General features: G+C 44.1%; 3 protein-coding genes and 2 long non-coding RNA genes across 11 annotated transcripts; 2 read left to right on the plus strand and 3 right to left on the minus strand.

Annotated features, from left to right (window-relative positions):
• Nucleotides 1-5,191: 5,191 nt before the first annotated feature.
• ZDHHC15 (zDHHC palmitoyltransferase 15) lies at nt 5,192-36,036 on the minus strand. The gene is made up of 12 exons (XM_035113548.3): nt 35,808-36,036; nt 20,643-20,669; nt 20,233-20,327; nt 18,651-18,771; nt 17,209-17,278; nt 16,483-16,515; nt 15,286-15,406; nt 14,344-14,476; nt 13,048-13,174; nt 12,663-12,772; nt 8,701-8,784; nt 5,192-6,348 (listed from the first exon to the last, which is right to left on the minus strand). Exons 1-11 carry the CDS (start codon nt 35,923-35,925, stop codon nt 8,741-8,743), a joined length of 999 nt encoding a protein of 332 aa, XP_034969439.1. The 5' UTR covers nt 35,926-36,036; the 3' UTR covers nt 5,192-6,348; nt 8,701-8,740.
• Nucleotides 36,037-38,007: 1,971 nt separating this feature from the next.
• LOC118084299 (uncharacterized) lies at nt 38,008-95,139 on the plus strand. 7 transcript variants are annotated; one of them, XM_088664674.1, is made up of 12 exons: nt 38,008-38,159; nt 57,140-57,225; nt 58,459-58,557; nt 90,780-90,848; nt 91,721-91,755; nt 92,275-92,391; nt 92,619-92,698; nt 93,228-93,330; nt 93,733-93,816; nt 94,069-94,173; nt 94,486-94,549; nt 94,947-95,139. In XM_088664674.1, the coding sequence occupies exons 3-12, from the start codon at nt 58,536-58,538 to the stop codon at nt 95,000-95,002; spliced, it is 735 nt and encodes a 244-aa protein (XP_088520800.1). In that variant the 5' UTR covers nt 38,008-38,159; nt 57,140-57,225; nt 58,459-58,535; the 3' UTR covers nt 95,003-95,139. The 7 variants fall into 7 exon arrangements, with proteins under 7 accessions (XP_088520800.1, XP_088520797.1, XP_088520803.1 ...); XM_088664672.1 differs by lacking the exon at nt 38,008-38,159 and adding an exon at nt 41,087-41,196; XM_088664675.1 differs by lacking the exon at nt 38,008-38,159 and adding an exon at nt 41,107-41,207.
• On the minus strand, nt 64,847-70,556 carry LOC148686606 (uncharacterized). The gene is made up of 10 exons (XM_088665401.1): nt 70,547-70,556; nt 68,634-68,702; nt 67,750-67,874; nt 67,523-67,639; nt 67,223-67,302; nt 66,617-66,719; nt 66,119-66,202; nt 65,648-65,746; nt 65,304-65,367; nt 64,847-64,902 (listed from the first exon to the last, which is right to left on the minus strand). The coding sequence occupies exons 1-10, from the start codon at nt 70,554-70,556 to the stop codon at nt 64,847-64,849; spliced, it is 807 nt and encodes a 268-aa protein (XP_088521527.1).
• A 15,341-nt stretch (nt 95,140-110,480) lies between the features above and the next one.
• On the minus strand, nt 110,481-111,668 carry LOC148686607 (uncharacterized). The gene is made up of 2 exons (XR_015948682.1): nt 111,032-111,668; nt 110,481-110,942 (listed from the first exon to the last, which is right to left on the minus strand). It is a non-coding gene; the product is annotated as an uncharacterized LOC148686607 (long non-coding RNA).
• A 241-nt stretch (nt 111,669-111,909) lies between these two features.
• On the plus strand, nt 111,910-113,337 carry LOC148686608 (uncharacterized). Its single transcript, XR_015948683.1, has 2 exons — nt 111,910-112,956; nt 113,044-113,337. It is a non-coding gene; the product is annotated as an uncharacterized LOC148686608 (long non-coding RNA).
• The last annotated feature ends 30,842 nt before the right edge of the window (nt 113,338-144,179 follow it).

The raw sequence follows: 144,179 nt of genomic DNA on the forward strand, positions 1-144,179 counted from the left end.
CCTAAGGATTGATCCGTATATGAATTAAGAATATTTCTATTGGCAACAACTCTTATATCCTTAACAATTAGTCTTCAGTTGCTAGATAATGGTGATGCTCAGAGGTGACTAATCAGTACTGTCACAACTACTCCATTGCCAAGATGGGGGAAACCTATAGTTTAATAAAGCCAAGCACTATGTTTCAAAAGGACACGTGGTTGAGTCTGGCTGAGCCAGTCCATGTGAAATGGTCTTTGCACTTGGTGTTATTTACGGGCAACGTGTCTTGATGGTTGGTAATAGAATAAGCAAGCTGGAGGTTATTTAAAACATTTTTGGCATGTGTAAATGTTAAACTGTCCAATTATTCATATGACACTTGTAAATTTTGACTGGATACTCTTTCTATCTCAGTACTCAAAAGGATAACTATTTCAGAATGCTGGGCTTCCATGTCAGTGCCCTTAGACAAAATTATGGCAGTTGAAAGTGCCTTGAGATAACTGAAAAACACCAAGCTGAAGTCTACGAAAAAGCACTGATACACAAATGGTACCATTCTTGCAACTCTTCTTGGTGGAGTTTGAATGCAGTAGATACAGACTTCTTAATAGGATTTTAAAACATTTGAAATAAAGTCTTTAAACTTCATTCTATAAAATATTTTTTTATTGTAAAACATTTCCATGCTTAAGGCTGCAACAAGCATGAACATACACATTTTTAAATGAACAAACCTGAGATAATGAAGTCAAAAACATTCAAAAGGGTCAACAAAATAAAACCTGCAATAATCAAAAAGCTGAATATGGAATTTGTACAAAGATGATTATATGGAGGTTTGGAGGGGTAGCAGTTCTGTTCTGTGAAACCTAACAAGTCCATTTCTTATGCTCCCTACTGTAAAACCAGATGGTGAAATGGTACCTTTTTGAAAATACAATCAATGAAATAATTAGGCCTTAATTACACATATGGAAGTATAGTAAGCTGGAACACAAAAGCAATTGCAGTATGACCAACACAGATAGTTAATATGAAGCTTGAATCAGTGGCTACCAGAAAAGTGGTACCCAAAAAATTCTATGAAAAAGGCAAGACACCTGGTCAGGAAAAGGACCAAGCAGTAAGCTGCCATTTCCAAGGTAAAACAGTACAAAACATGGCAGCACAAATGCCTTGGTTACTTGAACTGTGGCAGGCACAGCAAGATATTTTGCAGGAATACTGAGCTCTCCAGTTGATTAACATCAGGTACATGTACATGCAAACTGCAGAGCATCTCTCTTGGTTGGAAGAATACTCATTGCAAGTCTCTTGTTTTGTTTTTTCCTGTATAAATGAATGCAGTATTAAATGGGCATGTAGGACCCTACTACTTTCCATCCCCTTAATATGAAGCCTGTTGTCACCCACTTCAGTTCTTCGGATTAAACTAAAATCTAGTGTTTTAGAAATCCACAAAATTAAATGCAGAGTGTATTCTAAAAAAATTACAAGTCACTTAAGGGAAGCATAGTGACTGACAGTATCCTCTTCTGTAAGTAAAAGTTTGTTATTGGTAAGCACAACCATTTTGCTGACAAAGTACACCATTCCCACATCAGCATTTTCTCCTAAAAATGTCTTCCCCAACAAGGTACTGTACCTAAATAAAATCAAGACAAGTAATTTCAAAAGACTGTATTCTATACAAAATAATAATAATAATAGTGTTCCTGGTATTGTAATGTGCACTGAAATTGTGCTTTCAGATTATACCACATTTGACAATGAACTAAGATTCTGGGCAATAAATATCTGTTACATCATCAGGCAGTACACTATTGATCAGCCCACGTTCTCTCCCAAAGTTACTGTTCTTTGCTCCATAAATATTTAACAGTGAGGACTCAGTAGTGCCCTAATTTACAAAATAAACCAGTGTAGCATAGCAGTTCTTGCAAAAAGTCCCAAGTTTTGCAAAGTCTGTATTCTTTAAATAGTATTTTCTATCCCAATTTTGTAGACACCAGTGTGATGCCTTAAGCTTGCTAACCAGAGAAATACCTGGAATGTTAAGTATGTGTAACATTTTTTATGGAAGATAGTTGAGTGGATGTTGCATTGCACACCTGTTCAACCTTCCCTTTTCATGATTGAAGTTTCATGTCCAGAAATAATTCTGGGCTGTGTGCACACTGCATCTCATATCCTTCATAATTCAAGCAGTCATATAGAAGGTTCTTCAAACTGGAATGTTATGATATGGAACAATGGCACATATGCAACCTACTCATTGCATCCACACTGCACTCAGATATATAGTTGTACACAGGGCAAAGAACAGATCTTGCGTCTCCAACCTGCTAATGCTAGCTCAACTTTTTGCAGTACCCAGAGGCCAAAAATAATTTTGGCATAATACAATAATGAATTAATACATTAAGGGGTGGTGGTAAAAGAAAGGTTGGATTATGCTGTTTCGTTTAAATTGGTGAAAACATAAGTGTTTTAACGTTTCCATGAAAATACTTAATGCTATAGGGTAGCTTAAATTACTGTTGCATCCTGAGTGACTGCTACTACAGAAGCTATCTGATAGCTGATCATTTATCTAGACATTATTATTAGCACAGCACATCATTTAATTGGATATCAAATTATTCAAGCAGCCATTGAGACATTTTGCATTTGTTGCAGATATGCATAAAATATCCAAAAGCATATGTTTACTCCCTCAGAGATTGGAAGTATTTATACAGGATAGCTGTAAGCCACAAGTCCCCTGTGTCAAGCCCAACAAAGAAACAGCATCACTCTAGGGACAAACCACAATGTCAGCCTCCTTCAAGGAGCAACAATGGAATGGATTTTCCTCTGCACCCTGCACAACATTCCTGCTTTGTACAAAAGCACAGAACTACAGTAAGAAAGGAAATACTGCCCCCCCCACTCCATTTCAGGACATTTGCTTAGTCTTTAGGGGTAACATAGTATCTATTTGCAGTGAAAATGTAGGAAAACCTAAATGCAAGAAATGGATGACTGCTTGAAAGCCAGGAGTGGTGCTAGTTACTACCGTAAAAGAACTAAAGCAGTGTAGTTACTACCGTAAAAGAGCTAAAGCAGTGTACTTTGCAGTGTGCTCAGCTGCCCTGTAAGCAAAGTAAAAATTAAGTTTAAAAAGCGCCAGCAATCAAGGGGCCTACCGCCTGGGGCTTGAGCCCCCTGCCCACACCTCCCCTGCTTAAAGGAGCAACAGTATGCAATAATATGTTCATATTTGAATATACAGTACTAGGAGGGTGTTTTGGCATGCAGAACATCCTGTCATCTGCCATCCAGAAAATCATCAATGACCTCTTTAGAACAGGTGATAGCAACTAATGGAATATTTTGCAAGTTTCTTTGTTTACTCAGCATGTATAGATGATCTTCAACGCAGATCCTTGAAAAAAAGGTTAAGAAGACGGGATACAAGCTACATAAACATTTTAAAATAGTTTTCTAAACTAGGGCTTATATCTGTAGGCATAATGTTGGCAGTATTACACAGATATTGCATTGTTAGTAAATTGGGTATCAGATCCCTGGCATTCATGAGCGCACAAAATTTATGCTGCAGCCTTTCCCAACTTCCAGATGTTTTGGACAATAACTGCTGTGCCTGAAAGGGGTGGATGGGGGTTATAGTCTAAAATGTTTGGTGGGCACCAGGCATTGCTGGATTGTGCATTAGCAGATATTTTTCCTCTATAAAGTTCTCTGGACCAGAGCCCTTCTAAACTGATGATTGTTTAGAATAAAAATTGTTCATTTAAGAAGCCTGATTGCAATAAAAACAGGTTGCTAAGGTGTTTTCATAGATAAACTTAGGTTATTTTTGTTTACTTTGTAATGGGAAGTTTTATTTAGGCAAATTATGAAATTAAGCACAGCTCCCCCCCCCCCGAAAAAATGTTTAGAAGTATGATTTACATGTATTCCATTTGTGCTATTACAAGCTGAACAGCTGAACAGCCCCCAGGGATCTGGCACAGTAATAGAAATGACAATTAGAACAACAGTCTGATAGTGTCTGCCAAGAGAAGGTAGTAAGTGCAGCATTAGTGTCCTCCTGGCCCTGTATTGCCAGCCCTGGCAAGAAACCAAAGCATTCTATAGCTGTGAACACAAAAGAGAAAGATGGGCCCAGGCTTTTGCCAGCTGGAAGTGACATCATCACCTATCCCTATCCAGACCTGGCTTTTGGCAGTGAACTTACAATGCAGGGTGTGGGTTGTGATTCAATCTATCCCCAACCACACACAGGGAAATTATGTGTATTTATACCCTGCCCTTCATCCCCAATGGAGCCCATAAGAAAGCCCTGCTGGATCAGACCAAAGGGCCCATCGCGTCTAGCATCCTGTTCTCACAATGGCCAATCAGGTACCTATGAAAAACCTAAAAGCAGGACAGAAGCACAACTGTACTTGTCCCACTTGTGATTCCCAGCAACTGGCATTCACAGGCATGATTACGTTGATACTGGAAGTGGTACACTGCCACCATGACCAGTAGCTACTGCTTGCCTTATTGTCCATGCATTTGTCTAAATTACAGTTGCTATGCCTTACGGTGGTGAATTGCGTAGGGTAACTATGAGCTGCGTGAAAAGCACAGCTGTTGAAATCAATAAGGTTAAAACACACACAAGCTTAAATTATTTCAGTGGGATTGAGGTATACTTCATCTTCTGTGTTGGTCATCTTCACTTTTGGGGGCAAGGTTGAGGAATTGCACATTACCCACCTGGGGCAGTGGGGAATTTGAGATCCCATAAATATGACCATTGAAAAAGGAGGAACAATGGAAGACATACTGAGACAACACTTTAGGAATGGTGAAGTATTTCTTTTCCCAGCTTCTTAGCAAGGATGTGTAAAAAGGAATGCCTTGCTCTTGAGGGAGAGAGCTGTGCAAACTCCTCTGTGGTACACATGCTTAAGACTCCAGTTCAAAGTGTATACTATGATATCCTTTGGATGCCCTGTGTCTACCACACAGTCCCGTCCCCCATCCCCCCAATGCTTGTAGTTTCACCACTTATGCAGCAACAGAAGTCTCAGGAAAATGTCTTGTGTTGGCTGGACCTTAAGACTAAAAACGGTTCTTATATCAGATATAATTAGAAAAGGAAAAGACAGCCAAGCCCAATCCACCACACCTAATAGCACATCTGTCAAACGTTATGAAAAAAAGATTCTTGGTTTTATTTTTTCAACAAAGAGTCTCAGTCCCATTTGCTCACTGCAAAATAATCATTCCCCATCCCCCTTCTTTCTACTAAGTATTGAAAAGTCAGCAATGTTGGTTTGTGTCTGAGTGGTGCCTGCTGGAGGCTCACATGATTGAAGGGTTCTCTGTGCAAAAATGTTTCCCTCTACATAAAGAAGTCTAGACAACTGATCCCCAGCATGACACTTTTCTATGTGGAGAGAGACTTAGAAGCCTTTGCCAACCTGGGATCCTCCAGATGTTTTGGACTACAACACTCATTGGCCAATGCTAGCTGCGACTGATGGGAGTCATGGTCCAAAAGATCTGGAAGGAACCAGAGTTGGTTCCCCCTACAGTCCGAAGTGGTGCAGTTCAGGCACAGGCTGACCATTTCAAGGAGTACTGGGCCACTGTTGTACAGGCCAAAGGGAGGTGTTCCATGTCAGGATCCTGCCCAATATTTTAGAAAAGAAAGTGTCCCTTTAAAATGGTAGACATCTGCAACAGGGATTGTGCTTGAAGGTTTTTTTTGTTTTGTTTACACCACACCAAAAAGGGTGTGTTTCTTAGACCAAAAGGACCAATGTTCTTAGCAGAATCAAAGAAAAGGCTTTTAAAAAGTAGGAGGGGGTATTGTGGGCAGGGAGAAGATACGTAAAGCCTTAAACGTGCAGTGCATACTTGCCAGGGTTTCTAACAATAAGACCTGATTTGGCAACCATGATTCCTGCTTGAAAGCACTTGTACAAGTAGTCCAGTTGACCAGCCATCTACTCCTTGTTACAGAGCCATTCTTGTAAGTTGGCAAGATGAAAAATATTGTGAAATACAGGGTCTTAGATAACTGCCATTAAGGCATTTGGAAATGCATTTGCACAAAGAGTTCTCGCTTATTCTGGGTAAGAAATAAAAAAGTAAAAGGTCTTGAATGGCCTTAATCTGCCAAAGCTGCCCTTGCTCAAGAGTCAATAATCAGTAGGAACCCCTGGAGCCAACACCAGATCAGTATCCTGAAGAACCATTTCAGACAGCCAGGATTGGCACCAGACTATGACCCTTCCGCAGGTAATCCATGTGCTTCCTTTCCTTTTCTTCCCCATGAATGTCCATCATAGAAGGAAGCTGAAATTCATTGGGGGAGGGGGGTGGGGAGAGAGAAAGGCATAAGGATGAGTCTGGTTGAAATCATTTTTTTCTCTCCTCTTAACCTCAAAACTAGGCATAACATTAGATGCACCTTTGCATTAAAAAAAATGCAAATACTGTAGCTGTGCCAGGGAGGGACGGATTATCAGTAACATGACAGACAGGGAGAGGAGTTTAACCCTTTCCCCCATTACAACCCAAATGAAAATTGCTTCTCAAAAGCTGCTAAGCTACATTGGGAGGAAAGCTTCATTGCACATAGTCAGTACAGCATGAGACTCTTATTCTCAGGGTCATGAGTTTGAGACCCGCATTGGGCAAAAGATTCCTGCACTGCAGAGGGTTGGACTAGATGACCCTTGTGGTCCCTTCCAACTCTACAATTCTATGATTGGTACTGCAGAGCCAAACAATTAGTTGGGGAGAGGAAGATGGCAGGAACAAGGTGCCCCCTTAGCATGCAGGACTTTGTGAAATGGCTTTTCTTTTAGGACAGAGACAGGCAAGACAGGGAATATCTGGCTGCTATCAAAAGAGACACATTTCTTCCTGTACCCAACCCACAGCATTGAGCAAACATCTGACACAATCTGTTTCCCTAACTCTTCCCCATGTCACTGAGTTCTGCTGGCAGGGATGGGGGACCTTGATGTAACTGCATCCCATCATGCATTGAGAATTATTATGATACTGGGGGGAGAGGGGGCAAGCAGGCATTCGGTTACTGGCTTTGGTATAAGCCACACTTTCTTTTTATTATCTAGTGCTGCTTTTAGGTTGTCACAGCCTGGTGACAGGAACACTGAAGACTTGTGGCATGCCTGGAAAAGGCTCCTCCTGAAGTGAATCATAGAAAGGCTATTCCTGCAAATGATGCCGAAAATCAGAGGTTGTATTTCCTCTGCCCACAAAAGCAAACACAAAAAAACCACAACATTGACTAGAATTTCTCTGTGTTCTTATATACAATTACAGTGAAGTTATTATATAAAACCACCCAAAGGACGTTCACAAGTAACACATCCCCAACTGTTAAGTTTCTCCAGTTCTAAAGCAAAAAAATTCTAGTTTAGTTTGCTGGAAGGTTTTCCAAATGAGATCTTAATTGTCTGTTGAGTCAATGCATGCTTTCAGCTGGAGGCACAGTTTCCTAAAATAGACTATTATCCCATATCTTCCAAGAACACAACTGTCCTGGTTATGGGTTGAGAAATCCACTGGTTTATCTGGAAAGCCACTGAAAGTTGCACAGTTCCTACTGAAAGGATCAATCAGGACTAAGTAGTTTAGAAATAAGCTTTTTAACTTGGGGGCATTTAAAGATGATTTGGTTGGCATGGGTTGTTCTTGCTCAAGAGCAGGCTAATCAATCAACAATAGCCACTAAGCATTGCTGTCAGGCTGGATGGTTTGCTTCCTTCAAGCTCACATACATACTTCTGTTCTGTAACCTAACTCGTATTATTCCAGACCAGCATATAAACTGATGAAAAAATATAGGAAATTATTCCTCAGGGTGGATCCGGAACACCTGCACTAGCTGGTCCCACATACACTTATGCAGGAGTTCACACAGTACCGTAACAAGTTCTGTGGCAGTTCTCATGCATCACAAGATGTGGCTCAAGCTCTTTGGATGTCACTGCATATTTTTCATAGAATGCTCCAGTGCAGGGGCAGGTAACATTTTTTCTGGCCCTTGCCCAACCCTCTAGTAGAGCCACATGCTAGCAATGGTTGCGGTCAAAAGAATCCACTCTTGCACGCACAGGCTCTCATGTGCACACACAGCCCCTTCTCCTTGACTAGTCCAGGATCAAGCTGATGTCCACGGAGAAGGCGATTTATATCCCCATCACTGTGCTGGGCAATGCCACCACAGTCCTTTGCCTATTTTACTTCTCCCCTTCCCCTTTTTGCCACTGCCAAATTTGGTGGGGTCTTGGGATGGTAGGAAAAATTTCTTGGGAGGGACAGATCAGGCCCCCAAAACTGAGAATTAGCCACCCCTGCTCTAATGAAAGATGTAAAACAGCCTTCCTGAGAGCAGAAGGCACCTCCGTCTATGAGGCCTTCTGTGCTAACAAATCACTTTGACTGACCAAGCTTTATCTGAACCACCAAAACTCTTATCAAAACTTATTTCCATGTCTATCCTATCCTAAGAGGAGGGTTCTGGGTCTGTTAGTGGCAGACTGAGTACCTCAAACTGTGCAAACAGACCACCAACCCCCAACAGACCCAGGTCAAATGTACATGCATGAAATAAATACTGATCAAAGGAGCTGGTACTATGGGTGGGGGTTAACCTGAAGATAGCATGATTACCTGGGAGTGTGAGTTTTGTACCAACAGCCTTTCAAAAATGCTACGTATCCATTTCCACAGAAATTGAAGAACCTTGGTTGTAATCTAGTTGGTAAAACAAAAACATTTGCACCAAATAAAACATTAATAAACACAGCATCAGAAATCTGAATGTTGCAAAACACCACTACGGTGAAAAGTAATTGCATGCTGTCATTCAAGTCTGGGGTTACCCTCCTGATTTCTAATCTAACACCACTTTGTTTATTGGCACAACTCTACCCAATAATGGGTTTCCATGACTACCACAATTATGAAAGCAGAGTCAGGAAGCTACAAAATCCACAATAAGGCAAAATATTGTACGAAAATGGCTGATGTTGGAACCATGGATGGGGCCTGCATTCAGCTGCCGAGTCTTAAAATGAAATGTGGGAGAAGACAGACATTGTCCTGGTTCAAACATCACATTAAACCATAGTTTAAAATAAACTTTGGTTGAAAGTGAATCTGTAGCATACTGAAATTCTTGGTACTTTGCTCCCTCCCTCCCTCCCTCCTGCTGGTATGTTGCCTGGAATAAACTCATGGTTTGGCCTAGCATTACATCTGAACCTGGGCTCCTGGTTGGTTTCTCTCCAAACAAACCATGGGCTCATTCACACTTCTGCTTGGTTCAAGAATTGTAGGCACAGGCCCAAGAGGTGTTCTTTTTGTCCCCTTGTTTTCCCTGGGGAAACCCACTGTTTACCGCTAAATCAGGAGTAAACGTGAATTGGGTTTTCTGCCTAGAAGTCATTGTCCAAACATAAGAAATTGTGGCACAAAAGGATGTGCAAAGGAGGAGAAACCAAAGTTTGTTCTTGACTCACTGCACATGGTTAGTTTGGGGAAAACAAACCACAAATCCAGGTTAAGACATTATGCTAAGCCAAATCATGGATTATTTATCAGCAACATAGCAGCAACTTTTATCTTTGGGCAGCATTTTATCTTTGGACTGGATGTGTATTTATAATTGCTGGTTTTATTAAAGATGTGAGGTTTATAGGAGGTTTTGCATTATGTTCTACTTCATTATTGTCAGATTTCCCCCCTGTTACTGTCGCTGTGTAATATGCTTTGAGTGAGCTTTACTCAGAATGTGGACTATAACACTTTTAAATAAATAATAAAAAAGTTACTTAAGCTGCAATTTCACATCCTCTCACCTGGAACTGAGTGAGACCCATGGAAGGCCCATGGAACTGAGTGAGACTTTCTACTGAATAGGCGTGTGTGCACTGCACTGCAATCTAGCGACATCCTCACCCACCCACCCCACTCTCTCTCATACACATACACATGCACAGCATGTAATGAGTTCCCTTTCCTGCAATCTAAGTGGTGTAGCATCAGGAGAAGATGTTGCCCCAATCCAGGTGCACTAATGACAATCTTAGTCAGAGACAATGCTGAACGCAGCCACTTCAACAATTCTTCCAAGATCCTAGGAGAGTACATTTCTCTAGCAGCACTGGAGTTCGAAGTGCGAGTCTCAGAGAAGATGAGATTATTAAATTTTGCAATGAAGCATCCTTCAGAGCATTTTCTAGCACAGAATAATGTCAATGTGAAAGCGGACAAACGTGGAGTTGAAGGAGTGCCTTGCAAGAAAGGAAGGGGGGAGTTTTACCACAATCCCTTTCAAGTGCTTCCAGGACACTGAGATTTGGGAAGACAACTTGACCAGTTCTGCAGCTCCACTGATTGGCTTTGCTGGATATGCTAGTAGAGGAACAAGGGCGGAAGCATTCAGATACTCTTTAGATTACCGTAACTGTTTTTGCCTAAAGGAGAAGCCTTGATGGGGTGAGCCTATTTATCTATTCTTGGGTGCACTTCTTCTGAGAGTCTGGTGGTTAAATCTGCAGCAAAGGAGAAAGTCTCAGGCCTTCCCTAGCTATGTGACCAGATTTGTACAAAGTCAGTAGTAACAAATTAAACCGGTACCAGAAGAATTGACAGCAGCTTATTACTTACTGTGTTAGGCACATGCAAAATATTTGGCAAAGTTTTGAAGGTTTGACACTCAAGGTCTGCTGCAGGCCTTTGCTGCCTTGAATGGGAACATCCTGTCTGTGAATTCAAAGGGAACTCCAAGACTTTCTGCAAAATGATGGAAGGATTCTGGGACACCCTCTCAGTTTGCACAGAAGGCTAGTGATACTGCAAACAGGGCAAGAGCCACAGCTTGTGAGCCTGTCTTTGAGTTGTTCCTTAGCCTGCCTGTCTGAAAGCAATGCAAGTCTCAGCGTAGCTGCAGCAGCTCTAAGTGGGGAAGCTTCCTAAGAGGGTGGCATGTGGACGAAAAGGGATCAGGGTAAAATAGGGCCAAGAAAGAAGGTGGAAGGCATGGCTCCTTCTCAAAAGACCAACACAATGCTGTTCTCTCTGCAAGTCTGACAGTGGGCAAGGTGGTTTACCAGGAGACAGAGAAAAACCACCTGGCTCTCTCCAGCTGCTTCTCCTGCTTAAATGGAGAATCAGGAAATCTGGGCCCTCAGTGGTGAGAATTAGATTATTGTACCCAAATCTTCCCAGACAGCTGCTTTTAAGGATGTGGGGAGAACATAAAGTAAGAAAAGCCTGCCAGATCAGGCCAATGGCCCATCTAGTCCAGTAGCTGACCAGATGCCTGTGGAAAGCACTCACACAGGACTGGAGAGCAAAAGCACTCTGTTCCCTCCTGCAGTTTCCAGCAACTGGTACTCAGAAGCACACAGCCTCTGACTACAGAGGCAGAGCATTGCCACCATGGCTTGTGGCCACTTACAGCCTTTATCTCTATAAATTTGTCTAATCCTTTTTTAAGCCCTCCACCTATAGTGGGTGCCATAGTTTAACTACGCGCTGCATAAATTTTGTACTTTACCAAGTTGTTTTACTGGAAGTGCAGGGTTTGTTTAGGTCATAGAAAGGAGGGGCAAAGGAGTGTGCTTGGCCTCCTTGCCCTGCTGTCAGATTTGCTCAGCTGCATAGCTCTCCCTGATACTTTGTCAGCTGGGACTCCCTGCAGCTCATGGAAGTGGCTCCTGTTGTTTGGCTGCTCTAAATTCGTATGCCTGGCTAGTTCCTCTCAGCTGCTGTTGCAGCCAATGAGGTCAGAGGGTGTGACTCATAGTTGTTCTTGATTCCAAGAGCAATAAATGGGAGGTTAGCCATAGTAACCAAACCTCATTCAGAAGCAGCAGGAACACCTAGAGTGCAGGGACAGGCACTGAACATCAACCCTCCACCCCCATGTCTCTGTTCCTGATGGAGCCTTTAAGAACGGCATCATAGTATTATGAGTGGTCACTTGCTGCTGTTGCAGACTCTGGAAAGTCTGATTGCTATTTCCTGCACTTGGCAGGTCTGAGGAACCAGCTGCTAGTTATATTATTTGTAGATACCTGACTGCATTGGAAAGCTTATCATATCTGATCAATTGATACATGCTTTAATGAACTGTATTGCCTATTTTATAATTAATATTAAATGGTATAATGTTCAGATTTTCAACGAATTATTTGTATTGCCATATTATGTTTTGAAATGAACTGGTATTAATTTTTGTACTGTATGAGTGCACTTTTGCTATGTGCTTCTGCTATTGTGCTGTGGGTCACTTTGGGCTCATTGATGTTAAAAAAAAGTGGCATAAACATTGAAAAAGCAATAGTGATAAATAACAATGATGATTGTTATTTGGTTTCTGTTTGAAGCAAATCTTACTCATTTTCAAAATCCCACTTTGCATCAGATGCCACCATCCCATCCTACCCTACTTTATCCATGGATATCTACATCCATCCTTTTCACGGTCCAGTTTTTGCACCTTATGAAATAGGGACTCCTGCTGCAATATTTGTGTCAGTCTTTAACGTGCCACAAGACCTTACTGTTGCAACACAGTGACTCTCCCCAAAACAGTAAGTTCCAGGTGCATTTCCCATCCTTACCGAGGTTATCATCGTCCAATCCATCTTCCTCCCATTGCTCTTCACTTGCTAGCAGTGGATTCCTTGCTTCACTCAGAGTTCTTGTTGGGAAAAAATGTCCATCGCCTTGACTGTGGAGACAAAGGCAACAAATTGACAAAGGCACCCTGGCTCCATCCAGAAGAAGGAAGGAAAAGAGAGAGAGGGGAGGAGGAGGGGGAGAAAGCAGATTCTGTTTCTACTCTTAACCACAAAACTGTTCACAAAACACAGACTTGATCTAGGCTGCTGCTGTCCCCTGCACCAAAGGAAAGTCTGACAGCCTCTCCTGTCTAGTTCTGTAGTTTACTGTAGAGATCTTGCACTCTTCTACTCTTAGGCTGACAGCAGCTTCCTGTCTGCTTACCTGGATACCACAGGGAGGAACCAATGTCTTTTTTTCTCTCCAAACACTTGTTGAAGATTTTTTTTAATGCCAAGATTAAATCCGTTTTTATCAGGGCCAGTAGGAAACACAGGAGCTGAAAAGGCCTCTGCAGACAAAAATAAAATGTGATTTGTTTATTACCATACTCTCCTATACTTAACTTGATAGTTCTGGAAGTGAAAAGTGGCCACTGAAAAATGGTAGTGGTTTCTGCATACTCAGACGCATCCTTCCTGCACCTGAGGGCACCAGGTGTGTCCCCTTGAGTGACAGATTATAGAGACCGGCAACTTTGGGACTATCCACCCCTTGAACCATGCCACCACAGTTTCTCAGCAGAATAACTTGTACCTAAGAACTTGTACATAAGTTTTCTTATTTCCTCTTCCCCCTCACGTCATTTTCCTTTCGTGTCATGCATTTTTAGACAGTAAAGCCTGGAGGCAGGTTCTGTCACATCTGTAGTGATCTGTAAGCCACTCCAGTAGCCTTGGGTAAAAAAAAAATCATGAAGAGCAGGATTACACTTAATAAAATAAAATAAAGACTGGGTTTCACTGTCACAAAGGTCCACTAATGAAGAGGTGAACAGAAGATAGACTGGGATCTACTGATAGACCTCTGGGTGATCTGCAGTAGTTCAGCAACAGTTTCCAACTTGCAATTGTTTAAAAATAGCAACAACAACAAGGCTCCCCCCCCCTTTTTGATGTACAGTAATGTAAATTATTGTGCTGGTTGGTGACCGCAATAAAGATTTATCAACAAGGCTTTTCATATGTATATTATAAACTACTTGAATAAAGCTTGTGTTAACCAGGAGCAGATGTTCGTCTGAAAGGACTCTGAGCCTAGCTCAGTTTCTAGGTCTAAGAATGAGTTCAGAAACACCCTGCTCCTTAAATTCTAACTGTGTGCCTTTACACTTGGTAAATCTTGAAGTTCCAGTAAAAAATGAAGTAGTTCTGACAAATCGGAGGCCAGCTCACCCTTGCTCTAATTTATGGCCACCTGATATACTTCAAGTGGTCGTAGCACCTAGTGTAGTCTCAGCTGAGGATCTCATATGAGAGGATGTCAGAGTAGGGATTTGAATGATGCACATCTGTCAAGAGAAAAGGTGTGGTTTTGCTCCACACCCTTCATTTCTCAAATCTGCCTAAGTAGCCGCAGAACATTCCCTGGCAAAAACCAGTCCTTTCAAAACCCGTTACTGCCAACACCCTCTGCTCCTAACCAAAGAACTCTGCAGAGCAGGTACAATAAATAGCTTACCTAACGTAGACCTGTTTTGGCTGACGAGCCAGCAATGGTAGCCAAAGAGGAAGAGGAGGCTAACAAAAAACATGATTGCCACAAAAAGGAGGAAAAGGATATGGAACTTGGCACGTCCATTGGTCAGCTCTTCCTGCAAAGGAAAGCAAAGGAAAGTGAGCAGATTTGCACATCTTTCCTACCGATCTTGCAGTTCCGGCTGTGGAAGAGCCATGGAGCGATGATGATAATACTATTCTTATTCTTCTTATTAAACAAACAGCAAAGAACAAGACTAAAACTGACCAGGCACTAAATTCAAAGCAATTAGAACCCCTACCAGCCCCAACAAGCTCAGCCTGATCACCACAAAAATAGTCAACCCAAAAATGGCCACAAAGTGCTACACACACACACACACACACACACACACACACACACACAGACACACACAGACACACACAGCGCATCAGCTGCTGCCAGTTAGAGCTGAGTTAGATGCACCAGTGGTCTGACTCAAGATAAGGAAGAGAGCCTGTTACTGCAATGAGATATATTCTCAGTTATTCCCCAATGAACGTAAAAAAGAATTTAAGAAAGAAAAACAAAATTACCAGGTCCAGGATATGACTTACATCCATAAGCCACCCTATATGTGAAAAGACCAGTAAATCTTTTGTGGGATAGCAGATCTTGTGCCTAATTAGAAGACCACTTGATTTGGGCTTCATATATTGGAGTCAGACCACTGAGCACAGTGTTGTTTGCTCTAAAGGAAGAGGCTATCTCCAGGGCTTTCAGACAGTGGTTTTGCCACCTGGAGATGCTAAGGATGGAACATGGATCCTTTTGCATGGAAACAAACGTGTGTTTCCAGCTGAGCTATGGTCACTGCTTTAATATTAGAACCCAGAGTGTTTTAAAAAACCAATACATAGAAAGCAATCAGGTTCAAAAACTTACTGTCCAATACTTGATGAAATATTTGAAGACTGTTGCAGCTATGTACAAGCAGTACAAAAGAGAATATGCTAAAAACAGCAGGAAGAATTTGTAGTTAGAAAATCCAATGCAGTTGTTTACCCTAGAGAGCAAAGGAGGGGGGAAAAGGCACATTAAGCATAATGGGGCTGGGAGCAAAGTGAAAGCAGTGAAAAGGAACATAACTGCAGAGTGCCATCAACGTCATGACCAACTATAAGAAGAAAGGAACATAAGAAGAGTCTGCTGGGTGAGGCCAATGGCCCTTCTAATTCCACATCCCATCCCATTCTCATAGAGGACAACCAAGTGCCCCAAAGGAAACCCACAAGCAGGACCAGAGCACAAGAGCACTCTCCCCTCCTGTGGTTTCCAGCAACTGGTATTTTGGAAACATTGCAGCCTCCAACTGTGGAGGCAGAGCATAGCCATTGATAGCCTCCTCCATGAATTTGTCTCATCCCCTTTAAAAGCCAACCAAGTTGGTGGTCATCACTGCCTTTTGGGGGAGTGAGTTTCACGTCAGCACTTGGGCATAATCTCAGTCTCATTTACTTTCATATTCCAACCTCAGTTTTTCTATAGAAAACACAAGCCATCTATTTATTAAGGTTGAAAGTCCTAAGAAACAACACAACTTGATTTTTTCATTCCCAGGGTGCCACAGACACTCAATTCAAATTTGGTTTAAAATGTGCTCCAGACTGGGGAGTGTTCAACCAAAAAGGTCCTGCTTTCCTATTTTAAAAAACACACAACTGGGTTAGCAATTTCCCATAGTTACACTGGGAAATCTTTTATCCAGGTGCACAGGAGACATGTATTTCCACCAAATAGTAATTTCAAATACTTTTCCCAGTTGGCTATCATATCCCACTATGCTTGGTACAGGAGTAAATGGCATTAATGTATTCAGATAATAACAGTTGGTCATTTGAAGCACTAAGACACACAGGTAATACTTGGTCTTTGCTAGTCATTAGAAAACCTGTCCTCAAAGGATCCCAGCTATCACCAGAGGCTTTTCTACAGTAGCCACCTGTAACCTGGTGCACCACAGATGTTTAGAACTACAACACCCATTAGCCCCAGCATCCATGCTGACTGTGGCTGAAGCCAGTTGTAGTCCAAAACATCTGGAGGACATGAGAAAGATAGAATTCAAGGGGTGCCACTCACCATGGGCAATGATGATCCATTTTTAATACACACCTGTAAAAGGGGGGAAAAGATCAGGACACCATGAAGGAAACACCAAAAGAACAGAAATAATACTATCTTTGGTTTTTTCGAATTACATTTTTTAAATTAAAAACTGTATACTGAGAATTTATAACTGCCTGACTGTGTGCGGTTTTGTGCACTTCCAGGGGGTGGGGTTTAAACAAAAAACAACTCTTTATAAAGACTTGAGGAATGAGGTTATCACCCCTCTTTTATTGTCCATTCTGGGTCGCCCAGCCACTGCCAGTGTCCTTTCTCTTGGAAGATCAATATGTATTTTATATAACTGACTTTTTACTTTTATTTTTTGTATATCGTATTGTTTTATTGCTTTGGCTGCTGGCTGATACAAATAAAGATTCATTCATTCATTCAAAAACAAGCAGGTGTTGGTGCAGGGATGTGCATGCTCTGTCAGTACTTAACTGGCAAAATAGACTCAACAAATTAGAACAGAAAAGTATGAACAGAAAATACTGAAGTTCTTCCTCATACACGAATTCAAATATGTGTGGGTGTGGACTACTCTGGTTGAATGGGAGGAAAGCGGATTAACAGTAAAATGATGCCCAAATGTAGACAAACCCATGACTGCCCTATCTTTCTCCTTGAAGCATCAAGAGATAGCTTTCTCTTTCATGAGTGGAGTTATAGTGATGTAAATCATTCTGGTAAACTTACATGGCACAAACCGAACAGTGATGGCAGCGGTCAGGTTTGATGAGCTGGCATCTATCACAGAATCGAATCGCTGCAAAGGAGCACACCCCATAACGCCTTCATTAGCCATAATGGGAGTGAGCAAATCTCACTCTCAATAGGCAGCTTTAAGCAAGACAATTTCCTCTGATAATACTGCCTGATTTTACAAGCTTGATCGATGTTTTGAAATGCATAAAATAAATGCTATTTGTTATTAAGAGTCCTATGAAATCGGAAGCATGGATATGAAGACAATCAAGGCATTAACAGTAGCTTGAAAGATTTAAACACTTCAGTAAAGAGCAAACATTAGATACAAAATATGTTTGTGATGGGGCTCTGCATGTTTCACAAATGTAAACCACCTTTGGCTTTAGACCACCTGGTTGAACTAGACTTCTTTTCGCTTACTGCAAATCAAAGTCCTACTATTAAAAGCAACCAGTCCTGAGCTTGGCAGTTCTTGTTAGCTTCTAGGAACAGAGAACTATAAAATTCTGTTGTGAGAAGGCTAAAATTAGCCATGTATATGGCCATGATGTCCCACATTGTGCTGGATGCAATTAATTTTTTCAAGTGTAACAGGAGCACTTGTCAACCTGGTGCCCTCCAGAAGTTTTAGAATACAACTCACATCAGCCCCAGTCAGCATGGCTATACTGGCTGGCGTTGATGGGAGTTGTAGTCCAAAACATCTGGGGGTGACTATCTATGGAATCAAGCTGCTTCTTAATTGATCATAATATGGATTCATTGTCTACTTGTGATCAGTGGTGGTTCGAATCCCCACTTGGCCATGAAGCTCACTGAATGAACCTTAGGCCAGTCACAACTTCTCAGCCTACCTCATATGTGAGGATAAAATAGAGAGGGGGAGAAATGTGTATGCCACATTGTGCTCCTTTAAGGAAAAAGTTGGGATATAAATATATATATAAAGAAAGAAAACCATGCGACCGGTGTCAGCAACGTTTTCCAGCTGTGGGCCGGTCCACCGTCCCTCAGACCATGTGGTGGGCCGGACTAAAAATTACGAACGAATTCCTATGCCCCACAAATAACCCAGAGATGCATTTTAAATAAAAGGACACATTCTGCTCATGTAAAAACACGCTGATTCCCGGACCGCCCGTGAGCCGGATTGAGAAGGCGATTGGGCAGCATCCGGCCTACGGGCCTTAGGTTGCCTACCCCTGCATGAGACCTTCCTGAAGGAAGTGAAGTGCATACTCTACCATTGGACTTCTGATCTTTTAAGAGCACAATTCAAGTCTGAAATCCAATTAGATCTCTGAATGTATACAGCAGCTGGAGACTGACAGAGAAAGTTAAAAGGAAATCCTTTTAAACTAATATGATTCCCTCCTCATTAAGGCTCTTAAGGTCAAAAGGGCAAGGACATGTTTCATGAGGCAGCTGACCTCCATTCCCTGCTCTCGTGTACACTGGCAATTTCCGTGCCATTTCGGCAAGGATCTGCCTCTGTCCCTCTGGTCTCTCTTCATTCTCGTAGCGCTCCTTGTCAGCATAAGACATGTGGAACTGGAAGAAGAAGAGGATTTTATTTATTTAAGACATTTATATACCACTTAGTCATTTGCATTTCTAAGTGGTAAGCAAAAGACAAAGCCCCCAAACTGACTGCATAAAATATGGGAAGGTGCTGAATTGAACGCCTTGACTGGGCTTGCACAATTGCTACATCTAAAGCACTATAGAGCTGAGTGACTTTATCCCTCAAATGCAGTGCAACACACTCACAGCATGCTACCAGGTGCTCAGGGTGGTGAGGTGTGTGTGTGTGGTGTCATCCAGCACTTCTGGTACAGTTAGCCCTGGGGCCACCTGAAATAACTGCTGGACAGTTCATCGAGAAGGTGATGCCGGCAGCAAAGTAGTTCTCCATTGCCTTCAGCACCACTTCTCAGGCAGAGTTGTATGACTGAGTAAGTGTTTGGTCATCTTTGGAGCAAGTTTTCCGCCATCTGCCACAACTCAGTAAACCATGGTGCAGTGCGGGCCCTGCAGCACTGGAGTGATGGTATTGACAGACCAAGGCCTTGACAGGGTCACTGGCTCTGTCCACCGGGAAATCTCCCAGAACAGCCAGGAACCTATCTGGCTCCATTAGTCTTTGGAGACAGACCATCCAGAGTTGTCCCTAACCACTAATGGTTTGGCTGTTGTCAGAAGTCTAAACTTTACCAGGAAGTGGTCAGACCGTGACAACAGGGTTATGGCCACCTTTCTCTCTACTAAGGACAAAGACTAAACCAAGGATATGCCATGTATCTAGCACACTTACATGGTTGCCACGGAGTCCACATAGGCTTCAACCAACTTGTTATAATAACACAACTATAACTAACTTCATAGAGGCATGCTACTATAATATAATTAGTTATGTGATAGTAACGTAAGCTACTATAGACAGCCCCCGACAAAGAATCATTTGACTGAATCACATTGGGATGATTGTAATTGGTAGAGGGGGGAGAAAGGAGGGGGGAGGTCAAACCCAGCTTGGAATGGACCCCTTTGTTTCCCAATGCCCATGGGTCTCACTGGTGGCAGAAGGGGGCCTGTGGGTGGAGGGAAAATGAAGGGACAGAGTTTATGTTGTATGCTTTGTATGTGTTCTTTTTATAAAATTAATAAAAATTATTATAAAAAAAAGATTGTAATTGGTATCAATACATGTGATTCCAGCACCTGTTAGATTTTTGTCTCTTTCTGTTCTGGTGGGGTTTTTTTAAGGATCTTGTAACATACCTAATCATCTCATGCTGCATCTCTCTCCCTCCCTCCCCCCACTCTCACACCCCCACCCACTGTTGATCTGTTTGCTCTCAGGCTACTGTGGGGGCAGCAAGTGGCTCTGGCAAGGGGTGTTGCCTGAGTTTGGCTAGACATTCTTAAGGCTGAAGAGGGTGAGGCAGCAGAACTAACTCTTGATTCAACTGTTTCCTTTGCTGCTCCAGAGCATCCCTGCTTTTTTTTTACCTTTTTGTCCGGTTGCTGTGGAGGAGTAAATATAGACTTCCAATATGCCCATATAAATAACAGGAAGATCACATGGAATATGGTGAGGTAGGCCACTAAAGGAGAAAAAGAGCAATCAGGAAGACATAGAGGGGCACTCATTCCCCCCCCTCTTTGTTTTAATGGTTGGCTTCCAAGACAACTTTAGGGAGTTGAACAAATGAAAAAGCATGAACTCTCCCTCAATTTAGGTGATTGACAGGGAAATATTTATCTGTTTTACAAGAAAGCAAGATATACCTAGTGGAGAAATTGGTCTGTGCAAAGGACACTAAAGGTCAAAGTACACATGATGGTGTTAAACAACATGGCTTAGTGCTGCATGAAGCTTCTTTTACCCCTCAACTGAAAATGCATAAACAGCCACATACCTTTTTCTATGGAACTGGTCACAGTCACTGAAAGAGAAGAGAAAGACGGAAATGATAAATAATGAAGTGAAAAAGATGTTTAAGGTAACTTTTGTTTTAAAAAACCCCAGAAACTTTTCTTTTAGGAATTATAGGATTGGAGTTACATAAACAATATAAATATTTATTTATTTATTTATTTATTTATTTATTTATTTATGCAACCACTGCTGAAAGAATGGTATTTGCCCAAAGATGGAAGGAGGAAGATCAAAAGAAGAATGGCTACAGAAACTAATGGAATATTCAGAGATGGCAAAACTTACCGGAAGAATAAGAAATCAAGATAACAAAGTCTTGAAGGGGAAATGGAAATCATTTATTGAATATTTACAAACTCATCATTAACAAATTAAGACATTAGCAGGATTAATGTAAAAATGTGCAGTATTGAAAACATATCTGAAATGGATGGAAATAAAATATAACAAATTTATATTGGGATATACAGGAAAATAAATATAAGGAACCACAGAAAGAGGAAGGAAGTTGAAATATGATATGTAAAGGTGATTCTGTTTGAAATGTTTATTTGTCATAAATGAAAATTATAAATAAATAAATAAATATCACCCCTAGAGCAGGGAATATTCTATTCTCTGTAAACATTTCATTATTTCATTTTATGATGCATATAAAACAGAGAAAACAATTATAACAAGGGAATGTACATAGTGGCATGAATGCAAACCTGTACCGCAATAATTAACATTAACATAACATAATGTAAAAAAAGAAAGAGAAAAGAAAGACATGTTTTACACAATATGCAAAATGTCCTGAGGTAGTTCCTAACATTTCATGCACCTTTTAGAAATCCCATACATAATGGGGAATACAATTATTCTCCATAAATGAGAAGTTCTATGCTGCTTAGGATGCTAAACGCTTTATTTTATATATCTATTCTATCCGCTCTTAAATAGTAGATCTCTAATCAAGAAATCTTTGCATGCCTCACAGTGTTTGCACAGATCTCCTTTGCTGAATTGCTTCTGAATATATTCATCTATATTTACCCTTTATTCTGGGCATTTGACACTCAAGAGGCATCTTTTTAGGGCCCACCTTATTTTGTGATTGTAAGTTGTTTTAAACTGTTTTTAATATTGTGTCTTAATGTTGTAACCTGCCCTGGGACTTTGGGGTGAAGGGCTGCTAATAAATAATATACACATACATGCATACATATAATAGGCTCAGGCTGAACGTGGCTGAAAGCTTATGCCCATGATGTCCTAATGTATTTATGTCCTAATGCACTTGTTAATCTATAAGGCACCACAAGATTCTAGTTAATTTTTGCTGCAAGAGACAAACACTGTTACCCTTCTGGAAATTAAAATACTTTTAAATCCAAGGGTTGTAATTCATTGAGGATTACCCAGCTTGAACCCTCCATTTATGATTATCCCTACAGCCCCCATGACTTCTCAAAAAACTGCCTCCCCCCGAGATAAACTTACATGAAGTAGTGTTGACATTTGCTAGCTGAATGGTAATAAAGTTGACCTTATCATGATGCCATGTTTCCTCAAATGAACAAAATAGGAATTAATATTTGGCTATTTCCAAATGCAGTGACTACAGTCCAGTCCTATTTCTCATCACTAAATAGAAATTATGTTCTGAAATAAGTCAATTCCTGCCTGACTGTGTGAATGATGAGCTAATAAATATCCACAGAAGGATGAAAGGGTATGTGATAGGAGATGAACATGATCTACTATTCATTTTTAAACATCAATTCCACTTTAACACCAGACCACATTCACCAAGGTCAAAAGATCTCACCTCTAAGTCCTTAACCTTGATCCCCACGCTCCCAATTTCAATCAATAAGGTTCAAATGAACCGGACAGAGCTGTGAGAGCAGCTCTCCTGCCACTGTGGCTTAAATTATGGAACAGCCTAATGTAGTGCTTCTGTTTGCAAAGGATTGTATGTGCTCCATCTAGGCACTCTACCTGGCACTCTTGTGGTTAGACTTATGAAAAAACCTTCTGCCTGGGACTGAGAGTGAAGAAGTTCCTCCCTGGTGCATAGTTAAAACTATGGAACTTGCGCACATAGGAGTCAGTGATGGTCATAAACTTGGATGGATTTAAGAGAAGATTAGACAAATTCATGGAGGACTAGGCTATCAATGGCTACCAGTCATGATGGCCCTGCTCTGCCTCCACAGTTGGAGTCTGCAATGCTTCTGAATGCCAGTTGCTGGAAACCACAGGAGGAGAGAGTTCTCTTGTACAGTACTCATATTCTGCTTGCTGCTTTCCTACAGGCATCTGGTTGGCCACTGTAAGAACAAGATGCTACACTAGATGGTTCAATGGCCGGATCTAGCAGGCTCTTTTATGTTCTTGAGGATGCTGCCAACTGGGAGGGGGCTGCTGCTCAGCAACCTCTTCCGATTAATTCTTTTTGAATTTTGTGAGTTTGTATTGGAGTCAATACAAGCATTAATTGCTTAGTGAATTGTTTACTTTTACTTTACTTATATGCTATTGTGTATTGCTGATTATACTAATGGAAATGTTATTTGCTCATTTTAACGCTTTATTATTTTGCACTCAACACTGCTGTTGGCAAAGCAGCATACAAATATCACACAAACTCAAAATAAAAACAACAACTAAATGACCAAATGGTTGCCAATACTGCTCTCAAAAGCTTGCTGGTGATGGAAAGATTCACTACCCAGCCAAATCACACTCACATTTATCTAGATGATATTGGTCCACACAGAGGTGAAAGCAAAGACAACAACAGCTGTTAAGACAAGCACATTTGATTTGTTTCAAGAGTACTTATTTCCAAGTAAGTACGTCAGGAAAGGCACCTTACGTAGAACGGTGAAATTGCACCCCATCCAGTTTATCAAGTTTTAGGTGCTGCACCACAAAAAACACTCCAGTAAAACCTGCCTTTATAATTCCATTCTTGCAAAAATAATGCTTGAACTGAGAGGGGATTTACTGTGACAGGTGAACTAGTGATGGTTCTTGCTTCTTTCTGAATTGGAGCGTTGCAAATAAGGATGTGAATTAAACCCTTTACAGTGGCTTTTCTGTGGGTACTCAAGGGTACACAGTACCAGCACCCCCAATGTTTATTCTACCCAAAATATTTTTATTCATTTTATATCAACAACAACAAAAACAACAGTAAAACAATACAACAGAAGATACTAACACAACAACAAAACAAAAACAATACATCCTGTCTTTCCATCTATTTCATTAACCATTGTTATGTGGGCTTCCCCAAGTCCCCCCTATCTGATTTTCATTTCTATTCATCTTTAGCAGTTTCATTGATCATAATATTAAACATTTCCTAAAACTTAAACATTACTATAACTTTGTAACATCTTAACACTTACATATGTTCATCTTACCTCTTATACTAACATCAATTTCTAATCCTACAGCCTAAATTTTTCTTCCAAAGAGATCCTTATATTTAAAACTACAAAAATTTTCTAAATAAACTTTAAACTTCTTCCAATCTTCTTCCACAGTCTCTTCCTCCCTCCCAGAGTCTCCCAGTCAGTTCAGCAAGTTCCATAAAGTCCATCATCTTCATTTGCCATTCTACTATAGTTGGTAATTCTTGTTTCTTCCAATATTTTGCTATTAATATTCTCACTGCTGTTGTGGCATACAAAAAGAAAGTAACATCCTTTTTGGGAATTTCTTCCCCAACCATACCAAGTAAAAAGGCTTCTGGTTTCTTAATAAATGTGTTTTTCAACACTTTTTTCAATCCATTATAAATCTTTTCCCAGAAGATTTTTACACATACGGTTAAAGGTTCTTTCCACCTCTTTACATTTCGAGCACTTGTTATCATGTTATCATGTATGATAAATTTTAACTAACTTAACAGGCATTAAATACCATTTGTACATCATTTTCATCATATTTTCTTTCAATGCATTACATGCTGTAAACTTAATTCCCTTCTTCTACAACCTCTCCCAATCCACCATCATATTGTGCCCTACATCTTTAGCCCAATCTATCATTACTGATTTCACTTGTTCATCTTTCGTATGCCATTCCAGCAATAAATTATACATTTTGGAAAGGACATTTTTTTAAAAAAAATCATGCTACATATGTTAATTGGGAAAGAGGATGAAATGGTTGCTCTCAAATTGGCTTACAAATGCCAGAATATATGTGTCAGAATATATATGCTTTTGATGACTGTTTTCTGTGTAGGTGATGGCAGAATCTACAGTGGTATCTCGGTTTTCGTACATAATCCATTCCGGAAGACCGTTTGACTTCCGAAACATTCAAAAACCGAGGTGCAAAGGGCTGGCTGCAAAGCCAATGGAGAAAATCGAAAAAAGCTCAGCAGAAGCCGCTTGACTTCCGAGGCGCATTTGAAAATGGAAGCATTTACTTCCAGGTTTTCGGGGTTGGGAAACTGAAACGTTCGACTTCCAAGATGTTCAAAAACCGAGGTACTGCTGTATGAGTGGAAACCAGCCAAACCTTTCAGCCAGTTATGTATTGGCATTTACATTAGAAAGAGGCTGCCACATTGTCACAGATACAAATGAGGCTAACCCCCCTCACCTAGTTGGAAGCAGCATCACTTTGTAAGGTGGAAGAACAAGAGGTTTTGGGGGTAAGATCTGGCTGATTCTAACAAGCTGGACACAGAGAGACATATCTGCTTTGTGCTGGATTCAAATTATGAGCTTGAGAATCTCCCTGGGACCAGAATGGGGAAGCAAGATCTGTTGGGCTGTTAATGCTGTGAGCCCTTCCATCCTATGTGCAGGTGGCATATATGGGTAAATAAAACCATATATTCTAAAGACAACACCGTCTCCATTGACTCATTCCAAGGAAACCAATCTCTGGGTTAGTGCTGGAATCCCATGAGTCTCTCACCACTTGGAAGTCTGGGTTCATGCAAAAATACATAACTGCAATTCAGGATAATACTTCATGCATATGATGAGGTGGACTGAAGCTCACTAACACTTATGCCACCACAATTCTTTTAGGTGTCACAAGATTCTTTGCTGAGCCTCCTGTCCTTATGTGTGTCTTCTCCCATTCAAATCACATACACCTGCTACCACTATAACAACTCACCAGGGAATGAGGATCCCATATACAGTCCCAGACCAACATGTATTCTTGCCCTCAGAGCCATACACACAACTGCTGGTTTTGTTTTCCTTCCATAACTGCCCTGAACTGTGAACAAAGAGGCAATATTCATCCACCACAGTCAACTTAAGAGCGTAAAAAAGCCTGCTGGATCAAGCCAATAGCCCATCTAGCCTAGTCCAGTTTCACAGTAACCAACCAAAATGCCTGTGGGAAACTGCTTCCTGTGGAAGCGAGTTCTATAGTTTAACTATGTGTTGTGTGAAGAAGTTCTTCATTTTATCTGTCCTGAATCTCCAAACCTTCAGCTTCACTGGATGTCTGTGACTTCTAGTTTTAAACTTATACTCTTAAGACTTCGCTGTCAGCAAGGGAGGTACTTTTCTGTGATTACACAAACACACAGATAAAGAATTTGGAACCAACACGGAATCTGGCATGGATGTTATACTGTGCTTTAAGGATGTTCTCATGCCATGTTAGAATATATGCATAAAAATGTCTGAATGAGTTCTTAACACACTCTTTACACAGCAGCAATCACAACTGGAAGTGTGCAGATCCTTCTTTTCAGGTTATAGCTGCACACATCTTTTGCTCCTAGGGTTGCTTTCATAACTGAAGCACAGTACACAGTACTGCGTATGAACTTTACCGTTAAAGCACACTCATTCTTTCCCTGAAATAATTCTAGGCCCTGTTGGTCAGAGTTGCACTTCTCAAAAGCTCTTAATGAAAGATGGCAGGATTCAATAAAAGATGCTACAAGGGTCAGGCAGGAAGTCCAAGCAGGTTATATGTCATTTTAAAATGCCATTCCTGATGGCTTTTCAAGCTTATGTTGTCAAATGGGGTTCCTGGCGGAGAGGGCTTTTTTTGCACCCTGTTGAACTGCTGGAGGAGAGGGATTTGGCGGCTCAGTTCAGAAAAGGCAACTAATTGGGGGGGGGAGGAACAGAAAATGGTGCATGGTATGGAGAAAGTAGAGAGGAAAAAGCTTTTGTCCCTCTTGCATTACACTAGAATAAAGGGTCATTCAACAAAGCTGAATTTGAGAAGATTACAGAGAGACTAAAAGGAAGGGCTTCTTCACATAGTGTATACTTAAACTGTGGAACTCACTGCCACAGGGCATAGTGATGGACAGCAACTTAGATGACTTTAAGAGGGGGTTGGACAGGTCAATGGGGATTGAGGCTATCAGTGGCTGATAGTTGTGATGGCCGTGTAATGTCCTTAGTATTGGAGGTAATATGCCTCTGAATATCAGTTCCTGGGAACTGCAAGTGGAGAGAGTTGTGCTAAGGTCCCTCTTACAAGATTCTCAGGTAACCTGATTGGCCACCACAAGAACAGCATCCTGGACTAGATGGGCCTTTGGTCTGATCCAGGAGGGCTCTTCTGATGTCCTTATGCTCAGGTACTTGCAGCACATGTCTCTTGCTCCATATGGAAAACATCACTCTTCTACATTATCTCTGTATAAACATTGCTGGCAGCTAGATTAAATGGGTGCTCCTGTCTCCAGGCAAACCTAAATTATTTCTGTGTAAGCCTGAGCCCTGCCATAAAGTGGGTGTGAGGAGGAAGTGCAGTGTTCCTATGATCAAAAACCTGTTTTAGTTCACACAGTTTCCTCGTTTTCTTAAAAAAACAAAAACAAGAACAGATGCAGAACTATGTTTCCAAGCCGTTTTAATTTTGGTCACTCTCAGGGTGTGCCGTAGGAAAGCTTTGTCCTTCCTTTGAGAAATCTGGGCAGCTGAGGCAGCTCCTGCCTTACTAGAGGGCTGATTAGAGTCTTCCTGAGCCTCATGCTGACTCTCCCAGCACGACGTCCCTTGGCGCCATCAACCCCAAAAGTCGGCTTGAGTGAGAATGCTTGTTCTTTCCCCTCCTTCCTGACATGGCATAATACTCCAGCCGGCAACACATCCGCCCGCTCTCATTCTCATGCTGTGGCAGCATCCGCAAGCTGGCCGCTCGAACAAAGCCCCTCTGGAGCCTGGATTCTTATCCAAATTCTCCAGCAGGGGTTGCAATATTAATGTGATACTATATTTCCCCTGGAATAGAGAACATTGACGCCACATTGATTTCCAGCTCCTGTCTGTCTACTAGGGAGCAGAAGACAAAGGGGGATGAGTCAGAGAGGACCCCACACTGTTGACATGTCTGAAACAGATCACACACTGCTGCGGCAGGAGAAGAGCCAAGATCATCCTGGTCTGTTCCATTAATTCAGGGAATTTAATTAAAATAATTTACCCTAATCTAGAGAAATGTGTGACATTCAGAGCAAACTAAATTGTACAAAAACTGGGGATGTGGGAGGCAGAGGAATCAATTGCTATAAATACTTTACTTTGTACAGATGTATACATTTTAAGATGTGTCTTTAAACACCTGTCAGGCCTCTGCATGCACCTTGTTTGCTTTTCACATTGGGTGTAGCTACTCAGGATTTATTTATTTACTTACAGTACAAATGAACTCTCTGAATAACCTCACCTCACTGGCCGAATAATCAACCCTGTACTACAGAAGAAGCTGTATTCTGCACCCATCTGCAAGTAGAAAATAACCAAATCCTGGTTTTAATCAGTTGCGTGTGTTTTTCTCCACAGGAAATTTCACGTTCTCATCTTCTACTTAGATTCATTTATGTTTTTTTGGAGGGGAGGAAGTAGGCTGCATGTGAGACCCACTAAGCATGGGTCATTAAAGGAACAAAGGGAGTGGCTCTGTGCCAGAGTACAAATGGGTGGGCCCAGGGGCATAGCAAGGTGGGAGCAGGGGGAGCAGGCTGCTCCCAGCTCCATGTTTTGGGGGACAGCACCAGCGGCAGCACCAGCACCCTGCTATGTAGCGCGCATGCGCAGCGTCGCTACGTAGTGACGCATGTGTTGTACATAGCAACGCTGTGCATGCACGCTACATAGCAATGCCCCGTCCCCAGGGGCGCGTCATGTTTGCCACTCCGGGTGCCCGAGCAGCTTCCAATGGCACTGGGTGGGCCTCCCACCTTCAACTGCCTGTTAGTTAGAAAGATATAGGCCACAGTTGAGAGTTGAGTAATGTGAGGTAGAAGCTTGATGCAAAAGCTGCAGGCTGGAAAGGCAGAGAAAAAGTGCCAAGTCTGATTTCTGTTGGAATCCCAAGGCTGTGGCTATGGGAGAAGCAGTATCTTCTTGGGGTGTTAATGCTGCAAACTCTTCCATTGTAGGCTCAAGTTGTATGTATGTGTAAATAAACCACATATCATAAAGACACCATAATCTTCACTGTGTCTTATTTCCAAAAGGAAACATGAATTCTGGGTAAGTGCTTGGAACCCCTGAAATCTCGCACCACTTAGAGATCGGAGTGGCATGCAACACTGCTGTCAATAGTGGGATTCATGTTTCCTGGAAGAGGTCCTGTGAGCAAGGTCTGCCTAAGTGGAAATGGAGGAACAGCAACATTCCTGCAGCAGTTCAGGTTGATGCTCCAGTACCAGCAGCAGCAGCAGCTACTGAAGCAGCAAGGTCAGCTCTTTGACAATATACTCCAGTAGCAATGCCAGTAACAGATGGAGCAGCATAACCTGATGAGCTGCACCTAAGGGTACTAAAGGTGTCTGCAGATGTAATCTCAGAGCCTCTGTCTATAATTTTTGAGAATTCATGGCGAAAAAGTGAGCTCCCTGCAAATATTGCCTACATCTTCAAAAAGGAAAAAAGACGCAGGTGACTATCAACTGGTCATCTTAAGATTGATACCAGTAAAGCTCCTAGTATAGATAATTAAACAATTGGTCTGTAAGCATTTAGAAAAGGATGCTGTGATTACTAAGCTCAATAATGGGTTTCTTATAAACAAGTCATGGCAGACCAATCTCATCTCTTTTTTCTTTTGACAGAGTTACAAGCCTGGTGGATCAGGGAAATGCTGTGAACACAGTGTATCCTGATTTCTGTAAGGCTTTTTAAAAGTCCCCCATGATATTCTTCCAGAAAAGCTGGCAAAATGTGAACTGAATGAGATAACATAGGTGGATTTGTAGCTGGTTAACTGACCAAACCCAAAGAGTGCTCACTAGTGGTTCCTTCTCATCCTGGGAAAAAGCGACAAGTGGGGTGCTGCTGGGTTCTGTCCTGGGCCCATTGTTGGTCAACATCTTTATAAATGACTTGGATGAAGGTATTGAGAGAATGCTAATCAAATCTGCAGATGACACCAAACTGGGAGATGCAGCTAATGATGCAGAACACAGAATCGGGATTCCATATGACTGTGACAGATTGGAGAACTGGGTCCAAAATATCATTATGAATTTAAATAGGAACTTATGTCAGATTCTACACATAGGCAGGAAGAAGCAGTTACACAAATATAAAATGTGTGACACCTGGCTTGCCAGTAGTATATGTGAAAGCGTCTTCGGGTCTTAGTAGACCCGAAGCTTAATGTATGGGACAGCTGCATATTACTGCATTGCAGGGGGTTGGACTAGATGATCCTCTGGGTCCCTTCCAACTCTACAATTCTATGATTCTGTGATTCTATGAGTCAACAGTGTGATGCAGCAGCAAAAAAACTTAATGCTATTCTAGGCTGCATCAACAGAAGTATAGTGTCCTGATCAAGAAAAGTAATAGTACCACTCTACAGTGGTACTGTATCCGGGGTACCTGTCTCCGAATGCCTCGACTTCCGAAGGTTTTGACTTATGAAGTTGGCAAACCTGGAAGTATTTTCGCCCTGCGCGCGTTCTGCACCTGCACAGAAGCGGTGCACGCGGTCTGCGCATGCACAAAGCGCAAAATCGCGCTTCGCACATGCGCAAAATGGACGCTTCGGCATTTGAAGGTTTTGACTTACGAAGAGCGCCGTGGAACGGATCGCCTTCGTAAGTCGAGGTACCACTGTATTATGTCTTGGTCAGACCACACCTGGGGTCCTGGGTCCAGTTCTGGGCACCACCATTTAAGGATATTGGCAAGATGAAATGTGTGCAGAGCAGGGTGACCTGGATGATCAAGGGTCTGGAAATGAAGCCTTATGAGGAGCATTTGAGGGAAATGGGTATGTTTAGCCTGGAAAAGAGAATGAAGAAGATAGAATAGCAATCTTCAAATATTTAAAGGGCTGTCACAAGCTTGTTTTTTCTTGCTCCAGAGGGTAGGACCTGAACCAATGGCTTCAAGTGACAAGAAAGGAGATTCTGACTAAACACCAGAAGGAACTTTCTGAAAGGAAGAGCTGTTTGACAGTGGAATTGGTTCCCAGGAGAGGTGGTGGTGGACTCTCCATCCTTTGAGGTTTTTAAGCAGAGGTTGGATGGCCATCTCTCATGTATGATCTAGTTGAGATTCCTGCATTGCAGGGGGTTGGACTAGATGCCCCTCAGTGTCCCTTCCAACTCTACAATTCTATGAATCTATTATTCTAATTACTGATTTAATGAAATGAAGCAGCTGCAAGCAAAGTGAGTGAGACAAGTGTGACTATGGGAGATGGGAGCCCTGCCTGATGACATGCTACAGGGATTGAAAGTGACCTGCTTTGATAGAGTTACAAACTGCAAGGCACCCAGATGGAAGGGGTGGCTGCAGAATGTAAGCAGCAATTTACTAATGTGGATCGGAATTTCAATGGCATCAGAGCTACAGACATTGTTGAAGGTGTAGGTCTACTGGAGGTGTTAAGTAACTGTGAAGCAAAACCACAAAGCATTGCTAGGAGTGAATTATCTGTAACTTCCATATCCCCATCTCACAATGAAGAATGCCTCTCTATAGCACAGAAGTAGATGGCACATCCAAAATGCAAAGCGTCTGATCTTCCGCTTCCGTGAGACAAATTCCACAAATGTTTTATTGTCACGATCATTTAAATTTCTTAGTTACCTTTCTCAAAAAAACAAAAACAAAAAACCCAAGGCAACTCACAGAAATACAAAACATATACAATATACAAAGCTTTAAGCCAAAGAATGAACACATATTTTACTAAAAACAACCCCTTCCCTCAAAAATTACAAGATCAAAACTGGCAGAATATGCTATTAACCAAACACAACAAGAGCTAAGGATCAGTAAAAACAGCCCATCACATACTGTAAAATGCCTGAGTGCACAGAAACATTTTAACGCAGCAGCAGAAACAATAATGTCAGCGCCAAGCAGGTCTCACTGTAAATTTTAATCATTTATGTTTTTAAAAAATCAGGGAGCCCTGAGGTAACTTAAAGGCTATCACATGGTAATTGTGACATTAGGTTCTACGCGATACCATCCATGGTATCAAATCCACTCAAAAGTAACAGACATGTAGCCGCACACATACACACACATTAGAGTGAGTTCCATAGTTTAACTATGCACTGCATGAAATAAGATTCCATCAACAGAGTCAGCAAGCACACCATGCTATGTATTATGTTTTGTAATCCAAAGCATCTAGAGGGCACCAGGTTGAAGGAGGCTATCCTATAGGCAGCCCTAAATTTCCACGACACCACAAATGAAAATTATTACTAGTAAACAAATAGGATGTATGCCTGCTGCCAAAAGCTGCCACCCCTCCCCTCCCCTCCCTGGCAAGAGTCATTACTGTGCTTCTAGTTTCTAAGCCTTGCAAATGGCAGCCTAAGAACTGAAGCTGGGGTGGGTTGGGGACACTCACAGCAGCACAATATCACAGCACACACATTTTTTATTCACAAGCCAGGCAGGTGATTTGGGCTGCAGCTATACATCCTCGGTAATCACTAGTTCCCGCAAGGGTTAACTGGCCCAAGTCTTGATTCACAGCAGACCAAATGGTTCCAAATCTGTGCATGCACCCCAGTTCAGAAAACCCTATGCTCTGTTAAAGAAGACTGCTAGCTAGCTCTTACAGCTGTGGAGAAAATCTTGACAATGTCTAAGCAGACTCTGCTAGAGGCTCAGAAAATTTCCATAATTACCTACTGGTATGCTTACCTCTTCTTAATTATGTTGTGGGTTTGGGGAGCTCAGTCTGGATGATGCACCGAGTCTCTTCCAATTTGTGGGGTACAATATCCAGTGAGGGTTAGAATCTAATGGAGGAGGTTGGCCAGACAACTTTCTCTGTAAGACAATAATGTAATGGGTGGGGCCTTTCCTCCACCCTCCTCTCCTAACAGTTAGATAGGAGAACAATAGCCAGAGTATTGTGTTGAGGGCAGAGCTGGAAGGAGACCATAGCTGTCATGTTTTCCCTTTTCTCCCGAGGAAGCCTATTCAGCATAAGGGAATTTCCCTTTAAAAAAGAGAGAACTTGACAGCTATGAAGGAGACACAGAGACATGGGTCCAAAGCTGCGACTAGTGGAGAAGCAAGATCTGTTGTGGTGTTGATGCTGTGAGGCCCTCTGTCCTATACTCAGGTTGTATACATCTGTAAATAAACGTATCTGAAAGACACCACAGTCTTTGCTGACCTTCATTCCAAGGAAACAGAACCTGGGTAAGCAAGCACCTGGAACATCTCACTTTGAGATGTTCTCTCTCTCTCTCTCTCTCTCTCTCTCTCTCTCTCTCTCTCTCTCTCTCTCACACACACACACCCTCCTGCAAAATCCACATACCTTCACCAAGTCAACAATGCTCTGGAAAGGTATGTGCCACACCTATTTCTCACCCACTTCAGAAAAGTATCCAAGAAGACACTTCAGTGGGAAGTATTACCAGCAAGGCAGATCAAAGAGCAGTATTGTTCTTGATAAATCAGCTACAGTATCATGATTTAAATTTTTACTTCCGCCTGCTTTATTAGCCTCCAGAGGGGAAAAAAGATGTGAATTTCCCCTCTGCATGTGCCAGCTTCATCATGGAGAAGTCCTCAGTGATGTATATACTGATTTTATGAATTGACACAGACTAAAGGACAATCTGTGCTAAAAAAAATGCTGATCTGTTTATTCTTAAACAATAATTCACAAGTGGAGGGAATGTGAGCTGATTCAATAAGATGGGAGGCTCAACCTATACCTGATGCTCAGTTGCACATATATTTACTCAAATTTTATCTTCCTTAGAAAAGCAACATAAACAACAAAATAACACATGCAGCTGTGTGAGCTGTGAGGACTAGACTGGGGAAAAACAGTTTCTTCTACAAGTAAACATGTATGCTTGGGGGGGGGGGGTAATACCAAGCAGCATGATCTCCAGAAGTGAAAGCCGCCTCCCACATCTCCTTGCTCAAGACAGCATTTGGTCTGAATGCTTTTGGAAAAGGGCTGGTGCAGGAAAGAACTACAGGTGACTGGCAGTAGTTTGGGCCTTAAGAAGCTGCCTTGACTGGTCATGTGAAACTACTCCTGCTTTAAAAGGCTTGTGTTTTATTTATTTTGAAATGTATCTGATGTCTCCCCTGTCTGGCTGACAAAAATGTGATAAAATCATAATGAGATTCAGTAAAATCAGAGTACAGCAATCGTGCCAATTTACCCAACCAAAAGAACACGGTAAGAGGCATTGGTGGGCTTCTCTGTGAAGGCTCTTCCACAGGGGAATGCCCACAACCAAGAAAGCCCTGGTGGAGGCTTTGCGTTACAGTGCATTCCTATCATTTCTGTATGTTACTTCCTATCCTATATGCATAATCTTGGGAGGAAATATATAAATTTCCCCTTCCCTCCTCACCACAAAAAGAGCACCAACCCTCCCAAACATCATCCTTTCCACCCTAAGAATGTAAAAAAACCCTGCTGTATTAGACCATGTTGGTAGGAGAGGGAATGAGCATCAATATCTTCTCCCTTCTCTCACTCCGGAGTCTTGCTGACTACTAGCTCTGTACTTTAAACTGGTGTGGCAGGCAGACATGCACCAGGCGCCACAGTGCTGGACTTTGCCCAGGGAGACCTGGAGTCAAATTCTTGGCCTTGAAGCTTACCGGTTATTTCTCCTCCATTTAGCACCAAATCACTAGCTTTGCTTTCACCCAATTCCAACACAAGCCTCTCTCTAAGCAGGCTGGTTTCCCCTCCCCGCTAACCCCATTCCCAATGACAAACCATTTCCAAATCTGATTTATTATTATCCCCATCATATTATCATAATTATAATGTCAACCATTTCAAACCAAGGTAATGTTTCTTTTTTAAAAAAGTCATGATTATCATGTCTATAGAAAGTCCATTGTTATTTTTATACAGAAACACCACAGCTTCTCTAGCAGAGCTAGGCTGCTTTGTTCTCCTGCCTCACACCAGGCTCTATCCCCCCTGCTACAACTGCCCCAGGTTTTTGTGCAACACAATCAAGGCTGGCTCAAGAGGGTGGCAGGATCGCAGCAAGAGGCCAGGCTAGAGAGACAGAAGCGTTAGGTTTGAATTCTCCCCACTGAAGACTGAGAACCAGGAAGTCCCTTGTCCCAACCTCTCCTGCTGAGAGCTCACAACCCTCTCATTGTCTTGAGGGGGCAACGCTGGACTACGAAACCTGTGTTAGGGTTTACAGTGCAGTATAAGGACTCAGGGCCAGCCCAAGACATTTCGGCACCTGAGGACCCAAAAATTGTGGTTTCCCTTTCCCCATCAGGGAAGAAGGAGATCGGGAAAAACCCACACCAGGAACATGGGAAGTGGGGGGAAGGGAGGTTTTCAGCCACCCCTTCAGAAGGCGATGCAGAGCTCGGCGGGGTCGCATTTACCCGGGAGGAAGCCCACCTGTGCCCCAGGGGGCTTACTCCCTGGGGGACAAAGTGCGCCCAGGATCCGCGCAGCCCCCTTCCTGCCTTTGCTCAGAGGGAAACCCCGGTGCGTTCAGAGGGGCTCACTCCCAGGTAAGGCGTTTACCCATGAGGAAGTCCACCTGCCTCCCTGTGGGCGGGGGCAAAGTGCGCTCCGGATCTGCGCAATCTCCCCTTGCCTTTCCCTCCCGGTTACAACTCATGAGGAAGCCCGCCTGTTTCCAGAGGGGCTTGACGCCCAGGGAGAATCCGTGCCCCTTGTGCTCCTCGCCCGGCCTCACCCAAGCAGAGCTCGAAGACGTAGGCGTAGTAGGACCAGAGCACCACCAGGGTGATGATGGCGACAGGAACCCAGCCGAAGACCCGCTGGCAGCACCGCAGCCCCCTGGACAGCGCCATCTTCTCCCCGCCTGCCCCGGCCTGGCGAGGCGGCGGAGGCACATCGGCGGTCCATTGAGCGAGGCTGGATGGCAGGGGTGGGCGGGGTGGGCAAGGAGCCCGCTCGGAACTCGACTGCAGTGCCTGGGTGGGGCGGGTCCAGGAGAAGAAGGAGGCGACACTTCGGAGCCACACTTCGGGGTTCCCCGTCGAAGCCGCCTATTGCTCACCAGGCGCCATTCGCGGGGCTGCCTCGAGCATGTAGGCTGGCCTCGCGAGGCTTTGGGGCCCTCGGCGGTATTAAAGCTGCCGAGAGGTCAATGGGATTGTCACTTAATGCTGACGCTGCAGCCAAACGCTGCAGCCAAATAAGCCCATGTGGGCCCTTGGCATCCTCAGCCTGAAGCCAGGCCTGTGGAGAGGGGGCACCAACGCAAAGAACATAAGGGATAGAGTCGATCAGTCCCCCCCCACCTAAATTGGAGGTGAAATGGAAACCTGAAGCAAAGGGCTGCTTGTAGCATTCTAAGTTCTCTATCTCTTTGGTGGCAGAGACAGCGGTAAGGGTGAAGAGCGAGGCTGGGCTTGCACTGCAGCTGTCTAGCTGTTCTGCAGCGCCATCTAGTGAGGACTTTTTCAGGAACTGCAAACCATGTGGCTCCAGTGACCCATTGGACGAACTCTGCTTACATGACCCGGAAAGCTGTCTGTGGACAAACGCCGGCTCCCTCGGCCTGAAAGCGAAATTACCTTTACCTTTACCTTACAGCGCAAGGCATGGGAAGACAGGCAAACCTTTCCAGATTTCATCTAGTGAAAACTACTTGCTATACTGGTCGAACATACTGGGAAACGGGGGCAGAGAGGCATCACGCCTTGCCTGAGGTTAGGAGATAATAGCACATGATAGCAATTATGCAACAGCTCAGGCAGGGCTTGCCCAAGGTATTTTGGCACCTGAGGCAAACCACAAAGTGATGCCTGCCCCCCAGAAAAAAGGGGGGGAGGCAGATCCAGTGGTGAAGCTTCATGCTCCAGCACTGGGGGCGGAGAGCAGGCCGGGGCGTGGCGTGGTGCGCGTCCTGGGGACATTGTGTGTGTCCTGGGGGCGTGGCGTGCTACCTGTGGGGGCGTGGTGCCCAGCGTGGGCAGGGGTGCAGCCATGATAGCACCCCATCGGGATCGCGCTGCCGGGGGCGGTGCGCTCACCCTGCACTCCTCTCCCTCCGCCAGTGGGCAGATCTACATTGGGAATGGGGGGGGGGGAATAAAATCAAGATTCAAGATGGTTGAAGTGGGAATTGAAGGCCGCTGTGGGAAGGAAAGTAAGGTAAAAGGTAAAGGACCCCTGGACCGTTAAGTCCAGTCAAAGGCGAATATGGGGTGCAGTGCTCATCTTGCTTTTCAGGCTGAGGGAGCCGGCATTTGTCCACAGACAGCTTCCCAGGTCATATGGCCAGCATGACAAAACCGCTTCTGGCGCAACTGGACACCCTGACGGAAGTCAGAAAAATAGCCTGTTCTGAATCACTCTGGGTGGGTGCCAAGCCCAGGAGACCCCAGAGGGCAGCTCCTGCCATTTCCTCCCTAGGGGTGGGAGGAGACCATCAGCATCTCCTACTCGCCAAGGGGCCACCCCCAGAGGTGACATGGGGTAGGAGGGCTGTCAAAGAATAAATGGCCTTCAAGGAGCATGTTGCAGCCTTCAGTGCTACTGTGGCAACAGCAGTGGGTGGTGGATTCCTTGGAGGCCAAATATCTTGCCCTTGTGAATCCTGCTGCCTGAGCTACCTTGCCTCATGGGTAGGCCTGTCATGACCTCAGGTTCGGAAAAGCTGCCTTGGCCTGCCATAATTCTTACTCTGTGGCTTGCATGGGCTGCCTGCTGCCACTGCCACTCACCTCAGAACTTGCTGCAGTTACCTGGCATTTCTCTGAAAGCTGCCGTAGTGCTGCAGTTTGCAGCGCCACCTGTCTGTGGCCAAGAGAAATTTAGTATGATGACACATAAATATTTTCAATACTGTACGTAGAAGAAAAACATGTACAAGACGATGGTATTAAATTTTCTTTTAAAAAGAGGCAAAAATTGGGGGTCGTCTTATACATGGATAGTGAATGCATGGGAGGGTAATGGGTGAGCGATTGGCTGTGACTGTGATGAGCGGGCAGGCAATTTGCAGCTACAGCAAGGCGTGTGGGCATGCAATTGGCGGCTTCGGCAAGGCTGGTGGGTGTGCAGGCAATTTGCAGAGGTAAGGTAGGTGGGCAATTGGCAGCGAGTGAGCGGGTTTTTGAGCGATTGGTGGCAGCGACCTCCCCAACACCGGAAGGGTGACCTCCCCCCCAAAAAACCTCAATAACTCTGGGCAATCCCCCCCAAATACTGATTTCTTAATTTGGGGTTTGAAAAATAGGGGTTGTCTTATACATGGGGGCATGCTATACATGGAAAAATATGGTAGTAAGAAAAACATTATGAGCGGACAGATACAGGATCCCAAGAATTGGAAGGGACCCAGGATACCATTCAGACTGATTCCTCCCCACCCCCCAAAAAACTCATAACAATACATTTGGGCTAAATGTAGCAATAGTGCTTCCAAACCTGCTCTAAAAATGTTCCGTTTTAGAAATTACTGCAGTCGTCACCTTTGTTCCTGGGACTAAGTCTCTGGGCCAGACAGACGTTCAAGGGGTTCTCTTTCTCACTTGCATGCAGCTGCATAAATGTTAAAATCTACACAAAAGAAAAGCTAGTTCCCACATAAAAGTGCTTGCTATGTATAAAAGGGGGAGGGGTGCATAAATATGCCTCTACTGGATAGTTGGTCTACAGCAATTATTGAGGGAGAGGTGATTTTTGCTAGTAAAATGAAACAAAGGCAATATTGCAAGCACGCCACAAGAGGGCGGCTGAGCCTACAAAATAAGGATTTATTTTGATTTAAAATTAGCACCACACCCCTATACAAGTCTATTCAGAAATCCCATTATGTTCAGCGGTGGTTACTCCCAGGTAAGTATACATATGATTGCCACCTAAGCTGCTAATCTCTCATTGTCTTCTCTAGAATATGAAATTCTTCTTTGGCGATCGCTCGTAGTTGAGTAAGATTGTCTTCCATAAACACAGTTTTAACAGCGAGTCCGCAAATAACTGTGGAGGCCGATTCTGGATCCACACATCCTTCCACAGTGGGGACGTAAGTTTCTGGGCGGTAGTTGATCACAGTGAGGGTTTGCCAAGCATGCCTTCCTCTTAGTATATTTCTCTCTTTCTCTCTTTCATCCTGAGTTCAAGCATCTTCAAAGTCCATGACACCTTTGGCAAAGGCTGTTGTTCTCCAGCTGGAGCGCTCACAGGCCAGTGTTTCCCAGTTGTCAATGCTTATATTACATTTTTAAAGATTTTCCTTGAGAAAGTCTTTTAACCTCTTTGGTTGACCACCAGCATTATGCTTTCCATTTTAAAGTTCGGAATAGAGTAGTTGCTTTGGAAGATGATCATCAGGCATCTGAACAACGTGACCAGTCCAACAGAGTTGATGTTGAAGAATCATTGCTTCAACACTGGTTATCTTTGCTTCTTTCTGTACACTGGCATTAGTTCGCCTGTCTTCCCAAGTGATGTGTAAAGATTTCCAAGATACTGTTGATGGAATCTTTTAAGGAGTTGGAGATTATGTTTATAAGTGGTCCATGTTTCACAAGCATACAATAAGGTTGGTAATACAATAGCTTTGTAAACAAGCATTTTGGTTTCCCTGTGAATGTCCCAGTCCTCAAACACTCCGCAATTCAATCGGGAGAAAGCCGCACTCGCAGAGCTCAGGCGATGCTGGATGTCAGCATCAATGTCAGCCCTTGTGGAAAGATAACTGCTCAGGTAGGAGAAGTAATCAACACTTTCCAACATTACGCCATTGAGTTGGATTTGTGGCGCTGTAGAGGGGCTGGTTTTTTGCCTTTTGGTGCAGCACTTTGGTTTTTGGGATGTTGAGCAATAGGCCAAGCTTTTCATAAGCTTCTGCAAAGATATTTAGGATGGTTTGGAGGTCATCCTCTTAAGTGTGCACACACTAAATTGTCATCAGCATATTGAAGATCTATGACAGAAGTTATGGTAACCTTACTCTGGTTTCAGCCTATTCAGATTAAAGAGCTTTCCATATTTCGATATATGATTTCTACTCCGGTGAGGAGTTTCCCTTCGACAAAGTATAGAATCATGGAAATGAAAATAATAAATAGAGTTGGGGCAATAACGCAACCCTGTTTAACACCTGATTCCACTCTCCCACTTTGAGAGCCATTGTTAACTGCAATTGTTGCTGTCATATTATCATAGAGGAGCCGAATGATGTTCACAAATTTATCTGGGCAGCCCATTTTCAAAAGGACAGTCCACAGGGCATTACAATTTACAGTGTCAAAGGCCTTAGTCAGGTCAATACCTTGGTACCTTGGGTTACAAACGCTTCAGGTTAAAGACTCAGCTAACCCAGAAGTAGTACCTCAGGTTAAGAACTTTACTTCAGGATGAGAAAAGAAATCATGTGGCGGTGGCACAGCGGCAGCCAGAGGCCCTATTAGCTAAAGAGGTACCTCAGGTTAAGAACAGTTTCAGGTTAAGAACGGACCTCCGGAACGAATTAAGTTCTTAACCAGAGGTACCACTGTACAGGGGCTGGTTTTGCTCTGCATTTTTCTTGAAGCTGTCAAGAGGTGAAAATCATGTCCACTGACCCCCTAGAACAGGCATCCCCAAACTTTGGCCCTCCAGATGTTTTGGACTACAATTCCCATCATCCCTGACCACTGGTCCTGTTAGGTATGGATCATGGGAGTTGTAGGCCAAAACATCTGGAGGGCCGCAGTTTGGGGATGCCTGCCCTAGAAGGTCGAAAACCATTTTGGGATTCAGGAAGGACAGCCCTGGATATTGTTAGGAGACAGTGCTAAGATCCTTGTCAGCCGCAGCTAATAAAGAGATGCCTCAATAGCTTCTGGAATCCATTCTATCATCTTTTTAACAGAGATTGGTAATTTTGGCATTCCTAAAGTCTGCTAGGATCTCCTCTCTCAGAGTTTTTTTGATGAGCTTGTGAAGTTGTGTAAGTTCAATTCCGCCCACTTTGAAGACTTTGGCAGGTATCCCATCAGGTCCGCTGGCTTCGTTGTTTTTCATTTGGTTAGTAGCTGTACACAACTCTCCCAGATTTGGAGATACTGCAAGCTCATCTCTAATTTGGTTTTGCAGAATTTGTGAGAGGATCTCAGTAGCTACGGGTGAGTTGCGGGTAAGGAGATGCTGGTAATGTTCTTTCCAGAGCAGTGCAATAGCTTCTTAATCTTTTAGATGTGTGGTACTGTCCGTTGAGCTTAGGGGGCACATGCCATGATTTATTGGCCCATAGATCGTCTTTGTGGCTTTAAAGAAACTTTCTGCATCATGAGTGTCAGCTAAGTGCTGGTTCTCTTGAGCTTTTTTTTTATCTACCAGGTGTTATTTAGTTTTCTGGTTTTTCTGTGAACCTCAGCCTTAGCGTTGGCATAGTTTTTTTCTTAGCTGTGCAGTTTCTATCTCTTTGCCAGATCTGAAAGGCCTTCCTTTTCTTGTCAACAATGTGTTCAACCTCACTGTCATTCTCATCAAACCAGTCGTGGTGTTTCTTGGTTTGGTATATAATGGATGTTTTTAGCTTGGTCAAGTGTTCCTCAAGGTTATCAGGGAACTCCGAAAGCAGGTGGTCCTTAAGGGCCATTTAGAAGCAATCCCACTTAATGGGATCTTGAAGGGCTTGAGTGTTCATTTTGTGCCTTGTTTCCTTCCTTGAAGCCTGCGTTGAGGTATAATCTTGATAGCCATTGTGGGCTGTATTAATTGGTGATCTGTCCAGCAGTCGTCGGAACTTGTCATAGCTCTGGTATGTGAGCACCTAGAAAGGAATGCTGTGATCACTAAAAGTCAGCATGGGTTTCTGGAAAAAAAAGACATGTCAGACTAATCTGATCTCATTTTTTGACAGAATTACAAGCCTGGTAGATGAAGGGAACGCTGTGGATGTAGACTATCTTGATTTCAGCAAGGCCTTTGACAAGGTGCCCCATGATATTCTTGTAAAGAAGCTGGTAAAATGCAGGCTAGACAATGCTACCATTCAGTGGATTTGTAACTGGCTTACTGACCGAACCCAAAGGGTGCTCATCAATGGCTCCTCCTCATCCTGGAGAGTAGTGACTAGTGGGGTGCCACAGGGTTCTGTCTTGGGCCCAGTCTTGTTCAACATCTTTATCAATGACTTGGATGATGGGCTTGAGGGCATCCTGAGCAAGTTTGCAGATGACACCAAATTGGGAGGGGTGGCTAACACCCCAGAGGACAGGATCACACTTCAGAATGACCTTAACAGATTAGACAAGTGGGCCAAAGCAAACAAGATGAATTTTAACAAGGAGAAATGTAAAGTACTACACTTGGGCAAAAAAAAAAAATATGAAAGGCACAAATACAGGATGGGTGACACCTGGCTTGAGAGCAGTACATGTGAAAAGGATCTAGGAGTCTTGGTAGACCACAAACTTGACATGAGTCAGCAGTGTGATGCAGTAGCTAAAAAAGCCAATGCAATTCTGGGCTGCATCAATAGGAGTATAGCATCTAGATCAAGGGAAGTAATAGTACCACTGTATTCTGCTCTGGTCAGACCTCACCTGGAGTACTGTGTCCAGTTCTGGGCACCACAGTTCAAGAAGGATACAGTATTGACAAGCTGGAACGTGTCCAGAAGAGGGCAACGAGAATGGTCAAAGGCCTGGAAACGATGCCTTATGAGGAACGGCTTAGGGAGCTGGGTATGTTTAGCCTGGAGAAGAGAAGGTTAAGGGGTGATATGATAGCCATGTTCAAATATATTAAATGATGCCATATAGAGGAGGGAGAAAGGTTGTTTTCTGCTGCTCTAGAGAAACGGACACGGAGCAATGGATTCAAACCACAAGAAAGAAGATTGCATCTAAACATTAGGAAGAACTTCCTGACAGTAAGAGCTGTTCGGCAGTGGAATTTGCTACCAAGGAGTGTGGTGGAGTCTCCTTCTTTGGAGGTCTTTTAGCAGAGGCTTGACAGGCATATGTCAAGAATTCTTTGATGGTGTTTCCTGCTCGGCAGGGGGTTGGACTGGATGGCCCTTGTGGTCTCTTCCAACTCTACGATTCTATGATTCTATGGTAAGGAGCACATCATGGCAGTCTTCAGCTTGGACAATTACATAGTCTAAGAGGTGCCAGTGGTTCGACCTAGGGTGCCTCCATGATGTTTTAAATTTATTTATTTTTGTCAAAAAGTGTGTTGGTAATAACAAGGTTGTGTGCTACACATATAGTCAAAAGTAAGATTCTGTTCTGGTTGCTGTTGCCAATTCCTTCTTTCCCAACAGTCCCAGCCAAAGATCGAAATCTCGCCCATCTCTTGCATTAAAATCACTCAGGAGGACAATTTTATCCTCCTTAGACATCTCTGTTAGGATGGCATCCAGCTGAAAGCAAAAAAATTCTTTAATGTCTTCATTGGCACCCAGTGTTGGTGCATAAGCACTGAGAATAGTAGCCTGTTGGTTTTTGGTAAGTTTTATTCAAAGGGTTGAAAGTTGCTCATTAATGCTGGTAGGGTCTTCTGACAAGAGCTTCACAATATTGTTTTTTGATAGCAAAGCCTACTCCATGTATTCATCTATCTTGTTCCTTTCCAGAAGAATGTGTAGCCTCCTTTTTCTTCCTTCAGTTGTCCCTCTCCTGCTCTTTGAGTTTCTTAAAACACTGCAATATCCATGTTAAAATGTCACAGCTCTCTTGCAATGATGGCAGTTCTGTATTTGGGATACTCATTATCTGTAGTTGGGATACTTCGTTATCCAACAAAGTCAGTATATCTCATGTTCCAAAGTTCAAATGTCTTTTACGACCACTGGGTGGTGACCCCACTGGGCGCGGTAATCCAGTCAGGGAAAAAGGGAGGCAGACTATGTTTAGGGCACCTTTTCTAGCCCCTCCCCCTTTTCGGGGTGAGCAGAGTGGATCCTAAATAGGGCTGCTCAGTCATGGATATAGCTGTCATTCCTTGAGTCATAGCAACTGAATCTGTATCCACTGCCCATGTGCCGGTTCATGACTAGGGGCTTCCAGATTTCTCTGTCCTGCCCCCATTACCATTTGCAGATCACAATGGGACTTCTTTGGGTTTGTGTTTGGCAAGTGTGTGAATTTGTTTTATCTGTGTAGATCAGTGCGTGCTGACCAAAACACAGCCTTTGCAGTAAGGCTCTATTCCGATGGCATGAGTATCACAATGACTGGTAGATTCTGATCTGCTGCAGGCTTCATCTGCCTTCACAGCCATTATAACATGCCACTTGTTATCATCCCCCTGTTCTGCCATTGAGGACTTATTGGATCGTTCTTTGTTTAGCTCCTCCCCTTTGACCTTACCGCCTTGGGTGACCCTGCTGGGAGTACGAGATTCCTGACAGCTTCTCTCACAAGGGTCATAGGAACATGCAAGCCCACTCACCACAACAAAGTGATGATCCAGTGAGTGAGAGTATGAAATTATCACATGCTAGGCAAGATCTGAAAGCTCCCAGAATTAGGACTTGTCCACAAGTAATGTAAAAAGCAACCGATCAGGCAGATCAAATATCTCAAAGACTGCCTCTTCCCCCACAGGCCTTCTTGGGTGCTGAGATTGCCAGAGGCGATCTCATTTGGTAGTTCCTCCACCCTCAGAAACTTGGGGGTGGCCTTCTCTGTGGTGGCCATTGAGTTGTGGAATTCACTTCCCACAGAGAGCACCTGTCACTATCATTATTCAGATTCTGGCGAATGCTCTCTACCCTGGCTTTTGACACCTGGGGTGTGTATTTCTAGGAACCACTTATTTCTGTGAATGTAAATTGGGTATATGGGATCTTAGGGGAGGCTAGTACTGATACCTCTGGTGGGGGACACATTGTGCTCCTTCTGGGGTAGTTTGTCCACCTTTGGTCCCCACCCTGCACTCAGCTCTCACCTGTAGCTCCTAGAAGCTGTCAGTATTCAACAGTAGCCACACCCTGGGAAATGGCTTCAAGTGGTCAGTTTAACCGGGTGAGGGTAGCTGATGGGTCTCAAACCCTTGGTGAGTTAGGGACTTCCCCTGCATGGGAAAACAGGCTCCAGTGGATTGAGCAGACATGAGTAATAGTGGGTCCAATGGTCAAGAAGGCAGTTCCTGCACATGCTGTAGAGGGAAGTGTGATGTAGATTGGACTCAACAATCTGGGAAGGATGACCATCTAGGGCAGGCATCCCCAAACTTCGGCCCTCCAGATGTTTTGGACTACAATTCCCATCTTCCCCAACCACTGGTCCCGTTAGCTAGGGATCATGGGGTTGTAGGCCAAAACATCTGGAGGGCCGCAGTTTGGGGATGCCTGATCTAGGGGAAGGAAAACTCTTATCCTAAACCTCCACTGTCTTGCAGGATATCTTTGGGAGAAATAATGGTTTAGGAATAAACCCTACACAAATCTGGAGTGAAGTCCCTAAGATGGTTGGATGGCGCCTTGCAGGCCTATTTCTGGCAACTTCTGCAGCCAAGATGGTTCCAAATGTGTTGCTCTGCTTTGCTTTGGGGCAGATCAGTGAGGCTGAGAGGGAGGTCTTGTCATCCGGGCAACCCAGGACCTCCATACACACTGCCTTGGCTTGCACACAGGGGGGTCAATTTGGTGCTGCTAACCTCACCCCCAGAGGGGCACTCCATTGTTTCTTGAAACAGACAGATGCCAACCAACCTACCATCTTGCTTTGAACCATTTTTGATATTATCTAATACTGTGCATTAAAATTAATGTTTTGATTTAATTATTGTAACCCCACCTGGGTCGTTCGGGTGAGGTGATAGAATGTAACAAAAACCACAACAACTCCTACCTAGCAACCAGGTGAGAAAAGTGAGGAAAAAGCCCACCCATTTGCTGTGTGCCCCAGAGCAACTTCTTGGGTTCTGCTGAAATGTAATACTTGGAGAGAATGAAAGCAGGACTATTCCATCAATGCCACTGAGACACTAGTTGCCTTTAGTGTCCCCTCATCTGTCCTAGAGCACTAATTCTATTAGGCTCCCTTAGTGTTTCCATTCCAGCTGCTTGTTTGTATAAGTGTTATTTTAAAAACTGGCACCTGAGTTTCTTCTTTTCCTCCTCCCTCCCCAACCCCCTTTCTTTGGATACCATGTCTGTTAAATGATCCTCTACCTCTATGGCTCTTACGGCCTCTGTTCCCAACCAGAATGTCAATTATGTTCGCAGTGTGACATTTTTATTTTGGTGCAGGGGGCTAGTGAGAAACTTTAATTGCTTGCATAGTTTCTCACGGACGTAAGCCAGAGGAGTTTTCGCCCCAGAAATATGAGGCTCCAGAAGAAGAAGAACAGCATGTTCACCTCATTGCTGCAGCTTGCTCTGATCTGAACAAGAATGTCAAGGCCAGACTAACATATCAGGGTGACTCGCTTTTTTCTGGTCAGCTTCTTGTAATGTCCTTTTCATGGAAGCCTATCTTGAAAGTTGTATATCAAACTGCAGATATTCTGGCCAAAGTATCCCCAAGAAGCTTGGATTTTGCAAAGTGCAATGGTTATATGAGTTGAGAGGGAGCAAGCAGGAACTGGTTAGATCTTTGACAGAAGTGAAAAGGGGGGAAGGCAAAGCAAGAGATGGATCTTGTAACTCAATAGCCAAATCCCCCTTGGACTGCCAAGGTGTCTTAGTCTTCTGCAGTGGTTTTGTCGTATGTTTCTCAAGAGCATTAATTACCTCCACTTGGCCTTTCAAGGGGGCGAATGGGGCATCTGTTTGGACAAGGCTGCAGCTGGGTTGGACCACAGCCCTTGTTGTTGTTGTTGTTATTTAGTCGTTTAGTCGTGTCCGACTCTTCGTGACCCCATGGACCAGAGCACGCCAGGCACTCCTGTCTTCCACTGCCTCCCACAGTTTGGTCAAACTCATGTTCGTAGCTTCGAGAACACTGCCCAACCATCTCATCCTCTGTCGTCCCCTTCTCCTTGTGTCCTCCATCTTTCCCAACATCAGGGTCTTTTCCAGGGAGTCTTCTCTTCTCATGAGGTGGCCAAAGTATTGGAGCCTCAGCTTCAGGATCTGTCCTCCCAGTGAGCACTCAGGGCTGATTTCCTTCAGAATGGATAGGTTTGATCTTCTTGCAGTCCATGGGACTCTCAAGAGTCTCCTCCAGCACCATAATTCAAAAGCATCAATTCTTCGGCGATCAGCCTTCCTTATTGTCCAGCTCTCACTTTCATACATCACTACTGGGAAAACCATAGCTTTAACTATACAGGTACGGACCTTTGTCGGCAAGGTGATACCACTGCTTTTTAAGATGCTGTCTAGGTTTGTCATTGCTTTTCTCCCAAGAAGCAGGCGTCTTTTAATTTCGTGACTGCTGTCACCATCTGCAGTGATCAAGGAGCCCAAGAAAGTAAAATCTCTCACTGCCTCCATTTCTTCCTCTTCCACAGCCCTGGGAGCCCCCAAATGACCACCCATAGAGTGGCAGGCGATGGAAGCAGACCTAAGCAGGCCACATGTCACCACGGCACCTATGCATGATGTTGTGGGTTTGCGGGGTCAGTCTGGATGACACCCTGAATTCCTTCCACTTGCAAAAGTTAGGTGATGGTGGTCTCCAGGCTAATGGGTGACCCTTTCTGCCACCCACCTCACCTCCAAGCTAGGTAGGAGAACAAGAGCCAGAGTAGTGCAGGAGGCAGAGAACACAGCCACCAGCTCAGAAATAAGTTACTTTAGTCTTTTATGAAGACAGAGTCTGGATATGAGAATTATATACTGTCACCCGAAATGATCCCCTTTGTGGGAGAGAAGCCTCCATATAAAATGGAGGCACATCACTCTTAAGGGTGTCCCAACAGGAAGGGCATGCACTTGAGCATTGCCGTCTGTGTACAGAACCCACATGGAAGTGCTGCGTTAAAGGCTTGAGTCCAGACTCATTTGTGGAAGATACTACACTTGATCTTAGCCAAAAGGCCATGAAGCGGTTTGTGGAAGGGACCCTGATGCAGCAGAGGCTCCCAGTGGGAGAGGCGTGACCTTCCACAATCCCTGCAGCCCCACCAATGCCCTCCCCACACTGCTGCAGAGGGGCCCTGTTCTCCTACAACAAAGAGGTGCTGAATCCCAAGTATATATGTTCAGCACCAGGGCAGAGGAAGCAAACTCCATGCTATTTCTGTGGTCATAATGGTACTGTGGTTTAAGAGAGTTTTTAATATGCAAAGCTTTCTGTGCTAAGACTGTTTTTCTTTGGGGATTGGCAGGTTTTTGGTCCCCTGCCTCCCATTTTGCTCCAACAGGTCAGTGATGCAGAAGCAGCAGGAAGGGTGGTTGGGGAGGAGAGAAAGGACAATTCTCTGAAGGAGGCCCCTGTAAAAAGACAAAGTCCAGTGTCTAAAACAAATTCATCAACAGTCTGGAGAGCCCACAGTCATTAGCACAACTTCTTTTTTGAAAGAAGACCATTAGTAAGCAAGGATGACATTTGTTCTTCTTTGAAGCACTCTTAAACTTACAAAAGTGCTTCTGGGGCCCTTCAGGTGTTTGAGGCAAAATAAAGGGAACCGTAGTCGAAAACATATGAAAGGCACCAGGTTGCAAAGGCGATTTCAGAACAGCAATGTGAGGTGGCATCTATTTGTGACTTATGATTTATTTATTTATTGAAATTGTGTTTCAACCACTGGTTTACAGAACTGATGAGCAAAGTTAAGACAGCCTTGCTTGCTTGCTTAATAGTATTCCTGAACTGCTTAATATCTCAAAAAAACTTTCTCCTGGTGCACAACGTGTACAATATAAAAAAGCTATACCCTTCAAACAGGAAAAAAAAACCCCAACAACCTTGTGTTTCCCAAGAACCTCTGACGCTCTGAGGCACTAGCCCTGATAACAAAACCTAAACAAACGTTACTGCAAGCAAGGAAGTCTGGATTTGTCCTTCAGTTCTGCAACAGATAATCCACTCAGTGATTCTGCCTCAACCAAAATGAGCAACGAGATGGACTGCCTCCCCTGGGAAGGAAGGCTCCAGCATTTGGGACTTTTTAGTTTAGAGAAAAGGAAAGTAACAGGTGACATGAATTTTGAAATTGGATAGAAGATGTAGAAGCACTGACTTTTAACAGGTGGCAGCCATTATGTGCTCTCCATAGCCGACATTTCCCCAGAAAAGCTGGACCACTTTGCCAGTCTGCAGGGCTGATTTTCCCACAGGAGAAATCCTGTGTTTGCAGACCAGCCAAGGTGCCCTGAAGACCCCTTTTCTGTCTCTTCACCCACACACTTTGCCTCATCCTGTTGGAGCTTCCATTGCAGTGCAGGGGACCTGGTGTGGCAGTTTTCGCAGCGTTGACATATTTGCTTCCTTAATTCCCACAGAAAGGCCTTATAAATCTATGCCCTGAAAAACCCCTTTCCCCATGCCTCCCAGCCTGCTCTTTGTAAACATCTCTGCATTTGCCCCGGTTCCTTTTAAACTGTTTGAAGCAGATGAAAGAGACAGGCCAATTAATCAAGAGTAGCCATTTTCCTGGCCCAGCAGCCTCTTCCAGAGTTAAAACAAAGACCAACCATTGCTAGACCTTTTTGTTTTGGGGCCTCCCTGAATTTAATGCTTGTTAACCCCTAAGGACTCCTGAAACATTTGCTGTCCAAAGGTCCATAGCCAAACTTGGCATGCCTCCGATGAAGTAATGCCATACCTGTCCATTGTCTGGCCTCTTGCTTTACAATATTTGGAGTAAAAATGCATGCCGTATAACTTTTTGTGACATTGTTTAGAAAGCAGCCATTTGTATGTGTCAAAATGAAGTGCAAATCACCCCTCCAGTCAGCAGAAGTGTGATTTTCTTTCTCAATAGATATTTTGCAATGCATGCTTGTTATGATTGCTACTCAGATGCACATCGTCCTGTTCCTCTGGAAGAAAGCGCAATGTAATGGAAAACATCACGGGAGCCATTATGTACAGATGGCATCCAACCCATCATTTTGGCTCTCCCCATAGATAGCAGTTGTATTTCCATATCACAACTAGCATGAATTAATTCTGAGTTAACTCGAACATGTCATTTTGCCTTTCTCTCAACAGCTAAACTGGGTTGGGCTGTGATTAGTGCGGAAATGTTGGCCTCTCTGTAGTGCCTCTGTCTGTAGTGCAGACATCTGGACCAGTTATAGTCCAATGTGCCAGCATGGTGTAGTGGTTAAGAGCGGTGGACTCGTAATCTGGTGAACCGGGTTTGCTTCCCCGCTCCTCCACATGCAGCTGCTGGGTTACCTTGGGCTAGTCACACTTCTCTGAAGTCTCTCGGCCGCACTCACCTCACAGAGTGTTTGTTGTGGGGGAGGAAGGGAAAGAAATTTGTTAGCCACTTTGAGACTCCTTAAGAGGAATGAAAGGTGGGATATCAAGTCCAAACTCCTCCTCCTCCTCCTCCTCCTCCTCCTCCTCCTCCTCCTCTTCCAAACTTGCTCAGCTGCTGAGAAAAAGGCAAAGTGCTGGTGCCTATTTCCTTTTTTTTACTTCACAGTGTTGAGAGAGGGATCAAGAGGCTTCGGGCCAATGGAGGAGACATTCCATGACATCTGTAGCTATCGCTGTAAATGCTGTATGTGTCTTCCACACACAAGAGAAAGGCAGGCCTTTGAGACCTGACTTGGGGAAGTTCTACTGGGAGTTGTGGAGGGGGAGTTAAACACGCTTCTGTGGTTATAAGCAACAGCCACGCAGGGTGCAGAGAATCAATGGGAACCTTAGAAGCCCCCAAAACATATTGTTGCACCTACCCAAATCTCTGAGCATTCCAGAATGCCTCGGAATGAGTGCCAATGGAGATCTTGAAGTCTTTAGGTTTTATTTACACATACATACAACTCGTGGGGCTCACAGGATTAAGACTCTGGCAGATATTGCCCCCACTTTTGGTTCCCAGAAAAGCCTCAGGCCACAGCCTTGGGTTCCATCACAAATCCAGACATGCCTCTATCTCTCCTGCTTCATTATAAGTTGAAACTCAAACACGGCTCTCCACCTCTCGGCTATAGATCTCCATCCTAGGATGGCATGAAACCTGGCCAGGTGGCAACAGAGCACATTCTGAGAGCACAGAGGAGACACCCAGAAAGTATAGAACAGCAGCTGCATGAGAACATGGATCATTCCCAAAATAGAATGATAAATTAGCCTCTTACTTACATATGGTCCTTAAATATACATGCAAACTCCATGAGAAGTGTGAGCTTGCTTTTGCCAAGTAATCTCATTTGTATTACTGGTAGATCTGATTTGAGACAAACAAACCCTCATCTCCTCACCAACACAAAGAAGCCTTTGTCTTCTCCGATCTTTCAGATTTTTCAGAGTTGAAAACCCCTGATCACCACTGTAGAAGACACAACTGGGAGTGTCCCCAGTATCATGTTCTTGCTCTCATTTTGAAAAGATATCTATCTAGCCATATGCTGCAAATGGAAAAATCCCCCGATACTACACTATACCACAGTGACATGTTTAAATGTTACTTTGATTGTCGCTGAATCTTTCCTTCACACTTGCCATCCTCTCCTGCCACACCAGTGTGGTGCACCACATCCTTTGAGAACCATGGACCTAGGGCCATTGTCTGAACAAGGCACCAGCTCAACTGGCTCAGGTAGCTTCCTCTTACAGATTCTAACCTCACAGATACAAGATCACAGCTTGGAAAGGACCCATAGGTGACCCCAACCTAAAACAGCTCAAACACAATACACACCTAACTTTAAAGAAGTACCTCCCATTGTTGTTGTTGTTTGCAAGACAAGTGAGTGAACCCGGTTCCAGCTATTGTCCTATGGCCAGAGAATCTCAGGACGTCTTCATGGTCCCACCGTAGCCTTACTCAGCCCATGCCAGAGAAATGCAGGGGGTGTAACACATGAGAAGGCACCATGAGGCATCATAGAACTGTAGAATGGAAGGGACCCAAAGAGTTATCTAGTCCAACCTCCTGCAATAAGCATGTTTATCTTCTGACCTCTTCCCTCCCTATTGGCCTCTGTGAGTTGAAGGTGGGACTGTCTGAAGTGGAGAACCCTCCTTCTCCTCATAGAGGCTTCCCATGCAATACAGAACCCCAATTTTCCTTGAATACCTGCACAGAAGAAGTAATTATTCCAGGGTCCACGAGTTTGGGAGAACAAGATGGGAAAGCTGAAATTCCTTTTGCTCAGCCTATCTAGCACATGGGTTCCCCACAGTGTAAAGGTAAAGGACCCCTGGAAGGTTAAGTCCAGTCACGTTCGACTATGAGGTGCAGACAACTTTTTCCAGGTCATGTGGCCAACATGACTAAACCACTTCTGGTATACAGAACAGACGGGCGACTTTACATTATGCTCCACCACTGCACCAAGCCTTGCCCTTACTCAGATCTGGCTTCGCTGGGTATGCTGCAGCAGCATGTGAGGAACTTGTGAAATAATCAGAGTGAGGCCAATTATTTTTGAGCCTGGGGTGATGGAGTGGGTTTCTAGATACAGCAAATAGGAGCCAACAAGCACTGCTGGTGATACGTTCTCCCACACTTTGCTCTTGTTTGTGGCTCCACATCCAGAATCCCTCCTCCCTAATGATCCATGAACAGGGGAATAATAATAATTTTGGCCTGTTAGCCGCTAGTCAGAATGTTGGTGACTTCCTTCTTCATCAGAAAATCAAATCAGGCCATTTCCACGTCCCCTCTATTCTTCCAGGACTCTTCGGCTATTGTAACAATTACACTGGTTGGAGCCAGCCAGTTTCCCCACTGGACTATCATGCAAGGACAGCTATGCACCAGTTTGACTCTGCATATAATTGCCCTTGGTGATTTTAGCTCTCCTCCAAACCCAGCGGCATGAAAATTTTACAATAATGGGATAGAATGGAAAGATAAGGTCATTTAGAGCATTTCACAACATTTGTTGCCTTGATTTTTTCTAAACTCTGCTGAGCAAAGGCGAAGGTCCAGCATTTTGAGGAATCAAGTGCAGATTGTTTCAAATTATCACCAAAAGAAATGAATTCCACAGGGGAATCTCAGTGTGCATTGTTTCTCATGAGAACTAGAGATGGAAATAAGTCAGAAAAGAGGATTCCAAGCCATAGGCTTCCTTACCTCTTCTCTTGAGAATGACAAGTTCAAAGTCGGACCTCAGTGCTTTAGACTGGGATCTAGTACCGGTATTTATTTTCATCTGTTGTCCAACTTCCACAGAATCCTGTCCCCCAAGGATCAGATGGAATAGCCTACCCCTGCCCTTGCAACAATAAGGCTGCAGTCCTGTACTGATTTGCTTAGAAGGAAGCCCCACTGAGCTCAATGGGGTTTTATTCTAAGTAGACATGCATAGGATGTCATGCCTTAATCCAGGCATCCCCAAACTTCGGCCCTCCAGATGTTTTGGACCACAATTCCCATCATCCCTGACCATTGGTCCTGTTAGCTAGGGATCATGGGAGTTGTATGCCAAAACATCTGGAGGGCGCAGTTTGGGGATGCCTGCCTTAATCTATGGGGCCATCATTTTTAGGTCACCTTACATTGCATTTGTTAAATGTTTACATGGGATAGGCAAGGCACTTTCAGTCCATGTTTTTTTCTTTCTAATTTACACATAATATGCACATGTACAATTTTTTTCATTGCACACAGGTCCTGCTATCGGAAACCTCAATTGTCCAAACACAAAGGGTTATACCCAAACCTTGCTACACTAACGGCTGGTTCAGATATCCGAACAGCCAGAGTTTGTCCACTTCCTTACTTTTTTGTCTTTTGCTGGTTGCTGGCAGCCATATCAGGCAGAAACCAATGAGAGAGGAGATGAGACAAATCACAGATTATAAATGCTTCCATAGGAAATGATGGAAATTGCCAGCTCATTATGTGAATGCTCACCTAATGAACTATTTGCTGGGAATGCCTTGTGTTTGGAAATCAAGACTTGCATGTACATACTGTATATACATTCTTGCAAAGCACACTTGTTGTAATATATTTCATGTTAGTTTGTGTGTCCCCCCCCCACAGACACATGCATATTATGTACAGCTTATCTTAATATATGCATTTTTGTAGAACTTACATGGTTGGAGAACTGTACTGCAAAATTCAGAGGAGTAGGAATGTAGGAAGTCTGGTAGTGTTTTGGGTCACATATTATTTAGTAAATTTTGATTTAACAAAGAGCTACCTATAATTGCAAACTGAATCAAATATCTCCCCCATCCCTAATGAATACCTAAGGAGTTCTAATCATGCACCAAAAATTCTCCAAATTTATCTTTGCAAACAGGTGTGTTGTACAGGTGGTCTTGCAGTGACCAGCAGCTGTTAAGTGGGCACTGGAGGGCATCCATTCACACCACCACAGGACAAGAAAAGACCACTGGGCTTGAGATGAGATTGAGCTCATGGGTGTGAAAAGGCCAAGTTTGGTGTTTCCAAAAATAAAGTGTGAGTGAAATTATCAAGGCATTGTGGTGTGCACAGGTGCAATAGTATAAATTTACTTTTTAAAAAATAAAAAGGTAAAGGGACCCCTGACTGTTAGGTCCAGTCACGGATGACTCTGGGGTTACGGCGCTCATCTCGTTTTACTGGCCGAGTTAGCCGGTGTTTGTCTGCAGACAGCTTCCGGGTCATGTGGCCAGCATGACTAAGCCGCTTCTGGCAAACCAGAGCAGCACATGGAAACGCCGTTTACCTTCCCGCTGGAGCGGTACCTATTTATCTACTTGCACTTTGACATGCTTTCAAACTGCTAGGTTGGCAGGAGCAGGGGCTGAGCAACGGTAGCTCACCCCGTCAAGGGGATTCGAACCGGCAACCTTCCAGTTGGCAAGCCCTAGGCTCTGTGGTTTAACCCACAGTGCCACCCTACCTAAATGAGCCTGTTTAATGGGGTGCCAGCTTTTACAAGTGTGTGTGATATTTTTAAAACCATAGAGTAGCCTGGCTTAGTAAGACCATACTAATGTACAGGCTCCAAGAAAGGGGCTTGCAGCCACTTTGATTCTTCTCACTGTCACACCACGCTGAGCTAAACTGGAACACTGAGTTCCCTGAGTTCTAGCCATGGCCATGCTCCATCGTGCAGCAATGGAAAGAGCAGTGGGGAGCCTAGCAGCTGCTTGCTATCATGCACATTGCTGTGATGTTGCTAAGCCTGTTTTGCCAACCAGCTCAGTTACAGGTTGGGAGTGTGTGTGGAGATTGCCACCCAATTCATACAAATAGCAGTAGAAAACCACATGGGGTAGAATATAACACCTGATGTATCCTAACTGCAGATTTGAATTGATTTTTTTTAATATTGGCATGGCATAATGCAGGAAGTCCCACACCATTTGCCACTGTGAACTAGAGGGCTGGAAGATAAACATCTTGGTGTGTTTGGACTGGACTGGACTCCAATTCCCACCAGCCCCTGCTTCTATGGCCAATGTCAAGGTGGGTGAGAGTTGTGGTCTAAAATACCAAGAGGGCACACAGTGGCACAAAGCTGATCTAATGGAAGCTCTTGTGGGCTTATAGTTCCAACCTCCAAGGGATGTTAGCTTCTGCCTCTGCAGGACTCATTAAACTGGTCTTTCCTAGAACACGGAGAAACACACTCAGTAAATCTTACCTGAGCATGGGTCATTTTCAGTGTTACACTTTCTATAAATAACACACACACACGATGCAAAAGTGAACTGTTTGCTTCTAATTCTGAAGGAAAAGAATGCTTGCAGGGTTGGAGGGGATCCAAAGGGCCACCTAGACTAACTCACTGCAATGAATTCGCCTTTTTCATCACAGCCATGTGTTTAGCTGTCAAGCCAATTGTCCCTCACCCTTTATAGTGCACCTGTAGATCTTTACATTTGCCCCTGTTGAAATATAGAGGGTTTTGTGCTCCTGCTTTCAGTTGGTTGATTTGAATTGCTTATTGTCTATGTAAAGTATAATTCCTTTAATTTACACTGAAATGGGAATGCCTGTGTGTATTTCAGGAAGGGTTTAACTGAAAGATCCCCTTGAAGCTAAATTAAGAGCAAAAATGGGGCTATCTGAGCTGTCTTCTTGTGTTGATACTTAACTCTTCTCAGGTAGCTTTGACATGGTGTTTTAACCCTAGATCTCACGAGAGGTACTGAATTGCACCATCTTGGAAGGTTGGTGGCTGGAGTTCTCTGTTCTTAGAATCTTTAAGAGTAACGATGTAAATGACTCTCCTGGAGCTGCATAGTTTAAGGCAGGAAGTAGGCTGGAATGCAGGCTTTGAGGAGAGACAGATTTCTGCTAGGTCTGTTGTAAATCTTACATGTTTTGTAAGATGCTGTGTCTGTACCTTGGACTGACATATGTCTTATGGAACTGTTTGCATGTATCATCTGATGTTTCCGTTCTGTTTTGAGGAAGTTCTGCGAGTTCTGAACAATCTAATGGGTCCAATGCTTCATTTCAAAAGAAGTCAGTTTTTATGCATCCAGTCACTTCAAACTGTGCAATATTAATAACTACAATAGCCTATAGATCAGCCTTCGCCAGTCTGATGTTCTCCTGATGCTTTCAACTGCGACTCCCTTCAGCAGAACTGTCAGTCTGGCTGGGGCTGATGGGAGCAGGTATTGGAAGAAATTCACACTAAAATGCTGATGGGTTTCCACACGGACTATTACAAAGAAAATTCAGAACTTGAAATAACAAGAAACTGAGAGAAGCCAAAACAGGCATGATTTCATCCCTGTGGCTAGATGACAGTTGCAGGGGAAGAATTGCTGGAAAAGACTGTTGCCCTTCTTGTGTGCAACTACTGTGTTCCATTGTGGGATGCTGGAGGGTATGGAGAAGCAGGTTGTGTGGAGAAAGAGGACCAAGGCAGCAGGATTCTGTTACCTCTCCAGGCAGTGACTGCAGAACCTGAAGAGGGTTGCTGTTGGTACATTTATGTACATTGAGGTGCATTTTTGGAACTGCATTACTTTTCATGTCACTGTAAATTGATGTGGCTTCCTCCAAACAGAATGGCCAGCCTTTTCTGTCTGGCCCCTGTTCTTGTGCTTTTAACATCTGCTTGACCTGCAGACATTAACAGATGAAAATGCTGATGTCCTGAAAAACTGCTGGTTTCTACAGACCTAGATGCCATTAAAAACACAGCAGCTGACCAGGTCAGTTCTTTTTTCCTGGTCAGTTGGCCATCCAACATTGTCATCACCTCCCGCCGCCACACACCCACACCCTAAATAATGTCTTGAAACTTGTTCTTTGGTGATGGGAGTGAAAATTCATTCTCAGATACCCTTCCCAGCCCCCATCACAAAAATACAGTACAGTTCCCAGGGGTCCCTTGGGGAGAAGGAATGGCTGTTAAAGAAGTTTATGTCTACAACACAGACCCCAGGAGAGGGAAAGTGAGATGTTTGTATCCAGTTCTCTTTGGGGATAAATGTTCTCAGATGTCTGCCCCCCCCTCCCCAAACACACACACACCAGCCTGATCTTAATGTTGCCTACTGAGAATTCCAACACCTTTGCAATAACTTCTGCTCTCCAGGTTCTGCAGAAATCCCTAAAGTCCCGTCCACTGACCTTCAGAGGTAGCAGCAGGGCCTGACAGTGTTCCCCCCTCAGGGTTCTACCTTCTCAAAACTCACAGCCAGAGAGGTGCTGCTTATAAAGCAAGCCATGGATGCTTCCCTCTCATAGTGGCTCACTTTCCTCATCCCAGCTAGTGTGGATATTTCAAAAGAAAAATCCTCCCCAACACACCTCCAAGGTTGCTCAGGAACCATTTGTATAGGGGTTTGAAATCTAAACTGTTTTATATAATTGAAAAATACCTGACCTTTGCAAAGCACGTCAGGGTGATCCAAGCTGCTCTTGTACACTATTCAGAAACCATTTCCCAGCACCTCTCAGGTGGGTGCCATTGTCATTATAAGAGAACTCATGGTGACTTCCAGGACATCTTTTTTTCTAGAAAAATAGCTGTGGGTTTTTTTGTATCTATAAAAGATAATAAAAAAATCTTCCCCAACTATGGACCTACATGGACCAAACTACATGGATAACCTGATGGGGTTTCAGTGGCATGTAGCTTTGTTTTCCTGGAACTTACTGATGGAGCAGGCATCTGCCCAACTACATGTTTGATTTATTTGTCCAGACCAGAAGCCTTATTAATATTTTGAATAGCTTTAAACCTAGTTTTCAATGTCTCGTGACATACTTAAATTCCTCTTTGAAATAATTTCTGCATGCTTGCATAATGCTGTAAGGTTTGACCCAGTGCTATTAAGCATCCAAGCTTTTATGGAAAAATTGGAAACATTTCGGGAGGGCCTGCTTGAGATGCAACCACAGGCAACTAACCGATTGCTTCGTTTGCTCCTCCTGCCAAGGGGCTGAGCCAGGGCAGCCTGACCAGCACCACCAGCTGCTCCCAGATGTCTGCCTGTCTTCAGCCAGTGGGATTGGAATGCCTTACTGCAATTGCCCAGGTAGGACACTTTGCATTCTCAATACTCCTGGGTTGGGATTGAAGGGTCAGCCAATTTCATTTTCTCCATTTCTCATTTCTCCAGTTTTAAATTTATGCAGCAATTTGGAAGAAGAAAAAACCCCTCATGAAAATTGTTCAGAGTTTTCATAAAAACACATTTTTATAAGCAATTTTAACAAATGTACATATTATTCCAATAGCTTTTCTTAATATAATGTGTCTTTGTATGCCATTTTCACTAATATATGTGCCCCTCAATTTGTGCATTTTTGGAAGCATTATTTGGCTGGAGAACTGCACCATGCAATTGGGATAAATGTGAGTTTTGAAGGATGGTTGTGTTTTGATTCTCATATTGTTTCCAAGAGTGAGAATTTGATAGATCTGGCTTTAAATGTGAATGAAATAGAAGTTTGCCCCAATCCCTACTCCTGAATGGGAAAGGTCGTGTTTGCTTTCAACAAGAATAAAACTGCCCCAAGGTGACAAGATCAATCTGCCCATACTGATGAGCAGCCTTGGGGCTCCCGCCAAAAAAAGCTGCCGTTTTTGGTGCTGCATCACCCTTCCTCTTCTCCCTCCTCCACATCACATGGCCCCCACTCAGAATTTTGGGTGGAAGGCGGAAGAGTCCCTGAGACCCTCATGTGTATGTGTTGTGGACTGGGTGAGGGAGGAGGAGGCAAGTGACTGTTGGGGAGGAGAGGTGAAGCAGTCATGGCGGCGGGCGAGGGTGAGCAAGGGCCCACCAGTGGGGTTGTTGTATGTGGAGAGTGGTGAGCCCCAAAGAAGAGAAGGGGAACTGTCTGGTGAGAAGGGGAGGTGGATGCATCTCCAGAGGAGGCTGGGAGGCATGGCAAGTGTGTTGAGGGTCCAGGTCCTGTCCCAGTTGGCATCATCAGGATGTTGGAGGGTATGTCACAGTAGCACTGATAAAGCCAAGTTGCACACAGGCCAGCACCTCCAGCAGGTTCCCCAGTAGCAAAAGGGAGGAAGGTGCTTCTGGGTCCTGCTATTGGAGACCCCCAGCTCCAGATCTCTGGTGCCTGGCCCCAACATTACATTGTGTGCTGGGTACCTTTCTGCTGCTCTTGAGCAAAATTCACACCATGCATTTAAAGCAGGCATGGGCAAACTTGGCCCTCCAACTGTTTTGGGACTACAACTCCCATCATCCCTACCTAGCAAGACCAGTGGTCAAGGATGATGGGAATTGTAGTCCCAAAACAGCTGAAGGGCCAAGTTTGGCCATGCCTAATTAAAGCATTGCAATAACACATGAAAAAGCCATGGCTTCCCCCAAAGAATGCTGGGAAATGCAGTTAACGGTGCTGAGAGTTGTGAGGAGAGCTGTTCGGCAGTGGAATTTGCTGCCAAGGAGTGTGGTGGAGTCTCCTTCTTTGGAGGTCTTTAAGCAGAGGCTTGACAGCCATCTGTCAGGAATGCTTTGATGGTGTTTCCTGCTTGGCAGGGGGTTGGACTGGATGGCCCTTGTGGTCTCTTCCAACTCTATGATTCTATGATTCTATGATTCTATGATTACCCTTCCAGAATGACAATTCTCTGAGTGAAGAGAGGTAAACCGTTAAACCAACTGCATCGCTGTGAAGGGAATGGGGGGGCAGTCTCCTAACAGCTGTCAGCACACTTAACAAACTGCACCTCCAAGAATCCTTTGCAGGAAGTAATGGCTGATCAATAAATAGTGTTTTAAAAATTGCATGGTGTGGATGTGGCCTTAGTGGAAGAAAAGTAGATAGGTAATTGGGGCAGGGGAAGGGGGAACACAGGATGCAGACCAGGAACTGGGGAGTATGAGGACTTGCTGTGCATATTTATTTATTTCATTTGTTTGCCACCTTTATCTTCCAAGTATCTCAAGGTGGTGTATATGGTTCTCCTCCTCTCCATTTCATCCTCACAACAACCCTGTGAGGTGGGTTAGGCTAAGAGATGGTGACTGGCCCAAGGTCACCCAGTGAACTTTATTGCTGAGTGAGGATTCGAACCTTGTTCTCCCAGGTCCTAGTCCAATACTCCTACCACTACATCCTGTTTTCTACTTTAGGAAATGCTTCTGTGACCTCTGATGGCATCATAGTGCTACTGTCAGATTTGAGGCCTTCTGCTGTTACAGTGGAGCAGGCCTGTTGAGTGACAGGTTCGGAAAGTGAGGGCGAGAAAGGAGAGGGAATCACTGTGAATATTTATAGGCGCCGTCTGGATCAGGTAATGCCATTTGCGTGGGATAACCAGCCTCATGTAAGCAACTTGCTGAAGTCTAATTAATGCATGAATGGGTTAAAACCAGAGAGTAAACTATCCTGCCAGGTTCAGCTTTGTCCACTTCTATTACCTTGAGAAGAAATCAATAATTTCAATCACAGTCTACCTGAGAAGTAGGTTTTAGTTGGTTGCTCCAGCTCCGACTGCATGGCTCTGACCAGCCACTCTTGGGTTCTTCATCAAAAAGTTCTGCCTCAGACTTGAAACATGGCATCCAGGAATTCTCCTTTTTCTCTCTGTATTTTTTCCTGAACTAGCAATTGGGAGGCTGCATCCACACTATACATTATTTTTAAAAAATAATTTTCTTGGTTTACAATGTCTCTTTTTCAGGTTGTGTTTTCTATGGATCAGTTACATTTGTTGTGAGGCATTAGTGTTGTATACACTATAAGGTGGGGGGAGTGGGGGGAGAGGGTGGTGGTGGGGTGGTAATAGAGTTGCCATATTTTGAAGAGAAAAAAAGAGAACACATTTGCCTATGCCTGGGGTGGGGGTAGGGGAAGCAGGAGCGGGCATGCAACGGGGCACGTTGTGGGCTGGGTATGCGCTGGAGCGGCATTGGATAGTGCCAGGGATGGATGCGGCAAAATGTGTGTATGCAACATTTCTAGAAAGAAAGACACAAAACTAATGACAAAAATTTAGTTGGGAGGAAGCAACTCCATGGGAACCACTGACGTAGTATATTTCCTTGCTGGTGAGAGAGGTTGGGAGTGGCCTAGGGTGTCTTTGGTTGTCTTTGGTTGGCTGCAGTGAGATTTGTTTATTGGGGGGAGGATGGATTGTTGGGTCAAGGTAGCCACATTGTCAGGGGATTCTTGTTCTTGTCTTGTTGGGCTTTGTATGTAATAAAGGGGAGGCATACCGGGGTGAAAACATCCTCTTCTATTTGTCCCCATTTCAGTTTCAGTCTATTGGTTAGATTTTCTAGTAAGGCCGTTTCCCATACTACTTGATCCCAGTGGTCCATGTTTACTCCTGACAGGTCTCTCCAGTGTCTGCCTATGAGGCTTCTGACTGCTGAGAGTAGGGGGGTTATGAGCTCTTTATAGTGTGAGTGGGCATTCTTATTTTGGAAGATGTTCAGTAGGGCCAGTTCTGGTGTGACTTCTTGTATACAAAATACTTGTTTAGTTATTTTGTGTATTTCTTGTAGGACTGCTGTCTAGTAGGGTTGGATTTGGGGGCATCCCCACAACATGTGGAGGTAGAGATGCCTGTGGAAGGGCAGCCTCTCCAATATTTTGGTGAGGTTCCTGGGCATATCAGCACCAGTCCCCCTGGTATTAGGAACCACCTGTAAATTTCAGAGTGAGTTCTCTTCTTTTGGATTTAAATGGAGGTTTAGATAACATTCTAGTCCATTGGGGGGTGTTGTGGGATTTTGGAGCAGTACAGTGGTATCTCGACATCCGAATGACTCGACTTCCGAAGGTTTCGACTTCCGAAGTCAACAAACCTAGAAGTCTTTTCGCCGCACGTGCGTTCTGCACCTGCACAGAAACGGTGCGCACGGTCATCACATGCACAGAACCGCATAATCGCACTTCGCGCATGCGCAGAACAGGCACTTCAACAACTGAAGACTTCGACTTACGAAGACGGCCGCAGAACGGATTGTCTTCGTAAGTCGAGGTACCACTGTATTTTGTATATTGTGGATACCATCCCCTTGCCATGTTCCTCTGCTGCCAGGAGGAGATTTTTGAAGGTGGTCAAGGGCCTAGTGGCTGCTGATTTTACTGCTGGATTGTTTAAGAAGGCATGTGGTTGGGTAATTGGCTCTCCTCTAGTTTGTCTTGTATTTTTTGTGTTGATATGGGCTTGCCAGGTTTTTTATCTGGTGGTTTTGTGCTGCTTGTTAGAATAGTGGGTGATGAGCCAGGGGGATTACTGGGGATGGGGTTGGAGATACTGGTAGTTTGCCTACTTTTTCCTTCCATGCTCTGTGTGAACCTGTTTACTGTTGTGGGGATTTTCCTTAGTTTGTTTTGGAGAAACAAATGCTGTGGTGGTGGGGTTTTCTAATGTGTCTTTCTCCAAGTGCACCTGTTGTTTCTTATCATCTTCTAGAATGTACGAGATTATGTGGGGCAATTGGGTGGTGAAGTAGTATAATTCTATGTTGGGGATTTGCCATCCTTCTTCTGAGGTGGGGAGGTATATGTGTTTGTGTTGAATGGTTTAAGTTTTAAGGTTCATTACTGTTTCACAAGAATGTGTATCTCTTTAAAAGCCAGAAGTAAAAGTCATAACCTAGTTTTGCAGCTGTGGGGCAGTACAGCAGGTGATGTTAAGTTTGTGTAAATTAAGCTGTGTCAGCAATCGGATACAGTATATAAGAAGCGTTGTGTCCTTCTCTCTGGACCCTGGTGGGTGGGTCACTGGATGGGTCATGCTTTGTAACTTTTTGTAGAATTAATGTAACTTCTGTTATTTTCTTTAATTAAAACAATTCTCCTAATTATACTCTGCAGAATGCTTTCCTCAGCGCAGTTAACCAGTTTAAATATGATAACAGTTTGGGGCTTATTCTTGGTTTCTTGACCACACCATACATATGAAGCACTATGACAGCACTTTAAACACTCATGTGTTCCCCCAAAGGATCCTGGGAAGTGTAGTTTGTTCAGAGTTATTAGAGTTGTTAAGAGTCCTCTTAGTTTCCTCACATTTCTAAAATTCCCAGAGCTTTCAGAGAGTAGGGGCTGACCATTAAACCACTCTATGAACTGTAGCTCTGGGAAGGGAATAGGGGCTTTCTCGGGCTGGCAAAGGCTGAATTTGATTTTCTCTCTCTTTTCCCTTCTGCTTTTCTCTTCTTCCGTTTATTTTTCAAAAGCTGCCATCTATTGTAGCCCTTTTAGCTCCCCCCGCCCTGCCCCACGGCAAAGATACCAACATATGCGCTTCCTAATAGCCCAGCAGCGGTAAGAATGATCTAACAGAATGTTAATAAAAAAGGGTCTTGATGAGGACAAAAAAATAAATAAGCCGGCCATTGCTGGTGTGCAATGCCTGCCACCAGTAGATTGAAAAGTTGCATATGGCATCTTTAAAAGCCTAGGAAAAGCAAGCCTTCCATTGGTGCCACAAAGGTAACACTGACACAGCCAGGAACCCTTCCCTACGGAGCAAGTCCCAGAGGCAACAATAGAACACATCATTGGATCTCTCCCTCTATCTCTCACACAGGCACATTTTGGGCAATCTTGTCAAAATATAAACTGTTTAAGTGCTTCCAAGTATTCTTGTTTAGCATCTCATGTTACCATACATAATTTCCTTGGCAGGGTTGTTGTACCTTCAGAGCTGCATGACTGGGAGAAACATAATGGGTCTTCTTGCCACTGCTCCCAAGAAAAACCCTTCACCTGCCTGTTCTGCAGCTTTTCACGGCTGCATCTTTCTTTTCCCAAACCAGAGAAGTACTGATGAGGAAGTCTGCACTTGCTGACTTCTAAAAGGCAGATTCCACTTGCTCTCCTGTGGCTCCTGACCATTCTGCTTCTGCCCCCAACTCCTGTCCAGGTGGCATCACTATGGAACCAGTGTTCTGCTGCTCACATGGAGAGGAAAGACAATCTCTTATTCAAGTAGGCACACATGATGAAGATCAGAATACTACATGCTCCCCCACCCCATTTTTTAAAAGCAGCAACTAGGGAGGCAGGTTCAATGGTGGTAGGGGGGTTTAACCCTTCCCCCCCAAACCTTTTACTTGATCTAAATCACCCTGAGAAGTTTCCAGCAGTGTCTTTTTCCTCCCCCCACTCCAAACCACAGCACAGGGGGGCAAGTAAAGTGATGGAACAGAAATCACACAAAGACTAATGTAAGTTCAGAATTGCTTAAAATTCAGTTTTTATTTAAAATGGGAAATGACCTCGGATAATGGCAAATGCCCTCATATAATGGCAAATGCTCTCAGATAACACCATACAATGATTTCTCCTTCACCACTGACCACATACATAAATCTGGTTTGGGAAGAGGATTCATTCCACCTCATTCAGTGGTGGGAACACATCCTGAATTACAGCCTGGACGTCCACTGGATGGAAGAGAAAGGAAAAGAAGTGAGTCATCCTTACAACCAGGCCCAGACTCATCACTAGGCATCCTTAGTCAGCTAATGCCCCCTCCCATGCCCTGGCAAAGCCCAGTGGGGCTGCTACCCACCCCCCAACACCCCCACCCCCATTGTCAGACCATTGGGAGTCACTGGCCTCCACCACTTGGAGTCAGCATCCCCATAGCATCTGGGAACAGCTGTTCACTCTCCACCTTGCTTGGGGGCTTGGATGCAGGGCTGGGATTCCAGCCTGAGGCAGGTGTGTTACAGCAAAGAAGTGAGCCCTCCTCAGAACCCAGTTAGGCTGCCAAGGATGGCTTTGGTGTGGAGAGTGAACCCTGTGGTTTTTTTTTCTGTGCTTGCCAGAATGGTGAACTTGCCTTCACTGATGTTTTGGAACAGTGCAGAGAGCTCCTGGGGGAGAATCCTATTTATGACCCCAGCCTGTAGAATCAAGAAAAGCCTGAATCAGGTCCTTTTTAAACCCCAAAGCAGCTGCTGAACCCCACTTCCTTGCCTCCAAGGACCTCCATGTTGCCTAGTAGGTGGAAGCCAAAGGGCAGCACCAAAGAAGTTCGCAAACAACTACCACCTGAATAATCCTGGACATTGGGAGACCATGTTACGTCTCTGCCCGACATCAGGCTTGGATGTCTCTTTCACTGAGATAGTCTTTTCTAAGCCATTTTGAGAAACCTCTCTGGGCCATAAAACAGATACTTACAGTCATGTATTTCAATGCATTTGCCAGCAAAATATTGATGCTGCTGGTAGCCAGCGCCCTTTCCTGCACATCATCTTCATTGAAATAAAAGGTCAGCGTCTGTGGGAGGAAAAGGCACGATAGTATCAGGGGGCTGGTTTGAACTAGAGAGGCAAGCTAGCACTTCCACCAAGGAATCTCCCACACTATCTGAGGGAGATCCTTTGTTCAATGTTCCAGACAGCTCAAAAATGCTTTCTCCCAAGTCCCTGAGCCCCAAATTTGCTTTGGGGGCCCCCTCTGGCTGCCCCACCCAGGTGGAGACTGAAGAAAGGGCCTTGACAAGGGTGGCCCCTTGTCTGAGTGGCCTGCCCTTCTCCAGCATGTCAGGAGACACCCATGTTCTGGGTTTGTGATGCTGCCTGATCAAGCATTTATGCCAGCAAGCTCTGCTGAAATGAATCAATACCCCCGTCCCACCAACACACTTACTTCCAAGAGTGTTTTTAGGCACTCAACGGTTGGGTCCTCAGTCAGCAGGCGCCTCACAATTGCATGAAACAGCTGCTTAAGGGCCTGGTGGTGAAAACCATTTTCACAGAGGTGGATTCACAGAATCACAGGAGGAGATGGTGTAGAAAGGCATGGTGGGGGGAGAATAGTTAACAGATTTTTAGTACTGGATAAGAGGGAGTGTGATACTGAAGCAAACTGGCAGAATAGAGACAAAGGCCAGCTTCAAATGAGACTAAGAGTTTTCACTCATGGACAAATAATGAGGCAAAATTGACTTTCTGAATGGAGGTGACGTATAAAAAAATCCTTGTGTGTAATAGCTGGAAACCAGTGAAACCAAAAGCATTATCTGTGTGTTTAAGCTTACGGTCTCGCCGAAAAATTAGTAAGAAATGAAAAGATGTGCAAAATTTACAGGAGATAAATTGAACCAATAGAAGTCAAGAGTAATGATCAAAGCTACAAAGAATTTACCTCCCTGTCAGCATTGTTCAGTCCAGGAATGTGAGCAATCGGATAAAGCATCCCACGGATGATGGCCTTTTTCCTATTAGTCTCATATGGTGGTCTCATGAAGCTGTCACGATGAAGCAGAAAATATGAGGTTGAATTTTCCAAAGTCCTATGGATGATTTCCAGGCTTGTTGGGAACCCCACAGCCTCTAATTTTGGACCTCTGAAGCATGTACATTAAAAACCTACACAACCCACTGAAGAACTAATCCCATGCCAGACAGCTCCCTATTAGCCCATCAAGTCCCAGCTTCCGCTAAGGAAGGGGAGAGATTGGTGGAGTGGATACACCCAGACCCGGAAGCATAATAGCCACCAGCGATTTTTCTTTTCTTTTTTAGAGACAGAAGCTGCCATTGCTCCATCCTGCCTACCCTCTTAGCTTGTTGTCAAGCTCAAGATGGCACTCTTGGCCCATTTGTTCAGTCATTGCTATTTCCCTGTGTTTTTATTCTACCCTCTCAGTCTAAATTGCCAACTGCTAACTGCCCTTTCCTCAAGCAGCTCACAAACACCCCACTTCGCCATTTCTAATTCCCAAATACACAAACAATGCCAACAACATACGTGAGGCAGATGATGTCATTCATTCCCCTTTTCAATACTTTGGAGGGGGCCGGAAACATGTACCATCTCTCCATGATGTCCTGAGAAGAGTTCAAAGAGCAGAAGAGCAAAGTCAGTTCCCCATGGAATTCGGGGGGGGGGGGGCTGCTCCAGCCCCAGACTCAGTTGGAATGCCTGCCCCAAATGCCTGCAAATTCTTCTTCTTTGCCAGACCCAGAAACTTCCTTTTCACACCCAAACCCCATCCCCATCCCTTCTGCCCACCTCCCCACTGGATTTCTCATCCTGAACCTCACTTACCATAATGACCTTGGTCACAGGATCTTTCTGATACACCACTGCTTCATGGCTCACATTATAGGTTTGATCACATGTGAAGTGCACACAGAAGAGGAAAAAATAATCCCTGGCCAGATCCTGAAAGTGGAAAAAGTCAGGTTTTTAATCAGGAATGGACTTTCTCAACCTCACACCTGTGAAAGCCATGGGGGGCAAAAGGGATTGCTCCTGGATCCCAGGGGACAAACATCAAAACTGGCATTTTCCTGGACGGTGGGTGGGGAGAGGCAAGGGAACTTCCTGTGCTTGTACATGCTCCCACAGATACTAACCTCGAGAGTGGTTTCAATGGCCTCTTCCAGCATTTCTGCAACTGAAAGAGGAGGAAAGAATGTGAAGGAAGGTTCATCCATCTATTTACACCTCCTGCATCAATTTCTTACTAAACCTCTTGCCACCACTCTTAGGCCCCTTCAGAGGACCTTTTCAGATGACCCTCTCTGCTCCCCGCCTGCATTCCCCCATCCCCTCATATCTCCCCTTCACTTTGGCCAAGCCCCCATCCACTTTCCCTCTCTCCTGCTTGTCACTCTTTTATTTCTTTAATGTGTTGTGGCTTTATTCTGCACTGTAAGGCTGGTGGTGTATAAAATGGCATGTGGAGTGGAGAGACTGGAGAGAGGGAGAGAGGCTTCTTCCCTGTCTCATAATGCCAGGGCCTAATGGGGTCATGCAGTGAAACTGATGAGTGGAAGATTACAAGCAGTCCAAGAGGAAGGACGGAACTCCCTGTCACTAGATAAGGGGATGGCTGCCATATGGGACAGATTAGAGAAATTTGTGACAAATAAGGTCATTGGCAGCTAAATATTTTCCCCAGGAGAAGAGGCAGCATGTCTCTCAATAGCACAATTTCTGTTGTGGACTTTGCCCAAAACATCTGGTTGGCCACTATGGGAACAGACTGCTGGACTAGATGGGCCACTGATCTGCTCTAGCATGGCCTTCTTACAAGACTCCTTGCTCTCATCCTGACCTCTCCACAAAACAAGACACCTCCCCATAGCACCTTCACCTAACCTCCCTCCCTAGGCAGAACTGCTACAGCAACACATGCACCACTTTCACATACTTTTAGAAGAGATCCTTAAAGGGGTGACCTCTGCAATCCCAAGACAGTAGGCTTTGTGGGTGGTTAAAGCTAGAAGAGATGGGGGAGAGGTGAGAATGAGACCCAGAGCCAGAAATATTGTGGGGAAAATGGTCCCCTGTGGAGACCACGAAAGCACGGCAGAATAGCCCAAACAGAAAAAATGTATAGCCTTCTCTGTTTCAAACTATTGAATGGCAGTTCAGTGAAATGGCCTCTAGCATTTCTGACACATCAGCATCTCTGGAGAGGGGCTGCTAAAGCCTCCACTCTCCACTGATCCCAATGAAGGCACAATGATCCCCCCCCAAATCCTGGCAAAAGCCACATTCATTGACTTCCCATCAAGGTTCAGTTTTGTTCAGTAGCAATTCTCAGTGAAACAGCTTGCACCATTACAGCTTGCACCATTAAAAAATATCCCCCATCAAGGTTCAATTTTACTCAATAGCAACACAGTGAAACTGCTTGCACCACCCCAGCTTTCACCCCCCCCCAAAAAAATCCCCCATCTAGGTTTGAGTTTTGCTCAATAGCAACACAGTGAAATCACTTGCACCATTACAGCTTGCACACACACAAAAAACGCAGGCACAATTCACTCTATACAAAACTTAGTGGAAATGGAAAATGAAATGATATCATGACCAATATAGGATTTACACAGAAAATAGAAAATTGAGTATATAGAAATTTATACAATATTAGAAATATATATATAATTAAATTATTAGCAATTGAATATGATTTGGACTTGTACCAATAAGTGGCAAGGTAAAAGGTAAAGGACCCCTGGCCAGTTAAGTCAAGTCAAAGACAACTAGTACTTTCAAAGCAATCAAAGTAAATATAACTCCCATCTGCCCACCCCACCTCCCCAAGCCCATCTAGTTAGGAAATCAATCAATGTCCCTAATATATCACATAAATGAAAAAACAACAATCCATTCTTACCTACCTCAAGGCAATGATCCAAACCTCACAGCAAACCAGACAAAGTGAAGCAGATAGCAAGCAAGGAAGGAAGAAACCAACCAACCAAACCTCCAGAAAATCACGCCCCCCAAAAGAACCACCTACATCAGTAATGTGACTGAGGCATGTGTCTTTCCAGACAAAGTAGAGGAAGAAACTTTGGTCCTACTGTATCTACAGTTTCCCAGGCTTTGACATGCATCCAGTCAGATTTGAGCTTGCTTCTCAAAACAAAATGAGCTCCTTCCTTTGTTTAGATGGAATGGCAGCCTTTACTGCCACTCTAATCAAGACGCCAAGGTCTCCAGCAGCCTTATCAAAAATTAGAAATATGTGTACAAAGTTCCAAGGAACTTCCGCAGATGAGACACCAGCATGGCCCAGTATTGTGTGTTTTGATTCATCATGGTTACTTTACTGTGCACAGTACAGAAAATCTTCCAAGTTTAGGAGAAGGCCTGTAGATCAGTGGTGGAGCATCTGCTTTGAATGCAGAAGGTCCCAAGTTCAAGTCCCAGTGGCATCTCCAGGAAGGGCTGGGGAAGAAATAAAAAACCGTGTCTGAAATCCTGGAGAGCTGCTGCAGTCCGGTGCAGCTTCCTAGTTTTACAGTCCTGTTTCATCGTTTATCCTAATAACAAGCAAACTTCTCCACAAGACATGCACAGTATAGAAGTGTTTTTCTATATAAGAACACAAGCACAAAAATCCTGAATATAAAAGGAAGGACATTTCAATAGAGAAAAGGTGACTTTTCTTCTCTTTTCTTCTTTTTAACTTTCGTGCACCAAACTATACTCAACCTAGGAAAAAAGGGGAAATCAGTGTGATTTTCTAGTTGCCACAGGCACACAGTGGAAGAGAGGAGGCTGAGGGTTCACCCAACTGCCTCTCCCCCCCTGAGAGAGGGAGACACCTACCTCCCAACATTTCCACAATGAAAAGAGGGATGTCCTATTCCATGAAAATTAAAATCATAGAATCTTAGAGTTGGAAGGGACCCCGAGGGTCATCTAGTCTAACCTCCTGCAATGCAGGAATCTCAGCTAACGCAGCCATGACAGACAGACATCCAACCTCTGCTGAAAAACATCCAAGGAAGGAGAGTCCACAACCTCCCAAGGGAGTCTGTACACCACCAGAAAGCTCTTCCTGATGTTTAGTCGGAATCTGCTTTCTTGCAACTTGAAGCTATTGGTTCTACTCTCCAGATCAGGAGAAAACAAGCATGCTCCCTCCTCCATATGACAACCCTTAAGATATTTGAAGATGGCTATCATATCTCCTCTCAGTCTCCTCTTTTCCAGGCTCAACATACCCAGCTCCTTGAAACGCTCCTCATAAGGCTTAGTTTCCAGACCCTTGATCATCTTGGTTGCCCTCCTCTGCACACGTTCCAGCTTGTCAACATCCTTCTTAAATTGTAGTGCCCAGAATTGGACACAGTATTCCAGGTGTGGTCTGATCAAGGCAGAAGAGAGTGGTACTATTACTTCCCTTGATCTGAACACTATACTTCTGTTGATGCAGCCTAGAATAGCATTACCTTTTTTTGCTGCTGCATCACACTGTAGACCAGGCACCCCCAAACTGCGGCCCTCCAGATGTTTTGGCCTACAACTCCCATGATCCCTAGCTAACAGGACCAGTGGTCAAGGATGATAGGAATTATAGTCCAAAACATCTGGAGGGCCGAAGTTTGGGGATGCCTGCCCTAGATCCTTTTCACATGTACTGCTAGTAAGTCCCCCATCCTATATTTATGCATCTGGTTCTTCCTGCCTAAGTGCAGAACCTTACATTTGTCCCTATTGAAATTCATTTTGTTAGCTTGCACCCAGTTCTCCAGTCTGTTAAGGTCATTTTGAATTCTGATTCTGTCCTCTGCTGAATTAGCTACCACTCCCAGTTTGATGTCCTCTGCAAATTTGATTAGCATCCCCTCAATTCCTTCATCAAAGTCATTTATAAAGACATTGAACAACAAGGAGCCCAGGATAGGGTTGCCAGAATCAATAGAGGACAGAACTTCTGTGCCTTTAATTGCCCTACTCTCTTTTGAATATGGAAACCTTAAAGAGAAACCAGCAGACCCTTTGTTTAATTTCCAAGGAAAGGGTCTGCTGGTTTCTCTTTAAGGTTTCCAGACTCAAAAGAGAGCAGGGCAATTAAAGGCACAGAAGTACTGTCCTCTATTGAGTCTGACAACCCTAGCCCAGGAGGGTTCATTTTCCAGAATGATGAGGAAGTGTTAATGAGTACTCTTTGGGTTCAGTCAGTCAAGCAGCTACAAATCCACCTTACAGTTACCTCGTTCAACCCACATTTTACCAGCTTCCTTGTGAGAATATCGTGGGGGACTTTGTCAAAAGCCTTACTGAAATCAAGATACACTATATTCACAGCATTTCCCTGATCCACCAAGTTTGTAATTCCATCAAAAAAAGAAATCAGATTGGTCTGGCATGACTCCTTATGCAGTTCCTTAGATGCCACCTACTTGTCTTTCTTGTTTTTCTTTCTTGTTTTATTATTTACACACCATACAATCTGGGCAGCTTCCAATATGCAGTATATAAAAACAAAATAAAACATTTTTTAAAAAATGTCCTTATGCAGGGCTGTCTTCAGATGTCTTTTAAAGGCTGTATAGTTGCTTATCCGCTTGGCTCGGGGGTCACAAACCTCCATATCCTCCAACGTTTCTCTGATGAAAATAGGGACGTCCCAAGGAAAAGCAGGACATTCCCGGATCAAATCAGAAACCTGGACGGCCTCTGTAAATCTGGGGCTGTCCCTGGAGAATAGGGACACCTGGAGGCAATAAGAGAGGTGGCTGTCAGGTGGGGAGCAAAGGGCTTGCACAGTGGAGGAGAAAGAGGCAGCAGCGATGGCACAGGCTGCAGTGGGCAGATCTGCCCACCCCTCCCAGGCGGTCCAGATCCAGATCCAGCATCCACAGCAGATTCTTCCACTCTGCTTCATGCAAATGCCAGCAATGTCAAAAGGGGGCAGACTCTACCAGAAAGGCAATTCAATGTAAACCATTGAAAAGTGATGCATGTGGGGTGTGTGTGTCTTAATTTCACATTTCTGGCTCAGGGGATCCGAACTGGCGGTGAGAGAGCAGGAAGATGACCTTGGCACCATAGCTGATAGGTAGGTCCAGTGTGAAAAATGCTGATTCCATGCTAGGGAACATTAGGAAAGGAATTTACTTTAAAGTTGCTGATATCATAATACAAATCTATGGTGTAACCGTACTTGGAATGCCGTTTACAGTTTAGGTCCCCTCATCTAAAAATAATAATACTATAGAGTTCAAAAAGGTTCAGAAAAGTGAAACCAAAATGAACATTATAATAAAAGATGACTGAAAATAAAGGAAGACTGAATCTAGGAATAATACGCATTACTATACAATACACAGGCACAAATTAGAATACATGCTTAAAGCTAGCTGGCAAGTATTGCTGCTGCTGCTGCTGCTGCTATTAATAATATTTTAAATATTAATCTTATTATTACCGCTACTATCTTTATGGAATAGAAAAGAATATAAATACTGTACAAGGTAAATACATTCTAAAAACCCTTGTCTGAACTATAGCTGCACAGTACTGGTCCAGGGACTTGCGTGATATTTGAGGCTGACTGCCATTTGCAAGTTTCTGAGAAACAGGGTTGTATGGGAAGATGATGGTGTTGTTTCTGCCTTCGCACTGAGCTCTCCCCTCTCCAGACAACTTGGGAACAATCTCTGCTCTGGCATACCCTTCAACATTTCCCCGACGAAAATAGGGACATCCTAAGGATTAGCGGGACATTCTGGGATCAAATCAGAAACAGGGACGGCTTCTCTAATTCAGGACACTTGGAGGGTCCGCTTTGGGCCAGGCAGGAGGAAAAGGTTCTGTTAACAATGGTGCCTCTGAAAGGGTCTATACACCCTCCAACAACCCACCAAGCACTTGTGTGTGGGGGAACACACTCATGTTTGGGGTGGGCCCTTAGAAGCCTACAGAGATCAGGAGAAAATCCTCAGAGCTGGAAATTTGACAGCACTAATGCAAGAGAGTGTTATATGGTTAAGGAGTTTCTCACAAGATGCAACATAAACTACAACAAAATTTTGTTTGGAGTGAGGAATGTTAGAAGCCCCAGAAGCAGGGGACATGGCCAGGGAAGTTGGAAAATACTGTAGCTGCTTTGCACTCTGCAGAAACACCTGCATCTCTCCCCCTCCCCGGAACCTAATTGCAGAGAACAGATAAGACATGCCTGACTGACTTTGGGTAATGTCCTTGAAGCAGAATTGCAAAAAAAAAATCCAGCGATTTATCTTCCTTTTTCCCGGACAAGAAAAAGAGATAAATCTAGCAGGAACGCTGGACAAGACTAAACTGAAAACAGCACGGTATCTTCCCTAAAACCTACCAATGAGAAAGAGATAGAAAATGACATTGCTCTCCATAATGAATTTGGTTGCCATGGAGGGACAGATCACAGATATTAGGGAACACCTGGCTGCCATCACAGAAACTGTAAACGCCTACCAAAGTACCATATTTTTCTGTGTGTAAGACGACCCCCTTTTTTTTGAACCCCAAATTAAGAATTAAATATTTCTTGAGTTGTTCAGCTATTTTTGCAGAGGTCACCCAAAATTGTTGTGCTTCTTAGAGGGGAGGTCGCTGCCACCAATCGCTAACCTGCCCTAATGTATAATAAGACAACCCCCAACTTTTGCCCATTTTTTTTAAAAAACAAAAGACATTGTCTTATATATGGGAAAACACACACACACACACACAGCACTTTATTGCGGTCCATAGACCCCAAAGACACAGTGCAACAATTGTAAATATGTTAATCAGCCAGAAGTATGAAATACAGATCAGTCTCTTCAATCTCGCTCCAACTGGCTTTTGCTGAATCACATGCTACTACATTTTGTGTGAAGAAAATACAAGTCCAGCCAAATGCATCTACCGTAACACGTAGTTAAGCTGTTTTCTTTTTTGTATGTGATATATTCAGTTTTCACTTGGTTCCCCTTTTTTTGGTTGACATGTTACTTGAATTATAACTGTTACAACTAAGCAATGTTTAAGACAGGCATCCCCAAACTTCGGCCCTCCAGATGTTTTGGACTACAATTCCCATCTTCCCCGACCTCTGGTCCTGTTAGCTAGGGATCATGGGAGTTGTAGGCCAAAACATCTGGAGGGCCGCAGTTTGGGGGATGCCTGGTTTAAGAACTCCTTGCTATGGGTTATGTCTGTAACAATGTTTATAGTTTTCATCTTCCCTTTCCACTCTGATGTGAGAGAGGAGAGGCTTGAAAATGAGATTGCTAAAACAGTAATCTTACTGCAAGAGCAGTTACATCATCATCATCATAAATTTTATTTATACCCCGCCCTCTCTAGCCAAGACCAGGCTCAGGGCGGCTTATACAAAAAATAAAACAATTGATTAAGATACAACTTAAAAACAAGATTAAATACAACATTAAAATTAAAATGCAGCCTCATACGGGAGGGAAAAGGGAAAGTGGGGGAGGGGGTCAAGTTGGTTCCAGGCCAAATGCCAGGTGGAACAACTCTGTCTTACAGGTCCTGTAGAAAGAAATCAGGTCCCGCAGGGCCCTGGTCTCATGAGACAGAGCGTTACATCAGGTCGGAGCCAGTGTTGAAAAGGCCCTGGATCAAGCTGAGGGTAATCCGACTCCCTTCAGGCCTGGGACCTCTAGGGCAGGCATGTCCAACAGGTGGATCATGATCTACCTGTAGATCACTGGACATCTGCAGTAAATCACTGGTAGATCATTGGCTCCCCCCAAAGAAGCTGAACAACTGTGGCACCCCTAAAAAAAGCTCGATATTTTACCTACTCCCTGAAAAAGCTCAACAACTTTGACCTGAATCCCAAAAAAGGGAGTAGATCACTGCCAGTTTTTAACTCTGTGAGTAGATCGCAGTCTCTTGGGAGTTAGCCATCCTTGCTCTAGGGTGTTACTATATATGGACCTTAAGGTCCTCTGCGGGGCATACCGGGAGAGGCGGTCCTGTAAGTAAGAAGGTCCTAGGCCGTGAAGGGCTTTAAAGGTCAAAAGCCCTTGAATCTGACCCTGTACTCCACCAGGAGCCAGTGCAGCTGGAAAAGCATTGGGTGAATATGCTCTGATGGCAGGGACCCCGTGAGGAGCCTCGCTGCAGCACTCTGCACCTGCTGGAGTTTCTGGGACAGCTTCAAGGGCAGCCCCGCGTAGAGCAAATTACAGTAGTTAAGGCTGGAGGTGACCATCACATGGATCACTGTGGCCAGGTCGGGGTGGGAGAAGTAAGGGACCAACTGCTTGATGCAGCGAAGCTGTTGTAGTAACCTGTGCCTCCATAGAAAGGGAGGTGTCAAGGATTATACCCAAACTCTTAACAGAAGGCAATGGCACTAATTGGGCCCCCGCAAGAGAAGGGAGTTGGTCCCTCATCCCCATGCCATCCCGAGTTAGCCAGAGGACCTCTGTCTTCAAGGATTTAGTTTCAGTCGGCTCCCACGAAACCATCCAGCCACAGCCTCCAAGCATCTGGTCAGGGAGTCAGTGTGGCCATCCATCAGCAGATAGAGCTGAGTGTCATCAGCATATTGGTGACAACCCAGCCAAAAGCTCCGGACATGGCCCTGTGAATTCCTTTTTCTGGAATCCAGGTTTCACTTCTTTTCTCTTTCACTTCTTTATCTATATACCTTTAATTATTATTATTTTCAACCATGGGTTACTAATGGGTTAGAGCAGGCATCCCCAAACTGTGGCCCTCCAGATGTTTTGGCCTACAACTCCCATGATCCCTAGCTAACAGGACCAGTGGTTGGGGAAGATGGGAATTGTAGTCCAAAACATCTGGAGGGCCGAAGTTTGGGGATGCCTGGGTTAGAGTAATGGTAGTATTAAAATTTATTACTCTTAATGTGAAAGGTGAGGCGACCGTCAGGATGTCACAAATATGTGACAGAAAAGCAACCCCATATTTTCTTCCAGCATAAAGTACACAAAGTAAATCAACAAATAACTTTATTAAAACGTACTGTAAGTGGTTTGACACTCAGTACATTGCATCAGGAAGAGCAAAGTTTGGGGGCAGCTATAATTATGAGTTCAAATTTACATTTTCAAGTACTCAAAACACTTAACAATCTCAGGGGTCATTTTGCTTTTGCATCAGCTATATTTGATACATCTATGCACCTAATAATGGACAAAATAAATCTTATAAATCAGTGCTTTAATCCTTTTACCCATTTGCTCAAGGGGAGATCATGGGAGGAGGGAAATAGCTGGATTAAACCCGGTGGAGGCCCCCAGGCAGTCAAAATCTTGGCAGGGTGGGGCTCGCAAATTACAGTGGTACCTCAGTTTACAAACACAATTGGTTCCGGGAGTCTGTACTCAACCTGAAGCGTACTTAACCCGAGGTATGAGTGTAATTGGTTCCGGAAGTCCGTACTTAACCTGAAGCATACTTAACCTGAAGCAAACTTTCCCATTGAAAGTAATGGAAAGTGGATTAATCAGTTCCAGACAGGTCCGCGGAGTACTTAAACTGAAAAGACTCAAACCGAGGCATACTTAAATCGAGGTATGACTGTATCTCCTAAAACGTTTTTGTAATTTTCTTTCAAGATCAAATCAATATTACTTTGATCCGTTGTTGCTGGGCCCCTAAAAGGCCATAGACTGGTGCCTACTCTGCCTATTTTGTAATCTGACACTGAGGAATGGGGACTTCATTTGAAATGTTTGTAGTATTACATTGTCTGATTTGGACTTTCCACCCAAGGAAGCTTCCCTACGAAGGCTGTAGGAAGTTTTATAAACAAATGCAGCTTCTTCAGATGTTTAATGAACAAGGTCTAACTGATGCCTGTAGTGAAATGAATTCATCAGATAAAACTTTTGCATTTAGCTCAAACCACTATAATGCAACTTCCTGTTCCGATTTCTTTCAGGCAACCAGTTCAGTAATGTCGAGTATAACCTTCTATAATAGCCTTCTATTCTCAGTATTAAAATAATCGACCATGCCCCTCTGGAAATCTGCTTTGATATTCAAGAAAAGACGGATCCTTTCCCATTGTGGGCTTTTCGCCCTGCCCTTCTCACCAACCAGCTCAGCAGAGGGCATGTTACCCAAGCACTAACTTTTTACTTTGCAGGAAATGATTTAAAAGAGACCTCTAACCCCCCCTTTTTTGCAAGGCTATGAAAGCTGTTATTAGGCACATTTGAATTATAGAAAATAACAACCTAAAATGCAAAACAGACTCTGAAGTAACAAAGTTGGAATTGGAAATATTTGTGCAAAAAATTTTTTTGTAAATGAACTGCATCTTCTAAATTATATAAGGTATTTGAATAAAAAAGATGTGCTATTTATGTATTAGAAATAAATTGCACAATGGTAAATAACCTTGATGTGAAGCAGAAATACTTTGGGTTTAGTGGTCAGGGTTCATGCCTATTGGCTAACAGGTGTCAAAAACATAAACAAAAAGCTAGAGTTCATGGCTTACATGATAGAAAGGGAGACATTAAGAGGTCTAATCAGTATATTCCTCAAGCGTTTGTTTCTTCTTCTTCTTCTTCTTCTTCTTCTTCTTCTTCTTCTTCTTCTTCTTCTTCTTCTTCTTCTTCTTCTTCTTCTTCTTCTTCTTCTTTTTACAAACAGCTGCCAGAGCCATTATTGCCAGGCATGGGTAAGACTTAGCAGATGCGAATCTTTTATTGTGGTATAACAAATTAGAAAAAGTTTAAACTAAGGTTACCAGATTTTTTCCCCCAATGAATCCGGGGACACTTTTCAACTTCCTACTAAATAGATCAGGGGTAGACAACCTAAGACTCATCGGCCGGATGTGGCCCAATCACCTTCTCAATCAGGCCTACGGATGGTCTGGGAATCAGCATGTTTTTACATGAGTAGAATGTGTCGTCTTATTTAAAATGCATCTCTGGGTGATTTGTGGGGCCTGCCTGGTGTTTTTACATGAGTAGAATGTGTGCTTTTATTTAAAATGCATCTCTGGGTTATTTGTGGAGCATTTCCCCCCCTTCAAAATATAGTCCGGCCCACCACATGGTCTGAGGGACAGTGGATTGGCCCATGGCTGAAAAAGGTTGCTGACCCCTAAAATAGATGGATTTTGTAAGGGGGCTGATTTGTAAAAAAACATTATTTATAAAAGAAGGAGGAGGAGGAGGAGGAGGAGGAGGAGCCAAAGAAGCACACACACAGCGCAGACACTTCATGGTAGCTGCAGAGACCAGTGGATGCTGATATGGCAGAGGAAATCCATGGAAAGGGAAGGAATGCCTTCTACGGTAGTTATTTGAAATGCACTCTGCTGAGGTTCAGAGACCCTTTCCTCTCGGAAACTGTTGTGTATTAATTCAAAGGATTATATATCTGTATTACTATTGTCTGTATTTGCATTAGGGTAAAGCAACTGCCTTTTGGTTCCAGAGGGTACAGCTACTATTGGTTCATTTAAGCTGCCGTATTTGGATCCTCTGTCTTATTGGTTTCCTCCAAAAGGCAGCACTGTGATTGCCTGATATTGTTCCCTCCAAAATGCATCCCTTTCTAGCTAGTCCCCCGTCCCTATAAATGTAGCTTTCCTCCCCTCAGAGCTTAGTCTTGTTTGCTTTCATAAAGAAGTGTTACTAGAGAACTGTCTCCAGCATATTATGTCAAGAGAGCTGAAATCACGAACCCCACATCACAACAGAAACTTCATGAGAATTGGACACCAGAAGATGCATATACCTGAGAGAAACATTTTTGCTCAGTGTCTGAACCCTTGCTTTGCATGTAGAAGGTCCCAGGGTTCAATCTTTGGTAGCATCTCCAGGTAGAAATGGGCCCGTGAGAGGCCTGAAACCTGGGGGGGGGGGAGCTGCTGCCAAATCTGTGCAAACAGTACCAAACAAGACAGACCAACGGTCTTGCCTAGCATTTTATTTTATATCATTATTATTATTCAAATAAGCAAATATTTATATACAGTGGTACCTCGGTTTATGAACACAATTGGTTCCGGAAGTCTGTTCATTAACTGAAGCGTTCATAAACTGAAGCAAACTTTCCCATTGAAAGTAATGGAAAGTGGATTAATCCGTTCCAGATGGGTCCGCAGCGTTCGTAAACCGAAAATTCGTAAACCGAGGTGTTCATAAACCGAGGTTCCACTGTACTGCTATTTCAAAGAAAAATATCAAAGGGGTTTACAATAATACATGAAACCGTAAAATAAAAACCATAAAAATAAAATCAGGCATCAATGAACTATTGTGGAAAGATGTATTCTTAATTGCCCGCATAAGCCTAGCAGAATATAAAACTTTTCAGCAGGCGTTAAAAAGTGTTAGCTGAAGACACCTGAATCTCTATTGGCAGAGTGTTCCACAGGACTAGGTCATTGGCACTAGAAGTTCGGTTTCTTTATATGAGCCTCATGAACAAAAGGAACTGCTAATGATACTCCTGCGGATGATCTCAGTGATTAAGCTAGGATCCTTGTTTGCACAAACATCCTTAAGCATTGTTTGCACAAACATCCTTAAGAGAAATTTCAGGAACAGACTGGAAAGGGAAGTTGCTGAATTGGAAATCATTACCAAGCTTAAAACCATGGAAGCACCTGGGATGAATAGAGATATCGGATTCTTATCTCATTATGCATGATCTAGCTTTCTTTAGCACCTCAGCCCAGGACTAATTGCAGCCATCAGCAGCCATTAACACCCATCTACAGGTTTACCACTCCCATCAGCCCATCTCCCATTCCCACCCACCCCCACCACCCTCTGTATATATATAGGGCCTGACACTTCTGTTTCTAGTGTATCTGAAGAAGTGTGCATGCACACGAAAGCTCATACCAAAATATAAACTTAGTTGGTCTTTAAGGTGCTACTGAAGGAATTTTTTTATTATCCTTAAGCATGATCTACTTCATTAGACAATGGGTAATTGATTGTAGTAGCCCTGTGTAGGCTATAGCTAGGACAATAGGCTACACTATAGCTATTGAGGGTATGACACCTCAGATATGGCAATCAAAACTATGGATTAATTCCACCCCCCCCTTAAGTAATATAATTATATAAGTAGGTTTGTTTTTTAACACCTCTTCCCCCACCAATTATTGGCAATAAAATGAAAGGCAATATTGCAAGCACACCACCAGAGGGTGGCGGAGCCTGCACAATAAGGCTTCACTGTGCAGCTTGGATTTAAAATTAACAGCACAACCCACAAGTTACTCAGAGATTCCACTGAGTTCAATAGAGGTTACTCCCATGTAAGTGCAGTGCTTTTTTTCTCCTAGAGAAAAAGGTGCCAGGACGCACCTCTTTCAGGAGACCCACCCCAGAGCCTAAAGAAGATCACTTTGGGCTGGGGGTCTCCTTGCTAGCCAGAGGCTTACTGAGGCTACTCAGCTGAGGCAAGGGAAGCCTTCTATGGCTCAGCTGAGCAGCTTAATGAGTGCCCCTCCTGCCTTTCTGGCTCGTGTGAGCCAGAACTGCATGGTAGCTTGCTAAGCTGAGGTGCAGATTTGCGTGCCGAGGTACCAAGACATTTCCCCCCAATAACACACACTTCACACAATATCTTAAATTTAAGGTTTTTGGCATTAATTTGGCCACAACTTTATTTAAATACAACTGATGTGAGTGGTTGCTTAGGCATCTGACTCCCACTAGCCTAGTAGGGGAGCCAGTAGGTAAGCACCCTTCCGGGAGAGATCGGGGCAGGGGCCACGCCCTTGACCTCATCCCTCAGATGCTCCCCGAGGCTCATGCGCGGCCCTGGCCCCTAACACGAACAATATGTATAGCCCTAGGATTCCTTTAAAGGAATACCCCTAAAGGCAGCAGCAACCATGAGGGGCAAGCCCAACCAAAATCCGTACCCCTCAACCATCCAATTTGAACCAGTGCCTAACCTCCAACCTTACAAGTTGTGACTTATTGCAGCGTATCGGTAGTAGGCAAAAACCACCTGGCACCAGCCAATCAGCCAAGTGGCAAAATTCCTACCAGGCCCCTGATCCAAAACAGGCGACTCCGTGAGAGGCGCAGCAAGGTCAATGCAAAAACTCCTAAAATTAGAGGAGGGCGGGCAGGAGATTCGTTAGAAGCAGCAAAGGCAAACGCTGCTTGCTAAGCATATATAGGGTTAAGGCTGTCAATCAATCATTTGCTACAAGCAAATTTCCCCAGCAACAGCACACCCACCAATCACACATGTGGCCATCCAAAATGACCCGCCTCTCCAACCCTGGGATGTCTTGTTAACCCTTCTGCAACCCATGTTCTCTTTTATGGGGAGAACCTGCTTTCCCACACATCAGTTGCTAGCTAGGAGGTTGAAGAGCCTCAGCAAAGCTCTGCTGTGCCTCCGGTGTGCGAGGGGATCCTCTCCGGAGTGCATAGGCTCTGAGGAGGGTTTTCTCATGAACCGGAGGCACAGCAGGTCAGGTCTCTCCCCCCACAAGAAAACTACAGATTTTTTTTCCTTTTAAAAGAATGATCAATTATATAATTATATTAAATGTGTAGAACTTTGAGAATTATACAGAATAAGGAAAGAAAAATAAAGCAAAAAGTTATTGTATACAGAGAAATTGAGGGGTCCTGATAAAGGTCGTATTGTAACAGTTCCTAAGATGACAAGAGTAGAGCAGCAGACATTGAAGTCAATTATTGGTATACAGCAGGGGTGGCTAACTCCCAAGAGACTGCAATCTACTCACAGAGTTAAAAAGAGGCAGTGATCTACCACATTCAGGTTCAGGTTGTTGAGCTTTTTTTAGGGAGGAAAGCCCGTTTTTTAGGGGTTCAGGTCAAAGTTGCTGAGCTTTTTTAGGGGAGTCAAAGTTGTTGAGCTTCTTTGAGGGGAGCCAGTGATCTACCAGTGATCTACCAGTAGATCACGATCTACCTGTTGGACGTGCCTGGTATACAGAGAAAAGGAGGGCAGGAGGGAGAATCCACAGGTTAGTCAGATGTATTTTACTGAACCAACCATATTCTTTTAAACTCTGGGTGTGGATTTAAATTGTGTGAATCATCATTGACGTAATAAAATCGGACCATATCACACAAAAATATCTCTTTTCTTTTGTCTTTTTGCAACTCTTAATTGACATGTAAGCTTTTCTAATGAGGTGTCAGGGTTGGAGTCAGGAATAGGTCAGCAACAAGACAATAAATCAACCGAGGCCAATGAAGTCAATTTTTTATTTAAAGAAAGAAACTACAGCTCAGGCCTAGTGGTCTTGCCCTAGTGAAGCAGTTGTGAGGACTGAAGTCCCTTCCCTTCCCACTGCCCTCTAGGATTCCACCCCACCCCCATGCTTCTGACTGATTACTTTGGTAGTGTTTGCAGTTTCTGTGATGGCAGCCAGGTGTTCCCCAGTATCTGTGATCTGTCCCTCCATTGGAAGCATCAGCTCTCACCATGTTTCTTTCATCAAGGAGAGTTGAGCTGCAAATTCATTATGGAGAGCTCAGTCATTTTCAATCTATTCAGACTCTCCAAGTGTCCCTGATTTCCAGGGACGTCTCTGATCTAGAAAAGCCACCCCGGTTTCTGATTTGATCCCGGAATGTCCCACTTTTCCTTAGGATGTCCCTATTTTCAGTGGAGAAATGTTGGAGGATATGGAGTTATGTGACCCCTGAGACGTCTGAAGGCAATCCTGTATAGGAACATTTTAAAAATGTTTAATATTTTATTATGTTTTTATATATGTTGGAAGCTGCATACAGTGGCTGAGTGAGTGGGTGGTCCTGTGGTCTAAACCACTGAGCCTCTTGGGCTTGCTGACTAGAAGGTTGGCTGTTCGAATCCGCATGACAGGGTGAGGTCCCGTCGCTCTGTCCCAGCTCCTCCCAATTTAGCAGCTCGAAAGCATGCTAGTGCGAGTAGATAAATAGGTACCGCTGCGGCAGGAAGGTAAATGGCGTTTCTGTGCACTCTGGCTTCCGTCACAGTGTTTCGTTGCGCCAGAAGCAGTTTAGCCATGTTGGCCACATGACCCAGAAACCTATCTGTGGACAAACCTCTTGGCCTGAAAGCGAGATGAGCACCACAACCCCATAGTCGCCTTTGACTGGACTTAACCATCCAGGGGTCCTTTACCTTTTTACCTTTTTTAAAGAATGGCTGGGGCAACCCAGTAAGATGGGTGGGGTATAAATAGTAAAATTATCATTATGGAAAGGGACGCCCCTATGTTCATCAGAGAAATGTTGAAGGGTATGTCTCTTTCTCATTGGCAGGTTTTAGGGAAAATACGTTCATTCAGTTTGGCCTTGTCAATAGTTCCTGGTAGATTTATCTCTTTTTCTTGACCGGAGAAAAGGAAGATAAGTCGCTGGATTTTTTTTGCAATTCTGCTTCAAGGACGTTACCCAAAGTCAGCCAGGCATGTCTTATCTGTTCTCTGCAATTAGGTTCCGGGGTGGGGGAGAGATGCAGGTGTTTCTGCAGAGTGCAAAGCAGCTACAGTATTTTCCAACTTCCCTGGCCATGTCCCCTGCTTCTGGGGCTTCTAACATTCCTCACTCCAAACAAAGCTTTGTTGTAGTTTATGTTGCATCTTGTGAGAAGCTCCTTGACTATAACAGTACTCTGTTTCCCCTATTTTAAGACGTAGTCATAAAATAAGCCATAGCAGGATTTTTAAGCATTCAAGGAATATAAGCCATACCCTGAAAATAAGACATAGTGTGTTTTTCTGAGGAAAAATAAATATAAGACGGTGTTTTATTTTCGGAGAAACACAGTAGTGCTCAGACAAGCGTTTTAGAAAGTATTTTCCTAGTATTTCTATTCTTTTCTATAAAGATAGCAGTATTAATAATAATAATATTAGTAACAACAACAACAACTACAATGCTTGCCAGCCAGTTTTAATAATGTACAGTGGTACCTCTGGTTACGTACTTAATTCGTTCTGGAGGTCCATTCTTAACCTGAAACCGTTCTTAACCTGAGGTATCACTTTAGCTAATGGGGCCTCCCGCTGCCGCTGCGCTGCTGGCACCCGATTTCTGTTCTCATCCTGAGGTAAAGTTCTTAAGCCGAGCTACTATTTCTGGGTTAGCAGAGTCTGTAACCTGAAGTGTTTGTAACCCGAGGTACCACTGTATTCTTGTTTGTGTCCATATATTGTATAGTCATGCATAATCCTGGATTCGTTTATATTTATTTTCCGACATTTTTCATTATTAGTAATAAAAATAAAAATAATATGATTGAATAGATTTTCCATATTCAAACCATTTTAGCTTCCCATCTATTTTCTTTTTCAGCTCATTTGGAGGCAGCAGCCATTTTGGATTAGGCCAGGGGTCCCCAGACTTACGGAGCGGCGGGCCGGTGCCCGCCGCGCCGACCGCGCGGTGGGCCGGACTGCAGGGGAGTGCGCGCGCAGCGGGCCGGAGGGCGGGGGAGTGCTCGCCCGTGCGCATGCGCACACGCACACGGGCGGAAAAAAAATCGGCGAAAATCGCTTGTGCGCATGCGTATGGGCCTCCCCCGACCCGGAAGTGCACCAGAAATGACCTCTTCCGGGTCGGGAGAGGCCCGTACGCATGCGCACAAAGGATTTTCGGCGATTTTTTGCCAATTTTTCAGATCGCCGCTGCGCCGCGCGCCGTGAGAGCGGGCGGCGGCAGCGGGCGGCGGGGGTCGTCGCGGGCCGGATTGGAAGGCCGATTGGGCCGCATCCGGCCCGGGGGCCGTAGTTTGGGGACCCCTGGATTAGGCTATACCCCTAGTTGGAGCCATTTTGTGACAGGTGTAGGGTTGCCATGTGTCCTCTTTTTCCAGGACATGGGCTCTTTTTCAGGTTTTGTTGTCATGTGGCCTCTTTTTCCCAGACACATCCTCGTTTTCAGGATTAAAATGTATGACTAGGTAGACTTTTAAAGTTTGGCAAAATGTCAGGAGAAGAGAATCACAACAGAGCAGCATCTTAAACTAGCTACATACCATATAAATCCCTTCTCTTGTGGCTGAACTCAAAGGATGCTGGCTCAGCTACAAGATCTTGGAGGAGGAGTCTGGGAGGGCAAGAGTTAACATACCCCTGCCTTTAAGGAGATTCCATAGATGTGAACATGAGCACAAATACATTCAGGTGGCAAGTGAGGGAGCAATATGTATCATTTTCTTGTTGAAAGTTAAGAGCATTGCTACTAGCAATATATCACAGCTCCTACAGCCTACATATAGGAGGGGTATTTAAAATGAGAGTCATCAAAGCGATCCTTAGTTAAAAGTAGAAGTTGCCAAATGTGTCCTCTTTTTTGATCTTCAAAATATGGCAATCCTAGACTGGTGCCTTTGGCACCTTTTCAAAATTCCAAATTGCCCATGGACCATAAAAGGTTGGCAGCCACTGCCCTACACATAGGCATATGTCACTTTGGAAATGGGCAGTCAGGGGAGGAAGTAAAAGGGGTACATACATCCTATTTCCTCCTAGCAGACAGAACAATTAAGGAAGATTTCCTGGCTGGGAATGTAACAGCAGCGGCATCGCTAGCCTTCTGGTTGCTTGGGGCGGCAAACCAGAAGGCACCCTGCCGGGGGGTGGGGTGGGGCATCCGTCATGCGCATGCGTCGCGCATCATGATGCATGTGTCATGACGCACACGTTGCTCTACGGAGTGGGTTGCTGGGGTGGTGGTGCTCCAGCGCCCAGATCCTCGGATCCGGGCGCTGGAGCACCGCCGCCGGCAACCCGCTCCGTAGCGCGACGTGTGCTTCTTCCTACTCACTGACGCCCCTCGCCGCTCCACCTCCACCTGAGTAGGAAGAAGACAAAGTGTGCTATGGATTGGCTTGCCGCACACTTTGTCTTCTTCCTACTCAGGCGGAGGTGGAGTGGCGAGGAGTGTCAGCGGCCGCCGCTAACACTGCTCTCTGGTCCGTCCCTTGCCTCCACCCCACCAGGAAGAAGCGAGGGGTGAGGCCAGAAACATTGGGGCCTCTGTGATGGCGGTTGTGCCACCGTCACAGTAGCTCCCCCCACAGCCGCGCTGCCGCCCGCAGAGCCGAGCCTGGGGCGCCCTGCCCCCTGCCCCCCTATTGTGATGCCCCTGCGTAACAGATATATGGATCTTTGAAGACTAGTTAACTGTGAATTAGGGCACCCACCCAACCCAACAGGCACAGCAGAGGTCTTTTCTGCAACCCCCTGCTGTGCGAGGGGCCTTGTCAGGAACTTGATGGTGGCAGCCCCTGGTGCCAGCCATGAACAGGGGCTAGCACACAACCATGGAGGAAGAGCATAGCCATCATGGATAGTAGCCATTGGTAGCCATACTCTCCATGAATCATTCAATCCTTTTTTAAAGCCATCCAAGGTGGCCCTCCTGTGGGACTGAGTTCCATATTTTATGCACTATATGAGGAAGTAATTTTGAAAAAGGCCAGATTTGAACACAAGAGCACTCTTGAATCATGTGGTTTGCAGCAGCTGGCATTCAAAAGCATTGCTTCCTCAAACTGTGGAGGCACAGCATAGCCATCATGGCTAGCAACCATTGATAGGCCTCTCCTCTGTGAATTTGTCCAATCCCTTTTTAAAGCCATCTAGGTTGGTGGCCACCACAGCCTCCCGTGGGAGCAAGTTCCATAGCTTAATTATGCACTGCTTGAATGACTTTCTTTTATGTGTCCTGAATCTTCCAACATTCAGCTTCATTGGATGTCCATGAGTGCTAGTATTGTGAGAGACAGGAAAAATCTTTTCTCTATCCACTTTCTCCATGCCATGCATAATTTTATAAAGTCCTCTCATATCTCCTCTTACTCAGTCTTTCTGCAAACTAAAATGTCAGAAATGTTGCTACCTTTCTGTAGGTTTTTGGTATCTGGTTTGGTTAAAATGATAAAAAGTATAATGGCATAATAAGAAGAATTCCCTAGGTGCCTAGATCCATCTTTGGGGCAAGTACTCTTTGGTGAGAGAGCCTCAGCAGAGATTTAAAATCAGAAAATATGCAGCAAAGTAATGTGTGGCAATATAGGCTGTTAAACCTTTAAAATATCCCCTTCGAAGTTGCTTCCAAAGTTCCCCACTTCCCTTACCATAGAATGAGACAACATGTTTGGTAAATTAAAAATGGTTTGTTTATAAGCTCTTCAAAGGTCAGATTCATGTGCTTTTCCATACAGCAGCAAGAAAACACAGGCAGTATATCTTAGGTTCCAAATTCTTTTCAAATTATTTGTATAAAACACAAAGATGGCTTGCTTAAGCCATGCTGTCTAAGCTTGGAGCATACAGCTTAGACCAGGCACCCCCAAACTGTGGTCCTCCAGATGTTTTGGCCTACAACTCCCATGATCCCTAGCTAACTGGACCAGTGGTCAGGGAAGATGGGAATTGTAGTCCTAAACATCTGGGGGGCCGAAGTTTGGGGATGCCTGGCTTAGACCTCCTTAGTGGTAGGGTTCACATGGTGCAAAATGGTGGAAAGTGGGATAACAAAGAGCTTGATAACCATTCCTCTCAAGCTTGGGAAATGATCTAGCTAAGCCTGGCAGAACAGTTTACTCTATATAGTCTCACCCGCTTCATGCATTGATGAGAGATAAGTACTGTATGTTGGTTATCTGAAGCGGGATCTCTCACACTTTCTTCATAGGGGAGTTGCTCCATCTTGTTTTTCATTTTGGTTGCCCCTTTCTGAACCTTCTTGAACTCTACAATCTCTTTTTCAAGCTGAGGGGACCAGAACTGTAAATAGTACTGCATGTGTGGTCACACCATAGATTTGTATTATATCAGCAGTTGTATTTTAAATTCCTTTCCTAATGATCCCTAGTATGGAATCTGCCTTTTTAATACTGGACTAGCACCTTCATCAAACTATCTACCATGACCGCAAGGTCATGTTCTTGCTCTCTCACTGCCAATTCAGACCCTATGAGCAGATATGTGAAATTAAGATCCCTCACCCATGCGTCACTTTTCAATGGTTTACATTGAATTGCATTTCTGGTAGAGTCTGCCCCCTTTTGACATTGCTGACATTTGCATGAAGCAGAGTGGAAGAATCTGCTGTGGATGCTGGATCTGGACCGCCTGGGGGGGTGTGTGGCAGATCTGCCCATTGCAGCCTGTGCCATCGCTGCCTCCTCCACCCATCTGCTCTTCTCCTCCACTGTGCAAGCCCTTTGCTCCCCACCCTCAGCCACCTCTCTCATTGCTGTGTCTCCCTCTCTCAAAGGGGAAGGGGACGACCGCATGCCTGTGTCACCCATAGAGAAACACACTGGTTTCCCCTTTCTTCCTAAGCACAGTATTGTTTGGTTCATAAATGCTAAAAAGAAGAAAAGTAATTTTCCCCCACTTTTGAAATGTTGGTCAGGTCACATTTCAGCACCAACAGCTTTGTTGCAGAGGCAGGAAGTTTCCTTCCTTTTATATTCAGGATTTTTGTACTTGTGTTCTTATATAGAAAGACCTTTCTATACTGTGTATCATGAAAAGGCATGAATGTGCATGTCTTGTGGAGAAAGTTGCTTAAAACCAGAGTATACTTAAGAAGCTCCACCGGCCAGCAGCAGCCCTCCAAGACTTCAGACAGTGTCTTTCTTCCTCAGCCCTTCCTGGAGATGCCACTGGCAATTGCTCCACCACTGACCTACAGGCCTTCTCCTAAACTTGGGAGGTTTGCATTTTCTAATGTACTGTGCACAGTAAAGGAGCCATGATGAATCCAAATAGACAACACTAGACCATGCCAGTTTCTCTTCTGCAGAAGTTCCTTGGAACTTTGTACATATATTTCCTGGCGTCCTTGGCATCATGATTAGAGCAGCAGTAAACACTGCCATTCCATCTAAACAAAGGGGGGAGCTCATTTTATGCTGAAGTTCACCACGTAGGAAATTGTTCTCCTATCCCCCACCCCACCCCAATAGATTATGGTAATTCATAATCTACGTTTTTTGTGGGTCCGCCCACACAGTGAAATTGATTGGAAGTTTCAATGGAAAGGTCCAACCCTTGGTCCCATTACTGATGTAGGTGGTTCTTTTGGGGGTGGTGGTGAGTGTTGCGGTCATGCAGTTGGTTTATTACTTGCTTGCTTGCTGGTATCTGTCTCACTTTGCCTGGTTTGCTACAAAGTTTGAATCACAGCCTTGAGATAGGTAACAATGGGTTTTTTTAATTTATGTGCTATGCCAGGGACTTAGATTTTTCCCCTGGTTAGATGGGTTTGTGGCAGGGGTGTAGGGGTGGGCAGATGGGAGTTAATTATTAATTTTGGTTCATTGCTTTGACAATGCTACTTATGAGTGCACGTGCAAATAACATTCAATTGCTAATAAGTGTGTGTGTGTCTCTGTGTGTGTAGTATCAATTTCTATACATTCTATTTTCTATGTAAATTCTATATTGGTCATTATGTTTCTTATATCCATAGAGTGGTTTGTTTCTGGGTGTGTGTTTTTTTTTAAAAAAAAAAATGGTGCAAGCTGTGATGTTGTGAACTGTTTCACTGTGTTGCTATTGAGCAAAATTAAATCTAGATGGGGGATTATTTTTTATGGTGAAAGTTGGGATGGGGCAAACTGTTTCACTGTGTTGCTATTGAGCAAAATTAAATCTAGATGGGGGATTATTTTTTTATGGTGAAAGCTAGGATGGGGCAAACTGTTTCACTGTGTTGCTATTAAGCAAAATTAAATATAGATGGGGGATTATTTTTTAATGGTGCAAGCTGTTTCACTGTGAATTGCTACTGAGCAAAACTGAACCTTGATGGGGAGTCAATGAATGTGGCTTTTGCCAGGATTTGGGGGGCCATCATTGTGCCTTCATTGGGATCAGTGGAGAGTGGAGGCTTTAGCAGCCCCTCTCCAGAGATGCTGATGTGTCAGAAATGCTAAAGGCCATTTCACTGAACTGCCATTCAATAGTTTGAAACAGAGAAGGCTACACATTTTTTCTGTTTGGGCTATTCTGCAGTGCTTTTGTGGTCTCCACAGGGGACAATTTTCCCTACAATATTTCTGGCTCTGGGTCTCATTCTCACCTCTCCCCCATCTCTTCTAGCTTTAAACACCCACAAAGCCTACTGTCTTGGGATTGCAGAGGTCACCCCTTTAAGGATCTCTTCTAAAAGTATGTGAAAGTGGTGCATGTGTTGCTGCAGTAGATCTGCCTAGGAAGGGAGTTTAGGTGAAGGTGCTGTTGAGGAGGTGTCTTGTTTTGTGGAGATGTCAGGATGAGAGCAAGGAGTATTGTAAGAAGGCCATGCTAGAGCAGATCAGTGGCCCATCTAGTCCAGCAGTCTGTTCCCATAGTGGCCAACCAGATGTTTTGGGCAAAGTCCACAACAGAAACCGTGCTATTGAGAGACATGCTGCCTCTTCTCCTGGGGGAAATATTTAGCTGCCAATGACCTTATTTGTCACAAATTTCTCTAATCTGTCCCATATGGCAGCCATCCCCTTATCTAGTGACAGGGAGTTCCATCCTTCCTCTGGTCTGCTTGTAATCTTCCACTCATCAGTTTCACTGCATGACCCCATTGGGCACTGGCATTGCGAGACAGGGAAGAAGCCTCTCTCTCTCTCTCCAGTCTCTCCACTCCACATGCCATTTTATACACCACCAGCCTTACAGTGCAGAATAAAGCCACAACACATTAAAGAAAGAAAAGAGTGACAAGCAGGAGAGAGGGAAGGGGGATGGGGGCTTGGCCAAAGTGAAGGGGAGATATGAGGGGATTGGGGGGATGCAGGCGGGCAGCAGAGAGGGTCATCTGAAGGGTAACCAGATGATGGGTGAGGTCCTTGCTCAGAGAAGGGTCCGAGGAGCAGCAGAAGGAGTGAAGGGAAGAAGGCCAGCTTTGTAAAGGTTGAGGCCAGAATGAAGAGGCCTAAGAGTGGAGGCAAGAAGCTCATTAAGAAGGTGCTACAATAATCCATGTGAATAATGCAAAGAGATCTATGAACCTTTTTTCACATCATTTCATCCTCTATTCATTGCAGAAATGCAGGCGGATGACATTGACCAAACTCTGCTGGTTAGTATCAGTGGAAGTAGGAGTATACACCAAGTACAAAACACATTGGCACAGAAGGTTCCATGCCTAGCAGCAAAGGAAGCCGCTCGGGTGCCTGGGGTGGGGCGCCCAGGGGTGGGGTGAACTGCCCACAGGGGCAGGGCGAGGACAGGGCGAGCCACCCTACAGCTCGGGGGGAGGCAGCGGGCAGACAGTTTTGGCAGTGAAGCATGTGTGCGCCCAAGCCACTGCATCTCTCCCAGGAGAGATATGTGGCTCAGGCGCACTGCAGGCCCTGTGGTGAGTGCTGCCTGGCATTTTGTCACACCCCTCAGTGGTGACACCCAGGACGGCCCACCCCCATCGCACTCTCTTCCTCTGCCCCTGCCTTTGCCTCTCCCCCACCAGCCCAGAGAAATGCCCACTTTGGTGTTTGTCTCCTGGGATCAGAAGCAACCCCTTTTGCACCCATGGCTTTTACAATTCTGTAGTCTAGGGAAGTCCTTTCCTGATTAAAAGCCTGACTTTTCCCACTTTTAGGATCTCGGCAAGGATTATTTTTTCCTCTTCTGTGTTCGCTACTTATGCGACTACATCTATAATGTGAGCCAGGATAGAGTGGTGTATCATAAAGATGCCACGGTTGTGGCTATTATGGTGAGTGAGGTTCAGGATGAGAAATCCAGTGGGGAGGTGGACTGGGGTTTGGGCAATAGTCTGTGAAAAGGAAGTTTGTGGGTCTGGCAAAGAAGAAGAATTTGCAGGCATTTGGGGCAGGCAATCCAACTGCAACCAAAGTCAACCCCTGAGTCTTGGGCTGGAGCAGCCCCCCTGAATTCCATGGGGAACTAACTTTGCTCTTCTGCTCTTTGAACTCTTTTCAGGACATCATGGAGAGATGGACCCAGTTTCCGAATCCTGCCAAAATATTGAAAATGGGAATGGAGAACATAATCTGCCTGAGGTTGGCACTGTGTGTGTGTATTTTTAGAAGTGGTGTGTGTGTGTGTGTGTGTGTGTGTGTGAGAGAGAGAGAGAGAGAGAGAGAGAGAGAGAGAGAGAGAGAGAGACCTGCTTGATTGAGGAAGGGGCAGCCAGTGGCTGGCAATTTAGATTGAGTGAAAAGAATAAAAATGCAGGGAAATAGCAGTGACTGAACAAATGGGCCAAGAGTGTCATCTTGAGCTTGACAGCAAGTTGACAGGGTAGGTAGGTTGTGGCAACGGACGCTTCTATCTCTGAAAAAGAAAAGAAAAATCACTGGTGGCCGTTATGCTTCTAGGGCTAGATGTATCCCCCCCCCCAAATCTCATCCCTTCCTTGAAGGAAGCTGGAACTTGATGGGTCAATCATGGATGGGGTTAGTTCCTCAGTGGGTCATGGAGACTTTGAATGTACAGTCTCCAGAGGTCCCAAATCAGTGGGGGTGGTGCTCCCAACACCCCTGGAAACAAACCACTGGCCTTATCTTATTTCTTTCTTCATCATGACAGCTTCCTGAAACCTGCATATATGGCAAGTAAGAAATCGGCCATTGTCCGTGGGATGCTCTATCCGATTGCTCACACTTATGGACTGAACGATGCTGAAAAGGAGGTAAATTCTTTGTAGCTTTGATCATTACTCTTGACTTCTACTGGTTCAATTTATCTCCTGAAATATTTGCACATCTTTTAATTTCTTACTAATTTTTCAACGCGGCCATAAGCTTAGATACACAGATAATGCTTTTGGTTCCACTGGTTTCCAGCTATATCACACAAGAATTCTTTTAAATGTCATCTCCATTCAGAAAGTGAATTTTTGCCTCATTATTTGTCCTTGAGTGAAAACTCTTAGTCTCATTTGAAGCTGGCCTTTGTCTCTATTCTGTCAGTTTGCTTCAGTAGCACACTCCCTCTTATCCAGTGCTAAAAATCTGTTATCTATCTCCCCCCCCAATGTCTTTCCACATCATCTCCTCCCGTGAACCTTTGTGAAAATGGTTTTCACTGACAGGACCTTAAGCAGCAGTTTTATGGAATGGTCAGGCGCCTGCTGACTGAGTCCCCAACCATTGCAACTCTGTCATGCCTCCTGGAAGTAAGTGTTTTGGTGGGACGAGCATATTGATTCATTTCACAAGAGCCTGCTGGCATAAAAGCTTGATCAGGCAGCATCACAAACCCAGAACATGGGTGTCTCCTGACATGCTGGGGAAGGGCAGGCCCTCAGACAAGGTTGTCAAGGCCCTTTCTTCAGTCTCCACCTGGGTGCACTCCTTGGTGGAAGTGGTAGCTTGCCTCTCTACCTGAAACCAGCCCCCTGATACTATGGTGCTTTTTCCTCCCACAGCCGCTGACCTTTTACTTCAATGAAGAAGATCAGCAGGAAAGGGCGCTGGCTACCAGCACCATCCGTGAATTGCTGGCGTATGCATTAAAATTCAACAACATGACTGTAAGTATGTGTTTAATGGCCCAGAGTAGTTTCTCAAAGTGGCTTTAAAAAGACTGTCTCAAGAAAAGTGATATCCAAGCTTAGTATCAGGCAGAGAGGTAACATGGTCTTCCAGTATGTCCAGGATTATTCAGGTGGATTTTTTTGCCCTCTTCTTTGGTGCTGGCCTTTGGCCTCCACCTAATAGGCAGCAGAGCCCACAGAGGTTCTTGGAGCCAAGGGAGTAGGGTTCAGCAGCTGCTTTGGAGTTCTCTTGTAATTGCTTTTTGGGTAATATAAAGGACCTGATTCAGGCTTTTTTGCTCTCTACAGGGAGAGGCAATAAATAGAATTCTTACGCCGGCGGTGTCTGAGTTATTCAATACCATCAACGAAGGCAAGTTCTCCATTCTGCAAACATAGAACAAACCCACAGGGCTCACTCTCTACACCAAAGCCATCCTTGGCAGCCTTACTGGGGTCTGAGGAGGGCTCACTTCTTTGCTGTAACACACCTGCCTCAGGCTGGAATCCCAGCCCTGCATCCAAGCCCCCAAGCAAGGTGGAGAGTGAACAGCTGTTCCCAGATGCTATGGGGATGCTGACTCCAAGTGGTGGAGGCCAGTGACTCCCAATGGTCTGACAATGGGGGTGGGGGTGTTGGGGGTGGGTAGCAGCCCCACTGGGCTTTGCCAGGGCATGGGAGGGGGCATTAGCTGTCTAAGGATGCCTGGTGATGAGTCTGGACCTGGTTGTAAGGAAGACTCACTTCTCTTATCTTCTTTTCCATCTAGCGGACGTCCTGGTTGAACATGTGGATGTGTTCCCACCACTCATTCACTTCTCATGAAACCTCTTCCCAAACCAGATTTATGTGTGTGGTCAGTGATGAAGGAGGGATCATTATCTGGTGTTATCTGATGGTGTTTGCCATTATCTGAGGGCATTTGCCATTTTAAATAAAAATTGAATTTTTAGCAATTCTGAGCTTACGTTTGTCTTTGTGATTTCTGTTCCATCACTTTACTTGCACCCCTGTGCTGTGGTTTGGACGTTTCTTTCTGGGGTGGGGGAGGAAATAGACACTGCTGGCAGCTTCTGAGGGCAATTTAGATCAAGTAAAATGTTTGGGAGGAAAGGGTTAAACCCCACCACAACCACCACTCAAGCTGCCTCCCCAGTTGCTGCTTTGATTTGATGCAGCTGCTGTTCTATACTTTCTGGGTGTCTCCTCTGGGCTCTCAGAATGTGCTCTGTTGCCACCTGGCCAGGTCTCATGCCATCCTAGGATGGAGATCTATAGCCAAGGAGTGGAGAGCTGTGTTTGAGTTTCAGCTGATAATGGAAGCAGGAGAGACAGAGACAAGTCTGGATTTGTGATGGACCCCAAGGCTGTGGCCTGAGGCTTTTCTGGGAACCAAAGGTGGGGGCAATATCTGCTGGAGTCTTAATCCTGTGAGCCCCACTAGGTTGTAGATTTCAAGATCTCCATTTACACTCATTCCAGGGAGACTGAACTGGAATGCTCAGAGATTTGGGTAGGTGTGCAACAATATGTTTTGGGGGCTTCTAAGGTTCCCATTGATTCACTGCACTCTGCGTGGCTGTTGCTTATAACCACAGAGGTGTGTTTAACTCCCCCTCCACAACTCCCAGTAGAACTTCCCCAAGTCAGGTCTCAAAGGCCTGCCTTTCTCTTGTGTGTGGAAGACACATACAGCAATTACAGCAGCAGCTACACATGTCATGGAATGTCTCCTCCATTGGCCCCAAGCCTCTTGATCCGTCTCTCAACACTGTGAAGTAAAAAAAGAAAATAGGCACCAGCACTTTGCCTCTTTCTCAGCAGCTGAGCAAGTTTGGAAGAGGAGGAGGAGGAGTTTCCCCTTAAGGAGTATCAAAGTGGCTAACAATCTCCTTTCCCTTCCTCCCCCACAACAAACACTCTGTGAGGTGAGTGAGGCCGAGAGACTTCAGAGAAGTGGGACTAGCCCAAGGTCACCTAGCAGCTGCATGTGGAGGAGCGGGGAAGCGAACCCGGTTCACCAGATTACGAGTCCACCCTTCTTAACCACTACACCATGCTGGCACATTGGACTATAACTGGTCCAGATATCTGCACTACAGACAGAGGCACTACACAAAATGATGGGTTGGATGCCATCTGTACATAATGGCTCCTGTGATGTATTCCATTACATTGCGCTTTCTTCCAGAGGAACAGGACGATGCGCATCTGAGTAGCAATCATAACAAGCATGCATTGCAAAATATCTATTGAGAAAGAAAATCACACTTCTGCTGACTGGAGGGGTGATTTGCACTTCATTTTGACACATACAAATGGCTGCTTTCTAAACAATGTCACAAAAAGTTATACGGCATGCATTTTTACTCCAAATATTGTAAAGCAAGAGGCCAGACAGATGGACAGGTATGGCATTACTTCATCGGAGGCATGCCAAGTTTGGCTATGGACCTTTGGACAGCAAATGTTTCAGGAGTCCTTAGGGGTTAACAAGCATTAAATTCAGGGAGGCCCCGAAACAAAAAGGTCTAGCAATGGTTGGTCTTTGTTTTAACTCTGGAAGAGGCTGCTGGGCCAGGAAAATGGCTACTCTTGATTAATTGGCCTGTCTCTTTCATCTGCTTCAAACAGTTTAAAAGGAACCGGGGCAAATGCAGAGATGTTTACAAAGAGCAGGCTGGGAGGCATGGGGAAAGGGGTTTTTCAGGGCATAGATTTATAAGGCCTTTCTGTGGGAATTAAGGAAGCAAATATGTCAACGCTGCGAAAACTGCCACACCAGGTCCCCTGCATTGCAATGGAAGCTCCAACAGGATGAGGCAAAGTGTGTGGTTGAAGAGACAGAAAAGGGGTCTTCAGGGCACCTTGGCTGGTCTGCAAACACAGGATTTCTCCTGTGGGAAAATCAGCCCTGCAGACTGGCAAAGTGGTCCAGCTTTTCTGGGGAAATGTCAGCTATGGAGAGCACATAATGGCTGCCACCTGTTAAAAGTCAGTGCTTCTACATCTTCTATCCAATTTCAAAATTCATGTCACCTGTTACTTTTCTCTAAACTAAAAAGTCCCGAATGCTGGAGCCTTCTTTCCCAGGGGAGGCACTTTCCAGCACAATCCAGCTCTGATCCAGCAGATATAGGATGCTTCATAATAAAGTTTCAAATAGAGTGAGTACTATTTCTGATCTGGGGGCTGTGTTCTCTACCTCCTGCACTACTCTGGCTCTTGTTCTCCTACCTAGCTTGGTGGTGAGGCGGGTGGCAGAAAGGCTCACCCATTAGCCTGGAGAGCACCATCACCTAACTTTTGCAAGTAGAAGGAATTCAGGGTGTCATCCAGACTGACCCCGCAAACCCACAACATCATGCATAGGTGCTGTGGTGACATGTGGCCTGCTTAGGTCTGCTTCCATCACCTGCCACTCCATGGGTGGTTATTTGGGGGCTCCCGGGGGTATGGTCCAGCCCAGCTGCAGCCTTGTCCAAACAGATGCCCCATTCGCCCCCTTGAAAGGCCAAGTGGAGGGAATTAATGCTCTTGAGAAGCATATGGCAAAACCACTGCAGAAGACTAAGACACCTTGGCCGTCCAAGGGGGATTTGGCTATTGAGTTACAAGATCCATCTTTTGCTTTGCCTTCCCCCCTTTTCACTTCTGTCAAAAATCTAACCAGTTCCTGTTTGCTCCCTCTCAACTCATATAACCATTGCCCTTTGCAAAATCCAAGCTTCTTGGGGATACTTTGGCTGGAATGTCTGCAGTTTGAAATACAAATTTCAAGATATGCTTCCATGAAAAGGACATTACAAGAAGCTGACCAGAAAAAAGCGAGTCACCCTGATATGTTAGTCTGGCCTTGACATTCTTGTTCAGATCTGAGCAAGCTGCAGCAATGAGGTGAACATGCTGTTCTTCTTCTTCTGGAGCCTCATGTTTCTGGGGCCAAAACTCCTCTGGCTTACGTCCGTGAGATACTATGCAAGCAATTAAAGTTTCTCACTAGCCCCCTGCACCAAAATAAAAATGTCAAACTGCGAATGTAACCGACATTCTGATTGGGAACAGAGGCAGCAAGAGCCACAGAGGTGGAGGATCATTTAACAGACATGGTATCCAAGGAAAAAGGGGTGGGGAGGGAGGAGGAAAAGAGAAAACGCAGGTGCCAGTTTTTTAAAAAATAACACTTATACAAATAAGCAGCTGGAATGGAAACACTAAGGGAGCGTGATGGAATTAGTGCTCTGGGACAGATGAGGGGACACCAAAGGCAACTAGTGTCTCAGTGGCATTCATGGAATAGTCCTGCTTTCCTTCTCTCCCTCTATTGCATTGAGTTTCTGTCAGGAAGATCTGGGCTCAATTTCCTACACTTGGTAATCGTGGACCATTCACTATTTTTGAATTAATATCTGACATCTTTGTCCCTCAGAATGTCAAGCAATGCATAGAAAACATATAGAAGTTTTACATGTTTTACATAAATCATTTAGCTGTGAGTCCTGTATTGTAGGAGGTTGGACTAGTTGACCTTTTGTTTTCCTTCTAAATCTTCAATTCTATGATTCTATGAAACCATACTAAAAGAAAAAGCAGTAGGGTAAGCAATTAAACGAAAGTGATTCAGCAGCATCTTACCAGTTAATAACCTAGAACCATTAAAATAACCATCTTACCAGTTAATAATTTAGAGCCATCAAAATAATAAAGGATACTTTCCACGTATCATAAAGATTGATTTTCTTATTATAAGGTTCTGAGATGCTTTATGAACCATAGGTATGTATGCCATCCAAATATATTATCATGTCCTTCTAAATCTAGAATGTCTGCACTTTCCAGCACAACCCAGTCCCTGATCCAGCAGATACAGGATGCTTCATAATAAAGTGATTAAATAAAAGTGATTCAGCAGCATCTTACCAGTTAATAACTTAGAACCATCAAAATAATAATGAAAATGAGAAGTTATCGAAGAAAATGTCCTAATGAGGAAGCATAACTCAACAAAACTGTTTTCATTACTTGGCTAATCAAAGAATCATACAGTTGGAAGGGACCCAATGGTCATAGAGGCAGTGAGGCAGGTGCTCGACCTCTTGGAGCAGCACATTCTGCAGTTCTGGGACCACCACCAGGAAGGTCCTCTGATCCCAAGTCTCCCTCTTCTCCATGTCTAAGGGTGGTAGAACACATAGCAGGGCTTCTCCCAGTGACTGCAGCACAACAGGCTTGTGTAGGCAATGGGCATTCTTGGGAGACAAGTTGAAATGTGACAGAAGACTGTCAGCAACTTTTCTTGCAGAACTTGAGGTGTTTGAAAGACTTTGCCGCAGGTATGTTTACAAGGCCGTGTTGATTGGTCCGTAAGGGAGCAATCCAAAGCTTCTGCAGATGAGGGGGTTATTGGATGTCAGCATGCTGCACCTTTAATTATCTGTTGGAGAAGAGGGAGGTTCAAAGGCAGAGAAGGAGACCTCTCACTGGAGGTTGCCTTCTTACGGTGGTGGAAAACTTCTTCAGCATTGCTCGTGTTGTGGTTAGAAAAGGATGTGTTAGGGGAAGTGAAGTAAGAAGGCAGTGATTTTCATTCAGACGTGTATTCATCACCATCAACCGTTTTCAGTCTAATGGCCACATTTTCTTCTGCACAAGCTTTTTTCGGGGTGTGTGTGTGTGTGTGTGTACGTGCCAGTAGCAGGTGGGGCCAGAGGCAAAAGAAAAAAAATGCCTTGGTACAGCAGGCTAGTTTCTACACACCATCTTCTCCATCATCCATTCATGAACCATGGTCAGTATTTAAGTAAATGTTTCAGCCAGGTGAAAAACTTAGAGGGTGTGAAGCAACCTTACTGTATGTTTGTGAAACATGGACCACTTATAAATGTCATCTCCAACACCTTGAAAGATTCTATCAATGGTGTCTCCAAATTTTTTTACACATCACTTCGGAAGACAGGAAAACTAATCCCAGTGTACTGGAAGAAGCAAAGATCACCAGTGTTGAAGCAATGATTCTTCAACATCAGCTTTGTTGGACTGGTCATGTTGTGCAGATGCCTGATTATTGTCTTCCAAAGCAACTACATACTCTATTCTGAACGTTAAAATGGAAAGCGTAATGCTGGTGGTCAACAAAAGAGCTTTAAAGACTCTCTCAAGGAACATCTAAAAAAAGTAGCATAAACACCGACAACTGGGAAACACTGGCCTGCAAGTGCTCCAATTGGAGAACAGCCAAGAACAAAGGTGTCATGGGCTCTGAAGATGGGCTCTGAAGATGCTCGAACTCAGGACGAAAGGGAGAAACATGCTAAGAGGAAGGCACACTTGGCAAACCCTTGCAGTGATTAACTCCCACCCAGAAACCAAGGTCCCCACTGTGGAAGAACGTGTGGATCCAGAATTGGCCTCCACAGTCACTTACGGACTCAATGTTAAAACCATGTTCATGGAAGACAATCTTACTTTACTATGAGTGATAGAAGAAGAAGAAGAAGAAGAAGAAGAAGAAGAAGAAGAAGAAGAAGAAGAAGAAGAAGAAGAAATAATGTTTCAGCCAGTGAAAAACCCTAGAGGAGGGTGTGAAGCAGGAGTCAGTGAGGGGCATGGCCTGGGCAGAGGGGGCATGGTTGAGGAAGGGGAGAGTTCTTGGGGTCAGAGAAGAGAGGCTTAGAAGGTTCACACCTCTGGTTTAGAATATGGTTGTTCCTCCATCACAGACTCTGTGTGCCCCACCTGGGTTGTCCTTAAAATAAATTTATTTATTATTTATCAACAAATTTATATACCCTTATTCATTAAAAAAACATTAGAACTGTTTACAACAAATGTACATAAAACCATACCGTAAAAACCACATTAAAAATTATTATAGCAATATGATTTCTTAACTGCCTGCATAAGCCTATCCGAATAAAAAAAAGTTTTCAGCAGGCATTTAAAGGTTAAGACAGAAGGCACCTAATGGCAGAGTGTTCCACAGGACTGGGTGGATGGCGTTCAAGGTTTGGTTTCTTATTGCTGCCAAATGAGTCCCACTAACTTGGGGAATGACCAAGGATGCTCCTGTATCTCAGTGACTGAGCTGGGATATAAGGGTTCAGGTGGTCTCTGAGTCATGCTCAATCTAAGTTGCTCAAAGTTTTACCGGTTAATACAAGGCCCTTGAACCTGGCTCAGTAGCAGGTGGACAGCCAATGCAGGTGTTTAAACAATGTAGTCACATGTTGTCTGTCATATTTCGCCATCAGCAGTCTGGCCACCACATTCTGCATGAGCTGGGGCTTCCAAACCAACAATTAATTTCCACTTTCTGCGAAGTATTAGCAGAACTAGAATCTGGACGGGGAACAAAACATTATTCAAAGCCTTGTGCAGAATTTGATATTTTCATTTCTGCTGAATGTTTTTTTTCCCAAGGACAAATTTGATTTCTTGAGGTGACTTCAGATTTTGTAAATCAGCTAAGAGACAGGGATTTTTAAATGATGAATTTGCCTTACATTATGCTAATTAAGAACCTCTTTAATCTTTGGTACGATCAAGGAAGAGATTGATAGGCAAAGTGTTGTTTTTATGACACTAAAGGATTAGCCAAGGTTTCTGGCAGAGCAACAGACAACTTTAAAAGTTAAACTGATTTGTAAGTCATAAACTCAAGTATAACCTACTGATCATTATATCTTGCTCCAGGAGTTAGGACCTGAGCCAATGGATTCAAGTTACAAGAAAGGAGATTCCAACTAAACATCAGGAAGAACTTTCTGAGGGTAAGAGTTGTTTGACAGGGGAACAGACTTCCTTGGAAGGTGGCGAACTCTCCTTCCTTGGAGGTTTTTAAGCAGAGGTTGGCTGGCTATCTCTCATGTATGATCTAGTTGAGATTCTTGCATTGCAGGGGGTGGGATTAGATGACTCTTGGGGTAACATTTGGCTCTACAACTTTATGGTTCTAGGATTTCTACATTTCTAAAGTATGTAAGAATTCTCCACACATTTCTTTTGCTACTATTTATAAAGACCAGTATGAAGACAATCCCTGCCTTCAAGCTCACACTCTAAAAAGGGAATAGGATTGTGGAGGGAAAAGCAGGCAGAAATTCATAAAATATCTCTCTTTCTCTTTCTCCCTCCCCCCCCTCTCTCTGTGTGTATGAATCATAGAATCCTAAAGTCATTGTATATTTGAAAGGGACTCCAAAGTCATCTAGTCCAACCCTCTGCAATGCAGGAAAATCAACTAAAGTATCCTAAATGCAGTACGATCACATACTTGCCAAGTGCCCTGGAATAAATGAGACATCCTGTTTATTCAAATGAGATTGTGGTGGCCATTTTGGGTGCTGTGCTCTCTTGCACCTCACATTATGCTCTTGCCTGGAAAAAAGCCCTTCAGGGCAGCAGGCGATGTCACCCCGAAAAAGCACTTTTCTAGGGTGACATTGAGGCACGAGTCACGTGACTTGCCCGGGAGCATGTCTTAGAAGATGCACATCCTCATTTTGAGTCTCCAAAAGTTGGGTGGCATGTGATCACATCTTACACGCATGTAACTTCAACCATACACAACCATAGGTAAAGGTAAAGGGACCCCTGACCGCTAGGTCCAGTCGTGGATGACCCTGGGGTTGCAGCGCTCATCTCGCTTTACTGGCTGAGGGAGCCAGCGTACAGCTTCTGGGTCATGTGGCCAGCATGACTAAGCCACTTCTGGCGAACCAGAGCAGCTCACAGAAATGCCGTTTACCTTCCCGCACTTTGACATGCTTTTGAACTGCTAGTTGGGCAGGAGCTGGGACCGAGCAATAGGAGCCGAGCTTACCCCGTTGTGGGGATGTGAACTGCTGACCTTCTGATCAGCAAGCCCTAGGCTCTGTTGTTTAGACCACAGCGCCACCCATGTCCCTAGATACACAACCACACATAAATGTAATTTCAACCATACACAACTGAAAGAGGCTGGCTGAAATTGCACAAGTTAAATCCAACCAAGGCAGACAACTTAAAATATATTTTGGCACTGGGTCTGCTTGGGTTACCCTGTGTGTAAAGAGCTTTTAAGCCTTAGCTGCCAAGTACTGTATCCCGTTTTTCACGGGAAACCCTCACATTTTAATCCATTTCCTGCTGTTCTCCCAAATGGAGAAAAATCCGAGAAATCCCCCGGATTTCCTACCTGCCAGGGAGCATCCATTTTGGGTGCCGCTCTTCCAATGTGTGGGCACTGGAAATCAGGCAGAGCAGCACCAGAAGTCGCTTCTACACATGTCCGGTGGCCATCTTGGTGGTGGCCGCATGGTGGCGGCCACCACCAAGATGGCTGCTGGGCATGCATAGAAGTGACTTCCGGTGCCGCTCTGCCCTATTTCCAGTGCCCACACATGGGAAAAGCGGCTCCAGAAGTTGCTTCTACGCAACCTCTGGTGCCGCGCCACTGCTGATCCCGCATTTTTCAGTGGGAGACTTGGCAGGTATGTTTTAAGCACTATGACTTACTTGGGGGCCAGGGCCTGCTCAGTGTGCCAGCTCTGGGATGCTGATGCCTGGGGCGCGGGGCAGGGTGCATCTGAGTTCCTGCGAGATCTCACATTCTAGAGCCCTGCAAGATTCCCAGAGCTGGTATGCTGAGCAGCCCTTGTAACCCAAAGCAAGGCAACAAGCTTAGAAGATCTTTCAAATCTGGGTCCGCTTGGGCTACCTGACACAAAAATAACTTTTAAGCTTTCCACCTTGCTTGCTGGGCAACGCCTACTTGGTGCTTGGTTTATACAGTGGTACCTCAGGTTAAGAACTTAATTCTTTCTGGAGTTCCGTTCTTAACCTGAGGTGCCACTTTAGCTAATGGGGGCCTCCCGTTGCCGCCGCCGCGTGATTTCTGTTCTCATCCTGAAGCAAAGTTCTTAACCCGAGGTACTATTTCTGGGTTAGCGGAGTCTGTAACCTGAAACGTCTTCTTCTTCTTCTTCTTCTTCTTCTTCTTCTTCTTCTTCTTCTTCTTCTTCTTCTTCTTCTTCTTCTTCTTCTTCTTCTAATTTATATACAGCCCTATGCCTGGAGGTCTCAGGGCGGTTCACAGATCAAAACCAAAATATAAAACCGCAAAATATATAATCAAAATAAAAACAACAACCCAATAACCCTCTCCCCCTCATAAAATAACACATTTTAAAAGGGCATAGGATGTCAATCAAATCAACCAAAGGCCTCTTTAAAAAGGAACATTTTTGCCTGGCACCTAAATGTGTATAATGAAGGCGCCAGGCGAACTTCCCTGGGGAGAGCATTCTACAGGGAGCCACCACAGAGAAGGCCTATTCTCATGTTGCTACCTTCCGGACCTCTTGAGGAGGAAGCCTTCTAAGGGCCTTAGAAGATGATCTCAGGGTCCGGGTAGGTCCATATGGAAAGAGGTGGTCATGAGGTATTGCAGCCCTGAGCCATTATGGCTTTATAGGTCTAAACCAGCACTTTGAATTAGGCCCAGAAACTAATTGGTAGCCAGTGCAGTCAGACCAGGATCAGTGCAATATGTTCAAACCTTCTTGCTCCGATGAGCAACTTGGCTGCTGAATTCTGCACTAGCTGAAGTTTCCGAACCGTCTTCAGAAACAGCCCTACATATAACGCATTGCAGTAACTTTGAGGTTTCTGGTGCATAAGAGTAGTTGGGCTCTTCCTGTCCAGATAGGGGCATAGCTAGGCCACCAGCCGAAGCTGATGGAAGGCACTCCGGGCCACTGAGGCCACCTGAGCCTCGAGCAACAGCAAAGGATCCAGGAGTACCCCCAAGCTACGAGCCTGTTCCTTCAGTGCCTCAGTCTTATCTAGATTGATTTTCAGTTTGTTGGCTCTCATTCAGTCCATTACTGAGGCAAGACACTGGTCCAGCACATCAGCTGACGCACCTGCAGATGTAAAGGGGAAATAGAGCTGAGTGTCATCACTAGCTGTGGAGGCACCTCCAAGGGTTTGGGTATATACGATCTTTGTGTATAGACAGAACCCCTGGAACTGAACATTCACGTACGTCCCTATTTTCACTGTTGAAGGGGATGAAGATATGATTATACTGTAACAGAAGAACCCCACCCCATGAAGGTGTGTGTGTGGGGGGGGGGCTTGGACACAAAAGAATTTAATAAAAGAACATAATGTAGCAACAACATGACTGAGGTGTTTTGTAGTTGCATGTAATGCTAAAACCAACCGTTCCAGAGCCCCAGGAAAAAGGACCGTGCACTTCAGCAATGATGAGAACTTGTTGCAGTGTATTTTCCAGCCTGCGGTGAGCCAAAGATAATATAACGCCGTCACCAAGCAGACTTCAAAGCACAGTCCCTCCTGCTCCGCTCGCTCCTGTGCACCCCGGCCATGCCAAAGCACACACCGACTGGACGGCTCTAAGCTCAGCAGCTGTTTGGTGTGTTTGACAGCTTTCCCAAACTCTTATAGCCCTTGTAAAAGGCCTTTCCAAGCAAGGCAACATCTTGACCACGCTATTTGCAAAGAATAACAATGAAGAAAAAAAGACAGAGGCAGGGAGGCTTGCTTGTTGACTGAATGTTAAAAGTTTGTGTTCATTTCCTGGAAAAATATTCCTCTTGGATAGTACGTCAGGAAAAGTAGGGGAAGCAGAACTTGCAGGTAAGGTTGAAGCAACCTTGCTGAGAAGCCTGTCCTCAGGGCTGCATCTACCCTGTATGAATAAATCAGAATGTATTGTGCCATTGACACAATTGCCTCTGATTGCCCTCTCTCACTTTGTTAAGTCCACTAGGCTCCCTGGCATACTCCAGAGCTTAGGTTGAGGAAACAGACTAGGAGATGGCTCAAGTATGAGTGGAGGAAAACTGTGGTCAAATGCAATCAAACTCATGATTGAGCCTACTTTGCTGCCTCCATTGCATCCTTGTTGCACCATTTGTCAGAGCTTTTTCGGGTAGTGTGGGGTCTCTTACAGTCTGGATTGAAGGAGGTGGGAGCAGTGGCAGAGCTTCATGCTCCGCCACCGGGGGCGGAGAGCAGGCGCGCTACCCCCAGGGACGTGGGGGTATCTGTTCTGGAAGTCCGTTCAACTTCCAAAATGTTTGAAAACCAAGACGCGGCTTCTGATTGGCTGATTGGCCCCAGAAACAATGCCAACAGGCGAAATGGACATTCGGCTTTCAAAAAACATTCACAAACCGGAACACTTACTTCTGGGTTTGCGGTGTTCAGGAGCCAATTTGTTTGTCAACTAAGCCATTCAGGAACCAAGGTAGCACTGTATTTGCTGGCGAATGTAAACATGCCTTTGAATATAATGCACACCTTAATTTTCGCAACATAATTTGGCCAAAAAGGTGAGCATTAGATTCGAGTAAATTCAGTAGTTTTTTTTTGTAAACCTGTAAAGGCTACGTGTGGCATGTGGTCAGTGGACATGGGGGACTAGGATAGTCCCTTAAATGTTCCTGGTAAAATAGAGTATTAAAGTATTAAAACCTGACGCGTCCTTCCCAAAGCCTGGGAAGCTTCTGCCTGGCTTAGGGAGGGAGATGTGATGCTCACAAGCACAAGGTTATGATGTTGTGATGTTGTCGTCGTCCCCCCATTGTCCTTGCAAGCCGGTGCCTCTGGCCCTAACTGTTCCCCTATGAAAAATTTAGCTGCACACCACTGCTATGGTTAATGGTGGCAGCATTCTGGTGCCCTCATGAAAGCTTAGGTTAGTGCTCTGTAAATGATAATTGAGAGAAATGGGGAAGATCTTTGGGTAATTGGATGTTGGTCTCTTAGCAGTGTCTCAGTCCCAGTAAAACAAAAACAATAAACTTAAATGTCTTTTGTAAGCTGTGCATCTTCAGAATTTTGCAGTGTAATTCTCCAACAAACACATTTGTACAAAAATGCATAAGTTAGAAGGCAGTGTGCATTAAAATGTGAAAATAAGATGCCAACAAAACCACTATAATGGGGGTTATAATGCTTGCAAAGATGTGTTTCCTTAGGCAAATTTGTATTACAATGGAGAGAGAGAGAGAGAGAGAGAGAGAGAGAGAGAGAGAGAGAGAGAGAGAGAGAGAGAGAGAGAGAGAGAGAGAGAGAGAGAGAGATCAGCACTACAATGCTGATGAATTTTTATGAGGACTTTAAAGAAATCCACAAACTGATGTGGAAATATGACAAACTGAACTTCAGTCTCAGAAAACAAGAAATTGAAAGTAACCAAAGTTGACAGATGGGTCCATTTGAAGTGAACCATTTGTATTCAGGCTCCTTGAATTTGATTGTGAAATTACCTTCAAGGCACCATAAACATGAAGAGTTGACAGCAAACTTTCCCTAACCTGTCACCCTCCTAACATTTTGGACTACAACCCCCATCAACCCCTGCCAGCATGACCTTGCTAGCTCGGGCTGATGGGAGTTGTAGTCCAAAACACCTGGAGAGCACCCAGTCGGAGAAGTTTGGTTTACAGTATAGTGATATAAAGCAGTTTAAAGCAGGCAATTTTGCACACTGTTTCCTAACAGTAGACAATTTCTCTCTCTCACACTTCTTCTTTAACTGAAAGGAGTGCTTACTATTCACTCCCTCTTTCATAATGTTGGCCCACTTCTTGGAAAACTAGCAATACAAGTGGAAAATATTTGAGGTATCAAGGGAAAAACACATGATGTTTGAACACACTTTTAAGTTTTGGGCAAAAAGAAGAGAGGAAGAATTGGTAGGGATCCAGAATGTTGAAGGCAGTGTAGCTTCTGAATGTAGAAGTGAAAGTTAAAAAATGTAAAGGCTGGGGGGGAAGCTGGAGATAAAATTCAAGAAGAATGGAGAAAGGGCACAATTACATGCCTCTTGGCAACTATAGCCAGTGCGGTGCACTTCAGTGATTAAAGTGCAGGAGCCCAAGGAGACCAGAGTTCAAATCCCCAGATTCAGTGAGTGGCCTTGGGCTGTCTTGCTTAGCTCAGCCTACCACACAAGGTTGCTGTTATGATAAATTGGGTCCTCCCTCAAAGAGGGCACGTGTTGCAGTGAGACCTGGAAACCGACCTCCTGTGTTGTGGGTGGGTAAGATTGGTCAGCCACAACACCCGATTGGAAGGTCCCTCAATGTTGGGTTCAATCTGGCCAATGGGGCGCAGTCCAAACAAATCAAGGGACCTATATATGCCCATGCATGTGACCCAGAGTTTCCTCTTTCAGTGCGTGCATTCCGAACACCCGCCCACCTCTCCCTACTTTTAGGGCTTGTCGCACTTCACCTTGCTATGCTGTCGTGTGTCGGCTGTCATTTGACAGGGGCACGGCAGTAATTTTCCATACTTAGCAGATTGGCTGGTGCCATTTGGGTTTCGCATGCCACGTAGCAAATCATCAAAACTTGTAAGGTTGTGGATAGGCACTGGTTCAGGTAATTGGGATGGAAGAACGCTCTCGCCATCCCTATGTGAAGGGGTATTCCGTTAAAGGAATCCAGGGACTCAAATGGTTTGGTCAACCCCTGTGAGGGGGTTGTGCCTGAGTCCAGGGGGACATCTGGGTGGCATACATAGCCTGTTCCCAGATTTCCGCCTATCCAGGTGTTCACCCTTGGATGACCTATGCTGGTGCCCTGGGTCAGCGCTACCTGCAAAGGTGCAGGGAGCTAGTCGAACCAGAGCCTATGCAACCACTTACTTTCTGTAATCAATAAAGTTGTGGCCTAAATTCTTCCAAAAACCAAACCAAATTTATAAATGAAAATTTGTGAACCTGACATGGGCTGGAGAAAGGTTCCTGCATCCATCCCCCAAGAACCTGTTTTACCTGTGGGCTGGAGCTGAATGAGGTAGCCCTTCCTTTCCTCCATGTCTCTTCATGTTTATTCTAAAACTAAAAAGGTCTTCAGCTTCCTCTGTTACTCTAGTCCAAGCTTAGGCCTTACAGGGAAATGTGTTGATGAAAATAGATTGAAGATTGTCTCAATTTAATTTTCTCCTGCAGGCCTGCAATCAAACTATTTACTAGTTAGGTGAAGTCAATACAGTATATGTGTAGGCTTCCAGCCCCTCATATTTCATTGTGGTTGACATTTCAGCTTTTCCTGAAAAACTACTCCTATACCCAGGGCCTGTGTGAGGCTTTATTGCCAGCTAAACGGGGGGGTAAAGTTTCCTTCTCTCACGGAAGCTGAAGAGGGAATTGCAAATATAATGGCCATGTTCTCTGAAAAGTTGGAGGGTTGGTGAACATTCCATGCCATCCTGCTTACTCAGCTGCTCAGTATAAAAGCCTCCACAGCAATGAACAATGTAGTATAGAAGCATGGTTTGGAGTGATGGCCCCAGAGGTCTTCTAAGGTCATCATCAAAGCTTGCTAACATTCAGTTCCAGCCTCCTGGTTGAGGCCTCTCATACACCATTCTTTGATGGTGTATGTTCCTGGAGGTGATCATAACTTGGCTACATACTTTGCTTTCAGATGCTATGATTCTTTGGCCCTTTTCTCCAAGGGTTTATAACTCAGCCATAAATATGTATGTCCTGGAATGCCTGTAGGAGTTCTGAGCCAAAAGGCAAATTTGTTTTGCAGAGATCCACAACAAAATATTGATGGACCTTAATTTTTTTTTATTAAAATGAGTGTTGTTGAAAAAAAGAGAAACTAATTCAATTGAACTAAACAGTATATTATGGAAAAACAGTGTGGAACTTGCAAAATGGGGCCAAGGGATCTAACATTCAGCTTGCTAGGTTAGGGGGCTATCTAAATAAATAAACAGGCCTCCCAAAGATCATAGAATCTTAGAGTTGGAAGGGTTCTAAGGGTCATCTAGTCCAGTGTTTCTCAACCAGTGTGCCTCCAGATGTTTTGGGACTACAACTCCCATCATCCCTAGCTAGCAAGACCAGTGGTCAGGAATGATGGGAGTTGTAGTCCCCAAACATCTGGAGGCACACTGGTTGAGAAACACTGATCTAGTCCAACCCCCTTGCAATGCAGGAATCTCAGCTAAAGCATCCATGACAGATGGCCATCCAACCTCTGTTTAAAAACCTCCAAGGAAGGAGAGTCCATCACCTCTCATGGGAGGTCAGCTCTTACTGTCAGAAAGTTTTTCAAATCTTTAGTTGGAATCTGCTTTCATGCAACTTGAAGCCATTGGCTCTACTCTCCAGATCAGGAGAAAACAAGCACCCTCCCTCATCCATGTGACAGTCCTTAAGATATTTGAAGATGGCTATCATCTCAGGCTGAACATACCCAGTTCCTTGAAGCGCTCCTCATAAGGCTTAGTTTCCAGATCAAAATAAAACAAGCAGCACGCAAAGGCACCAAATTCAATCCAGTTTCAATCAAGTATTATTAATCCAAAGAGAAAACAATAAGAGAACCATATACAAGTGCTGACACAAGAGCCAAAATCAAACGTTAAACAGATAGCATGTACAAATTAAAGGCAAACCAGTCTTTATAGTCTTTGAGGCTATCTAGCGGTCAGCAAGTGGCAGCAGGTCGAACGAGGTGTCAATGGTAGTAGACAGGCTGCCGGCGTTTTTTTGCCTGTTTCGCCCATATGACGGGCTTCTTCAGTAGTTCTCCTTGTACTTTTATGTTTAGTGCATTCACTGGTGGTATAAACCAGGTCTTATTAGTATTCGAATTAAGACACTAATATACATATAAACAGAACAAATATCAAAAACAGTACTTACAATTTGTATGAAACCACTTATCTTGGCTTAGGCCACAATGCTCAGGTGTTTTTTCAAAAGGTTCTCTCATTTACATATTCACTGGTAATACAAAGCAAATTCTAATTATTGTTTGAAATAATACAGTAATACAATTTCTAAAATACATGTACACAAAAAGAGATACTTACATTTCTTGTATTCAGAGTATTTTTGGTTTGAGCATGTATTGACTAAGCAAATATCCTGTGTTTGGAGCACACTTATATACAAAAAGTTGGTTCACAGGTGATAATAATTAAAGATGACAATTAGGAGGGGGCAGAAGAATGTGAGTACTGATAACACTTACAGTATCTCTATGATTACTGTATGTTATACTGCTAGTGTGTTCGTTTAAATGAATACAGAAAGGTCAAGATCTGAGTTTAAACCGTCCGGTTGTAATGTCTTAAACATAAAAATCAATTTAGTTTCTTGTTGTCTCAATATTTTTAGGATATCCTGCTTGTGGTATTTCTTGGGTGTGTACTGCCATAAGCCAAAAAACATTAAATCGGAGTCACTGTGTTTCATTTGTAAAAAATGAGGTGTAAGAGGGGCTTCCATCACTTTATTGCGGATGCGTGATCTGTGTTCTCCTATACGTACCTTTAGTGCCCGCGTGGTGCTGCCTATATACAGTTTGTTGCAAGGGCACCGTATGCAATAAACTACGTTCTTGGAGTTGCATGTGGTCATGGAGTTGATTTTAAAAGTGAACTGCATATGTTCACTTTTTATTTCTTTTACTTGTAAACTGTAGGGGCACATATTGCATGAGCCGCATCTATAGTGGCTCCCTACTCCCTACTCCCTACTCCATTACTCTTCAAGTCACCCCTCTCATTTAAAAAGAAATTTACCATACGGACAGTTAATCAGACTGAAAAGGAATGCTACAGACAAGAGAGACTATAGAAATGCGGCTCATCAGCTAGAAAAAGCTCTCGTTAACCGGGGCTACCCTAATTGTATCATACAGGACGCATACAGACGTGTAGACGGTCGCAATCAAAAATATGCTTGAAACACGGTCTGATAGCATTAAAAACAGAAAACCCAGCCGCCTGGTCATGGGGATGGATTTCACACCCCTGGCCAGCCACATTAGAAACATTATATATAAACATTGGCATATTGTGGAAGACATACCTGGCTGTAAAGATCCCCCCTTTTAGGGTTGAGGAAGAAAGGAACTTTGCGCAATCAATTGGTCAAAGCTGATTGTTTGGAATCACCATCCATTGTCACTAAAGGCCACTATAGATGCGGCTCATGCAATATGTGCCCCTACAGTTTACAAGTAAAAGAAATAAAAAGTGAACATATGCAGTTCACTTTTAAAATCAACTCCATGACCACATGCAACTCCAAGAACGTAGTTTATTGCATACGGTGCCCTTGCAACAAACTGTATATAGGCAGCACCACGCGGGCACTAAAGGTACGTATAGGAGAACACAGATCACGCATCCGCAATAAAGTGATGGAAGCCCCTCTTACACCTCATTTTTTACAAATGAAACACAGTGACTCCGATTTAATGTTTTTTGGCTTATGGCAGTACACACCCAAGAAATACCACAAGCAGGATATCCTAAAAATATTGAGACAACAAGAAACTAAATTGATTTTTATGTTTAAGACATTACAACCGGACGGTTTAAACTCAGATCTTGACCTTTCTGTATTCATTTAAACGAACACACTAGCAGTATAACATACAGTAATCATAGAGATACTGTAAGTGTTATCAGTACTCACATTCTTCTGCCCCCTCCTAATTGTCATCTTTAATTATTATCACCTGTGAACCAACTTTTTGTATATAAGTGTGCTCCAAACACAGGATATTTGCTTAGTCAATACATGCTCAAACCAAAAATACTCTGAATACAAGAAATGTAAGTATCTCTTTTTGTGTACATGTATTTTAGAAATTGTATTACTGTATTATTTCAAACAATAATTAGAATTTGCTTTGTATTACCAGTGAATATGTAAATGAGAGAACCTTTTGAAAAAACACCTGAGCATTGTGGCCTAAGCCAAGATAAGTGGTTTCATACAAATTGTAAGTACTGTTTTTGATATTTGTTCTGTTTATATGTATATTAGTGTCTTAATTCGAATACTAATAAGACCTGGTTTATACCACCAGTGAATGCACTAAACATAAAAGTACAAGGAGAACTACTGAAGAAGCCCGTCATATGGGCGAAACAGGCAAAAAAACGCCGGCAGCCTGTCTACTACCATTGACACCTCGTTCGACCTGCTGCCACTTGCTGACCGCTAGATAGCCTCAAAGACTATAAAGACTGGTTTGCCTTTAATTTGTACATGCTATCTGTTTAACGTTTGATTTTGGCTCTTGTGTCAGCACTTGTATATGGTTCTCTTATTGTTTTCTCTTTGGATTAATAATACTTGATTGAAACTGGATTGAATTTGGTGCCTTTGCGTGCTGCTTGTTTTATTTTGGACTTTTGAAGAAATTGGCAGCATTAGCCCATCATCTTTGTTTTAGTTTCCAGATCAGGCATCGGCAACCTTCAGCCCGTGGAGGCCGTTTATCCGGCCCACAGGCCACCCGTGAACTGAGCTGCCCACTCGGCAAGTCCCCGCGCCACGCTGCACCGGTTTACTGCACCGGAAACCGCGTCTACGCAGCCGCAGAAATGATTTCTGGCACTGCAGATATTTTGGAAATGGGCAGCCAGCACCGGAAATCGCTTCTGCGCAGCCGCGAACATGCGCAGAAGCCATTTCCGGTGTTTCGGAATATGAACAGCGCGGCACCAGAAATCACTTCTGTGCCTGTGTGACCCATGTCCGGCCCACGGGCAGAAAACTTTGCCCTCTACACACGTTCCAGCTTGTCAACATCCTTCTTAAATTGTGGCGCCCGGAACTGGACACAGTATTCCAAGTGTGGTCTGACTAAGGCATAATAGAGTAGTACTATTACAGTCATGTAATACACCTGGTGGGATCCAGGTGGCGCTGTGGGTTAAACCACAGAGTCCAGGGCTTGCTGATCAGAAGGTCGGCGGTTTGAATCCCTGCAATGGGGTGAGCTCCCGTTGCTCGGTCCCAGCTCCTGCCCACCTAGCAGTTCGAATGCACATCAAAGTGCAAGTAGATAAATAGGGACCGCTCCAGCGGGAAGGTAAATGGCGTTTCCGTGCACTGCTCTGGTTCGCCAGAAGCAGCTTCGTCATGCTGGCCACTTGACCCGGAAGCTGTCTGCGGACAAACACTGGCTCCCTCGGCCTACAGAGCGAGATGAGCACCGCAATCCCAGAGTCGGACACGACTGGACCTGATGGTCAGGGGCCCCTTTACCTTTTATTACAGTCATCCCTAGGGTTGTGATTGCTGCGGGTTGTGCGTTTTCGGGTTACAGATGCGCCGAATCCGGAAGTACCGGAATGGGTTACTTCTGGGTTTCGTCGCTGGCGCATGCGCAGAAGTGCTAAATCACCCTTTTTTGCATGCGCAGAAGCACTGAATCGCGTCACGCAAGTGCACAGACACGGCAGGTTGCGAACGTGCCTCCCGCACGGATCATGTTCGCAACTTGAGGTTCCACTGTACTTCCCTTGATCTGAACACTATACTTCTGTTGATGCAGCCTAGACTAGCGTTAGCTTTTGTTGCTGCTGCATCACACTGTAGACTCATGTTAAGCTTGTAATCCACCAAGACCCCTAGATCCTTTTTGCATGTACTGTCCCCCATCCTATATCTGTGCATCTGGTTCTTCTCGCCTAAGTGCAGAACCTTACATTTGTCCCTATTGAAATTCATTTTGCTTGCACCCAGTTCTCCAATCTGTTTAGGTCATTTTGAATTCTGATTCTGTCTTCTGCGGTATTAGTTACCCCTCCCAGTTTGGTGTCACCTGCAAATTTGATGAGCATCCCCTAAATTCCTTCATCCAAGTCATTTATAAAGATGTTGAACCACAACGGGCCCAGGACAGAACCCTGCGGCACCCCACTTGTCACTTTTTTTCCAGTATGACAAGGAATCATTAATGAGTATTATTTAGGTTTGGTCTGTCAACCAGCTACAAATCCACCTTACAGTTACCTCATTCAACCCACATTTTACCAGCCTGCTCATGAGAATATCATTGGGGGGGGGGGCTTTGGTCTGTGATAGTTGGGAAGACTTATGTGGGAATGAGTAATGAACCTAAGTATACCCCCTGTAGCTGGGTCAGGCCAAAGAACCACCCAAAATCCACAATGGCCTACCAGATATTCATGAGATGCCCACAAGGGCAGGTGTGGTAAATCCTTCTCAGCTTACATTACCTCGTGGGATGCATTCCAGTGTTGGGCAGGGCCAGAGGCAAACATGAGTGGGCAACTGATTCTGCCACTTCCTCCTTTCTTCACACTCTTTTCAGACGAGTGAGCCGGAGGCATTATCACATATCAATACTGTACACTTGAGGATGGCTCTTCGCTAGGGAAATGCGGGTAGCCTGAGAAGGATGGGTGGCCCAGGGAAAGTCCTGAGGGGCAGTTAAGGGAGGCCTGCAGAATCATTTACATACCTTCCAACATTTCTCCATTGAAAATAGGGGTGTCTTATTCAATAGTACTAACAATAATAATAATAATAATAATAATAATAATAATAATAATAATTCTATTATTTATACCCCGATCCTCTGACTGGGTTGCCCCAGCCACTCTGGCCAGCTTCCAACATATACATTGAACATTAAAAAACTTCCTTATACAAGGCTGCCTCCAGGAATCTTCCAAAGGTTGTATAGTTACTCTTTGGTTCAGGGATCACATAACTCCAGTGCTTTTTTTCTGGGGGGATGCGGCGGGACACATATCCCTAAACATTTTGTGAATCTAAGTTTGACCTCATTGAGGGGGCAATATTTCAATATTTGTAGGAAAATGAGAGCACCCCTAAAAATTTTAAAGAAAAAAAGCACTGCATAACTCCATATGCTCCAACATTTCTTTGATGAAAATAGGGATGTTCTAAGGAAAAGTGGGACATTCCACGATAAAATCCGAAACAGGGATGGCTTCTGTAAATCCAGGGTTGTCCCTGGAAAATAGGGACACTTGGAGGATCTGCATTTAGTTCCTGGGCCTGAGGTTCCCTGCCCTGATTTAGGACTTTACAGGACACTACCACCACCTTGAATTTGTATATGAAACCCCATGTCAGGGGAATAAATGTTTTGCAATGTTCATTCAGGCATCAAGCCTTCTTAGCAAGCAAGATCAAAACACTTTGCAATGCAGCTCAATCCAAGTCAGTCTTGTGAAATGTTTTGCTTTGACCAAGCAAGAGATGAAACTCTTGGAAAACCTCAATTACCAATAACATTTTTAGGAAACTTGGCCGAATATTAAATTGGCCACAAGAAATACAAAGCTGGGAGCTCAAATTTCAAAGCAGGAAGATAATGATCAGCATTAAAATGTGGCATCTCTTAAAATGAGCAAGTGATAATCTCTTGGGGAGGGTTACACACCCTCATCATCTAGTGCTGGTCTTTTGTAGTTGCTGTGCTATAGCTGCATATTGAGCCTGTTCTTTAGATAGCTCAGTTAGTTAGAGCATGGTGCTGCTAACACCAAAGTTACAGGTTCAATCCCCATAAAGGACAGTTGCATAGGAGGTTGGACTAGATGATCCTCAGGGATCCGTCCCAACTTTATGATTTTATGACTTCGGATGGCAGTTTTTTGGGGGGTATGGTGTTACAGAGCAAAAATTAGTTTTGCACTGGAGGCTGTTTTGCCCTACTGGAGTAGGTTTTGGTGCATAACTTCATTGTCGATGGAGGATGCTTGTTCAGTGCAACAAGTTACTTTTTCTGTGTCAAACTAAACTGCCTCAGGAGCTCCCATTGGTCTGCAAGGGCTCGTGGGGGGAGGGAAGTGAGTTAATGTTTGAAAGAAAATACTGGGCCTTGCAGGGCTAACATGCTTTCTTGACCTGTGTTAGCAGGGTAATTTCGTTCTGTCACATTCAAATTGTCCAATTCAAATTGTCCAATTATTGAGTTGTTTTGCTTTTGCTTTATTATGTGTTTTGTGCTTTCATTTTGTATTTTTATGTTTACAGTAAAGTTGATCCTCAGTTAAGCAATGTTTTTGTCCTGGCTTCTTCTCTGAAATAACCTGACAACCTTTCAGGAACTGGCAGTGACGTTTGGTTTTTGGAAGGCAGTTGAGCAATGTCCCGCTGACTGTTACAGTTAGGTAGTACATAGAGCTAATCATTTGCAATTTTGCTGCTAGCCAAGTTTACAAACTGTGATTTGGAGCTAGTGTGTTTGTTTGTTTGTGTGTGTGGTGGTGAGGATTCCCTTTGGGGGTTTAATATGGAGGCTTACACCAAGTTCCCAAATGGTCAGACTTCGTTCAGTGAAGCATTACAGCACAGAGTCCTGAGCAGGGCTGGCCCTACGGCAAACCTGGGTGGCGTAGGGCGCCAGGGTGCCAGGCCGCCAGGGGGGCGCCGTGCTGCTGTGCCCGTGGCATCCGTACACCGGGCGCTGTGAAATGGGGCGGGGGCGCCGGAGGGATCTTCGCACCACGGCGCCAGGGGGCGCCAGATATGCTTAAGACGGCCCTGGTCCTGAGAGTCTGCGAGAGCTCTCCTTTAGAGCACAAACTATATAGGAGGAGGGAGTCATATTGGCTGTTTTATCCTCTCCTCAACCATCTTCTGCTGCCCTTCACTCCACCATTTCTCATCCAACCAAAGCTCTTTCTCTTTATTGTATGTCCAGAGTTGCCTTGTGTTTTATCTGGAGTTGTTTTTCACTCTAAGACCGTTCACCTTTTACCAGGTGTATGGTGTTGCAACCAGTCAGCCGAGCTTCAACAGCCTTCTGGTGTTAATTATGCTGCAACCGGACGTCTCATTTGTCTCTGCCTTTGCTTTGGATCAGCCTACCCACCCACCCTCATTCATGCATTGTCTGATATGACCTTGCTATGACAGTTGTTGGTCGCCTTGTTAGGGGGGCTGGGTAGGAATTTTTTTCCACTTGGCAAATTGGCACCGGTCATTTGGTTTTCGCCTACCTAGTAGCAATCATCACAACTTTTGTGATGTTAAGCATTCGGTAAGTCTTTGTTTGGTCGGAGGGGAGATTGTGTCCTTGCCTGCCCCTCCTCAGTAAGGGTATCCTGTTAAAAGGATCCGGGGTGTAAATACTGTCTGAAGCCTAGGTGTGGGCTAGGGCCATGTCACAGCCCTTATGGGGACCCCAAGGGTGCCACTATCTGACGCATGTTATAGGGCACCCTCTATTGGTGGTTTACCCTTCTGGGACTCCCTGCTGATGTTCAGGAGTCAATATATAACCTGACTTCACCCCAATGCCTAAGCCAAACCATTCACATCTGTAAGCAATAAAAGTTGTGGCCAATTTGAACCCATAAACCAAATATTCTGTGTCAGTGTGAGTTATTGTGTTCCTGGGAACTTTGGGGCTCAGGTGCCTTAGCATGCAACTGTTAGTTGTTAGATTCCTCCTCAATTGGTTCTTACAAGTTTTGTTGTACAGACGCTGGCCTGTAATGGGTTTTACAGAATCTTTATGTCACTAGCCAGTGAAAATGGTAATACAGACATAATAAGAGGGCACCATAGTTAACTCCCAAATGAAAGAAGGGGATTTGTTTGCATGGGGGTAGAATGACTCTTGCAGAGCACCCTCAGTTTCACAACTCTAGTTAGGCAACCAGAGTTGTAAAAAGTTAAAGATGCGTCTATTCAACACACATTGAAGCTCTAATTATGACTAACTTTAACTTTTGCATCTTATTGTCATTCACCTCCTGCCTTGCATTTCATTTCAGGCATCTAACAAAGTGTGCTTGAAAAGTCCACACACAAAAAACAACATTAGCTTGAAGGTGCCATGGGACTCTGTCTTGTTTTTGCTGCAAGAGAGTAACATGGCTACTCCTCCGGAAATTTCCCAAAAATATTTGAAAATGGAAAAAAGACCAATTTTATTTTTAATGTCCCTTTTCTTAAAAATAGCCCTCACAATTATTAAGAGCAGATGTAGGAGAAATATTTTAATAGGCTTTTTTGTGTGTGTATGTGTGAATACCACATCCCTTCATAAATATATTTATATATAAACACACATTTATCAGAACGATTCCGGTGGGGCTTTCAGGGGAACTGAACACTTAAGATTAAAGAAACCCCGATATACAAGTCCAGAGTGGCTGCGAATTAGTGCAGCCAAGTGCAGGTGTACTAAACATTTCACAAAGATCAAAGCAACAAGTACTTGTGTGTGTGTGTGTGTGTGTGTGTGTGTGATGTGTTGCATCTTCTCGTTGAAGCTGTGAGGTTTGAGCTTATGTCCTCAGCTAACTGTAGAAACACCCACCAAGGCTTTGACATAAGGCCTCCTGGCTTGGTTCGTTCCAGCCACTCACAACCATAATGTTATTTCAACATATCTTGAGCCTTTAATTCCCCCTTTAATATAATCTCAATGGAGCAAAATGGAAAAAAGAGAAAAAAGAAATGTATTTCCACCGTGCGACGATGCTTCTGACATCTGCTTCCAAGTGTTATTAATCATCTCACAGTGTAACAATCTGAGAACTCAAGTACATTGTACCTTTTGGAAAAAATGACTCTATATAATTGCTTCCCATAACAATTCCTGCCCTTTTCTTTTAATGATCACAGCTCTGTGGGCATTCAAGGAAAAGAATTATCATAGCCCACCTAGGCTTCCAGTCAATCAGTTCAGCTGAAAGTCACCACCTACAACAACCCTTTGTTATTACTTGCTGCTAGGGTGTGAACAGAAAATTCGGTTTGACCCTGCATTTGGCACTTTTGGGGGGAAAGCCAGAATTAGCTCAAGTCTGAATCTGAATCCAAATTTCCAAATTTGGGGAAACTTGTGCCCTATATTGCACTATTATGGAAAATTCTTCTTCTTCTTCTTCTTCTTCTTCTTCTTCTTCTTCTTCTTCTTCTTCTTCTTCTTCTTCTTCTTCTTCTTTTGGAGCCATTTATCTCCTACAATTTATTTATTTATTTATTGGCACATTTGGATGAAATCCACAAGTGTAATCATGCCTGAGATAATGAACACCACCAAGTTTCAGAAGCATAGCTGCTGTGGTTTTTCCTGCAGCGGCAACCTATACTTTACAGGGTTTGTTTGTTTTGTTTTTTAAATGATTCATTTTATCTCACCTATTGTTTTCTGGCTGATTTGTATGAAAATAGAACAGGGGTGCCCCCAAATCGGTTAGAACGACAAACGAATGTGTTGTTTGTTTGTTTTCTGCTAAGTGCCTTCAAACTTGAGAGGAGAACTAAACAGAATCCACTTCCCTCCCTGTGGTTTTGTGAGCAGTGATTTTCATGTGAAAATGGCACTCATCATAGAGCTGCTGCTAGGAAAGCAACTGCAAAATTTCAGGATAACTGAAGGGGCTAGGGAGCGATGATGCATTTTGGGGGGGAGGACCCTAGCATCAGTTTCTATTCTGCTCCATTAGCATTTCCTAAGCAAGCACCACTAGCAGTTCCAGCAAATATACTATTGCACACCACCCCAGTCTCTGAGTGGTGAAAGACCCCAGGGGTTCCAGGTGCTTGTCCAGGGTTCTGTTTTCTTGGAATGAAGGTCAGCAGAGACTTTGGTATCTTTAGGATATATTGTTTCTTGGACTGCAAGAAGATCAAACCTATCCATTCTGAAGGAAATCAGCCCCGAGGGCTCATTGGAAGGACAGGTCCTGAAGCTGAGGCTCCAATACTTTGGCCACCTCATGAGAAGAGAAGACTCTCTGGAAAAGACCCTGATGCTGGGAAAGATTGAGGGCACTAGGAGAAGGGAATGACAGAGGATGAGATGGTTGGACAGTGTTCTCTAAGCTACGAATATGAGTCTGACCAAACTGCGGGAGGCAGTGGAAGACAGGAGTGCCTGGCGTGCTATGGTCCATGGGGTCACGAAGAGTCGGACATGACCAAACGACTAAACAACCACAACAACAACCACAACAACAGTTTTGTTTACACATATATACAACCCGAGCCTAAGATGGAGGGGCTCACAGCATTAAGACTCCCAAAGATCCTGCTTCTCCATTAGTCACAGCTTTTGAATCCAGCACAGAGCAAGGAGATCCCTGTGTTTCCAGCCTGCTTCCAGCTTACACACACTATTGCTCTCCTACCTAGCAGCTAGGTGAGTGGGGTGGAGGACAGGTCCATCCATTACCCTGGAGGACACTATCACTTAGTTACAGCTCTTACAACCCAGCTCAGTTTTTTGGGATGCTGATGAGGACATTTATGTGGCCGCTATTGCCTCACAAAGAAATGTGTCCAACCAGTTCAGCAAATTCCTCTTGTTAGATTTTAACCCTCCCTAGATACAGGACACCAAGAAGTGGATGATTGACTCCCCCAAACCCATAACATCACCCATTGGGCATGTGTTTTGGAGCTGTGTCCAATCTCTCACCACAGACATACAGTTTCATTGGAAGCCAGGTTAGGTTGCGCCACCCCCATCCCCCAACTGCTCCATTCTCCCAGCTTTGAGCAAGTCACCTGCAGCTGATTGCCCAGAGCCCTTGCCTATGCCACACCCCAAAGAGTGACCCAAACTATGATGAAGGGAGGCACATAAATGTTCTAAATAAATAAATGTTTTAACAAACAAACCCCAATCCAATGGCATCCATGTTGGATCAGATGGACCAATGCTTTGACTCGGTAGAAAGGTCCCAGGTTCAAACAAACATTTGATTGGTTACTTAATAATGGCAGTAAGAATATTGATAGTCAGAAACTAGAAATGTGCAAAAGCGGTGTGATGTAATTTGGGAGATAGCACTTTCTGAAAAACCGACACAAAAGATTTACATGGCCAGAGGGCAAAAAAACTGAGACACTTTCATGGCGGGCTGGTAGCCATTTATCCAGCAAACGAATGACGACTTTGTAAGACAAACTGTACCAGCTGCATTCTGTAATGTGTTAACATCCTCCTTTGTATTGGTATTAGCAACTTTTGGACTCTCCATTTCGGTGCTTACATAAACATTACTATTTATTATTTAGATCTGAAATATACTTTCAGGTTGAGTAACATTGAGTAAAAGGAGTGGGGAGGGGGCTCTTTGGTTTGTCATTTTTCTCTTTTCTATATGTATATGAAATATGTATAAAGGAAAGGTCCCAGGTTCAACCCCCAGCAACTCCAGGTACAGCCAAAACCCTGGAGAGCCTCACCTGCCTCACTTGATGTAAGATGGCTTTCTTTGTTCCTCACTTACCTTTGCATGCTCCTGTCCATGGGTATTTTCTGACACTACTTTGAGGCAAGTGTTGATTGGCTTGCAGATGCCCACTAGGATGTGAACTTGTTGTTTATTTATTTAGAGCATTTTTACACACACACACACACACACACACACACACACACACACACACACACTCAAAAAGACACCAGGAGTAGCTTACATACAATCAAAACAATATAGTCCCCACCCACAGACTTTCAATCTAACAACAACACCACACAACGGGAAAGGAACAGACATTCAACAAAAACAAACAATCAAACAACTCAGGGACTAATTTCTAAACAGGTGTTCCTATAATGCCCACTGGTACAGTTGAGGGGCAGGAGTGGCCAGGTGGAGCTGGGTCTCCATCAAAGGTGATGGATTGTGCCTTCTGCTTCCTGTTTCTTCCCTTGAGGCAACTTGAGGGAATGGCTGCCCCCAGGTGACAGCTGAGGGGAGTCCTGACCTAGTGATCTTTCCCCTAGAAAGGAGTTGGACTGTGGTGAGTCTGCTCTAGGCTTACCCTGGAGCCAAACATGATTATGCCCTCATGGCATCAGAATGCAAAGCGAAAACAGACCTTTCTTTCGCTGTCTGGCAGAGAGGTGGTGGGCATGTCTTCATGCAGAAGTGATGACAACATTGGTCTGAGCAGCTAATTCTCCCCCCCCCCTTTATGGACGATATAAATTCCACTTAGCAGTGGTATCATCGCAACTCCTCAAGCCGTGTGGTTTCTGCCAGGCCTTTCTCAAGTGGCTCAGTCTTGAGCTTCACCCCTATATGTACCAGGCTTACTGAGGGAAGGTTCCATCTGGCACATTTCATTGCTTAATTAAAGCTTGCTGTCTCATCAACAATAGGATAGTTGTTTCTACACATAGAGCCACCTGGCTCCAGCTCTCCTTATGAAATGGCTGTCATTCCAAGACCCCGGTCTTGTCTAATTGTCTTTCTGTCATTTAAGGTAATCAAATCATAAAATGACTACTAAGTATGTTTTTTTAAAAAGGATTTAGGCTTTTTAATTTTGCTTAACTGGAATGATTTTAATTATACTCCTCATAGTGCTTGCCAAACATATGGCTGGGTGACTCATTTCACCAAATGTTATGACATCACAACTCCCTTTCTTGGCAAGGGGGATCCCGAAGTCATGCTTTCAGTGGCTGAGGAGATCAAGAGCAATATTCTTTGCTCTGGTCCTTTTTAAGCATTCCAGAGTAATTTGACCACCACACCTTTGTCCCTTTGTTCAGGATGTTGAACGTGATGTTTATCCTTGCATTAAACTCTGCAAGGAAGGCTGAGCTGAGAGACAGTTAATTATCCAGCTACAGTGGTACCTCTACTTACGAATTTAATGAGTTCCGAACGCACATTCGTAAGTCGAAAACATTTGTAATTCCCATAGGAATGCATTGGGAGAAAAAAATCATAAGTCGAAGCAACCCTATCTAAAAATTCTTAAGTAGAAACAATCCTATCTAAACCGCATCCAAGATGGCGGACGGAGCTCCGTTCACAAGTAGAAACATTCGTAAGTAGAGTTATTCGTAAGTAGAGGTACCACTGTATTTCCAAGCACAGAACTCTACTTACTACCCATCAGGTATAGCCCATGTGGTGCCTTCTAAATGTTGCTGAAATACAACTCCCACCAGCTCTGTCTGTTGGCCATGCAGGCTGGGGCACATGGGAATTGTAGTCCAACAATGACATGTTAGCTACCCCAGTGCTACATCTTACTGGTTCTCACAAAATACAATGTGGTTTGCTTACTGTTGGAGTCCAGATAGAAGTTAGAATAATAGAATCATAAAGTTGGAAGAGACCACAAGGGCCATTCAGTCCAACCCCCTGCCAAGCAGGAAACACCACCAAAGCATTCCTGACAGATGGCTGTCAAACCTCCGCTTAAAGACCTCCAAAGAAGGAGACTCTACCACACTCCTTGGCAGCAAATTCCACTGTCGAACAGCTCTTACTGTCAGGAAGTTCTTCCAACCTGTTACTAGTAAACAAAGCACTTCCCTAAAGTACCACTTTCTAGATGGGAACAAGTTAGTGTATAAGTGATCTCATGGCAGAGCGGTCTTGGTTCCCATAATTATTTTAATTTATTCAGTTACTATACTTCAGGTGCAATAAGAGCATGGTGCATATGGAGAGTCTAATGCACTAAAAGTGGGAAGGACCCATTAACGAACAAGCAGCTGTCTCTGGTTGGGCTGGTGGGTGGTGGGTGGGGCACAGAAAGTGATTCATTTATTGCATTTATATCCCACCTTTCCTCAAAGGAGGTCAAGGTGGAATACATAGTTCTCCCCATTTTATCCTCACAACAACCCTGTGATGCAAGCTAGGCTGAGAGTGAGTGACTAGCCCCAAAGTCACACCTAGTGAGCTTCATGGCTGATTGGGGAACTGAACCTGGGTCTCCTAGGTTGTAGTCCAAGACTCTAACCACTGTACCAGCAGCTGGCTCTTAACAGCTCTTCTTGCTGAATAAGTGGATGCTCATGCCTAGCATATAGTTTCATGTGATATAATTCCAAAAAGAAGAAATTATGAACCAGTTGCTCGTCAGACCTATAAATAGGAGACGGCAATAAAACCACAACAACAGAAAGTTAATGGCTTTATTGCTTACTTTAGGAAGAATTCCGTAAGGGAGGAAGCTTGAATAAAAGTGTGGAGCTATTTATACTTAATTTGTTTTAAAGGGTTTTGTCCCATTCATATGCAGGCTATAAACCATTTTAACTACTGGTGGAAAGTTGCCAGTACTACCAAAGGAAGTGCTTGGCCTTTTAATTTTGGATTCTGAGCTTTGTAGTGGGAGGAGAGAGAGAGAGGAAGAGGACACAGAAAATGACGCAAAAAAATAATAAAATTTTTTAAAGCCACCCACACAAAATCAACATTTGCAGAGGCAAATAACTACTTAACAAGTTTCTAGAACCTGTTTTTAAGATCTAGATTTGTGGGTCAGCAAAATGTACTTTCTGCACAGATTTCTCATAAAGAAATATCAAATAAAGCTATAGCAATGAAACTAGGGGTGACTGAGAAATTTGGTTTAGGTTTTCATTTGAACATGAACCTACCTAGTCCACACTTGCTGAAAAAATATACAAACCAAACACAGCTGACCCCAATATTCACACTTCTCCAAATTTTCCAGTGCAGTTCTTTAGCCAAAAGATGGGTACAAAATTGCATACATATATGAAAATACAGTATACAGAAATCCATTCTATTGTAGAATTGTAGAGTTGGATCAAGGGAAATTTCTTGCAAAGATGTGCATAATAAGTAGGCTAAATTGCATACAGCTTACCAGCCAGACACATATTTGCAAGCAATTGCATACAAGGACGTGTATAGTAGAATAAATTAGGAGTAAAAGTGGCAGTGAATTTAAAAAATAATAATCAAAAATGATGTGAAAATGTGGTGAAATGAAGTTCCCTTTTGCAAAACAAGAACAGAGGGAAATCAAGATGGAAAGATATATCTGAGCAGGTCTGAGCCCTGTGGAAAATTTTCTTTAAAGTTTAACTCCCCCCCCTCCCATCCCAAGTCCCTTTGCTCGTAGAGATGGAAAGTAAATGCTTGCATTGTGGCCTCTATCCTCTTTCTCACTTTGGTGAACCTTTTCCCACCTTCCAGCATTTTGTCCTGTGAATGCAGAACTACTGGGGCATCTGACAACCAGTAGGCACTTATTTTCCTTATTTTCTATTTTATTAATATGAATATGAATGTTCAATGTATTCTGCTAAATGTGCTTGGATTCCGGCTGTTCTGCATTGATTCTCCCCTTCTCCATCTTCAGAGGTGCTGTCAAGCCCTCGCACAACATTCCTGGTGTGTGGCTTGTATTCCTGGCTATACGCCACGTGGGGTCCCTGTGCTCCATGTAGATGCTGATCTAGAATGTGAATGTTCATTCTTATATCATTTAAATCCCTGTTAGGCAAACTGGGAGAATAGCTATAATTAAGAACAGGCTAGTAAGACCAAAGGCTTAGCACCAAATGTTGTGGTGAGACAATATGAACTTTTTAAAAATGTGAACCATACGCCTCAGATCTAATTAGAATTAGGAAGGGAAATGCTGATAGTGTATTATTTAGAAAGCCTTCATTCATTCATTCATTCATTCACTCACTCACTGTTTTTATTTCCCACCCCTCCTCCAAATAAGAGCACAAGGCAACTGACAGCATAAGTAATGAAACAAAGCAACAAAACTTTTAGGCACAGTTGAGGGAATTGGGTATATTGAGCCTGGAGGAGACATGATAGCCATCTTCAGATATCTGAAGAGCTATCACATAGGACATGGAGCAAGCTTGTTTTCTCCTGCTCCAGAGCGGAGGACCTGAACCAATGGATTCAAATGGTGTTATGTACTGAGCTGAATCCTAGAACAATAGGATTCAGAATCAGCGGGAGCTACCCAATCCAACTCCAGGTGGAAGTGAATCCGCAACCTGATTGGCCTGCTGGAGCAGCCAATCAGGCGGCTGGCAGAAGTGAATCTGCTACCTGATTGGCCTGTAGGAGCAGCCAATCAGGCTGCAGGCAGAAGTCAATCCACAATATAATTGGCCCACAGGTGTAGCCCTGAAGTAGCCAATCACGCAAGGCCCATTGTGTAAATAATGTATATAAGCAGATGGTTTTGGGAAAAGAGCCATTCGTCTTCTCTTCTCCTCCTTGATGACTATGAGCTGAATAAAGAGCATGAAATTCACTCTCGACTCCGAGTATATTTCAAATGGCAAAGGAGGAGATTCAGGATGAGTTTTCTTATGGTAAGAGCTGTTCAGCAGTGAGATGGACTCCATTGGAAGATGGAAGCCTCTCCTTCGCTGGAGGTTTTAAAACAGAGTTTGGATTGCCACCTGTTACGGATGCTTTAGCTATAATTCCTGCATTGTGGGGGCTAGACTAGCTGATTCTTTGGGTCCTTTCCAACTCTACCATTTTATATTCTGTGATTCCTGTTTTATGATTCTATGATTCAGAGAATTGTCCATTTATTCCTACACTTTGTTTTCTGCAACTAAACCAATTCCTGATCCATAAGAGGGTGTCTCCTCTTATTCCCTGACTGCTAAGTTTAAGTAGGAGTCTTTGATGAGGTACTTTGTCAAAAGCTTTTTGAAAGTCCAAGTTACTATCGTATGTCAACTGGATCATCTGTATTGATATGTTTGTTGACACCCTCAAAGAACTCTAATCTTTTTGTGAGACACAGCTTGCCCTTGCAGAAGCCATGCTGGCTCTGCTTCAGTGGGGGTTCTTCTTCTTTGTGCTTCATTATTTTACCTTAACAATATTTCCCATCAAGTTTCTGGGATGGCTAACTGGTCCATAATTTCCAGGATCCCCACCCCACCCCCAGATCAATTTTTAAACATTGGCATCACATTGGTTACTTTCCAGTCCTCCAATATAGAGGCTGATTGGAAGGACAAGTTACATATTTTTGTTAGAAGATCAGCAATTTCACATTGGGTTTTTTTTTAGGACACTCAGATGGGTGCCATCTGGACCTGGCAATTTGTCTGTTTTTATTTATTCCATTAGGCCTAGAACTTCAGCTCTTGTCATCACCATTTGCCTTAGTTCCCCAGACTTGCCTCCTGAAAACTTAATTCAGCCACTGGAATCTGCCCTACGTCTTCTGTCATGAAGGCGGAATTCATTCAGCCTCTCTGCAATCTTGCTGTCCTCCTTTAGCATTTATTTGCCATCCAAGGGTCAAACTGCCTCTCTACAGCAGAGCTTTCCAAATGTTGGTGTGTCAGCTGCAGTGTGTAAGTGTGTCACGCAAACACTCCCTGTACTCCTCCCGGGGCTGGAAAGAAGTTAGTTTAACTTCTGATTTGCTAGGAAAACCAAATCACTGTGTTGCGAAATGAAACATGTCTAAAAAGCGTGTCACCAACATGAAAAGTTTGGAAACCTCTGCCCTAGAGAGTTTCCTCCACAGGCATTACTCTTTATTTGGACAAGACCGTACCCCCCAACATGGCACGGCCCAAATCCAGGACACCATTTTCTGGGTACAAAATCCCATGTGAGTCATGTGAGCTACATGAAATTGTGGACCCAGGAAAAGCAACATTTTCAGACATGGTGCCCCAAACACCTGTTTTGGGGTGCCATGCAATATTGCGGACCTGAAAAAAACACCTTTTTGGGGGCAGGGGAGAAATCCCAGCCTGGAATTGCAAGAGAGCAAGGCATCTAAAATGGTTGCCATACTCGCATGGGAAAAAATGGGGCATCTCGTTTTTTCTAGGGCAGTTGACAGGTATGCAAGACTTCCCCCCTTTTTTCTTTTTTAAAAAGCAAGCCTTCTTGCCTCTAATAGCTCCATTGTCTCTGCTTCATAGCCATAATGTCCTCTTGGTCCTCAGGGTTTCCTGATCTGTGGTATACATTCCAGTTGATTTCTAATATTGTGTTTTTAAGCAACTCACAATGTTTAGGAGTGCTTTAACCTTCTTTGCCTTTCATCTTCCTTTTTATCAATCTTTTCATTTGGGGGGATTTTCCTCTTTTAAAATCAAATGTGACCATGTTGGATTTTATTGCTGATAGTTCCTTTACATGTACTGTATTTTCCTGTGTATAAGACTACTTTTTAACCCAGGAAAAGTCAGGGGTCGTCTTATATGCCGGGTCGTATTTCTTATATGGTGAGTATATCCCAAACTCTATATTTTAACTGGAAAAGTTGGGCCCATCTTATATGCCCAGTCATCTTATACGCCGGAAAATACGTATATTTAATTGAATAGCACTATGGTCCCAACAACGCCTACACCTTGCACCTGGTCTTGGGCACCACTCAGGATTAGGTACAGGGCCACCACCACTCCTCTGGTTGGTCCCCACACCAACTGTTCTAAATGACAGGCATTTAGGGCATGCATAAGTTTTACCTCTTTGTCATGACTGGAACACATATGTAGCCAGTCTATATGCGGGTCATTGAAGTCACAGATTACTACAACATCTCTTTTGGATGCTTCCTTAATTTCATTCTTCATCTCAAGATTTCTCTGAATACTTTGGTCAGGGGGTTGATAGCAAAACCCAGTAATTTTGAGGTTTCAAGCTTGCTGGACTAAATGCTGCCTTTGATGTACCAAGTGACACCACCTCCAGTACTTCCTTCTCTGTCCTTCCTGAACCCTGTGTATCTGCAGGAGCATCTCCACCACTATCATTCAGCCTGGACACAGAGATCCAGCTTCAAGGGCCTTCTGGCAGTTTCCTCAATGTGAGAAGTGAAGTTACGAGGAACCAAGCAGAGGGCCTTCTTGGTAGTGGTGCCTGATGTACCTCTGTTGGAAGTTCCATAACTTAGGGGCTACCACAGAGAAGGCCCTCTCCTGGGCCTTCACACACACACCCTGAGCCTCTGTGGGTGGAGGAATTACCAAGAGGGTCCTCTCTGCTGATTTCAGCACCATGAGTGTGGCAAGGATTTATGTTCCGGGGGGGGGGGAGGATAGCCACCTGTCATCATCCTCTGTCTGGCTCTCTCTAGCAGATTCAGATGAAATGTCTCAACAACAGTTGTTTTAAATTACTTTCATTTGACCCCTAGTACTCAGAAAAACCTGTCAAAACCTTTCTACAATTTCTACTTTTAGTTAAGTATTTTTTTATTTATTTACGTGATGTGGGGGCAGCTGCCCCCTGGCTACTGCCATGCTCAGCACCAGAGGGGATCAGTAAGGAAGGAGGCAGGCTTTCAGATATTTGGGAACCGAGTCATTTAGGTATTCAAATGCTAATGTTCAAACCTTGATTTGTACCCAGAAATGCAGCCGTTTGAAAGCAGCAGTTATATGAGATCTCAGTGAAACCTTAACTATCAATCTAGGTGCTGCATTTTTGAACAACTGAAGAACATCTGTCTTCAATGGTAGCCCCATGTAGAGCACACTGCAATAATCCAATCTGGAAATTACCAAAAAGGGTCATATGTGGCAAACCATCTGGAGCTGGGGAAGAGGGGGGGGGGAACACTCTCAGCCACTGAATCCAGGAGCATGACAGCAGAACCTTTAGGAAAGAGTTCTAGAACATTCCTGAAGAGGTGCAGCATTCACAGTATGCTTGTGCCTACAGCCCTGTTGGTGTGACCAAAAAAGGAAAGAAAGAATTCACTTCTGCTAAAGGAGAGTGTCTTAAAACATTTCCTAACATTCTGTAATGGAAACAACCTAATTCCCAGCACACCTTGAATATATTACTACTATTAATCATCTCCCAGTGTACCTTGTTCTCATATTCAACTTAGCCATGTCCTTAAAAAGAATACCATTTCTGTGATGTTCGTGCCTAGAACCAATTAACACCAGTAATATGCACTTGGGAAAGGAAAATCCCGCCATGGGTGCATTTGGGTGAAGGCAGAGATTCTTCCACTGGAACAAAGAGATTTGGGAAACAGACGCTGGCCAACAACACCTTTTCTCCTTCTTTCGAGATGTGGTCACAGATATTAAGCCCTTTCTTTGCAACTATTTTCCTCTCATAAACTCCTTTAAAACAAACTGCAAACATCTAAATAATGACTGGCTCTCTAACCTGGAATTAAAAAAAGGCTTCACACTTGCTCCTCCCTTGGTCATTTGTTGCCTCCTCCCTTCATCTTGACCCTGATTTATGGCCCATCCATACTTTGGCTTGTCCCATGACTTCTAGGCACAGGTCCAAGAAGGTTTTCTTTGTCCTGCAGCTTTCCGTGGGGAAACCAGTGGTTTACTGCTGAATAAAAACAAACAGAAGAAACTGTTAATTTGGAACATGCAGAATAAATGATGCAAGGAGGGAGCTGAAGCCCAATATAGGAAAAGAGGTGGTAAGAGAACACCTAGCTACTTTGAATGAATTCAGATCTCCAGGGCCTGATGAGGGTACCAAAGGTTGTAAATCTTAGAGCCTCTGTCTATAATCTTTCAGAATTCTTGGAGGTGAGGTCCCTGCAGACTGGAAGCAGGCGAATGTTGTCCCCATCTTCAACAAGGTGGTGGAGAGAGAAGACCCAGATAACTGCTGACCAGTGGGTGGAAATGCCCTCTAAGATCACACAGCACTTTTTAAAAGCCTTATTGTTAAGGGGAGGGGGCAGTGTGTGTGTGTGTGTGTGTGTGTGGCACTGCCCAATGCTGGCACGTGGTCCTTCCATGGTTGGCAACCATGAAATGGTTTATGGCCCTCAGTATCAAAACTGCCCCCACCCTTAGGAATCTAGGAAGCTGCCTTATATTGAATCAGGTCATTGGTCCATTTAACTCAGGGTTTTAGGCATGAGTGTCTCCTGGAGATGCTATTGGGGATTGAACCTAGGGACTTCTGCTTGCAGAGCAGATGCTCCACCTCTGAGGTACAGCCCTTTCTGTGATGTTGACAGTATTCAACCAGACTGACCAGTGGTCTGGGCAAAAACCAGGCAGAATTCCAATGAAAACATTGAGTCTTGGGCACTTGGAATCTGCCAATGCTGCATGCATTTGCTAAAGAGCAAATGCCTTTGTGAAACAGGGAAGCGGCAATGGTTAAACGGAAGCATATAATAGCATCCTTTGCTTCAGCTAGTAAAGAGAGGCTGCTTTTGTTCAGAAGAGAGGAGTGGAGGTGGAAAAAGTCAAAGGCTAGACTGACCACCTTTCGCCTTGTTTTGGAAACTTTGGTGTGCTTCCTTTCAACAGCAACTTTTTCCATTCGGCTCCAAAAGGGCACAGACTGTCACTTCTGCACACAATGAATTGATTTTACGTGTCATGTTGAGCATTTGTTTTCCCACCCTGTCTTGAGTAGCTATTAGGCTCTGGTGCCTTCATGTGAGCCTTGTAATTTAAACTACTGCCAGGAAAAAAGTAATAACTCCTCTTAAACAGAGCATAGGTTTTAAAAGTTAATGAGAGCCATTTGAAGCCTGGCAGATTTTCAAAGGAAGGATGGAGGGTGAAGTCCAGCCTGATGTAATGAATAAATATGGGGGAGATGGTGGTTTATGGGATGGAAGGAGACATTCCCATTCTTCCCTAGACTGCAAAATGTTCCTTGCTGATGCAGAGTGAGCAGGTGGAGATGGGATTCGTGTTCACTTGTTGCAAGGAACCTGACAAGGGGAAATAAGTTTCTAAATGCATCAGTGTTTGGGGGGGGTAGGGGGTATTGCAAGCCACCACCCATTCTTCCGCTTTGGCCCATGTTAAGCAATTTATACAACACCTCTGCTAACTGTGTCAATGTGTGAGAGAAAATATTATAATGCTCCTCCCTGGCAGCAAGAACTGACAAAGTTAAATTATAAAGTTTGTTTAGGTTCAAGCCACTGTGGGACTTGTTGAGTCATGAAAGGTCCAGAAAGGACAACGGACGCAATATTGGGAATATTAGCAAAGGAAAGCAGTGGTGCTTTTGCTACTTCTTAGTAAAGTGTTAGGGCAGAGCTCTCACAAGGATTATGGGTGTTAAAACTAGTTACAGCTATGATTTATGGACCTCCAGAGATTTCCCCAAATTTGTACACTTGCTAATAATTAGTGATGGGCACACTCCCCAGCTCAATTTGTATTTGGCTTGGCCTTCCTAAGCATTGGCAAACACTGGGGAAAGTTCATTTTTTTTCCACCCCCTGGGGGTTCTTTCTAGGTCCATAATGTTTCTGCATTATTGCACTGGCCTTCGGGAATTGCAGTTTCGTTGCTGTAACACATGGTTGAATTTGACCCCTAAGGTGGTTTCCCTCCATGCCAAATAGCAACTTTGGGGGTGAGCGAGTGTCCTGGAACATTCTCTCTCCTACTTGTTCCCTAATGTGGACTTGTGTACATCCACGCGTACACATACACACACACGTTTTGCAGCCTCAATCCTAACCAGAGCCCTATTTCAAAACTTAGAAAAAGGAAGAGATCAACCTGGCCTCTTCCATTGATAGTAAGTCCCTATTTCTTCAGGCATGGTGAGGACAGATGCAAATAATTCATTCAGCTTTTTTTGCAATTGCCTTATCCTCCTTTAGCACACCTCTGACTCCCTTGTCATAAAAAGTTTCAGCTGCCTCTCCAGCCAGTCTCCCACTACTAATCATAGCTGCCAAGTCCGGGTCGTAAAGATCCGGGATCGGCAGCACGCGCATGACCGGAAGTTGCGTGACGCAACTTCCGGTGGCGCGTCACCCTTCTATGGGCACCAGAAAATGGCGGTGCCAGCACCGGAAGTCGCTTCCGCGCATGACCGGAAACACGTAAAAGCGACTGCCGGCGCCGCCATTTTCTGATGCCCATAGAAGGGCAAAGCGCCACCGGAAGTCGCGTCACGCAACTTCCGGTCATGCGCGGAAGCGACTTTCGGCACTGGCGCCGCCATTTTCTGGTGCCCATAGAAGGGCAAAGCGGCACCAGAAAAAAGGCCGCCGGGCAGAAGCCAATTTAAGGGACAATACCGGGATTTTTCACCAAACGGGAGACCGCCGGGAAACGGTAAGAAAAAAGGAGTTTTCCCGGCGGATACGGGATACTTGGCAGCTATGCTACTAATATAGCCAAATACTTTTACTGTTGTGAGCCTTTAATTTAATTTTTTAATGATGCACCCTCTTTTTATTCTTTTTAGCATCCCTTGCTGCCCACTTGCACTTCTTTTGCCACTATTTTTGTCCCCTGTTTTCTCTTCATTTAATCAAGACATTTTTAATCATTTAATCAAGTTTTTTGAAGGAATCTTTCTTGCCTCTAATAGCATCTTTGCATAACAGGACATCCCGTTTTTTTTCTTGCAATAGGACAGCATCCCAAATGGCTGCTGTGATCTCACATGGTTTTAAGCTGCACTTTTTGTGGGTATGGCGCCCAAAATTGCATGTTTTGGGGCACTGCGCAAGATCGCTGCCTTGAAAATGTACCGTTTTGGGACAGTGATTTTCCACAGCACCCCAAAATGCACCGTTGTGCCCCCCAAAAGCCGTTTTGGGGGGCATGATCTCACACAGGTCATGTGACTTGCATGGGAGTGTGGACCTTAGAGATGGCATGTTGGAAGTTACATCTTTGATTCTGCTTGGCAGCCATGCTGGTGTCCTCTTGGCCTTCATTGTACCCTTTCTGATCCATGGTATACACTCCAGCTGAGCTTCTAATAGTTGAATTTGATAGTGCTATGGACACTGTTCCCAGCTGGTTCAACAACACTTTATAACTGGCACCAGGTCCTGGTTCCCATCTAAGATTACGATCAGGGTCTCTACCTCTCTGGCACCAGCGCCAAGTAGGGGACGGAAGGGGGGCCCACAACAACAAAAATGAAGGGGCCAGGCTCCCCCAAAGTTCTGTGGTGGCCACAAGTGCACAACACAGGGCACCCGCAAGATACATAAAAGGTATATTAGATCACTATGCAAACAACTACAATTCTACATAGGCATATCCAGTATACAGTGGTACCTTGGTTTTCGAACGTAATCTGTTCCAGAAGACCATTCGAGTTCTGAAATGTTCAAAAACCAAAAGCTCCATATGGAAAATTCAACACAGAAGCCGCGTGGCATGTTCGACTTCTGAAAAGTATTCGAAAACCGAAGCATCGGCATTAGAAAACCGAAACGTTTGCCAACGGAGACATTCGAAAACTGAGGTATCACTGTATAGGTATATAAATGTTATTATTATCTAAATGCAAATATGTATTTATAACCTAGCATATTTTTAGTAAATAGAAGCTGGCACAGAAGGTGCCTGCTGAATTTCTAGTTGCAGAAAGTTCCCCTGGAATGGGCCAATGACCTTAAAGATTTGGTTTCTCATTGTTGTTGGATAAGCCTCATCAACTTGGGGAAGAACCAAGGTGTGTTTGCAGATTAAAGCCATTTATGTTGTTGGCCATCACTGCCTCCTGCAGGAGCAAGATTCACAGTTTAACTACCTGCTGCATGGAGCAGTAATTACTTTTCTCTGTCCTGACTCTTCCAACATTCAGCTTCGTTGGATGTCCCTGAGTTCTAGTGTTAGGAGAGATGAGAAAACATATTCTCTATCCATTTTCTCCATTCTATGCATATTTTATAAACTTCTATAATCTCACCTCTTACCTCTTCTCCAAACTAAAAAATAAAATAAAATCCCATCTTTGAACTAAGGTGGCAAAGAAAAATCAATGAAGTCAGAAAGGCTGAACTGAAAGTTCAAGGATAGAAAAGTACCCTCCACAAAAATGTTTTTGTTTTTTGTTTTGTTTTTTTTAAAAAAATCAAACCCATTTTTCCCTACACACGAGTGTTCTTCTTTTTCTACTCCTTTTATTTTTCCTCTTTCAATGAATTAGAAACAAATATGGTGACAATTATAGAACTGTGTGAAAAGCAGAGAACGGTGTTCTGCCTCACACTACGTAGCTGGCCTTTAGAACAGCAAAAAGTTTCCATAACAGCTTCCTTTAAAAATAAAGTCAGGAATTTTGAAAATTTGTGAAATATAACATTCCACCAAATAGCCCGATTGATGTTACAGATACACCAGTGTGGTTTACAGAGAAAGAATGCCAGAATTATTCTGCCTCTCTCTCTCTCTCTTCCCCATTTGTCTGTCTTTGAAGTATTTTTATACTTGCATACCAAGGAATGTGAGGGTGTTGGTTGGGAAAATTGATGCTTTGCCCTTTTGGCTAACGGGGGATGGGTGGGGATACTCATGGCCATGCGGCTTCCAAGAAAACGGGGGGGGGGGAGAGAGAGATGGGAAGTGAAGCAATGAAAAAAATTACATGCATGTGAAATAGGCCTTCTCTGACCCCTTTCATGCTCCTGAAATTGTTGTAATGAAATCCAGGTCCATTACAGAATCCGCAGCATCATGAAAGGGCCACTTGCTGGTTCATACGTCAAGTTTTTAGACTCCCCTCTGTTTTGAAGTGTAATGGAGACAGGCCAGGTCCCCAATGGACATATATGGTACCACTGACTCAGTGCTTCTCCCTTCAATCACACTGAAATGTATTTTGATTAAATTGTGTATAGGGGGAGGGTAGAGTTGGGCAAGTTATTTCAGATCCTGCTCCTGATAAAATCTCAAGGATAATGCAACATGTTTGCAGCTCCACAGCCCTCCTGGCTTCAGGGGAGTAGATGTCCCTGTCTGTATTTTAGGGGATATATCACTCATTAGTAGATATGTTTTGCATGCATTTGATGTGGTGGGAAAATTGGGCTGAATGAAACCCACCTGGTTCCTGAAAGTGACCCCCAGATCCCCCTGCCCTATAGAATGCATTACAGTATTCAGAATAGTGGTTGGCACAATCCACTAAGAAAGATAAAAGCACAATAAAATGCAAAACAGTAACAATTAATTGCATGTTTATTCAAAAATCTAATAAAAACTCCTTAGTTTAATTAATTCCACAAACCTGATGAACCTGATCTGGTGATACCAGCTTTTCAAAGTCTGACAGTCATTTACAGCTTTAATGCTCCTCCCCGCTCATTGCCTCTTAGCGCTGTCCAAGGTAATACCGCTAGGAACATTGCCCCCCCCCCCACCTTGGGTACTACTTGGTCAGACCACACCTGGAATCCTGTGTCCAGTTCTGGGAACCACAATTTAAGAAAGATATTGACAAGTTGGAAACAGTTGAGGGTGTTGGGTATATTTAGCCTGGAGAAGAGGAGACTGAGAGGAGGTTAGATAGCCATCTTCAAATATCTGAAGGGCTGTTGCATGGAAGATGGAGTAAGCTTGTTTTCTTCTGCTACAGATGTTCTAAGAGCCTATGGATCGGGCCACTGGCCCAGTTGGTCCAGCATCCTGTGGCCAACCAGATGTACCTTATGGGAAACCTGCAAGCAGGGTCTCTCCTCTCCCTTCTTATGGTTTCCAGCAACTGCATTACTGCCTCCAACCATGGTTAGTAGCCTTTGATAGCCCTCTCCTGGATGAATTTATCCACTCTCTTTTAAAATAATCTGGGTTGATGGCCACCACTGCCTCCTGTGGGAGTGAGTTCTACAATGTAACTATGAGCTGTGTAAATTATAGAATAATAGAACTGGAAGGGGCTGTGAGGGTCATGTAGTCCAACCCCCTGAAAAACAGGAATCTCAACTAAAGCATCCATGACAAATGGCCACTGAATCTCAGCTTAAAAACCTTTAGTGAAGGAGTGTCTACCACCTTCCGAGGGAGTCCATTCCACTTTCTAACAGTTCCTGTTCCGGGAAGTAAGACCCAAACCAATACATTCAGGTTGCAAGAAAGGAGATTCTGACTAAACATCAGGAAGAGCTTTCTGATAGTAAGAGTCCCCGTCCCCCCTCTATCATGTGTTTAATGATTCTGAGTTGTCACATGTCACATGATAACCAATTATTGGTAATAGCTATTGAAATTCTTATACTGTATATGAGTGACTATACTGTTATTGTGGTAGGTGAAGGTTTGTGAATGTGTTTGATAAGTTATATATACATGCAGCCCCCATTCTGAAGCACTGTGTGTATTGGTGAAATTGTGCATAATTGAAACCCATTGAAAAACCTGCAAATACCCTATTCCTTATCTCAGTGATTGAGATAAGAGTTCAGATAGTCTTTGAGGTACCCTGGGCCTAGGTTGCTCAGGACCTTGTAAATTAATACCAGGACATTGAACTCAGGATAATCATGTGCTCATCATAATCGTGCCAACACAATCATGTGCCAATCTGGGAGACACCTCTTTGAAAACTGACCAGTTTTCCATTTTTTTTATTACTCTCTGAGAACATTTATAATCATTGAGCTGGTTTTTCAAAGAAGGATTGGGGGAAGGTGTGTCCATGCTGTCCTGATCAATAAACTTCAATATAGCTAACCAGGAGATCAGCATTCAGATGTCAGTCTCATCCACTTTAAATGGATCGACAAAATGCTTTCATTGCAATTAAATAGATTCTGTTCGAAAATAATAACAACATGTAAACATATTTTTCCCTAGGAAGTTTGAAAACAAAAACACGAAAAAACCCTCCGCTCTTCCACAAACCTTTTTGGGTTTTTGAAACTGAGCTGAACTTTTTCCAAGCAACATGCTTTCATCTAAAATACCCACATTTTATATCCATTAGGGAGCAAAACAGGACACAGAGCTGTTCTACTTATTCCCACTTCACCACCCTGTTCTTCCTTCTAAAGGCAGCAGAGATTCCAGGCCATAAAAGTTCTTTCCCAGCACATGGATCTGGCCTCTTTTGAAAGCCCGTCAGTGCTTTCGCTGGCAGCGTAAAGGGGACCTGTGCTGCTTGCGCTGTGGCTGAAACCCACCAACAGTTTTCTCAGTTCATTCTGTGGGAAGTGTTCAGAATTCGTGATCCTGCATCATTTTCAAAAGTGGTGCATGCATGAAGAAGCAGGTGCACAACTTGGGAGCACTTTTAGATTTCGTTACCAAGACGTAGGTGCTTTCAGTGGCAAGGAGTGCTTATGCTATGTACTACGTTATTACTTATTTATATGTTGCCCTTTGCCCAAAAAAAGACACCCCAAGGCAGTTCTCAAACAGCACAAATGCAAATGCAAACATACCAATGCCGATACGATACAATAAAAATCACATTAAATCTTAACATTTCAAAAGTATTAAAATACATTCATTTTCCTGCCAAAAAGGCAACAAACAAGAAAAATGTTAAGAGATTGCTCTAAGAGAGAGCAAGAACAATACTTAAACAGCAAGTTCTCCTTTTAAAGGTCCCAGGCAGTGGGGTGAGGGCATGACAGGTAGAATAGCTAGTGCCACAGGTGGTTCCCACAGTCTCTTCCCTTATGCTTAGCTCCACCCTTTTTTTGCCAGCTACAACAATTCCTGATCTCCATGCTTCAGCACTCACTGTAATAAATAAACTCTGTAAAAGATGTGAATGGGAGCCTGAAGCATGCAACCAAGGGATTTTTATTAGCACCCTGGCCGACTCTTTAGGAATGAGATAAAGTGGTTTGGAGGTCTCCATGTCTGCTTCGCCAGAACTGTTAATTCCAACTACTGGTGGAACACTTTGGTTCTTGCTATCAGTTTCTCTCATCAGTGCAATCTTGATTTGTGGTTTTGCTAAACACGCTAATCATGTTGTGGGGTTGACTAACCCTTTCTCTGTGTGTTGTTGTTTTAGATTTGCAAAGTGTCTGTGCCTAATATAAACCAGATGGATGTTGATAATGTCATACTTGGAAAAGAACCAGTCGAACAAAAGGCTGTTTAGGGTGGGCAAGAAGAAACACTTGCTTTAGCAAACATTTAAGAAGAAGAAAAACATTTATTCGAGCTGGGGTGGGGAGTATTCTTAAAAAAAGAAAAGTGCGCTACTAAGAGTCCTTAGAACAGATGGTTCAGCTCCCAGGTTGGTCTGCTTCCCTGTTATTGTAACAGAACTCACAGAAGTATAGGTAACTTAAACAATGTTTTAATTTACTGCAACCATCTCACTGATTTGCAACAGGTCTTTTGGCGGGCAGGAGAAGAGAGATGTTATACCAGATGCTGAGTATCAGCCACCAAACATATTTTACAGATTATTCCGTAATATGGTTAGATTATGATCAAGTTTGGATGCAATCGCCCGCCTTTTCTGTGCAGTTAACATCCACTCAAAGTTCTTATCTATTTCAGGCAGGGATTGTGAGCTAGAAAGTGAAGAATAAGGCAGACGAGCTCATGTTGAGGCTGGAGTTGGAAGATTCTTGAAAGATTCAGGGCAGACAAGAGGAAGTCCTTCTTCACACAGCACACGTAGCGCTCCCTCTCACAGGAGGCAGTGATGGCTACAAGCTTGGATGGCTTTAGAAGAGGATTAGACAATTTCATGGAGGAGGATAATGCTAACAATGGTTGCTAGCCACGATGGCTATGCTCTGCCTCCACAGCAATGCTTCTGAGTCTCAGCTGCTGGAAACTGCAGGAGAGGAGAGTATTTTCTCCAGTGGCTGGCCAAATGCCTGTGGGAAACCAGCAGGCAGAACCCAAGCACAAGATCGCTCTCCCCTCCTGCAGTTTCCAGCAATTGGTATTCAAAAGCTCACCAGTGGTGCAGTTGGAGGGCAACAACAGCCATCCAGCAGCTCTTCCTACTACAATAAGACAGCGTGGAAGGCGACAGAGCTCCTGGTTCAAAACCTCCCCTGGGTACCTTACAGCTGCAATAAATCTATTTCATACAGGGGCACCATCTCCTAGGGACTGAGCCCTTGTGGGGCCCCTGAATAATTTTGGGATGGGGCCAAGCCTCCATAATGTCCAAAAGTGGCAGAGGAGCCCAAGCGCAGAGCCAAGCAGAGCCCCAAGCTGGCTCCTACTCCTACTTCTGCCACAGAAGGGAAGGAGACAGGAAACAGCCCCATGCCAGTGGCAGCAGCAGGAGGAGGAAGAGCCATGGCCATGAAAGCAGTGCTGCCACTGTGCTGCTGCCATGTAGGCCCTGCCCCCTGCTTCTCCCATGTCCTGAAGTCATGTGCACAATATCAGGACACCGCACATGCAACGTCACACACTTCGCACCACCACCCCTCCATTCTTCTTTGAAAGCTGGTTCCTCTGCTTTCATATTATTATTATTATTATTTGCATAGAAATGTTTTATAATTTTTTTTATCTCCTGTGTGTTATACATTCGCCAGCTACTTATTGATGAATGGCCCCAGTTCAGCACATGCAGAAGATCCCAGGTTCAATCAGGCAGCTTCCTAGGTTCCTATATTGTCATTATTGTTTATTTGCACATTTATAAACTGCTTCACAACCAAAACCTACCAAAGTAGTATACAAAAGTTTTTTTAAAAAATCTCTACAATTGTACAATTGGTATTCCATAAAATGTTTGAGTTGCACCAAATATTGTCATTCCAATGTTTCTAGCAGGATACAGCTTACAGCTAAGCTGGTGTTTGATGCTACCATTTTTGGTTCTGATCCAGCTGGTCCCTTGATGAATGTGTGGCTGGTTTGTCCAGAAGCATGGAGCCACTTAATTGCCATCCCATCTTTCCTCTTCCCAGTGCCTCACTACAAGCATATTTTTAAAGGTAAGGCTTGTGGAAATCCACTTCTAAATACAAAGTGGGGCAGCAGCACAAGAATGTTAGTAAATGGTAAAATGTTAGTAACATGCACTGGTGGAGGAAGAGGAGTGTGGGGAAACTTCACTGCCCCCGGCAGCGCGATTCCGTCAGGGTGCCATCATGGCTCTCTCCCCCCCCGCCCGCGCTGGGCGCCCCACCCCTGCAGGCAGCGTCCCCCGCCCCCAGGACTGCTCTCTGCCCCCCCCCCCCGGTGCCAGAGCATGAAGCTCCGCCACTGGTAACATGACCCATGTCTTGTGGATCTTCTGTGTCCTTAAGCAGTAGTGTAGCTGCAAATTCAGAAGTGCTACACCCCCATCTAAGATTATACAACCTTCCAAGATTATACGGTACAATAATCTTATAAATATACAATAATAATACAGTAATTAGGGATGCATTGCAACAATCAGTGCAAATATCCAGCTGGATCCACTGTTGGTTTGTTGTTGTTGTTTGCACATATGTTGGCAAATGACTTGGTGTGCTCCAATATCTTATTTTGTGGTGACTTATGGTGAGGTTTCCTTGGAGTTCCATTGAACGTAACAGAACTTGCACATCATTATAATGAAAATGGTGTATGTGGTGTTTCCAGTGTCCCTAAATGCTAAGCTTTGGAGCATACAGACCACCTCTTACTCAATGTTCTTCCTGTGGGCCTTTTCCAGAGTGAACCTGGGTGCCAATCCTCTGTGGATGACTCACCTCCTTTCAATCTGTTGGAATCCAGTCTGAAGGCTTCTCTATGGCTAGAAAGCACCCCTTTCATGCTGGTTGGGCAGCTCTGGTATGCTGGAGACTGGAATCCTGCAGCAGAAATAATAACAGACTTTTGATTCCGTATGACCCTGAACCATTACTCCTCTGTTCAGAAGTCCCCCTTCCCCAAAATTGGTGCCCTCCAAATGTTTCAGACCACAGCTCCCATCAGCCCCAGACAGCCCTGCTGACCAGAAGACACCATCTGGAGGGAAGGTTGGTCTCAAGACATTAGAGCACAGTGTATTAAACTCAGAAGAAGGACTGACTCTCAGTGGTAAAGCATCTGCTGATGGCAACTGCAGTCTAAACATCTGGAGTGCACCAGGTTGGGGAAGGCTGTCATAAGTGATCAGGGAAATCAAGCAACAGATTAACTGAACATCAGTAAATAAATGCAGTTCACTGAATGATTGTAGGTAATTAGTTCCATATGAATCATTCACTTCTAGAGTTTCCAACTTTTGAACTTCCCCTACAGCCATACCACAAACTATTATTTGCTCTAGAGCAATTAAACTCTGTGGGATGGAAACAAACTTCAATATTACCTGCTAATTGCTAGAGATCAAGCTGCATTATTTCTGGTATGTAACTTTCAGTGCAAGTGCTTTAAAAAAAGCTCTTTGCAATTACTACTACTACTACTACTACTAGAAATAATATATTTTCACTTCAGCAGAAGAATATTCCATGGTCAAATGAATATTTAAAGTGGTGTTATAGATTGAGGGGGACCCCCCCAATCCCTAGAAATTAATAAATAGTAGGATTTTGATGATTTGGGATTTGAAGGGGGAAATACAAATTGCAGAGGAATTCCTGGGCTAGCCTATGCAAAACAACATGGGCAAGCTATGGCCATTAAGAATCAATACAAGGCCATTGAGGGTCACTGGCAATGCAAGACAGCTGCCCTCTCCCCTGACCTGAGGTGTGAATAGAGACTTGGGAGTTTGGAAGGTTGCAAAGGAAACAGGGTGTTTGAGGTGGCAAGAGAAGGAAGTCTGGTAGCAAGGGGTTCTGGGAAGAAGCAATGGGAAGAGAGACTGGGATCCATTCTGGGCAGATTGGCAAAAGGCTGGCTGCACTGCTGTGTAAATAGGTGAATAATCCATATTCTCTTGCCAAGTGCACAGGCTTTTCACTTTACAAAAGGCCACTTATCTTTGTAAAATCTCTGTTTGCCTGTGTGTGCACATGTGAATTCTGGCTAATATTTGCAGCTATTACTAACTAGCTCTGTTCTTTGTCTTTGTTACCTGCAGCCAAATTTCCATTTGTCACATACCGGTAACTGCCCCACACTGAATGCCATCAAAATACTTCTTTAACCCAACATTTGACGTTGGAATAAAAAAGGTAAAAGTCAAGGGACCCCTAACCATTAGGTACAGTCGTGACTGATTCTGGGGTTGCGGCACTCATCTCGCATTACTGGCCGAGGGAGCCAGCGTTCAGCTTCCAGGTCATGTGGCCAGCATGACAAAGGCGCTTCTGGCAAACCAGATGGAAATGCTGTTTACCTTCCCTCTGTAGAGGTACCTATTTATCTACTTGCACTTTGACGTGCTTTCAAACTGCTAAGTTGGCAGGAGCTGGGACCGAGCAATGGGAGCTCACCCTGTCACGGGGATTCGAACCGCCAACCTTCTGATCGGCAAGTCCTACCGTGTTTCTCATATTATAAGACATGTCTTATATTTATTTTTTCCTCAAAAAAAACACACTATGGCTTATTTTCAAGGGATGTCTTGTTTTTTCCTCCTCCTCCTGCCGCGGCCGGCATTGCTGCTGCTCCTATCACTATGTCTTATTTTCGGGGTATGGCTTATATTCCTTGAATGCTTAAAAATCCTGCTATGGCTTATTTTATGGGTATGTCTTAAAATATGAGAAACAGGGTAGGCTCTGTGGTTTAACCCACAGCGCCACCTGAATACTTGCGCATAAATTCACTCTGGGATATGTCTCCTTTTAAAATCTGTGCTGGGCCTAGATTAGAAAGTAACAACTTTCGAGGGTGCAGATCTGGACAATCTGCATCTATCCCCG

The sequence above is a fragment of the Zootoca vivipara genome, chromosome Z2 (genome assembly GCF_965207765.1).
Source record: "Zootoca vivipara chromosome Z2, rZooViv2.hap1.1, whole genome shotgun sequence".
Taxonomy (NCBI): Eukaryota; Metazoa; Chordata; class Lepidosauria; order Squamata; family Lacertidae; genus Zootoca; species Zootoca vivipara.

Coding starts and splice junctions, on each gene's coding strand:
- LOC118084299 (XM_088664671.1), top strand. CDS start 38,108: ATGCAATTGGCGGCTTCGGCAAGGCTGGTGGGTGTGCAGGCAATTTGC. Junction 91,756..92,274: donor ACATTGACCAAACTCTGCTG/GTTAGTATCAGT, acceptor TCCCACTTTTAG/GATCTCGGCAAGGATTATTT. Junction 92,392..92,618: donor CCACGGTTGTGGCTATTATG/GTGAGTGAGGTT, acceptor AACTCTTTTCAG/GACATCATGGAGAGATGGAC.
- LOC148686606 (XM_088665401.1), bottom strand. Junction 67,875..68,633: donor TTTAAGGATCTCTTCTAAAA/GTATGTGAAAGT, acceptor CTCCTCTTTCAG/TTGCAGAAATGCTGGAAGAG. Junction 65,747..66,118: donor GCCTAAAAACACTCTTGGAA/GTAAGTGTGTTG, acceptor TTCCTCCCACAG/ACGCTGACCTTTTATTTCAA.
- ZDHHC15 (XM_035113548.3), bottom strand. CDS start 35,925: ATGGCGCTGTCCAGGGGGCTGCGGTGCTGCCAGCGGGTCTTCGGCTGG. Junction 17,279..18,650: donor CACGAGAGCAGGGAATGGAG/GTCAGCTGCCTC, acceptor GCTCCTTTGCAG/CGATTCGATTCTGTGATAGA. Junction 8,785..12,662: donor ATTGGACGATGATAACCTCG/GTAAGGATGGGA, acceptor TTTACCAACTAG/ATTACAACCAAGGTTCTTCA.